The 144,179-nt window shown below is 40.1% G+C and overlaps 1 protein-coding gene across 1 annotated transcript; it reads left to right on the top strand.

Annotated features, from left to right (window-relative positions):
- The first annotated feature begins 39,540 nt into the window (after positions 1-39,540).
- Positions 39,541-101,950, top strand: LOC124609885 (3'-5' ssDNA/RNA exonuclease TatD). Its single transcript, XM_047140110.1, has 6 exons — positions 39,541-39,802; positions 41,601-41,699; positions 46,192-46,352; positions 71,284-71,467; positions 100,486-100,648; positions 101,486-101,950. The coding sequence occupies exons 1-6, from the start codon at positions 39,628-39,630 to the stop codon at positions 101,646-101,648; spliced, it is 945 nt and encodes a 314-aa protein (XP_046996066.1). The 5' UTR covers positions 39,541-39,627; the 3' UTR covers positions 101,649-101,950.
- Positions 101,951-144,179: the final 42,229 nt, after the last annotated feature.

The raw sequence follows: 144,179 nt of genomic DNA on the forward strand, positions 1-144,179 counted from the left end.
CATTTTGTAAACTAGGGTAGTGTAATTAACAAGAAGTAATTAATTACCTGCATAATTTACAAACACCATTAAATACAATGAATTACATAAAAATGAATAACGAATCAAATTACATTACTAGATAATAATTGTTATTTTCTTTTGAATCGGAATGAGGTTTTTTGTGTTAGCTAATTTTCTGATTGCAGTTATGGTAAATACAGGTGTTATTTATGCCAACATTTCCACAGCCTCTTAATATTTGTTGCTAAACAACCATCACTTCAATTTCATGATGTGATGTTCAGTTTGGAATATTTACATATTTTTGTTAATACCAACAACTGATTAGCAATCATGAGAATTTACATCATTCCAAAATATTCTGTATGTGGTATGGTATCAGACACTTCTTAGTGATCTTGGGGAGGCTGTAGCATTATAACACCAGGACAAGATATTACGCGTATTGTTGAAGGTGCCAATGCCATAGTTGGCATTTGAAAGGAATAGCAGGAACAGATAGTTTACACACTGGAAGAAACTGTAATGGAGTGAGAATTCTTAGCTATGCAAGTGTAGTCAAGCTAAGTATTATAAGCATATACACAACGCTACTTGGGTGTCACCAGATGGTAGACCAAACATACCATGTGGACGTATGATACAAAAGCAGTGCCATGAATGTGTAAAACCTTAGGAGGAGCCAATGCAGGCACAGCCATGATAGTGTTATCACAAGGAATAAGTATAGAAAAGCCAAGGGGAGGAAATAGTATAAAAGAATGGACTACTGTTCAAAACGGATTTGAGGTTCTAACACTGGAAGACAACCTAAACACTGAAGGTCAGTGAGAAATGATGAAAACAAATGTGGAAGCAGTAACAATAGAAGTGCACAGAAACAGAGAAAGAAGGAAGAAAAATTCATGATTCTTGGAAGAAAGTGAGGAAAAAGTGAAACAAAGAAGAGTTGCAAAGAAAAATACCTACATGAATATTCAAGGCGAAAACAAAGAAGGATATGAAAATGCTAATGGGGAAATCAAAAATCGTCTCAGGCAGGAAAAGAGAGCTCATGTCAAAAGTCTAGTTAAAACGGCAAAGCAGGATAAATGAGCATCGAGTACAAGAGATATTTATAGATCAATTAGGTTCATTAGAAAAGGCCAAATACCACAACTGATGGGCATTAAAGTTAAAAATGGCAAGACAGTTTCAGAAACAACAAAATGTATGTAAACATGGACGGAATATTCTGTGGAGCTTTTAATTGTTGAAGATGGAAGTTCATAAATGGAGGAAGAACGTAAATATCAGTTGCAATGCCAATTCAAAGAGGCAGTAGACACAATCAAAATACTAAAACAAGACTTCAGGGAAAGGTGGAACAACAACTGAGGAAACGATTGCGAACAAGTACGAAAACTCATGACCAACATTTGGAAAGAAAGAGAGAGGATGTTGACATTGATAGCGCTTCTCGGAGGCATGAGCATTACTGGGCAGAGAGTGTAGGGGTAGTATATGCATGAGAAATCTGGACCAAAAAACATTTTTTTTAATTCCCTGATATAAACCAAGTTTTTAGTTTTGCTGTATCTCCCACTCAAAAATTTATCTATACCCTTGAACGAAATTATCAATAATTAAAAAATAAATTTATTTAGTTGAAATTTAATATTCAACAAACTAAATGTAATCAGCTTGCATCCAGCTAAAAATTTAAAAAATACAAAATTCTATAATTTATTCAAATTAAATAACATGAATTGAATGATTTTTCTTTTGTTTTTACCTTGATATTAAAATTTAATGCAACAACTTTCTGTAATTGGTAATCGACTTCTGAATAGACTGAAAAGATTTTTGTGTAACGAACTGGAAGAGTAATGTTATATTTATCATCTGAAAGTAATGGTACTTATTGACCATATTTAGTTATCAAAATTTCAGCTTTTGAAACATTGCACGACTCTTTTTTTTCAGTTCTGTTAATTTAGTGACTACTTCCACATAGCAATTACTATAGCTGTTAAGTTCACTTACGAATTTTTCAATGCTGTTGTTCATGATCATTTTGTTTTGGTTTTATTTGTAAACAAAAAACAATTTTTAAAAGATAAAACATTTGATCAACGTTTTAAAATTTTAATATCTAAGTTTTTCAGTTTTTATTTTTCCTCTATATTTTTGAAAACAGTTCAAAAAGAAATGTAAACCTTGAAGTAACTGGGAACACTTCTATAATTTTTTCCAGTGTTTTTTTCATTTAAGTGACTAAAAATTTTCAGTAAGTATTCTGTGTTGAGAATTATAAGTTAAATTCTTTTTACCATACATAATTATATGTGTAGCAATATCATTTGGGATACTTTCATTTAAAAGAAGCAAATAATTTCATTGTTTTTTGAGTAGTCTCCTAGTCATGCTTATGACATAGATAGGATAATTTTGAATAAAATTATATGGACTTACATTTACATTGTTATTTAATTGTGTTATTCTTTTAAAATCATCAGAAGCTTATAAAAAACTGAAGAAGTTTAAAAAATTGAGGAAACATATTACTTGTTCCCTTTTTTACATAGATAGTCTGAAATTTAAAATGATCAAATAAAGAAGATTCATTTAATTGATTATTTTGTTGATTTGTTTGGAAAACAACAAAAATAAAGTAAGGCATATCAAATTCCACAGAATTATAATAATTAGTAATACCTAGTCCAAATTTTTTTTCCATTTAATCCAACAATTTAAATTGTTTGTGATTCAAAAATAATAAACTGGAATTTTAGAATTTTGTTCTATTGAATTATGTTCTATTTCAAATGAATATTATGGTTCATATTTAACAGTGGGAACAATGTTTTTCATAATTTTAACAATAATTTTACCTTCTTTTGGAAGTGTACTATTATCATTGCTACTAGCCCATCCAGGAATAGAATCTTCTTGAGCTTTTCTTGAACTCCAAGTAAAAATTAGTGTTAAATCTTTCTTCCCAATTTTTTTTCTTTAAAATCCTTAAGAAGTCTTTCAGATAATTGTAATGCACGAATTACTACTTTATTTTGTTTGTTTTCAATTGTACCATTCTTAATAATATGTCCTTCCATAGTTAATTAATTTGATAGCAATGAAGTTAATTGAATAAGAGTTTATGAAAAAATAAATGAATGTTCTATAGCAGGCAAAATATCATTTAATTTTTTATTGTAAAAAATCAAATAACTTTAATCAATAATTATCAATTACTTTAATATTTGATTTACTATCACATGCTAAAAAATCTTTTCCATCTGGTTGAATAACATCAAATGTCATATTGTATTTTGAATAATGAGGATGAATCCAACATCACCAATATTATTGTTAAATTCTGCTTCATTGTTTGGATATGTAAATTATTTTTTGTTTTCTCGTTTCAGGAAATGAGTAAAATTGATAACTCTCGATTTTGTTCAAGATTTATCAGGGAAAAATATATTAACTCATTTTTTAAAATTACTGTAACACAAGCACAACTGAAGTCAGTGAAACAATCATTTTCATCAGTTATACTAATTATTATATACTGAATACTATCAAAAATTGGAATATTTACAGGATAATTTGTTCATAAATTGTTGGTTCTCCAAATACAGCATGAGGTTTCAATGACAATAATATTAGTTTCTCTATGAAAAGGATCATTACGTTTAACAAACAATCCATAAGCCATATGAAAATTTTTATTTTATAATTCAAATAGAATAATTTTAGGAACATTATCAGCAATTGTTTTTTCATTAGCTTCAATAATTTGCTCTTTAAAACTTAAAATTTGTCCAATACTCTCTTTGCCCATAAGTAATTTAACATCACTTTTGACAGTAACTCTGTTTAAAATGTTACCTTCTTTAATGTGCATATTAGATTCTTTCAATTGAATAAATTTTCCAAACCATATTGACAATCAGGAGTTTCAATGTAATATTTGGAGTTAAAAAGTGTGAATAAAAACCAACTAATGAAACATTTTTATAAGTTTATCTTATTGGAAAAATTAATGTTTTTTTTTCAGAACAGATGAATTATCGCTCAATTGAAACAATCTTCCAATTTTTATTCATAAAATTTATGTAAATAAATGACTGGTTTGGAACCAAAACTAAGAATTCCAGATAAAAATTAAAAAATAAACTATTTGGTGTTGTATAATAGCACCAAGTGGTTGTTGAAAAACAACACTAATGATTGATAATTATATTCCAACTCCAGGATGGTTAAATGGGAATGAAATTAAAAATTTGCACATTTATTCTAAAAGCTTAGATCAGCCGAAATATCAACAGTATATAAAAAATGTGAAAAAATTCAAGATAAAAATAATCTTCAAATAATGATGAAATTATTGCATTATATGGATTTGAAGATAGTCCAGCCATAGTTTTTAATGATTTCATTGTTGAAAATCAAAATGTAGCTAGAGACTATTTTATTAGAGGTTGTCACAAAGGAACAGATTGTTTTTATTTCTGTCAAACATATTCAAAAATACCGAAACAATCAGTTACAGATAATCTTAATTTTTTAAATATTTTGAGACAAGATGATACAAATTTAAATCATATTTATCATGGGACTGTTGGGGTGAATTAAAATTTGATGGTTTTAAAGAAATGTGTAGTAAATGTTCGAATAATTACTAATTTGGTTGTATTATGATATATATGACAATAAAAATTAATAACAGTAAATACAGAGAAAAAGTTTAAGATTGTTTTTTAATGTTGAGCATAAATCTTGAACATAAAGGCTGAATGTAAGCACTGAAAATAAATGATGAATGTAAAATGAAATTGATTATTGCTTTTTATCCTTAATAAATGTTTTGAAAATATGATCCAGAGGTTCTTAAAAAAGCTAGACAAATAAAAAAGTAAAATAACAAATAAAAGAAGAGTTTAAAAATGGAAAAACAACCAAGAACAGAAAATGAAAACTTTAAAAATAAGATTGACCCATTTATCAATGCAATTGAAAATGTCAAAAAAGGAATCGAAGGATTAGGTGATAATGTTTTGATAGCTATTGAAGCAAACAGAAAAGTTGAAAAACAGTTGATTCCTTATAATAAATATTATTTAGAAGAATTTCACAATATTCCAAAGATGAAACAGTATGATAGTGATAAAAGATATTATATGTTAAGTGAATCAGGAATAAATAATCTGTTAGAGAATTATTAAAAAGAAAGAAAAAAATAGAAGACAAAGATGTTAAAAATAAATATTAGTGAAAGAATGTTAGAATTTATCAATCATAGTGAAGATTTTAATTTTTGGATTAAGATCTGTTGGTAGTTTTAAATATACTGGTAAATATTCAGTTGAATTCAGTTGTGATAAATTGAAAATTGGTGGAAAAGAATATGAAGGTACTGATGGATTACCAGTAAGGTATCTATTAAGTAAAACCGAATTACTAAGAATGATTTAGGTGACGAATTTGATTCCATTGATTTACATAATTATGCTAGAATTTTATTTGTCTGAAATGCTGTTTGTAGCGGGTCCCCTATGCTCCGTAACGGAGCATCATCAATGAAAGTAATGCAAATAAAATAAAGGAAATAAATATAATAATTTGAAAACAATGGTTGAAGATTATTTTCCTAATTTTTCAGAAAGAAATCCTAATGATTCGTTTCAAAAAGTTGTTGAAGTTTTAAATAGAAAATATATAGAAAAACCAATCAAATACATTTGGATCAATGATGTTTGTGGTTTAATCGATAGATTAATGGTAATTCATGTTTCGGAATGATCTGGAAATAAAAACTATCATAATGAAGCAGTAGGAGTAACTCCAGTGTTTACAAATAAATTTAATGATTTCAACATCAACAATCTAAAAGGAAATTCATATTTAATTAGATTTTGAATAATCTTCCTCACATGTTTTGGAAATCAGAAAATATGGCAAAGGATTAGTAAACACATTAATTAATAAATTGCCTCTAGAACTGCAACTTCTTGGTTATACTTCTTGAGGTCCTGGAACAAAATTAGAAGAAAGATTATCTACAGGAGATGAAGGAATAAATCCATTAGAGGAAGCTTTTAAAAAACTTGAATTCATGTATAGAAACAATAAAGATTTAGAAAAACGACATGATGCTCATAAAGAACTCAATTAATTGAAGAATAGATGCTTCATTTGGTGAAAAATTAGCTGCAACAGCAATTACAAGAATAATCTATGGAAAACTAAAATTAGGAGTGGGATTAAATGTTACACCAGCTGTAGCAGGCTTAAGCCTGCTGCTTGCTCTAAATGGATGTCATTTATAAAAATATTGTACATTAATTTTTAGTCAGTGTTGATGAATAACTTATTGGTTATACTTTGCTTCCTAGTGGCAAGAATAATCAGTTAATATTAAACTGAACAATGATCAATTAAATGGTTTTGAACTATTTTTAACTATTGTTGAAAAACGAAAGAGAGGTATGAAAACTGATGAAAACTTACTTATTACATAATTTATTCCAGCTGCGAGAAAGTTTATTGAATATCTAACTAAAAAGAAAGAAAGTTAAATATTAACAAAACATGAATGTGGATTTTTACCAAATGTTCTCTGACACAGTCAAGGAGTGTGTCACGTCAGAGGAAAACCTGTCGAAAATGCATCAGAGGTACCTCAACTGCCGCTTGGCTTCGACTACACCCCACCCCAAAAATGCGACTCTCTGACAGTGTATAAATGATGTGTCCACTAATCTTACGCTGGCACATGATTACTAGAAGAAACTTGCACGCACCCAGCATGCAGCTGAGGACAGGTGAGCTAATACAGCAATGCCATCCCTGCCTGTCCTGGCCTTACTGTCAGTATCTGTGTAGTCAGTTGCCCTGGGCACACCTCAAGCAACATAGTTGAGTATGGTGCACTCTGCCTCACCAATCAGTGCATCGAATATAGGCACCCTTTCCGATTCACACAGTGTAGGGCACAACTATGTGCGATCCATAATGGCAGGGTGCAGCAATTTCGAATGACAGTCAGCCCACCACTTTGATAAAAAGCACTTTGTCTAGTCCAGTTAACCTGTGTGCCACAAAGGCAGTGGTCGACAAACTGCTGAACACAGGAACAGTCCACCCTTCAGACAGCCTGTGGACATCACCAATAAAACTTGTGTGGAAGAAAGACAGAGCGATTAGACTCTATAAGGACTACGGAGCTCTCAACTCCTGAATAGTGTATGACAGCTACGTGATACCGAATGTTCAGGACTTCATACAATTACTTGCAGGAGCGATGATCTTCATTATGATCAACTGTAAAAAGGCATACCGCCGAAATCCCATGCACCCAGACGATGTTACAAAAAGGGTGATAATCACACCAATTCGTCTCTTTGAATACTCTTCATGCTGTACGAAGCCCAAATGTGGCAGTGCTTCATAGATGGGATGCTTTTTGACTTCTAATATGCTTACTTAATGGATTCCTCTTTTTTTCTGGCACTCCTCAGCAACACAACCAGCACTTCAAACAAGTTCACACTATCTTGCAGGACGTGGTGATGCTCACTACTAAAGAAAAGTCTCAGCTGTGGAAGGTAGAAATAAACTTCCAAGGAAATACAGTAAGCGCGACAGGAATCAAACCTCCGGCTGACCAAACTGATCAAATCAAACATCTCCCCAACTCTCTGAATTACCATGAGCGTTGAAGCTCCTTATGGTTCTTGAACTTCTGCCGGCATAACCTACTGCAAGCAGCAGCAGTATAAGCACCCCAAACTGATGTCCTCACCAATCCAAACAAGCAGGAGAAAAAACGAGTAGTCTGTAACCGTTAAAATGAAGGCTGCATCTGATTTGCTAAGGAATGTCTAACATGAGCAATTACGTTTCCTCATCCTACACCAAATACACATCTCACCATTGCCATAGATGTCAGTGACACTGTGATCAGAGCTATACTGCAATAACTCATGGGAAGCGAGAATCAGTCCTGCGTTTATTCATCTGTGTCATACTCCGTAAGAGACCTAATTATGAGTGGCGGAGGGTACTTTTGTACCACTAACGGAGCCCTCCAACCCTGTCCCACTCGCAAATAGCGCGTGGAAAAATGATTGTCAGTAAGCTACCGTACTGGCTCTAATTTTTTGAATTTTCTCCTCATAGTCATTACACGAGACGAACGTGGTGAGAAGTATGTCGTCTGACTCCTCCCAAAAAGTGCTCTTTCGAAATTTCAGTAGTAAATCTCTCTGTCATGTACAAAGCCTCTCTTGTAACGTCTGCCAATGGAGTTTGTTGGGCATCTCCGTAACCCTCTCGTGCCGACTAAACGATTCCGTGACGAAACGTGCCCCTCTTCGTTGGATCTTCTCTATCTATTCTATGAGTCGTATCTAGCATGAATCCCAGATAGATGAACAATACTCAAGAATCGGTCGAATAAGCGCCTTATAAGGCACTTCCTTCGTGGATGAGGTACATTTCCATAAGATTCTTCCTATGAATCTGAATCTGCCTTCTGCGATTCCCACTATTTATTTTATGTGGTCATTCCACTTTAGGTCGCTCTGGATCGTTACTCCTAAGTATTTTACTGCAGATAGTGGTTACAGCGGTTTGTCATTAATAGTGTAGCTATATAGTAATGGACTTCTTTTTCTATGTATGCTCAATATGTTACATTTATTTACGCTCAGGGTCAACTGTCAGAGCCTGCACCATTCATCAAATCTCTGGAGGTCATTCTGCAAATCGTCACTACGTTCTGGCGTTGCTACTTTGTTATAAATGCATCATCTGCGAGCAGCCTCAGAGAGCATCCGACGCTTTCTACTAGGTCATTTATATGAGTTCCATGGAGGTACTCGGGAAATTACCTTTACATCTGTCGACTTTGTTCCGTTAAGAGTGACTGTTGAGTTCCGTCTCCAAGGAAGTCTTGGATTCAGTTGCAAATCTGTTCCGATACTCGATAAGCTCGTGTTTTTTTCATTAAACGGCAGTGCGGATCGGTGTCCTTTACCTTCCCGAAGTCAAGGAACAACCTGAGTGTCGTTGTCTACATCGCTGTGGATCTCATGAAGGAACAGAGCGAATTGATTTCCGCAGGATCTCTGTTTGCGGAATCCATGTTGATTTTTATAGAGGAGATTTTCTTTCTGCAAGACAGTCATATTTCTTGAGCATAAAACATGTTCCATAATTCTACAACAGATTGAAGTCGACGATATACGTCTATAATTGCGTGGATCTGTCCTACAGCCCTTCCTTAAAATAGGAATGACCTGCACTTTCTTCCAGTCGCTAGGTACCCTTCGCTGCTTAAGTGATCTATGATAAATTACTGCTAGAAGGGGAGCAAGTTCTTTCGCTTAATCTTTGTAGGATCTTACAGGTATGTCGTCTGGTCCTGACGTCTTTCCACTACTAAGCGACTGTAGTTGTTTTTCCATTCCGCGATCGGTTATCTCAATATCGGCCATTTCGACGTTCGTACGACGATTGGAAGGAGGGACCGTGTTACAATCTTCCATGGAAGACGGAATTCAGTATTTCGCTCTTCTCTCTGTTATCTTTCCGAAAAAAATTTGCTTTCAAAGTCATTGAACGCTTCTCTCATTGCTCTCCTTACGCTCATTTTCGCTTCGTTCAGCTTTTGTTTGTCAGCTAGGTTTTTACATCTCTTGAAACTGAGATGAAGTTCTCTTTGTTTACGTAGCAGTTTTCTAACATTGCTATTAAACCATGGTGGGTATTTCCCATCCCTTAAGACCTTACTCGGAACATACTTGTCTAGGGCATATTGCACGATTCCTTTGAATTTTGTCCATTCGTTTTCCACATCTTCGTCCTCATTACCGAAAATTTGATGCTGACTGCTCAGAGACTCTGAAATGTGTATCCTGTCACTCTTGCTAAGCGAAAATATTTTCATACGTTTCTTAACATTCTTTGTCAGACCCATTGTAATAGACGCTATCACAGCCTTATGATCACTGATACCTTCCTTTACGTTAACTGATTCGATAAATTCAGGTCTGTTTGTTGCCAGCAGGTCTAAGACGTTATACTCACAGGTTGTTTTTCTAACTATCTGCTCAAAATAATTTTCGGATAACACATTCAGAATAATGTCACAGGAATCCCTGCGTCTGGCATCAGTTTTGACACATGACACTTCCAATCTATACATGACAATTTGAAGTCACCCCCTATTACAACAGTAAGATCAGAAAATTATTAACGATAGTCTGCAAGTTATATCTGAAGTGCTGTACCACTAGAACTCCTAATGCAGGCGGTCTATAAAAGCATCTGATCAGTATTTTTGACCGATCTTTGACGTTTAACTTCACCCAGATCAATTCACCGTCGGAATCCAGGATAACGTCGCTAGATTTTGTGGAATTCTTTACTGCAGTAAACACGCTGCCACCATTGGCGGCTTACCTATCCTTACGATAAATATTCCAGTCTGAGATAAGGATTTTGTTGTCATTAACCTCTGGTTTCAACCAACTTTCTGTTCCTAATGCTATCTGAACATTTTAACCTTCAGTAAGCGATACAAATTCTTTTCTCAAAAGTTTAGGCCTACAGCTTCACAGTTGAAGTGGTCTGCCTTCAACCCTCGAATCAGGGGGATGTTAATGTTGTCTGTGACCGACAGTGTGTCGTGATTTGTCAAAACCATACCGCTGGAGAACATCACAGCAGAAGCAACAACTCACGCATTTGTAGATAATTGGGAAACTCGATTTATCTCACCTTTGTCATTATGACTATTTGAGTTGGCGTTATTCGAAGCTCTATGTAACCTATGTGGCATTAAGCATAACCTCATGATAGCATACCACTGCCAGAGTGAAAGGTTTGTCAATCTGCGACACAAACATTTAAAGCTGCTCTCATGTGCCACAAGGGGGTTGTGGCCAGAGGCTTTACTATGGGTTCCTGTAGGAGTATGAACAGCATTCAAGAAGGATGTGCAAGCATCTCTACCCAAGATTCTATATGGCGAGTCACTAATACTGCCTGTCGATTTTGTCTTACCAATGCCAGCTTCTGAACAGATGGACCTTCCCGCTCTGGTTCAATGCGTGAAAGACCACATCAGACCTACGTAGATGCTAATGCCCACACTGCATTCAACCCCTAAGATATCTGTGCAGAAAATGCTGTTTTCCTTTGATTAGCTCATGCTGCATGATGACACGGTTAAACTGACACTGCAGCCACCCTACGTAGTACTGTTCAAAGTCGTCCAGAGGGATGCACACAAATTCGACATTATGCTCAACAGCAAAGCGACGACTCTCGCGATCAATGAATCGCTTAAAACCTGTGTAGATCCTACAGGATGATGATCCAATGAATGGCGATGACTCTGCAAGGACATACAATGACAGTGACGACCGACTGCTATCCAGGATGCACTCGACTTCTTCAGACTCAGAAGAACCTGTCCTTATCAATATAAACCTTAAAGACATCGTCCCAAAGAGCGTACGTGTCACAATCGTCGATAATACCTCTGAGGTGAACACTCGCAGGGCACCACACCGACTTCGATCGTGGCCCGCATACAATGAGTCAAACAAGCAATTGTGCTACCACAAAAAGTCGACTATGCTTATATTTCATATTGTTTGTCAACACACGGTACCCTCGCAATTATCTGCATGAGTGTTCTCACATGACAGACGCCACTGAAGAGTCCACATGCCGATGTGGGCTGGAGTGCAACCAAAAAGTTCTGCAGCTGGGCTAAGCCAAATGATCTGTTACCCAAATAATATTCGCGATAACTTTTACCTTAATTGTATCTTTCTCACGGTTACCTTTTTCAAAGTTTATTGATGTAATGAACTTGCTACGCAGTGCCACAAAATTTAGCTCTGTGACTTCTTTACCCTCTGCAGAGGGTCGAAGGCTGTAAGAGAGCTGTGAACTACGCTACTAAAGGCTACTAAACGACATAAGCATCTTTCAATAACTCTTCTGTATTTCGTATCCAATCTATAAGAACATTTACGGCTACGAGCAAATAGATCTGTTTTCAATTTTTAATTCACATAAATAATTAGATATAATCGCTTCTGTACAGAATCTCGTAACAGAAAGAGATTTTTCTTACACTTTCTTCAACTGTCCCTGGGCATTGTCATTATCAGCACTGTCTGTTACCCTATTGCCTTGCAAGGTTTTGCCAAGCCGCGACGCCAAAGTATAAGTGAACCTACCACTGTAGGTAGAGGCACTCGATCGGCTTTGTGTCTTGATGATGATCTGTGCTCACGCTTCTTTCAGATACACCATATCACAGCGTGCACAGTAGGAAGGTCTCTATTTAAATACTACATAAACGTGGTTTTTTACATGCATATGTTTCGTCAGCTGGAGAGGAAGAAGTCAAACATGTTGTTCTGAATGAACAGCATCCCACACCACAAGATGAACCCGTTGACACACCACCTCCTCCACTACAGCCTGCAGCCCCGAACACTCTGTCTGAAACTTGATATGACCGCACCAGACAGTTGCCACGCCATCTGCTACCTTATCAGATGTACAACAGCAGCACTATAGGCGACAACTCTCGGAGAAACTGTGTGGTCGTGTCTCACTTACACGCCTTCCATGGCATGACTAGTTGGGCACATCTGTTCAACACTTCTCCGAGAAATCATCCGGTCGTGTACCGCACCTACACTTGACGTAACATGACCTGTCAGGTGCACCTGTGCAATGCTTCCACAAGAAATGATCCGGCTGTGTCTGGTCCTTATCGCAGCCACGAATCAGCTGTTCACGCACATCTGCATACTCCACACCAGTCAATGACAGCCACACACAGCTTTCCGCAGTGCTCTTCAGCACAGGGGCGGAGGGGGGGAGAGTGGGACCGAGACACGGAGAGGGGCGCTCTGCGGGGATATCGACGTTGATAGTGCAGCTTAGAGGTATCAGAATCGCTGGGCACAGAAAGTAGCGATTCTACACAGGAATATCTGTACAATGTGTGCAATGTGAGACAAACGCATGTGTAGTCATGCTTATGTATATTCAGTCTTAATTAAGTACTGTTCGCTCTCAGCTTTCTCGTCTTTGTTATTTGAACTGTACTTACACCCAGTAGGGAAATCTTCCATAAAAGAATGCCATATGAATAGAAAGAATCAGTATCAGTCCATAAAAAGGGCGATAAACTAGTATGCAGAAATTATTAGCACAACCTACAAAGCGTTCTCCCAGATTGTCCCAAAAAGTTTGGAACTATTTTAAGAGAGATAGTATATGAGAAACAAGTGGGATTTATGAAGAATCAATCTACCACTGCTCAGATATTTGTACTGAAATAATCCACACCAAAATATTGAGAATACGACTAAGCAGTGGAAATACTGTTTTTTGATTCTAAGAAAACCTGAGATAGCATTAAATGAGAAAACATATGGGGAAAAATGCAGGAGTTTGGAATACCATACAAGTTTACAGATCTTGTAAACATTGCTCTAGAAGGCTTAAAAGGGCTAATGAAAATGGATGGGGAATATTCCATGGCCTTGGATGTACCAAAAGGAGTCAGGCAAGGAGTTGGAATATCACTATTCTTGTTCATTGCAATAATAGAGGAAGCACTGGATTCAACAAGTGAAGCAGAGGAGGGAATCACCATAGGAATAAAAATGAATGCACTGAACTTTGCAAATGATGTAGCATTAATTGCTGAAAATCTAGATTACCTTAAAATATTGGCAAGAAAACTATTTCAGAAAGGAAAGGAAGTTGGAATAGAGGTGAACGATGGAAAAAACGAAATTTATGTAGGTTTATTTATTTAATCATATGGCTAGGGCCCCCCGTCGGACAGACAGTTCGCCGGGTGCCGGTCTTTCAATTTGCCGGTCTTTCAATTTGACTCCACCTCAGTGACCTGCAGTCGATTAGGATGGTAGGATGATGATGAGGACAGCACAACACCCAGTCCCTGGGCGGAGAAAATTCCCCAACCCAGCCGGGAATTCAACCCGGGCCCAGAGGATTGACAATCCGTCACGCTGGCCCTTCAGCTACTGGAGGCAGACATTTATGTAGCTAGAAGGAAATTACAAGACAAAAAACCATACACATTGATGACAAGGTGTCTGAAGAAGCAGAAGAGTTAAATATCTGGCGACTCTAGCAAATAATAGAAATGATGAGGAATAATAAATAGAAACGAGCATAAAAGCGGCATCCAGAGCATCATATTCGCTCAACAAATTACTATAATCCAAAATGTTATCAGGAGAACTAAAATAAGGGTATACAAAACTACAGTCAGATCAGAATTATTATATGGGGCAGAAATATGGAGAATGGGTAGGTATACAGAGATGAAAACGAAGGTTTTCTAAAATAAAATCATGCGGAAGGTATTTGGACCAATTTGTGAGAGTGGAACGGCGAAGCAGAAAGAGTAAGGAGCTCATACCCGAACCTCCAGATGTCAGACACTCAGATAGGTACCAAACATTGTGCATTGATAGAGTATCAACCAAAACATCGATTTAGTTTGTGCTGTGTGCTGTCGTCCAGTCGAACAAGTGTAAACGGTAATTGAAAGTAACATCAAAACTATAGGCAAACCATATCTGTGAGATATGAAAGCAAAAATTTCTAGTGGGGGACTTGGCAAGGCGCCAGATTTTCATAATAAAGGTACCTAGTTCGCAACCTACTGATGGTGAGTTTTTTAACAGATTTCGCGTGAAATTGTTATATGGGAGAACGTTTTTCTGAAATGTAAAAGGACGTTTCGGAGTTTATAGCAATGTTGTTTTGGCAGTCTGCTTTCTCTTCATTAGCTGAAAGTGGCAAACCTATAGCATACATTTGTATATATAACACCACACCTATCTATACAAATGTGCTCTATAGGTTAGTTACTTTCATCTAACGAAGCGAAAGCAGGCTGCGAAAAAAAACATTGCTACAGATTCTCAAACGCCCTTTTACATGGTAGAAAAATGTTCTCCCACATAACAATTTCATGCGTTATCTGTTAAAAAGAATCGCCATCAGTGTGTTTTAAACTCGTGACCTTTAGAGCAACGATTTGACGTTCTACCAACCTATCTACCAGAGATCTTCAAATTTCGAGCTCACCGATACGGATTGCCTATACTCTGTAGTTCTGGTGTTACTTTTAATTGCCGTTTACGCATCTGCTACTAGACGACAGCACACAGCACAAACTATATCAGTATTTTGGTTGATACTCTTCCGACACACAACGTTTGGTACCGATCTGAGTGTCTGGCACCTGGAGATTTGGGTGTCAGAGGGGTATATAATGAAACAGATATTGTTGTCGAAGCCACGACAAGGTCTGAGATGGGCTGGGCATGTCTGTAGAAGAGAGGAGGGAACAAGTTTGAGAGAAGTGTCAGAGAAGAAATCTGAAGGACGAAGACTTTTAGGTAGACCGAAAATAAGATGGAGATACCAGATGGCCAAGGGTCTTCAGATACTTGGAGGAAGGAAAGAATTTGTCAAGGATGAAATGCTGTGGAGGAGCCTACTTGACGATGCCAAAAACCAAATGCAGCTTATGCGGCCAGTACAGTAGGAGAAAGAGTCTATTAATAAGATAGCATCGGGATTTCCTTTGTATGGCCACATTTCACAGTTGGGCAACTTCGCAAAATCGAGCCTGCCAAAATATACGTTATGTCATCCACAATAATCTCAGATAACGTTCGTCTTCTCAGATTAGATATAGAAAAGGTTAATATGATATTAGCAAACTGCACACGCGTGCAAAGAAAGGTCCCAGAATTAGTATCGCTTATTGAAGGTTGTATTGCCTAGATAGTATTAGAAACAAAAGTCGGTAGAGGTGAACAGCAATCCTAAATTGTGGTGGTATATTTGTTGCAGCAAGGAATTCGGTAATATCTGGTGAGGTTATCATAGATTCTAAACCAGAATTAATTTTGGTAAAGTTATGCACCAAAGTTTGGTCAATAATTGTATCCAGCTACTTTTGTATGCCACCTGTGTCATACTAGTGATAGAGCGTTTCAGAGTGAACTTGCAGCATGTCGTGAGGAAGTGTCCTGTTGATACTGTTGTAAAAGGGGGTGACTTCAGCTTACCAAGTATAGACAGGGAGAATCATGCTATCAAAACTGGTGCCAGGAACAGGGATTCGTCTGACATTATTCTGAATGCCATGTCCAAAAATTACTTAGAGTGGATAACTAAAGAACCAACTCATGCAGACTTAGACTTTCTAGCAACAAACAGACCTGATCCATTGGAACCAGTCAACAGGGAGGAGGGTATCAGTGATCATAAGGCTGTGATGGCATCTTTGATTAAGTGTATTACAAGGAAAGTTAAGAAACGTAAGAAAATATTTTTGAAGACACAAGGGAATTAAAGACAGTAGCTGCCAGTGGGCACCGATTTAAATCAGTGGGTCAAGTTGAAAATTTTTTCCAGACCGTGATTTGAGCCCGGTCTCCTGCTTACTAGGCAGATGCACTGACCACTAAACCATCCGGACATGATGGTCAGCACAACCACACGGACTATCCTAGCGCACCTCCAGTCAGACACAAATTCTCATCTTATACCACACACTACTGTTGTAGTTCTCCTCCCCATCATCCTCGTTACTCATGGCAAGGAACACTACATCAATAATGTGTGGTACAAGCTGAAAATTTGGGTCAGACAGGAGGCACACTAGGGTAGTCCATGCAGTTCTGTTGACGGCTGTGTCCAGATGACATAGTGAGTATTGGGGCAAAGAGGTTCTAAACCACAGGGTGTACCAAAAGTTCCATCTTGATGATATCATCCAATATGGCGGCGATGATGTCACCCACACCCCAGGAGAGTTCTACCCCCACAGGGTGTCCCAAAAGTGCCATCACAAGGACTTCATCCAAGATGGTGGCCATGATGTCAACCCACCCCAGGAGAGTTCTACCCCACAGGGTGCCCCAAAAGTTCTGTCATCCAAGATGGTGGCCATGGCGTTATTCAAGATGGCTGATTTTGGTGGGAAGTTTGAATTTTGGTGGGAAGATAGGTCAATTGGGCTACCTCTAATAACCTAATCCCCTCCCCCAGAAAATAGCGGAAGCTCAAATTCCATTAGGATAATGTAACACATTTCTACTAATGTAAGAAAAATGGCGGGAAAGGAAGGGAAATTGGGCTACCTCCACCAATGTAAATCATCCGACAGCCACCTCTTTCTAGGGATTGGTGCAAAGTTTGAATTTTGGTGGTAAAGAAAGGTCACTTAGGCTATCTCTACTAACCTAAGAAAATGGCGGGAAAGAAAGGGCGCTTGGGCTACCTCCACTAACCTAAGTCTCGTGAACACCACCTCTTCCTAGGGATTGCAGGAAAAGGACTTAGCCTGTGCTAGACATAATCTTTAGTATTTTGCATGCACTATTTTATTTACCCCCCCATCAACCATGGACCTTGCCGCTGGTGGGGAGGCTTACGTGCCTCAGCAATACAGACGGCCATACCATAGGCGCAACCACAATGGAGGGGTATCTGTTGAAAGGCAAGACAAATGTGTGGTTCCTGAAGAGGGGCAGCAGCCTTTTCAGTAGCTGCAGGGGTAACAGTCTGGATGATTGACTGATCTGGCCTTGTAACACTAACCAAAATGGCCTTGCTGTTCTGGTACTGCGAATGGCTGAAAGCAAGGGGAAACTACAGCCGTAATTTTTCCTGAGGGTATGCAGCTTTGCTGTATGATTAAATGATGATGGTGTCCTCTTGGGTAAAATATTCTGGAGGTAAAATAGTCCCCCATTCGGATCTCTGGCCGGGGACTACTCAAGAGGACATCGTTATGAGGAGAAAGAAAACTGGCATTCTACGGATCGGAGCGTGGAATGTCAGATCCCTTAATCGAGCAGGTAGGTTAGAAAATTTAAAAAGGGAAATGGATAGGTTAAAGTTAGATATAGTGGGCATTAGTGAAGTTCGGTGGCAGGGGGAACAAGACGTTTGGTCAGGTGAATATAGGGTTATAAATACAAAATCAAATAGGGGTAATGCAGGAGTAGGTTTAATAACGAATAAAAAATTAGGAGTGTGGGTAAGTTACTACAAAACAGCATAGTGAACACATTATTCTGGTAAAGATAGACATGAAGCCCATGCCTACTACAGCAGTACAAGTTTATATGCCAACTAGCTCTGCAGATGATGAAGAAATTGATGAAATATATGATGAGATAAAAGAAATTATTCAGATAGTGAAGGGAGACGAAAATTTAATAGTCATTGGTGACTGGAATTCGAGTGTAGGAAAAGGGAGAGAAGGAAACATAGTAGGTGAATATGGATTGGGGGTAAGAAATGAAAGAGGAAGTCGTCTGTTAGAATTTTGCACAGAGCATAACTTAATCATAGCTAACACTTGGTTCAAGAATCATAAAAGAAGGTTGTATACATGGAAGAATCCCGGAGACACTAAAAGGTATCAGATAGATTATATAATGGTAAGACAGAGATTTAGGAACCAGGTTTTAAATTGTAAGACATTTCCAGGGGCAGATGTGGACTCTGACCACAATCTATTGGTTATGAACTGCAGATTAAAATTGAAGAAACTGCAAAAATGTTGGAATTTAAGGAGATGGGACCTGGCTAAACTGACTAAACCAGAGATTGTACAGAGTTTCAGGGAGAACATAAGGAAACAATTGACAGCAGTGGGGGAAAGAAATACAGTAGAAGAAGAATGGGTAGCTCTGAGGGATGAAGTAGTGAAGGCAGCAGAGGATCAAGTAGGTAAAAAGATGAGGGCTACTAGAAATCCTTGGGTAACAGAAGAAATATTGAATTCAATTGATGAAAGGAGAAAACATAAAAACGCAGTAAATGAAGTGGAAAAAAGGAATACAAACGTCTCAAAAATTAGATCGACAGGAAGGCTAAGCAAGGATGGCTAGAGGACAAATGTAAGGACGTACAGGCTTATCTCACTAGGGGTAAGATAGATACTGCCTGCAGGAAAATTAAAGAGACCTTTGGAGAAAAGAGAACCACTTGTATGAATATCAAGAGCTCAGATGGAAACCCAGTTTTAACCAAAGAAGGGAAAGCAGAAAGGTGGAAGGAGTATATAGAGGGTCTATACAAGGGCGATGTTCTGGAGGACAATATTATAATAATGGAAGAGAATGTAGATGAAGATGAAATGGGAGATACGATACTGCGTGAAGAGTTTGACAGAGCACTGAAAGACCTGAGCCAAAAAAAGGCCCCGGGAGTAGACAACATTCGATTAGAACTACTGACGGCCTTGGGAGATCCAGTCCTGACAAAACTCTACCATCTGGTGAGCAAGATGTATGAGACAGGTGAAATACCCTCAGACTTCAAGAAGAATATAATAATTCCAATCCCAAAGATAGCAGGTGTTGACAGATGTGAAAATTACCGAACTATCAGTTTAATAAGTCACAGCTGCAAAATACAAACGCGAATTTTTAACGGACAAATGGAAAAGCTGGTAGAAGCCGACCTTGGGGAAGATTAGTTTGGATTCCATAGAAATACTGGAACATGTTAGGCAATACTGACCTTACGATTAAGGAAAGGCAAACCTACATTTCAAGCATTTGTAGACTTAGAGAAAGCTTTTGTCAATGTTGACTGGAATACTCTCTTTCAAAGGTGACAGTGGTAAAATACAGGGAGCGAAAGGCTATTTACAATTTGTACAGAAACCAGATGGCAGTTATAAGAGTCGATGGGCATGAAAGGGAAACCGTGGTTGGGAAGGGAGTGAGACAGGGTTGTAGCCTCTCCCCAATGTTATTGAATCTGTATATTGAGCAAGCAGTAAAGGAAACAAAAGAAAAGTTCGGAGTAGGTATTAAAATCCATGGAGAAGAAATAAAAACTTCGAGGTTCGCCAATGACATTATAATTCTGTCAGAGATGGCAAAGGATTTGGAAGAGCAGTTGAACGGAATGGACAGTGTCTTGAAAGGAGGATATAAGATGAACATTAACAGAAGCAAAACGAGGATAATGGAATGTAGTCGAATTAAGTCGGGTGATGCTGAGGGAATTAGATTAGGAAATGAGACACTTAAAGTAGTAAAGGAGTTTTGCTATTTGGGGAGCAAAATAACTGATGATGGTCGAAGTAGAGAAGACATAAAATGTAGACAGGCAATGGCAAGAAAAGCGTTTCTGAAGAAGAGAAATTTGTTAACATCGAGTATAGATTTAAGTGTCAGGAAGTCGTTTCTGAAAGTATTTGTATGGAGTGTAGCCATGTATGGAAGTGAAACATGGACGATAAATTGTTTGGACAGGAAGAAAATAGAAGCTTTCGACATGTGGTGCTACAGAAGAATGTTGAAGATTAGATGGGTAGATCATATAACTAATGAGGCGATATTGAATAGGATTGGGGAGAAGAGAAGTTTGTGGCACAACTTGACTAGAAGAAGGGATCGATTGGTAGGACATGTTCTGAGGCATCAAGGGATCACCAATTTAGCATTGGAGGGCAGTGTGGAGGGTAAAAATCGTAGGGGGAGACCACGAGATGAATACACCAAGCAGATTCAGAAGGATGTAGGTTGCAGTAAGTAATGGGAGATGAAGAAGCTTGCACAGAATAGAGTAGCTTGGAGAGCTGCATCAAACCAGTCTCGGGACTGAAGACCACAACAACAACATATCTTATTTAAACAATAAGAGGCAGTACCACCACCAGAGAGCTCTGTCGTCCATTCTGTGACATAACCCATGATGGTGGGGAAAAATGGCAGGAAACATGTGGTCACCACGATGTCTGGACCTAGTACACAGTACTATCACCAGAGGACGCTGTCCTCTGTTCGATGACATAATCCAAGATGACTGTCTGGAGGGAGAAATGACTCAGCCGGCGCTGGGCTGCAGGAGAGAGTATGGAAGGAGTGTACATCATTTGTTTTGGAACGATTTATTCAGGGATGGGTTTTGAGAGATAGTATATTCATCAAACTGATACAAAACACATGCTCTGACATGCTTGGGGTCATGCCACACAGCCCACAGACCTGTAAACTACTCCTAAATAACAGTCTGCAGACAACTCCTAAATTACCGAAATACACTCCTGGAAATTGAAATAAGAACACCGTGAATTCATTGTCCCAGGATGGGGAAATTTTATTGACACATTCCTGGGGTCAGATACATCACATGATCACACTGACAGAACCACAGGCACATAGACACAGGCAACAGAGCGTGCACAATGTCGGCACTAGGACAGTGTATATCCACCTTTCGCAGCAATGCAGGCTGCTATTCTCCCATGGAGACGATCGTAGAGATGCTGGATGTAGTCCTGTGGAACGGCTTGCCATGCCATTTCCACCTGGCGCCTCAGTTGGACCAGCGTTCGTGCTGGACGTGCAGACCGCGTGAGACGACGCTTCATCCAGTCCCAAACATGCTCAATGGGGGACAGATCCGGAGATCTTGCTGGCCGGGGTAGTTGACTTACACCTTCTAGAACACGTTGGGTGGCACGGGATACATGCGGACGTGCATTGTCCTGCTGGAACAGCAAGTTCCCTTGCCGGTCTAGGAATGGTAGAACGATGGGTTCGATGACGGTTTGGATGTACCGTGCACTATTCAGTGTCCCCTCGACGATCACCAGTGGTGTACGGCCAGTGTAGGAGATCGCTCCCCACACCATGATGCCGGGGTGTTGGCCCTGTGTGCCTCGGTTGTATGCAGTCCTGATTGTGGCGCTCACCTGCACGGCGCCAAACACGCATACGACCATCATTGGCACCAAGGCAGAAGCGACTCTCATCGCTGAAGACGACACGTCTCCATTCGTCCCTCCATTCACGCCTGTCGCGACACCACTGGAGGCGGGCTGCACGATGTTGGGGCGTGAGCGGAAGACTCCCTAACGGTGTGCGGGACCGTAGCCCAGCTTCATGGAGACGGTTGCGAATGGTCCTCGCCGATACCCCAGGAGCAACAGTGTCCCTAATTTGCTGGGAAGTGGCGGTGCGGTCCCCTACGGCACTGCGTAGGATCCTACGGTCTTGGCGTGCATCCGCGCGTCGCTGCGGTCCGGTCCCAGGTCGACGGGCACGTGCACCTTCCGCCGACCACTGGCGACAACATCGATGTACTGTGGAGACCTCACGCCCCACGTGTTGAGCAATTCGGCGGTACGTCCACCCGGCCTCCCGCATGCCCACTATACGCCCTCGCTCAAAGTCCGTCAACTGCACATACGGTTCACGTCCACGCTGTCGCGGCATGCTACCAGTGTTAAAGACTGCGATGGAGCTCCGTATGCCACGGCAAACTGGCCAACACTGACGGCGGCGGTGCACAAATGCTGCGCAGCTAGCGCCATTTGACGGCCAACACCGCGGTTCCTGGTGTGTCCGCTGTGCCGTGCGTGTGATCATTGCTTGTACAGCCCTCTCGCAGTGTCCGGAGCAAGTATGGTGGGTTTGACACACCGGTGTCAATGTGTTCTTTTTTCCATTTCCAGGAGTGTAATTTCAGTATAGACATGTAAATTGCTCCCAAATGATGCAGACACGAAAACAACTTGTAAACTGCCCAAATAAAGAATAGCACAACCTATAGACCTGTTCACAAAATAATGCAACAGACATGCGCAGACACCGCCAGCTGCCCGCTGTCCATTTGACCACACAGGAGACTATCGCACATGCTCCCAGAAGACGAGATGCACCGGCACACCCCGCGAGCGTGAGGTGGCGACATCCCTTTCATACTTGGTGCCTGAGAAAGTCCTCTCAAAGTACGTGTTCACCTAGGCACCATTGCTGATGCGATCAGACGGAAGCGAAGACCTATTTGCAGAACGCATAGACGTTGGATGCTAGCCAGCATGACCCACCACTCTCACTCCACTGCCGACAGCATGCGAAAGTTCTTCAAATGTTATACTGACATCACATGTCTATCTAAATAAGTGCCAAGTCGTCCTCTGGACTGAGCGACCGTGTGTTTACAGTTGCTGATGCTGACGTCACAGGCTGCGCTATAGAAATGTGTTCCAGAATAGCACAGGCTGCTTTCGCCCTAGCGATCCTCACAGAACACGCAAGAGGCGTCTAGCCATGCTTAACTGCCAAGTGTAACCGACACAGCGCCACAGAACGTCAGAGTGGCGACTCGCCATCTAAAAGGTTCTCAATCTTATTCCGATATCACATGGCTATGTAAAAATAAGAGCCATGCCGACCTCTCGGAAATTGTATAGTGTCCCAGAAATAGTTAACGCTCACTTTCTTGATGTCTCAGCTTGTATGCATGGAAATTCTCGCCCTGACAGAACCTGTTTACGAAAATAGGGCAGAATAATGTCGAACGCATTCTTCCTCATGATCCTAATGTGGCACCCCATCCATCACGTGTTACCATTCATGCTTCCAACATACGCAAATGGTCTCACTGCTACGTAGAAACTCCTATACCCCAGCACAAACAATGTCTTGTGAATGAATTGCACATTATGATTGGCTCTTATCGAAATTACCCGCCGAATTACTGATGGCGCCAGTGTGGAAGCACTGTCTGCCTTTTCTTTTTCTTCCTGCAGATGAGACTTCCAGCGGCAAAAAAAAAAAAAAAAAAAAAAAAAAAAAAAAAAAAAAATGTTTTACACAAATTGCGATATTGCTCCTACAATTAGACCTTGCAAAGTGGCCTACAGATCATCAAATATGGAAAGACCCCTACTCAATGACACTGCTCTCCCACTGAGTACAGGAGCTTGAATATTAGAGCGAAAAACTGATCTTCAACCAAGGAATATATCACCGCCTACCGTGTCAATGTAGTAAACATACAATTCGTATGTTTACTACATCCCTCCTTTTACATCATGCGTACATATACTGCAATGACTGACAGCACTAGGTATTTTCCTGGGAGGTCTATGGTCATCCACTCCCGACAGGTGACCAGAGCACTCTCAGTGGGCCAAAGTCACTCTCAGAAGTGTTCTACAAATTTTGGGTCATTTCCCCTCGAAACAAATGCATTACTGTTTCTGGTCTGGACCTGCTTGCTTGCTCGCTTTTCTACAAGCATCTCCAGACTCTGGGATTACAAGAACATATGTATTTTCGCACGGTTTGACATAATATTATAACATTTTCACGGCACTTCTCGATGTTAAACACACAGCAGTCTCCTACAAACCCGAAAATTTATCTAGATGGGGTGTGCTGTAAACCACTGGCTAACTAGAAACTTATACTGTCTCTGAAGACCTTTGTGTGAGAACTCGAAACAAATAGAGGAAAATTATATTTACACTTGCTGCACATTGATGTTGGTGATGTAACAGATTCCAAATCATCCCTATAATTTACAAAGCCAATTAAGGTGTTTCTCATGTCTAGAGAATCAGCAAATGTGTCTTTCACCTGCTATATGCACACATCACAATCGATCTTACATCAACTAAATACAGGCGCGAAATGCGCAGAAGCAGTCAACTGAAGAATTTACATGGAAGGGAGTAACGGTCCAGTGCAAACACACATCCATATTCTATCTTCTCAATCACGAAAGCTATCCAACACACACTAAGTGTTAGTTCGCTATTCGGCTGTCTAGAGGAGGACACAGTTAACTCAGCTACAGTCCTGCATTTCAACAGACCTTTGCATGCATTCGGACGGCTCCTGCATTAACAGGAAACCTGAATCGTTCCCACACAGATCACCGGGGCTCCAAGACAAGCAAGCAGAGACAGAATCGCTGTAGAAAAAAATAATCCAGCCTCATATATATTTTATTACTGTACTTACAACTAAATGTTACGATTGTGGTCTCAGTTGAACTATACCTGACAATGAGCATAGTATCGGAAATACACCCTGCTGATGGCTGCTGCTCTGGAAATAGAAATATCAGTACCATTCTTATGACTTAACGTACTCTTCCCTTTGCTATCACAGTACTCTATGTCGAATCCATACCTTCCTTACAACTGGACACAGTCATTTCCTTTGCACATATCGGATCACAAACACATACTTTATCCCTTTCCGGCCAAGTGGTTTCAGTCTGAAAACACATTTGTGCTTTGCCTGCTTTTGCGATCCAGAGGTTCATTCTTGAAACCATCACCCCACGTTGATTGCTGGTGATATCTAGCGTCAGCGCCTGCTACTTGTGGCAATAGAGAAGTGATTGTTGTCGGGTAAAAGCATTATTTGTGTAGTGCTGCGCCGAGTACACGCGCTTACGACACAGACTTCACATAAAATTGTTTTGTGATGTATATACAGCAGATAATAAGAATTTCAGGTAATGGATTATTCTTATGCTTCATTTTATGATATTTGGAAGATATTTTTATTGATAATTATAATGTAAAGTTTAGTTTTTTTTACGAATATGTAGGTGGTTTCAGCATGAAACCATCGGGACATAACGACCTTCAAATGGTAAATTCTTTTATTCTTCACAGCGTGTCATTTTGGAGATAATAGACCACCATCAAGAGTAAATCAGCAATTCAGAGCTTGTGACCTTACCATAAATATGCTAATGGACATACTTGCTGAAATTCCAAGTGATACTGAGTCGGCTGCTTCGGATACTGGAAGTGAATCAGGCGAAATTGATGAAGAACTTTGACTTCTTTTACCTGATGAGAGCGTAATTGAATTTGAACAGGATGTGAATGAAGGTGTTTGTGCTGAAAGTGACTCTGTTCACGTTTGTAGTGCAACAATGACAGCGATGTGTGTGATGATAAATACAGAAATAAATGAGCATATTGAATGGGTCCAACAGATACTGTCAAATGCGACAACTGAGTTTTTACAGGAATATGGTTCAAATATCCCATGTAACAAATCACGTCCCACTGAAATATTTGGTGATGATTTATTAGACCATCTAGTGTATCAAACAAATTTATATGCAACTCAAAATCTTGGAGGTTCCACAGTTTTCAAACCAACCGATATTGACGAAGTGAAGAAATTTCTTGCCATAAGTTTACTAATGGGTATAAGAAAATATCCTTCGTGTAGGGATTATTGGTCCTCTGGTCCAGTTCTCTGTGATTCACACATTTCAGATCTCATGCCTCGGAATAGATTTTCGTGGTTGCTAGGCAATATTCATGCAAATGATAACAGCCAGCAATCAAAAAAGGGAGAAAAAGGCTTTGATAAATTGTTCAAGATATGCCCACTATTGGACTATCTTAGCAAGAGCTAAGCAGAAAGTTATAAGCCAACAGAACACCTTGCTGTGGACGAATCAATGATTTGTTTCAAAGGTAGATCCAACCTAAAGCAGTATATGCCCCAAAAACCCATAAAATGTGGGTACAAAGTTTGGGTACTGGCAAATTTCAGCTTTAGACTGGGAAAATAGGTCTGGAGGTAGAAAGGTGTTTAGGTGCCACAGTTGCAAAACACCTTAGTTCAGAATTAGCAGGAAAGCATCACAAGTTGTACTTTGATAATTATTTTACTTCTGTACCCCTGATGCTCGATCTGAAGGAACAAGGAAAATATGCCTGTGGGACAGCAAGGAAAGGCAGAGTTGGGTTCCCAAAGATTTGGAAAATGAAAAGAAAATGTCCCGAAGAGAGTTCCAGTTTCGTCCTAGTGGCCAAGATACCACGGCATTGGTTTGGAAAGATCGTAAACCAATACAGTTTCTTACGAACTTCCACAACATTGAAAATGTGAACACAGCATCTCGGAAGTCCAAAGATGGTTCTCGCACAGAAATTTCGTGACCAGATATTGTAAAGGATTACAATACCTATATTGGGCTTGTAGACAAATCCAACATGTTGAAATCAATCTATGAGATTGATAGAAAAAGCAAGAAATAGTGACACAGAATTTTCTGGCACTTTCTTGATGTCACTGTTGTAAATGCCTGCATCATTTATAATGCACATTGTGATAATGATGAGAAAACTCTGAATCAATTCAGTCTGTAATTGCTGGTCTAGTTGGAGCAACTTCGTCATCAACTCCTAATCGCAAGAGATCTCAGATCCAGCGGAACAAATTCAAGCAATTTGTTGCACCAGAAAAGCGATTTGACAGTGCATCCCATATGCCAGAAAAAGGACCATCTCGAAGATGTGCACAATGTAGTACTGCTAAAGAGCCACATCGGACAAGATCATTCTGCAAAACGTGTAATGTGGGGTTGTGCTTAACAAAAACAAAACACTGTTTCACTGAATTTCATAAGAAAATGTAGCCATGAAAACTGTCCTAACAGCCCAGTGGTTTCACTATGAAACCACCTAGAATATATTGTTATGGAATATAAATTTTATTGTTATTACACTATATTATTGCTTATTGAGACAATAAAAGTCGATTTTGAGAGAAATTGTTATAATATTCTTCTTATGTTTATTCATGGGCCTCAAAGGATTATAAGGCTGATGCTTATGGCGAACCAATCACGCATCCCCCACTACTAAGTATAATACTTCATCAATAACTGATCACTGGCGATACAAAATAATACTGACCGGAAATCAACGATGGACCAACATGTCTCATAAGTGTTTCTTGTGAGTGCTACCACTGTGTCTTAGAAAGAAAGCTTTAATTGTCTTACAGACCGCCAGATGTTAAGAAACCTGATCCCAACAACTGCTGTATGTTACTGTCACAAGCGGTCTTGGTTCTACATGTGCAGACAAGTATTCATGTAAAAAGCTATTACCTACGAATCATGGTTTTTCCAGACAAATACCATGATGGTGATCGTAGGAATGTGTATTATCAGACCAGCAGTCCCATTACACGTAGCCCACGATGCATCCTCATCATAAAATCGCTGAATTTTGAAAGTGCTTTGGCTAAGGGACATGGTATGACACCGCTATTTGCAACCCCATCACACTGCCTCCTGTATTCGTCATGTATTTTGTCTCGACACCGTGTCAGAGGTTCTGCGATATATCAAGTGGGCTGTAGGCATTGGTTGATTGAGAAGGGTCACAAACAGTAGTAGATGGTGTGCTGATTGAGGTCGTAAGAAATGTACACTAGCTTTTCAGATCTCTAGTGCTACGCTATCCGCTAGAAATGCCATCTGGGATTTGGAATCTGGTCCCGCCCCTTCCCATTCAAGCACATACCTGCATTCGATCCTATGGAGAAGTCTTTTAATGATTATAGCCACTAGTGAATCATATTTCTAGCACTCTCATATCTCGAAATGAGTCATCTTATCGAATCTATCTGCTACAGTAAAATTCCCCTAATCATTTTAGGTAGCCCCTATGCCTCCTGCAACTCCCCCCTTAGACTCTACGCTACCATCCCTGCAGCTTTGCGCGCTTGAGCGTTTCAATGTAAGTGGGAACTGAGTAGGGGCCAGAGGAAACTATATCTACCACCTCCTGTAATCCGTGTAGAAACAGGCGAAGCTGAGTTACTGTGACAGAATTCTGTTTTGACCATTCAACGGAAATGAAGCCTGCTCATGCAACAAGAGGAAGTATAAAACACAGTACAGGAACTGGGGGAAGGACGTGGATTTTGCTACTGCATTGTGGTGCTTCTCCAAACTACAATCAGGTACTATAGATCCATGTCCCTCGGAGCCCGTTCACGTGTATCACCCCAACATTCTATCATCTTTATTCTTATCTATCCACCAGAGAAAAATTACTCACTATAAAGCTCCACTAACTTCATCCGATAGAGAACTTGATAAGATTTTTACTGCATCTCTCTCATCCCATATGTCGAAAACAAATACCACATGCATGCCGGCATCGAGCACATGTGACGCTCCTATTATTTATACAAGTGTTGATCCATTGCACAGATCAGTTTACAGTTTCATCGCCTGTACTGTAGGAGGATGACCATATCCCACAGACCATACTGTAAGTCGCAAGAGACACTCCCTGTGACCCTGTATCATTGTTTGAAACATTGTTTTTTTCTGCTGTAACATGCGTTGTACACCACCATACATTTTGTTTTTCCGCCACGACTTCGAGGTGTATGTCAGGTTATAAATTGACATTAACATGTTCTGATCCATTGCCTCTTGCAGAAAACTAGACCTCTCATAGTGTAAATCATCTTGTTACTCCGGCTACCATAACATGCCACACACACTGTATGATTTTAAATACAGTCAGGTACGCGATCGCTGTTGCGGTGCTATCCATGCCCAGAAAGTATTGTCCCTCCCCCAAAACTATTTCTCCAACTCAAACAAGCGATGTCAGTCAGTCATTATGTGGTAACCAACAGCGTACCAGTGGATGGATGGGGTGGAAAAGACACCAACAATCTACTCTAATAATAAGCATATTGTTGACAGTATGAACAATTTTAGCATTTTTACAGTGATTTCAACAGAGAGCAATGCTGTGACAGCACGTTTCCTAATTTCAGTTTCATAGCTAAACCGCCCCTCTCTACTTTGCGAGTATCATTGCGAATGTAGATAGATGACTGTGCAGTACATCCATTTATTGTTAATTGTATAAACACATACATCATCAAAGTATACCATAGAGCGCTCTACATAGTTCTAACATCTCAAACATAGTGCCTAATTTATGCTCTATCTCTATAGTGATGGGGGTCAGAGAGTAATCTCAAAGTCTTAGGGTAAAATTAATGACTGAAAAATCCCTCACACTGTCATTGACCAACCCACCCTGCAGCACCGTTACCTATTTAATCTGCAACCGACCTGAAGTAGACCGCTACCTCCCACGTCTCGTGAATGAATGGAACTAGCCAAGTCCTCGCCCATCCAAGTACACAAGATTTCTCCAGATGCACCCATATCAATGAGGTTAGCTCCCCTTATCAGTTTATAGTAACAGATTTGAAAGTGTTGTGATAAAAAACGAACAGTAATACGGCTTAATTCCTTGTGACTTTGATTTGATTCCAAAGATGAAAGAACCACTTCTTGGAATTCGCGTCAGAGCTGTTCCAGAGATTCGAAAGACAGCAGAGAGCTTCATTCGCACCATCAACAGAACTGGCTGTGCTAACTGTAACATCAATGCTTGGAGCCTATTTATAAAGCACAATCAGAAGAATAATAATGAGAAGAACTTAGAGAATGTAGAGCAACATACTAGCTGAGAGTTAACTTTTAGAATTCAGACAGTATGTGTGACAAAATACAAAATTTGTCTGATGTTCTGCATGCAGGGGAGCCAAATAACTGTATTGCTGCCAGTGAAATCCAAACTTTCTGCGTATGTGATCCACGCAGTTTTAAGTTTTGCTGCAAAGTTTTAAGGGTGGAAAAATAAGTTAGCAATGCAATCAAGAACATTGGTTTTGGCCATAAAAAAGCTATGTATCGCTTGTTTCGTGCTGTTCAATTCTGCTAACATATTTCTTACACCCACATCCCAATTATTAAGTTCAAATTAGAGTTATTTTTCATTACATAGACCAAAAATGAGATGATTTTCATGGGTGTAGAACAAGTCAGAAAGTATGAAATAAAAAACAATTCATATAATTACTCACTACCCTGATCATTTATCAGGAGGTTGTCAAACTGTGTGAATATATTGCAGTAAACTGGAAATGTTGATATTTACTGAATTAATACATTATCAGGATGAAACATAGATATTCACTTTCAATAAAATTATCATACACAAGATAACTTCTGTCAAAACCGAAATCTAACAGACATTAAAGTACGATAAGATGAGTTGGAACGGCACTGATGAAATTATATACAAATGTTTAACAACAGACTGCTCTAAATATCTCAAACACTAAAGAAGAACTCAAAGTAACCTCGTGTCTGCAATAAGCAAGTAGTCACAAGAGTTTACAAGTAAAAATTCACCTATTACACATGCAAATACTAATAAAGTATGTCACATATATAAATGTCTGACTGCTTGTATTACACATTTCTACATTATCTCACTCTTTTATCCTTCAGTTTTGGTGAGGTAATCAGAAACAAATCAAGACATCGATTTTGGCTTCTTCATGCACAACATTGACTTTAGACAATCGAGTCAGTAAACTGTATCCTTGGCATTACCACCAATAAATATTTCTCTACAGAATTTCTTACACAGAGTGACTTGGATGAAATTGTCACTCACTGCAGTTAACAAATATCAGATTTTTTGATGTAGTAGAGACGAAAGTCTATGAAATAAAAACGACAGCAATGATACCAATTTTATTTTTGTTTTTTATTGATGATTTTTCTTCTCACATATTCAATATATATATTTTTTTCTTTAATAATACGCTCTTTTCACAATGGTACCGCAAGAAGCTGAATTTCGTACTAATTACTGATTTTCTCGCTTGTTTTTATGACTGGCATATCTGCGATACTAACAACCTTGAAGTGAGAACATGCGACAGACCATGGGTGGGGCTTAGCATATGGATAAGTGTGGAGGAGAGTGAATGGGCGGGACTTGTTCCCTGTCCAGGGCTGTCGCTAACGTTACCTTCTCTAAGTCTATAAATGCAGATTTGTCTTTCCTTATCCTCTCTTCTAAGATAAGTCATAGATCTTTGAGAGCTCTGTCAAATTCTTCATGCAGTATCACATCTCCCATCTCATCTTCATCCAAGTCCACTTCCCTTTCTAAAATCTTACCTTCTAGTTTATTTCCCTTGTATAGATCGTCTACATACTCTTTCCACATTTCAGCTTTCCCTTATTTTGTTAATACTAGTATCCCATCTCAGCTGTTGATATTCATACAGCACCTTCTCTTCTCTGTAATAGGTTCTTTAATTTTCATGTAGGTGGTATGTACCTTCTCTCCCCCCCCCCTCCCCCTCCCCGCCCACCATGTGAAATATGCTTTTAAATACTTAAATTTGCCCTCTAGTCAATCCTGCTAAGCCATTTCGCACTTCCTGTCCATCTCATTTTTTAATCCTTTATATTCCCTTTTACTTGCTTCATTTGGCGCATTTGTACACTTCTCCTTTCATCAGTTAAATTCAAAATTTCTAGTGTTATCCAATGATTTATACTAGGCCTTGTAGTTATACCTATTTGATCCTCTGCTGCCTTCACTATGTCATCTGTTAAACTACCCATTCATATTCTACAGTATTCCTTTCCCGTTCTAGTCAAACATTGTCTAATGCTCCCTCTCAAACTCTCAATAACCTCTGGTTCTTTCAACTTATTCAGATCGCCTCTTCTTAGATCCCTACCCTTCTCGAATTTCGTCACTTTAATCTACAGTTCATAATCAATAAATCGTGGTCAAAGTCCACATATGATCTGGAAATGTCTTACAATTTGAAGTCTGTTTCCTAAATCTCTCTCTTACCATTATATAATCAATCTAAAACCTTTCAGTGTCTCCAGGTCTCTTCCACATATACAACCTTCATTTACGATTCTTAAACCGAGTGTTAGCACACCGAGTGAGGTGGCACAGAGGTTAGCACACTGGACTCGCATTCAGGAAGACAGTGGTTAAAATCTGTGTTTGACCATCCTGATTTAGGTTTTCTGTGATGTCTCTAAATCGCTAATTTCTATCTCTAAATACCTAAATTCCTTTGAAAGGGCGAGGCCGATTTCTTTCCACATCCTTCCCTAATCCAACCTTGTTCTCTGTCTCTATTGACCTCATTGTCAAAAGGACGTTAAACACCAATCTGCTGCTGAAGCGTTAGCGATGATTAAATTATGCCCTGTGCAAATTTCTACTAGGTGGCTTTCTCTTTCATTCATTTCCCCTAGTCCATATTCATCTACTACTTTTCCTTCTCTTCCTTTTCCCACTATCGAATTCCAATCCACCATGAGTGTTAAAGTTTCGATTCCCATAACTATCTGAATAATTTCTTTTATCTCATCATACGTATCTCCAATCTCTTCATCGTTTGTAGAGCTACTTGGCATGTAAGCTCGTACCACTGTGGTGTGCATGGGCAGTATACCCTGGCTATGGTAATGTGTTCACTATGCTGTTCATATGAGATATTGAATTTAATTGATGAAAGGAGAAAATATAAAAATGCAGTAAGTGAAACAGGCAAAAAGGAATACAAACGTCTCAAAAATGAGATCGACAGGAAGTGCAAAATGGCTAAGCAGGGATGGCTAGAGGACAAATGTAAGGATGTAGAGGCCTATCTCACTAGGGGTAAGATAGATACCGCCTACAGGAAAATTAAAGAGACCTTGGGAGATAAGAGAACGACTTGTATGAATATCAAGAGCTCAGATGGAAACCCAGTTCTAAGCAAAGAAGGGAAAGCAGAAAGGTGGAAGGAGTATATAGAGGGTCTATACAAGGGCGATGTACTTGAGGACAATATTATGGAAATGGAAGAGGATGTAGATGAAGATGAAATGGGAGATACGATACTGCGTGAAGAGTTTGACAGAGCACTGAAAGACCTGAGTCGAAACAAGGCCCCCGGAGTAGACAATATTCCATTGGAACTACTGACGGCCGTGGGAGAGCCAGTCCTGACAAAACTCTACCATCTGGTGAGCAAGATGTATGAAACAGGCGAAATACCCTCAGACTTCAAGAAGAATATAATAATTCCAATCCCAAAGAAAGCAGGTGTTGACAGATGTGAAAATTACCGAACTATCAGCTTAATAAGTCACAGCTGCAAAATACTAACACGAATTCTTTACAGACGAATGGAAAAACTAGTAGAAGCCAACCTCGGGGAAGATCAGTTTGGATTCCGTAGAAACACTGGAACACGTGAGGCAATACTGACCTTACGACTTATCTTAGAAGAAAGATTAAGGAAAGGCAAACCTACGTTTCTAGCATTTGTAGACTTAGAGAAAGCTTTTGACAATGTTGACTGGAATACTCTCTTTCAAATTCTAAAGGTGGCAGGGGTAAAATACAGGGAGCGAAAGGCTATTTACAATTTGTACAGAAACCAGATGGCAGTTATAAGAGTCGAGGGACATGAAAGGGAAGCAGTGGTTGGGAAGGGAGTAAGACAGGGTTGTAGCCTCTCCCCGATGTTGTTCAATCTGTATATTGAGCAAGCAGTAAAGGAAACAAAAGAAAAATTCGGGGTAGGTATTAAAATTCATGGAGAAGAAATAAAAACTTTGAGGTTCGCCGATGACATTGTAATTCTGTCAGAGACAGCAAAGGACTTGGAAGAGCAGTTGAATGGAATGGACAGTGTCTTGAAAGGAGGATATAAGATGAACATCAACAAAAGCAAAACAAGGATAATCGAATGTAGTCTAATTAAGTCGGGTGATGCTGAGGGAATTAGATTAGGAAATGAGGCACTTAAAGTAGTAAAGGAGTTTTGCTATTTGGGGAGCAAAATAACTGATGATGGTCGAAGTAGAGAGGATATAAAATGTAGGCTGGCAATGGCAAGGAAAGCGTTTCTGAAGAAGAGAAATCTGTTAACATCCAGTATTGATTAAAGTGTCAGGAAGTCATTTCTGAAAGTATTCGTATGGAGTGTAGCCATGTATGGAAGTGAAACATGGACGATAAATAGTTTGGACAAGAAGAGAATAGAAGCTTTCGAAATGTGGTGCTACAGAAGAATGCTGAAGATTAGATGGATAGATCACATAACTAATGAGGAGGTATTGAATAGGATTGGGGAGGAGAGAAGTTTGTGGCACAACTTGACCAGAAGAAGGGATCGGTTGGTAGGACATGTTCTGAGGCATCAAGGGATCACCAATTTAGTATTGGAGGGCAGCGTGGAGGGTAAAAATCGTAGAGGGAGACCAAGAGATGAATACACTAAGCAGATTCAGAAGGATGTAGGTTGCAGTAGGTACTGGGAGATGAAAAAGCTTGCACAGGATAGAGTAGCATGGAGAGCTGCATCAAACCAGTCTCAGGACTGAAGACCACAACAACAACATGCTGTTCATAGTAGCTAACTCACGTTCTTCTTTTCTTATTCATTATTAAACCTGCCCCTGCATTACCCCTTTTTGATTTTATTTATAACCCTGCATTTACTCGACTAGAAGTCCTGTTCCTCATGCCACAGAACTTCACTGACTCTCACTATATCTAACTTCAGCCTCTCCATTTCTCTTTTTAAATTTTCTAAACTATCTGCCCAATTAAAGGATCTAACATTCCACACTCCAATCTACAGAACGCCCGTTTTGTTTCTCCTGATGAAACCATGCACCTCGTAGTCAACACATGGAGATCTGAATGGCGGACTATTTTACCCCCAGAATATTTAACCCAAGAGGATTCTGTCACTGTTTAACCATACAGTATAGCTGCATGCCCCTTGTGAAATATTGTGGCTGTGTTTTCCCCTTGCTTGGACTTTTTGTGCAAAGGTGAAATTACAGTTGACTTTTAAACAGTCAGCAAGGTACTTTCCTCAGCCATCCAGCTTATAATGCAGCATAGGGGATGGCTTATTATTCCTACAACTTGTTATAAAATAAATGTGAAAAGGCCATACTAGTCTTCATTTTCTTGGCTTTGCTACTGAATATGCTATATCCTTAGGGGAGATAGACTTCCATTTAACTCACCATTACTATGGTGGTTGGTTTCAAAGTTTGCATGCAGCAAGACAACTTGAGGCTGGTTCTGTGTGATTACTGGTTACTATCTCATCATTATGAGTGTATTTCCATGAATTGGAAAAGCTGAGATTAAGCTAATCTGAACTAATAGGAATAGGTAGTGTGCTTTTTTTTATCTCAGATTCTGCTCTATTTTCCAAGCTGCCTTAGAATAGCAGTATTTTTAGTTTTTGCAGGTAAGGAGTGTATCAATTAGTTATGTGTCCTTTCCTGTTTTTCTCTGCACAAGTAGTCTTGGTGTTTGAAGTAGTGCAGCATTTATTGAAGGTATGAGCGTAAGTTACAGTATGCAAGAAATTTTCATGTACTTCACAACAGGACTGATACAAATTGAGAACTGACCTCTAGCCAGCACGTTTCAGATCATATCTGAGATTTGTTATGTGTACATCATACAGTAGTCTCATTGCCCTGGATTCAGCCTCGTGTTTGTGAATATTTCCAACTCTGGACTGTTTCAGGAATAGGTCATCATGGTCAGATAGCAAGCACTTAATGATTTTCAAGTGAGTCTCATTTTTATGTATATCTGAAATGACAAATCTAAGCAAGCATTTTGTCTGGTAGGTTTATCATTCAGACTGTGAAAGTTGTGTGACCTTAGAGTATCTAGAAAGAGTCTAGTCTAAGAATTTTTCCTCTAAGACATTTAAATAAATATCACCAATGATTAATATTCTATGTCTTATATTCAAGAGTAATGATAGTACCGGTAACAAATTTTCTATGCACTCCATAAAGGCTTTAAACTCTGTTGTGGATGGGTAATATGCGGAAATTATAATCACTTTGCACCAGGGAATTGGATAGCAACAGCTTCAGTTTCCTTCTGCAGTTAAATGTTTATTATCTACTACTTTGTCTTTCAAGGACAACTGTTCTTTGACGAACATTGCTACACTATCAACCTTCATCTTCTCTCATCCATAGTAACCAGTTAGGCTTGTGGAGCCAGCTGGAGTGTACAAGCTACATTCCTCTTACTTCAGTCATTGTTCATTCAGACAAAATATTTCACAACAATTTTATTCTAAGAGTATCTCCAGCGCAGGGAGTTTGTTTCTCACTGACTATTTTCTGATAGATTAGGGACATTTTTTTCTCGATATAGTCAGTCCTAACACTTAGCCTAAAAGGTCTTGTTTTTTTAGCATGGTTATGGTCATGATCATTTGGAAGTGACCTAGCCTTATGTGGACTAGGCTTGGTCAGCGACTCAAGTTTCCCTGCTCCTGTACACCTGCTTCCATTTCCATGTATGGAAGTGACTTACAAGTACTCGCATACAGATTAGTGCCAAAGTCTAATACCACTTTTTTAGAAAGTTCCTCATTGTTTCCCTTACATATTTCGTACCGAGACTATTGAAACAATGTCCATAAGTTGTATGGAATCTAGTTCCTGATTTACTTATATACACAAATAATACATTTTTACGTTTTTACAGATGTTAGATGTGGCTTCACATGCTTTTTAACTTCTGCATTGACACATAACCATATAGATCATGTCAGTGAGGTACTGAAGAAAACTGCGGAATTAACGTTTCTTAGACAATACAATATTTCACTTAGAGAGTGCTGAAATTTTCTCATTTCATTTCTAGCCACATCATTTGTCCCAGTAAAGAACAGCATCCAACTCAGAGTTTCTTACTGCCTCATCCTGGATACAAGAATTTGGTTTAAAAAGTACCTGTAACATATTGGAGATGCTTTTCTTTCATCACTCAAGCAACATTTCTTCCATAGCTATCTGCATGCACTCGTAGGTATACATTTTAGTATTGCAGGAATAAGGCTTAGAATGGCTGGCAACTTATTGGCATACTGTCAGATTCTCGTGATTGATTAAGTTTGATAGAGGTTCGAAAGACCTATTTAGTGCCAGAGTTTGCATTTGTTTTTCAATTAAACAATTTCTTCTTTACCACCTTTTCTCCAGTCTGACTGGTCTAGTCTACTTGCACCTGAAATAGTAATGACCTAGATTGAATTGTCTCATTTGAAGAAGACAGAAGGAGTTATCTGTTTAACTTGCTAAAAAGATTCAAAAGACAAGGTCACATAAATATTTCTTTATTTAAAAATATTGGTTTCGACAGACTTTGCTCTCACCTTCAGGTATTAAAAATTTTTTTGACAACAACTTTGCCTTAAGTCCAACTTAAAATGAACCATTCACAACAAAAAGATTTTTTAAGATACGAAGATGACAAAAAGTCTGTCGCAACCGGTTGTGTTAAATAAAGATATATTTATACAGTCTCGACTTTTAAATGTTTTTAGTAAATTTAATTAGCTAGTTGTTTATGTGGGCTTAGTGTGTTCCTTCTCTATCACTGTTATCAGGTTCAATTGGTTCATATGTAGCGTTGTCCCTATCCATTATTTCTGTTTTATGCCTGGAAAAATCGCATCTCCATTGTTTTGTGTATTTTCCATCACTTTTTAATGAGGAATCAATCTTCCCACAACGATAGTGAACCACAGTATCACATTCAGTACACAGGCACCATTTCTCACCGTTTTCTTACACTTTCTGTAAACATTATGACTAAGATTTTGAGCAGTCGTATTGATTGCCAATTCTGTGCCTATTTCATGTCCCTGCTTTAGTTTACATTCAACTCATTTGTGATTTAATCCATGTATTTCTTCAATTAGAAAGGCAATGCTTTCGCCTGGACAGTCGTTGTCGGTAAGTTTCTTACTGAGACCGTCTTTATCACAGCGCGACTATAAATTTTTTGCCTTGGATTCACTTTCGCACATTTATAATGATACACATTTTATGTACATTATACCTTCCCCTGCTTCACGGCCGCCTGTCGAGCGGCCGTGCCTGCTTTCTTTTCACGGTAGTAGTGACCCATGACCAACTCGAAACTTGGTTTTTCGTAGTACGAGGTTGATGGTGTACACTCTATCTCACTGTTATGTTTTTCTGTTTGCGTTTTTCGTAGTACGAGGTTGATGGTGTACACTCTATCTCACTGTTATGTTTTTCTGTTTGCCTACTACTTTTTTCACGACTTCTGTAATAATGTTCATTATCACAACATACGTTGTATTGTTATTGTTGCACACTGAGTACTTTTTGCTGGTTTTTGATATTTTATTCTGCAGTACGACGTTGATGTTGTACATACTATTGTTGCATACTACGTCTTTCGCTGACTTTTCTAATAATGTAACACGAAACACACGTATTATCGTGATGTACGCCGCATTTGTTGCACATTAAGCACTTTTCTACTGTGTTTTGATACTGTATTCAATTCTGGAGCTAACACAACGTATGTATATTTGGTGCCGTCTTGCCATTATCGTTAAATAAATCAGCAGCATTTTGATTGTCGAACGTTTCTTATCTGACTGTATCTAGCACAATATTATTATACGTTTTTATTGAGTAATCTACAGAAAAATTCAGCCATGTAGAAGAACAGTAGTATACAATAATAATAATCATCTACGGTCATTTCAAATGGTCTTTGGTGGTCAGGTTGGTTGGAGACAGGGGCCGGGAGGAGAATCTAATAGCAGTGATTTATCACCAAGAGTCCTTCCAACATGAACGTAGTATGAGAAAACTAAATACGGAACGTTTCGGCAATCATTTTTCTACCAGATTATTTAGTATTGCGAGTTTCACACTGTTTCCGTCAATTGGTCGCTTTTCAGAATCTGCAAGTTCTATGCGGAAAGATTATCATGATGAGAAGTAACTTAAAAGAATTCGGGGTCTAAATTTTTCCCTCTGCAACGCGATCAAATTACAAGGAATGTACCTTGTTACGTGGTAGAAGAATTTTATGACCCTTATTTGAGACGAGATTTGACAATAGAGCATATTAGTCAAAACATTTACATGTGCGTAAGTCTTTGATAATTTGTAAACATCGCTGCATGAGTCATGTAGTGTAGATAGTAGAACAATTGAGGGTGTTGCTGTGGGCAGGTTTACGGTTTGTAATCCGTTCCACATCGTATAATGGCTACACATTCTGGTAATGCTACTGAAGGCAAAAATGACAGCGAGAAACCTGTGACTTCTCCGCTCCAAGAGTGCTACGAAAATTACATTCTTATTGATATTGGTGCGAACTTAACCAATAAAAAGTATGGCAGGGATTTGGATTCCGTTGTACAGAGAGCTAAAGACGCCGGTGCGTTTATTTGATGATGTTTAGTACATATATATATATAACATATGACTCGGGAGATGTATTTATATTGGTTAATCATGCCCTTTATTTGAGACCTCCATGCGAAAACAGTACTTTGTCTTTTTTAAAAATATAATTGAATTTTAAGAGGCGTAATTTGCCTGCACGTCATAATAGTGTGGGAACTACGTATTTAGTTGTTTATGCGAATCTATATAGTATCGGTTATTTGCAGTTAAAAACTCTGTACAAACATTTTTTTAATTGTATGTTGATTTTCAAGTACATCGATGTTATAAATCTTGTGTTAAGTAGTTAGATATTGGTGAGAGACAGTTCTCGTAAGTTGGGGAGTGTAAGACGTATGAAACGCAGGTGTCTGAATCCTGACCGTTTTGCTTCATAAGCCTCTTCACGAAATAATTAAAATACTACTTGAGTACCAGCCGTTGCATATCACAAAACAGCACATTTTAAAATTTTTAGTGAACAACGTAACACATTCTAATGGATACACCTTTGATTGACGTAGAATGAGATTATACGTAAATAGTTAGCTGTTATTTACATATTTTTTCGAAATATTCTATATAATTTCGAAATTACTCTCTATATAGCCATGATACTTATATCTAGGAAGGTTTTGCGGAATCAGTTTGAGTACCAGCAGCTAACAAATTCTATATTATAAGTTAACAAGTTCAAATTGTGTATACAGTCGAATCAAAGGAAGAAAGAATTCTTTGCAACAACACGGTACTGAAAGTTATTTTGCTCATGTACATCATTACTGAAGTACAGTATCATTTTCTGGGGATTGTACACCAGACCAAAACAGTTTACAGAAACAAAAGACAATTACAAGAATAATGAAACAAGAAAGAAGCAGAAAATATATAAAAATATCTCTCTCTCTCTCTCTCTCTCTCTCTCTCTCTCTCTCAGCATTTACATAATGGGTCGAAAAAAGTATACTGACTAAAGAAAACCATTTTCCTAGTTACTGCAACACCACATTATGCAAAAAAAAAGTATATATCATACAGGAACGAAACTATAACAGACTACTCAAAAACAAAAAAAAAATCTTATCTTCAAGTAGTGAGCTTTAAAAAGACTGTGGCAGCCTATTTATTGCTAAACTGCTTTTACTTGGGTTCAGAGCACTCACAGTGTGACAACACACCATTCATAAGAGGTTTTAATTGTAGAAATAAGTTCTCAATGTACAGTACAGTATGTAGTCTCATTAATAGATCTAGTTTGTTAAAAAAAATGTTGCATTCGGAAGGTTGTCATTTTCTCATCCAGCCACCCTGGTTCACGTTTTCTATATTTTTGCTAAATAATTCCATCCAAGTAATTCCTTCAGAAAGACCAAGACATCATGATGAAAACATTGATACATATTCTACATGTACCAATATATTTTGAGCTCGTCATCCCCATTGCATTATGGTGACAAATCCTACATCACTGGCAAGTGAGCCTTCAAGAAATAAGTAAATAAACTTAAGCTTCACTGTGGGAAAAAGTCATAACTACCTGGCAGTGCATTGGCTAATTTTATAGAGTGCTGTTCTGTGGCTGCTGATTTTATATGGTGTTGGTATTGGGAAGAGGGAGGGGTGCAGAACATGAAACGTGACAAATTCCATGACATGCTGTATGAATATTTTGTGTAAAGTTTTTGGATGGCTTTCTGAAACAGGAAATTTGTTTCAGCAGAACAGGCAAATATTATCTTGAAAACTAATTGAATTGTGATAGTAATAAGACTTTATTGGTTGTGTTGCAGGTGTTCAAAAAATAATAGTTACAGGCACGTCACTGCGTTCAAGTAAGGAAGCCCTTCGCCTTACAAGAATATTTCCTGGCACACTGTATTCAACAGCAGGTAATTCCATTTCATTGTTTATAATCTCGGTTTCAGACAATGTCTGCTATAAACATTTGAGATATTTTCCTCAAGACAGTGGACCATTCATTTTGTGATGCTTCTGGTTACGAGAATGATGATATAGTGAAACAAGAATGTGCCAAAACCAAGCAGTGACCTATAGCTGTGACACAACGGTAATAGTACAATCCAATTAGGTCATTGGGTGTACTGCTAATACAAAAAAACTGGGTCAGCATAAGCATCTGATTTCACCCGTCTGCTTTGACTCATGACATAATGGTGTGGTGTGAGACGTCATTACAGCATGGAGTTTTTGAGTTCGTTGTGATTGTAGATGTCGTGCTATTGTATTTGATGGCGCACTCTTGTGGCAGATGTGGACTTGCTGAGTTTAACTTGTGGTATTGGGTTCATTTGAGTTTTGGTTGTCATAGTTAGTGATTAAGGTTCTTTTTTGTTAGGTCTGATTAGTTTGGTGGTTGTTGTCTGGAAAGATCCTTCTTTTTTTTCCATTAGGTGTGGATATCACAGTGAAGTTAATGTGTGTGTGTGGGGGGGGGGGGGGTGAAGGGGGGGGCGGTTGGTTCCACTTTTTGGAATTGTAGGTGTTGGTTATTTAGTATTGATAGCTGCACTTGAGCTGTATAGGTGAAGGGAAACATCCGATTCACGTGGTTTTGTTGGTATAGCAGAATGCTGTAATTTAAATTTTTTATACTATTTGTTTTGGGATGGTGTGGTGTTCTTTTACTGTTGTATATTTTGCATGTGCTTGCACTACATGAACAATTTTCCGTGGTTGTCCTATTAGTTTCATTTTTATTTTCGGAGTGAGCCATTATTGTGTCTTCTTTATTTTTGTTCGTGTCATTGTCATTTTGTATATGCTGGAAGTAGCAGTTTTCACCATATTGATGACATCATGGGTTAAAGCAAATGATTGGAATCGGACACTTCTGTAATGCCCAAAAAACTGCAAAGTATCTACACTTTCATTCTAATGCTGTGTTCATACTCTGTAGTTGACATTATTTTCACTTAGCCAGTGGTGATCTGCACCATGCCAAGGTTGTAGCTTGTTTCTCTGTTAATAAAATCATCATCTTTGTGGATGTTGACAGCATCGCTGAAAACATAGCCTTGAAACAGAAAGCAGGTGTGTCTTCATTTATTTCTAATCCTTCAGGTGTCCTTTATTTGAGTAGACTTGACAGTTGTTACAATTGTCCCAACTACATATGCCACGGTGATTCTCACTTCTGTCCTTCGTAGTGCAGAAAATTGGTCTTATTAAACAGCTAGATGTCATAACTAAATAAAATTGCATAGTGCATGTGCACATACATTCAGCCATGACAACTACAGTTGGCTACCAAGACAAATGAGGTTCTAAATAAACTAGTCACTCAGTAAACCACTGAAAGTTTACATGCACAGAACAACACTTATTTGCTGTCTCACACCATTTTGCCTCATTGTGTAGACAGGGGTCATGGCTCATTGAGAGCATAATGGTGTGAAAGTGAAGGCAGTGAATTGCACTTAATAGATTAATGAGCTTAAAAAAATAATTCCTGACAAGTGATTCAGGCAAAGTTACTAGGTGTTCCTATGTAGGTCATTAGGCTCTGATAATGTGTTACAGCTATAACATGACCTCATGTATGTTGGGCTACCATCATTCTGAAATTTGAGTAGGAGCCTTCAAATTAAGAGAACCTGCTCTTTACATTAGGTAAAGATCCAGTATCTGACGTGCCTGCTTTAAAGTGAAATTTCATAGTTTTTCCATGATAGAAAGAAGTTTGTTTGATTAATTGTCTTATCCACTCCGATGTCAATGTAAACCTTTGGGATAAATTTTACAAAAGTCAGTCCACACACACACTGTGTGTTCATAGTAGAGCGCAGATGCTGGTAACGTGTCTCCCTGTCCAGTTGGAGGCAACAAATGGGATAGTACGTACTAGTTAGTGAACAGCTGTTGACCATTGTAGAGGCAGAAAAAGAAGATCCCTGATAGTTCAAATGGTTCAAATGGCTCTGAGCACTATGGGACTTAACATCTGAGGTCATCAGTCCCCTAGAACTTAAACCTAACTAACCTCAGGACATCACACACATCCATGCCCGAGGCAGGATTCGAACCTGCGACCGTAGCGGTCGCGCGGTTCCAGACTGAAGCGCCTAGAACCTCTCAGCCACACCGGCCGGCTCCCTGATAGTTGCAGTGGGCTTGGCGCAGCTGCTTCATGAGTCTTACTCAACCAGTCACACAACATGATTTTGTATTAGTCCCGTTGCAATGCTTAAGTGCTATTGCAGCTCAGTAGACAACTGTTGTTTTCACCTGCAACAGTTTACAATTTACGATTGAGAGCTGGCAACAGCATTGCCTGTTGTCAGGTACTTCTTTCGCTGGTTCTGTTGTAGATACCTCTTCATACCACTAAGATATGACTTAATGATAATTTTTGTGGGCAGACTTTCATTCAGATTTTGCTCTTGCTGCATATTGAAGGTTTTATAAGTGTTATAAAAAAATCACATGTGTGCCTTTTAAATGAAAATGTTATCTATGATGTTATCAAAAGTATTGATAGTTATGCCAGAATAACATGAATTACGTTCGTAGTGTGGATGACACACTCTTCATTTTCTGCTTTTGTTGTTTACAGGAGTTACTTGTGTAGGTATATACAGGACTTTTGCACAGTCTATGCTGAGTTGTTATTAATCGTTTCATCTAGAAAGGCAGAAACTTCATTGTGGTGACTGATTTGTGGCATAGCCTGAGGTATAGTTATGTTGGAAGGTGACACTTCAATTGAGTTGACAAAGCCAGTGAATGTGATATGTAATATTCACTGGGTACTTGTACATAGTTTGTTACAGGCTTTCTGAATTTTCCCTAGACTTTTAGTTTTATGATGGAGGGTGGTTAAAAATGGAAAAGTGCATTTATTATAGTGTAAACTGCGCTAAAAGTCAGTTTGATACCATAACCTTTATTTAATGGTCCAACCTAGCAGAGTCCTTGGGCATGTTACTGGTCAGCCTGTCACAACACCCAAAATTTCAGAGATTAGGAGGGTGATAGTCCAATAACACACTGTAACCCAGTAATGAAAATGATAATGTGTGGCAAAAGCAGGAAGTGCTGTTGAAGTGTTTTTCTCCCAAAATTCAGTTTGATCGCACTCTATCACTTAGTATGTTAATGTTGTTACATTTAATTATATTGTATTTCTCCAACTATTGAAATAAAAACATCATTGCATCATTGGCTATACAGATTGGCTATTTTGCATCCTATCTTTCCATGTCAGCTCATGACCAAGTGTTGCCACAAGAAGTGGAGCCCCTTGACGCCCCTCTTGGGAGGTGACCATCACAGAAAAGGGTACTGTCACCTCTGCAAAAGTGTTACTTTGCCACAGTTGAATTCACAGGATGCAGGTTTGTGATGATATCCATTTGTCTGAGGGGGATCAGCTCTTAATATGGTCCCACCTGAGATAGTGCACAGAAACTTTTCAACAGTAGCTGTATAGGGCCAGGTTTAAGAAATTCCACAGCAAGTTATCAGGGAAAAAATCCTTCTTGACAGTCCGGGAGAGTGGTAAGGTTGTTAGCAGAATATGCTGCAAGCAGTGACATTTCATACCTGGATTATTAGTAGTGGGGAAGTTACTGTTGTTGATGGTTGCCAATAAGGACTCCTGGGCAAATAATGTTACGAAATGTTATTGGAGAGGTCAATTTGATTGTAAAATTGACTGCACAGTGTAAATTATCATTTATGTTTTGTTTCTGATTTACATGTTTGCAACTTCTCTGTGATAGCACGATGTTCAGCTATGCAACAACTGTAGCTGGCAGAGCCAGTCAGTATTGCTGAGAGATGGGGGTTACTGATATCATGTTAATATATTTGAACTTAGCCATAGGTGGCCAGTTTTCATTATGAAGGAGTGTTTTTGGTTTGTTATGTTTGCACCTGTGGTTGTGATCATAATTCCTAGACTCAGAATGAAGGGGTTATTAAAATGTTTCGGGTTCATATGTAGAGTTTATCAAGTACTTTCTTAAGCTCTCAGTGCGGAATCCATTGTGCACGTCCACACTACGTGTGTGTTGTGGGGCCTTGCTTGTGATTTACAGTACCTTGTGCTGTGTGACCTGCATGCTGTGTGGTCATGTTGGAGCTGCATATCCTCAGACTGGAGCTACATATGTCTAATAAGAATCATTTTTATGGACTCTCCTCTCTCACTGCTGAGGCCAGATTCAGTAGCCAGAGACTGTGTGTGTGTGTGTGTGTGTGTGTGTGTGTGTGTGTGAGAGAGAGAGAGAGAGAGAGAGAGAGAGAGAGAGAGAGAGCAGGAGCAGGATATGCAACCACAATGTATTGTTTTCCCTTTTTTAAATTCTAATTTACCCTTAAAGACGTCATCTGATTGTAATAGTTAATTTTAAATTTCAGGCATACATCCACATGATGCAAAGTCTTGGACAGAGGGCTATTTAGATGATTTAAGGGATATTGCATCAAATCCAGAATGTGTAGCTATTGGAGAATGTGGATTAGATTACAACCGTGATTTTTCTACACCGGATATGCAGAGAGAGGTGTTGGAGAAACAGGTAATTAGTAATTTAACAGCTAAGAGATAGTTTGCTACATTAACCAAATGATGGGGCAAAAAATCCTTAGTATATATTTGTGAACCCAAATTGTCTTGATAGTTTCGGTTATTGATGGCATTGAAGTTACACAGTTTACAGACATGGTCATATGCCAAAACAGGCTATGCAACAGATGGCTGATATTGTTTACAGGGCATGGGTAATATTGTTCACACTCCAGAGGTGAGTGCAAGTGTATATTGTTGTGTTCCTCACTCCCTCCCGCAATACCATTTGTGGGTTATGTGCAGCAGGTATGAACAGTGAATGATGTGTTTCTTTGCAAGTATGTAATTATCATCATTATGCTTGAACATATTTTTGTCGTAGAATTCTAGCCAACAGTCTGCACTTTTGCATACTCTTTGTACTGTTAAGAAATTGTACTGCTAAGTTCAGTATAATTTTGGGGATTTATAATCCCATTTTTGTTCTTCAGATTGCATTATTTCACTGGATTGGCAAATACAAATGAGCTACAGTATACATTAGGAATTAATGGACAAGTGCTGTTACCACAGACTGTTGTACTGTTTGTTTGAAGAATAATGATAAAGTTCTCATCCACTTCTGTTTCCCTACAGTTGTGATTACTGTGCCTCTTTCCTGCACCAGCAATGTTGAGATGGTTCTTATAATACTTGGTCACATTGAGAGGCATCAGTAAAGCCACTCTTTAAGTTTGTGACTGTCTACTACAACATGTGTGTGTGTGTGGGGGGGGGGGGGGGGGTGGTGGTAGCAGTTAAGTTCCTTTACGGAGCTGTTTTTGAAGACACGTAAATGGCCTCAGAAGTTGTCATAGTCGACCAAAACATTATTGCACCTGGCAGTGAGGATGCTTTGGTTAGCTTATCGTGAGTAGGCACATAATCGGGATTAGTAGTATATGCACAACTGACCTGAAAACATTGGCAGTATGATGTACATTCCTTAGTCACCACAGTACTTCTTTACTGTAACATCAATGCGCGTTTCCAGTACCGGCCAAGTGCAATAATACCGTGATTGAGTAGTATAGTGAACCAACACTGAGTTGAACACTGTCATTAAATTGATCGAAGACGGTCAGAAAAAGATGTATCTAATGGTAGAATTGACAGTGGTTTATAGTAACTTGCATGAAGGTTTGAACTAGCAGAAACTGTGTACAAAGTTTGTCCTCCATGCAATGATAAGGGAGAAAGTGAACAGTAGAGCTGTGTTATTAAGTGTTGTTATCCTTAATTGACAGTTATGCAAACACTTGGCACAAGCGTTTTACTGGTTGTGAACTGCTCCTACAGAAAAGCTATTAGAACTAAAATTTAGGCACCACATGAACAGGTGGAGAAGTACACATCAGTTAATCCTATTTTCACCTAATAGTTTCCTGTGTACACTAAACAACCGAGAGTTTGGTTGTAATCTTAGAACAGAGCACTACACCAAATCAATGAGAAATTTGTGCACTAAATTGTAATGTTTTGAATGTATTCTTTGAAACATAGCTCAGGTCTCTGTAATGTAACCATTCATTGATTTATGAAAAGTCACTGATACATGTTTGAACTTTTAAAACACTATAGACGATTTAATTGGAACAAATTGCAAATGTGCACCATTAAGAGTCAAAAACACTGAATTAAAAAGCACAACTAAATCAATTTTTAAGAAAATACTTATTTCTGGGAAGTGTAACTCAATTCTGCCTGGGTTTTTCTTTTTGTAATGTTATGTAATAACCAGACAAATATTGCTATTTTATGATCTGTTTATTCTTTTCATTTGCACCAAAATGTTACAAAACTTGTACATGGAACAAATTGACACAGATTGGTCCTGCATTGTAACTATTGCAAATTTTAGCTAGAACTCTGTTGCAGATTACAATAATGGCTAAGTGATGTATTTTGAAACATTATTAGTGCTTAAACATGATAAATCTCCAATTATACTTTTATATAAATCCAAGTGTTGAAAAATGTTCTACCAGAATTGCAAATTCACTTTACGTAAGTTAAATCATCATTAAGTATGTTTTTCTGTATAAAATTTCATTAGTTGCGTTATGCTAACAGTTAATTCTATAAGGTAATAAATTACTTTTTGATTAAGAGATGAATTTTCAGTCCTAATACATCTAACATTTCCAAAGTAAACAGTTTGAGCATGTGATTTCAGGCATTAATGTAAAACTGATTTTGAAAGCCAAAAAGAAGCCTATATAAGCATGAAGGAATAAACATATCCTAGTGCAATCAAGAATGGTCATATTATCAGTCGCTTAAAAAATTTGTTTTTTTATACACGACCTGTTTTTCAGGACTATCATCAGTTCTGGCATTAAGAACTTCATAATTTTGTCTCCTGGTCTGTCACATTACAGCTCATAACTGGTTGAAGTTACATACACTTGATTTGAAAATCATAATGCTGTCTCTGATGCAAGTTTGTCCATTATTAGAGATACAAGTTAGTATGTTTGTTCAGAATTAAAATTAATTGATTTAAAGTTCCTCTCTCGAAATAACTTGATTGCAGTCATGAAGGTTGGTTGTAAATGGTCACACTGTGCTCAATAACAAAGTATATTACTTGTGGAGGCCTCAATAAAATCTCAAGTAATTACAATAATTTTACTCCTCTGCAAAAACTGCCACTGTGCAACAGGCCAAAGGAGGCCACAGTCAGAGAAAATGCACACCGCCACAGCTATGCTGGTATGCTTACGTGGTAAGGAAATAAAACTTCTAAATAGGTATGTGAAATATCTACAGGACTGGAAAAATTGCTTTCAAAAGTCAGTGGTGAAGAAGAATTTGATTGTATTGTTTTGATCGCAAAACACAGCGTGTATACCTCCATTGAGATAATTTTTACTGCTCTTTTATTTTATTTATTCTTTTTTTACATGACACACTCCAGATTTCTTTGCCAACAAAACAACAAACCATCAGCAAGTCACATCTACTATTTTGACATCTACAGAGAGATTCTAAAATCCATCATATGGCATGTGGTGGAGGGTACCTATACCATTACTAGTTATTTCCTTTTGTGTTCCACTTGCAAATAAAGAAAGGGAAAAACAACTGTCTATATGCCTCCGTATGAACTCAAATGTTTCGTATCTTGTTTTTGTGGTCCTTATGTGCAATGTATGAATTTTCTCAGTAGTGTTCTTTGAAAAGAATGTCGCCTTCCCTCCAGGGATTCCCATTTGAGTTCCTGAAGCATCTGTGTAACACTTGCATGTTGTTCGAACCTACCAGTAACAAATCTAGCAGCCTGCCTCTGAATTGCTTGGATGTTGTCCTTTAATTTGACCTGATACAGATTGCAAACATTTGAGCAGTACTCGCAAATAGTCACACCAGTGTCCTAAATGCGGTCTCCTTTACAGATGAACCGCGCTTTCATAGAATTCTCCCAATAAACTGAAGTTGACCACTTGCTTTCCCTATCACAATCCTCACATGCTCATTCCATTTCATATCGCTTTGCAGTGTTACGTCCAGATATTTGAATGACATGACTGTGTAAAGCAGGACTCTACTAATGCTGTATCTGAACATTACAGATTTGTTTTTCCTACTCATCTCCATTAACTTACATTTTTCTACTTTTAGAGCTAGCTGTCATTCGTCACACCATCTAGAAATTTTGTCCAAGTCCTCTTGTATCCTCCTACAGTCACTCAGTTTCGACATCCTACTATACACCACAGGCAATGGCCTTGCCGCAGTGGATACCCCGGTTCCCATCAGATCACCGAAGTTAAGCGCTGTCGGGCATGCCTGTCATTTGGATGGGTGACCATCCAGGCCGCCATGCACTGTTGCCATTTTTCGGGGTGCACTCAGCCTCATGATGCCAGTTGAGGAGCTACTCAACCGAATAGTATCGGCTCCGGTCAAAGAACACCATCGTAATGACCAGGAGAGCGGTGTGGTGACCACACGCCCCACCTATCCGCATGCTCAGCTGAGGATGACACAGCGGTCGGATGGTCCCGATGGGCCACTTGTGGCCTGATGACAGAGTGAGTGCTATACACCACAGCATCATCAGGAAACAACTGCATATTACTGCCCACCCTGTTCGCCACGTCATTTATGTGTATAAAGAATAAGAGCAGTCCTATCACACTTCCAAAAGAATAATAGTGGTGCTATTGCACTTCCCTGGGGCATTCCTGACGATACCTTTGTCTCTCGTGAACACTCACCATCAAGGAGAACATACTAGGTTCTATAACTTGAGAAGTCTGAGAGCCACTCGCATATTTGTGAACCTTCCACATGCTCGTATCTTCTTTAACAACCCACGATGGGGCATTGTATCAAATGCTTTCCAGAAGTCTATAAATATGGAACCTGCCTGTTCTCCTTTATCTATAGTTAGCACTGTATCATGTGAGTAAAGGGCAAGCTGCATTTTGAATGAGCAATGCTTTATAAAACCATGCTGATTCATGGACATGAGCTTCTCGGTCTCAAGAAAATTCAGTTAAATTTGAACTGAGAATATGTTCAAGGATTCTGCAGCAAACTGATGTTAGAGCTATTGGTCAGTAATTTTGCAGGCCCATTCTTGTGCCCTTCTTACATACAGGGGTCACCTGCACTTTTTCAAGTCACTTGGGACTTTGTGCTGGGTGAGATTCAAAATAAATGCGAGCTAGGTAAGGGGCCAGTGTCAGAAGTACTGTTTGAAATACCGAATAAGCATTGCATCTGGATCTAGTGTTGTATTTGTTTTCAGCCCAATCAGTCTTTTCTCTAGACCAGGAATGCTTATTACTGTGTCTTATATATCGTATCGGAGGCTGTTCAAATGATCAAACAATGGTAGATTGTAGGATTCTCCTCTTTGAACAATTTCTTGATCAAGGAATTTAAAACTTTGGCTTTCATTTTGCTATCTTCAACTGCCACACCACACTGGTCAACATGTTACAGGATGTAAGCTTTAGACCCACTTAGCGATTTTACATGTGACCAGAATTGTCTCGGGTTTTCTGCCAGATCATTTGCTAAGGTATGACAGTGGTAGTTTATTGTATGCTTCACTCACAGATCTTTTCACAGATGCACGAATCTCTACTAGCCATTGCCTGTTGTCATTTATGTGTTCTCTTTTGAACCAAGAGTGCGACAGCCTCTGCTTCCTCAGCATTTTCCGAAACTTTTTGTTAAACCATGGTGGGTCTTCTCCATCCTTAACCCACGTACTAGGCACGTAATTCTCCAGACCACAATTTACAATCTGCATAAACTTTGCCCATAGTTCCTCTATGTCCATCTTAATTGGAACTAAGTGAGGTCAGTTCACAGTCTAAATAAGATACTAATAACTGCTTATCTGCTCTTCCTAGTAGGAACACTCTCTTAGATTTCTTACCTGATTTATTAACTTACGTAATTGTTGATATAATGACATCATGATCACCAATTGACATTTTTATTATGGAATTGTCAGTAACGTCTGGCTTATTTCTAGCTACAGGATCTAAGATACTTCCACTGAGCGTGAGCTGTTGAACTAGCTGCTCAAAGTAGGAAACTCATTCAAAAGTACTTTGAATGACTGTTTGTACCCCATGCAATGATTCCATAGACATCCCAGTTTATACTCGGTAGGTTAAAGTCATCTCCAAATACTAAAACCCTCTAACTTATCCACCAGATTTGTCATCTGTGGACTGTTCCTTGTTCCCAGAACCACAAATGTACCTGAAGCTTGACGTGATTGAGAAAATCTAGAACTCTGCGACACACACACTGGAAACAGATCCAGAAAAAAGTTTCTTCAAGATCATATAGAGATTGTAAACTTGTTTTAAGCACAGTATCATATCGTTTATATCATATTTTTTTGTAAATAAGGGCAACACTTATATATCCTTGCTACTGAATTTGGTTTTACCTTATGACAGGAGCCGCTAAAACGAACCACTTGAGAAAGAGTCATATACACAGTTTTTGAAGTTGGATTCCGAGATTTTGGAAGCTTTCAAAATTCGTTCATACCAGTAATGATAGGACACTGTCGAAATGCGTAGTTGTTGAAAGGAAGGAATAGTCCGTGGTGTGAGGAGGAACACAGTGTAAAGAAAATTATTAGGAAGTAACGACAGATTAGCAGGAAAGATTGAAATTCCATAATTTTTTCCAACCATTTCCTGTTCCTTGTCCCCTAGACCAGGGCTTGGGAAGGTTTTGCTCACATTCAAAATATGTTTTTGTACTATACCAGTTGAAGGAAAAATCGTAACCCTAAAGATTCAACATTGCTGGTAAATTTTATAGTTGGCTCTGCTCTTTGATGCTTTTTCAGCAACTGGGAAGTAGATTTTTGAAGGATATTTTATTTCAGCTGCGGGTTCAATCCATTTGTCGTTTCAAAGAGTTCTATTTGAAACGTGACTATAATAGTCTTCGTTGATTTCAGAGAAATGAATTTTGAAAACATGAAAGTAATGAAGTAACTATGTTACCTGTGTATTGAAACCTGTAGTTACAAATGTAAGAAAACTTAAAACATGTAGTTAACAATGTAGGAAAAGATAGATTACTGCTTACCACAAAGAAGGCACATCAAGTTGCAGACAGGCATGATTATATGACACTCAGATGTAGCTTTCAGCCACAGACTTCGTTTGTAAAGAATGAGAGATACAGGTGCGCGCGCCCACACACACACACACACACACACACACACACACACACACTTCGGCTTGAGATGCTGTAGTTGACAGTTGTGTGTGCTTCGATAATTTAGAAACCACTAATGTCTCAGGGGAACATGAATGCCATTACTGCCTGTAGCTAATTGGTTTAAAATATGGAGAAGAAAACTGACATTTTTCATTGTGTAATTTACCAGATGAAAAACTTAAGCACATACAATGAAATTCGTATTTTACAAAGATATCATTTACGTATGAATATTTTTATAAGTATACCTTTGCTAGTGTTGGAGGTCAAATAAAATAGTCAACTTTGTAATATGTGTGTTTTTACAGAAGGTCCTGTATTCTCCTAAATTTTGGTAAGTGTCATGGAAGACTTTTTTTGTAGTTAAAAGTATTGTTTTGCATTTTGCATAGACACATTCTTTGTGGGATTTCTTAATCATCTTCCCCCTCCCGCCATTTCTATGTAAATTACATTCAACTTCATATTTTGATTATGTTGGGTTCTTCATATTGAATTCACGTTATTTTGTTGTAATTTGCTTTTTCTGTGGTGTTTTTAGTACACTATCCACATTATATTTTGTATACTGCGTGCATGTCTGTTCACAAGTGTACATGTACGTGTGTGTGTGTGCATGTTTATTTGTAGCTTTTTGCTTATAATTAGTGTGCTGCTCCAAATAGTGTAATTCATTCTTTATTTTTCTTCTTTCTTCTCCCTGCTTATATGTTACAGATGTTATACTTAAAAGGGAAACTCCCCATCACAATCCCCTCAGATTTAGTGGTAAGAGGACCCAGTGGACAGCCTGTCAAAAACTAAACACAGATCAAACACAAAAACGGGAAGAAGTTGTACTGAACTGTGAAATAAAAAAAAAATAAAAAAAATTAGCATTGAACAGTCCAGGGACAAGATATGCAATATGGAGCAACAATAATTAGCAACGGTGTCATGGTTAAGCGGTCAAGGTGTTGGATTGCCAAGCAGGCAACTTGTGTTCAGACCTCACTTGTGCCATTTTTTTTTTCCTCTCCTGCTGTTCACTGTATTCAAATTTGTGTCTGTGTCGTGGTGTAATGTCCATTTGCAAGAAAGTGTAAGTTAAGGGACCTTTAAAGACAGTTGAGTCTGCATAACTACTCTATTAGCTGCTAAAAGGAGGTGGCTTTCGAATTAGAATTGCAAACGTTTGATGACAAGGCATGGCATTAATGACAGGACGTGTGTTGTATAGGAATCTCTGATTGGTTTACCTAATTTGTACGCCTAGTGAAATATGCCTCTTTGCCCGATTTAGGTGTCTGTATGAATGTGAATGTGATCACTCCCAAGGAAATGATGAAAACATAATAGTTTGTCATGTAAGTTCCAACAAATGTGTGCAACAGTTTCACAATTGCACAGTTTCTCTGTGCTCTGTCAGAACATATGTTTTAAATGTTTTTGATGTTGCATTCCATTTTGGAAGTTTCGACTCTGGAATCCCTTTGTTGCAACATAGTTCACACCTGTTTATTTGTTGTTGTCATTTCTGTGAAACATGTATGTGATATCTTGCCTGCTCTCATTACTCATCACATTTACTTGGGTTGGTAATGTATTCTTACCACATGACTCATATTCTATAACCGATGTGTAGTATGACAACTGCCAAGACTACAGAAAGAGAACAAACATTTCCATGACGGGACGAACCATTCATAATGTTCGGGGGGGAGGGGGGGGGGGAGAGGGGAAGGCACGAGGGAGTTTTGGACGTGGCTTGTAGAGTGGCAGTCCAACACCATTACCATTTAACTGTGACGCTGCAGCTGTCCAACTTCTCGATATTGCATTTGTTACAGTTAGACTGTTCACCATTTCTGTTTCGCCTTTTTTCACAGTTCAGTACACATTCTTCTTGTTTTCATATTTCATCTGTGTTCAGCTTTTGACAGGCTATCCACTGGGCTATCTTACCACAAAACATTGGGGGAGGGGGGGGATGGAAAGTTTTCCTTGTTAGGAAAATATGTGCATCTTAAATTTAGGAAAATGGGTAATAACTTTTTGGTGACTAGAGGACATTAGAGAATGCTAGCAAAAATAAATTTTGGAAAATTCCTGGCACATTGTATGGGGCCTCGGCCAGTTTGTGAAATAATATGGTACTCATACTTCATGAAATGTTTTACATAGCCTGGCATTATGGACATGCTATTGAATAAATGTGCAGAAAGAAGGGGTTGACTGGATAGGACACAGTCATCATCGAAGTTATCCTTTAAAAAATGAATTATGAGGTATGGCAGTAAAAGAAAGCCTATGACCAATAGAACCACCAGACTTTGTATGTATCTAAAACTTGAGCATTGGGGAATCTGGTTGCAGTGGTAGAGGTATCTTTCTTTTCTGTTTTAATACACTATTAACTACTGAGAAAATAGCTTTATGAAAAGAATATTTAAACTTAAGTCATAAATTATTTTCATTTATAGTTATTTTTGTTTGTGATTTCACTCATTTTGAGGTAAGAGTATGTTGTTGTCGTTGTTGTGGTCTTCAGTCCTTAGACTGGTTTGATGCAGCTCTCCATGCTACTCTATCCTGTGTAAGCTTCTTCATCTCCCAGTACTTACTGCAACCTACATCCTTCTGAATCTGCTTAGTGTATTCATCTCTTGGTCTCCCTCTACGATTTTTACCCTTCACACTGCCCTCCAATGCTAAATTTGTGATCCCCTGATGCCTCAGAACATGTCCTACCAACCGGTCCCTTCTTCTTGTCAAGTTGTGCCACAAACTCCTCTTCTCCCCAATTCTATTCAATACCTCCTCATTAGTTATGTGATCTACCCATCTAATCTTCAGCATTCTTCTGTAGCACCACATTTTGAAAGCTTCTATTATCTTCTTGTCCAAAATATTTATTGTCCATGTTTCACTTCCATACATGGCTACACTCCAAACAAATACCTTCAGAAATGACTTCCTGACACTTAAATCTGTACTCGATGTTAACAAATTTCTCTTCTTCAGAAATGCTTTCCTTGCCATTGCTAGTCTACATTTTATATCCTCTCTACTTCAACCATCATCAGTTATTTTGCTCCCCAAATAGCAAAACTCCTTTACTACTTTAAGTGTCTCATTTCCTAATCTAATTCCCTCAGCGTCACCCGACTTAATTCGACTACAGTCCATTATCCTCGTTTTGCTTTTGTTGATGTTCATCTTGTATCCTCCTTTCAAGACACTGTCCATTCCATTCAACTGCTCTTCCAAGTCCTTTGCTGTCTCTGACAGAATTACAATGTCATCGGCAAACCTCAAAGTTTTTATTTCTTCTCCATGGGTTTTAATACCTACTCCGAATTTTTCTTTTGTTTCCTTTACTGCTTATTCAATATACAGATTGAATAACATTGGGGAGAGGCTACAACCCTGTCTCACTCCCTTCCCAACCACTGCTTCCCTTTCATGTCCCTCGACTCTTATAACTGCCACCTGGTTTCTGTACAAATTGTAAATAGCCTTTCACTCCCTGTATTTTACCCCTGCCACCTTCAGAATTTGAAAGAGAGTATTCCAGTCACCATTGTCAAAAGCTTTCTCTAAGTCTATAAATGCTAGAAAAGTAGGTTTGTCTTTTCTTAATCTTTCTTCTAAGATAAGTCGTAAGGTCAGTATTGCCTCACATGTTCCAACATTTCTACGGAATCCAAACTGATCTTCCCCGAGGTCGGCTTCTACCAGTGTTTCCATTCGTCTGTAAAGAATTCGTGTTAGTATTTTGCAGCTGTGACTTATTAAACTGATAGTTCGGTAATTTTCACATCTGTCAACACCTGCTTTCTTTGGCATTGGAATTATTATATTCTTCTTGAAGTCTGAGGGTATTTCGCCTGTATCATACATCTTGCTCACCAGATGGTAGAGTTTTGTCAGGACTGGCTCTCCCAAGGCCGTCAGTAGTTCTAATGGAATGTTGTCTACTTCCGGGGCCTTGTTTCGTCTTACGTCTTTCAGAGCTCTATCAAACTCATCACGCAGTATCGTATCTCCCATTCTTCTTCATCTACATCCTTTTCCATTTCTATAATATTGTCCTCAAGTACATCGCCCTTATATAGACCCTCGAAATACTCCTTCCACCTTTCTGCTTTCCCTTCTTTGCTTAGAACTGGGTTTCCATATGAGCTCTTGATATTCATACTAGTGGCTCTCTTTTCTCCAAAGGTCTCTTTAATTTTCCTGTAGGCAGTATCTATTTTGCCCCTAGTGAGATAAGCCTCTACATCCTTACATTAGTCCTCTAGCCATCCCTGCTTAGCCATTTTGCACTTCCTGTTGATCTCATTTTTGAGTCGTTTGTATTTCTTTTTGCCTGCTTCATTTACTGCATTTTTATGTTTTCTCCTTTCATCAATTAAATTCAATATTCTTCTGTTACCCAAGGATTTCTCGCAGCCCTCATCTTTTTACCTACTTGATCCTCTGCTGCCTTCACTACTTCATCACTCAGAGCTACCCATTCTTCTTCTACTGTACTTCATTCCCCCACTGCTGTTAATTGTTCCCTTACGCTCTCCCTGAAACTCTGTGCAACCTCTGGTTCTGTCAGTTTAGCCAGGTCCCATCTCCTTAAATTCCAACATTTTTGCAGTTTCTTCAATTTTAGTCTGCAGTTCATAACCAATAGATTGTGGTCAGAGTCCACATCTGCCCCTGGAAATGTCTTACAATTTAAAACCTGGTTCCTAAATCTCTGTCTTACCATTATATAATCTATCTGATACCTACTAGTATCTCCAGGATTCTTCCATGTATCCAACCTTCTTTCATGATTCTTGAACCAAGTGTTAGCTATGATTAAGTTATGCTCTGTGCAAAACTCTACCAGGCGGCTTCCTCTTTCATTTCTTAACCCCAATCCGTATTCACCTACTACGTTTCCTTCTCTCCCCTTTTCTACTCTCGAATTCCAGTCACCCATGACTATTAAATTTTCATCTCCCTTTACTACCTGAATAATTTCTTTTATCTCATCATACATTTCATCAATTTCTTCATCCTGTGCAGAGCTAGTTGGCATACACTCCTGGAAATGGAAAAAAGAACACATTGACACCGGTGTGTCAGACCCACCATACTTGCTCCGGACACTCCGAGAGGGCTGTACAAGCAATGTTCACACGCACGGCACAGCGGACACACCAGGAACCGCGGTGTTGGCCGTCGAATGGCGCTAGCTGCGCAGCATTTGTGCACCGCCGCCGTCAGTGTCAGCCAGTTTGCCGTGGCATACGGGGCTCCATCGCAGTCTTTAACACTGGTAGCATGCCGCGACAGCATGGACGTGAACCGTATGTGCAGTTGACGGACTTTGAGCGAGGGCGTATAGTGGGCATGCGGGAGGCCGGGTGGACGTACCGCCGAATTGCTCAACACGTGGGGCGTGAGGTCTTCACAGTACATCGATGTTGTCGCCAATGGTCGGCGGAAGGTGCACGTGCCCGTCGACCTGGGACCGGACCTCAGCGACGCACGGATGCACGCCAAGACCGTAGGATCCTACGTAGTGCCGTAGGGGACCGCACCGCCACTTCCCAGCAAATTAGGGACACTGTTGCTCCTGGGGTATCGGCGAGGACAATTCGCAACCGTCTCCATGAAGCTGGGCTACGGTCCCGCACACCGTTAGGCCGTCTTCCGCTCACGCCCCAACATCGTGCAGCCCGCCTCCAGTGGTGTCGCGACAGGCGTGAATGGAGGGACGAATGGAGACGTGTCGTCTTCAGCGATGAGAGTCGCTTCTGCCTTGGTGCCAATGATGGTAGTATGCGTGTTTGGCGCCGTGCAGGTGAGCGCCACAATCAGGACTGCATACGACCGAGGCACATAGGGCCAACACCCGGCATCATGGTGTGGGGAGCGATCTCCTACACTGGCCGTACACCACTGGTGATCGTCGAGGGGACACTGAATAGTGCACGGTACATCCAAACCGTCATCGAACCCATCGTTCTACCATTCCTAGACCGGCAAGGGAACTTGCTGTTCCAACAGGACAATGCACGTCCGCATGTATCCTGTGCCACCCAACGTGCTCTAGAAGGTGTAAGTCAACTACCCTGGCCAGCAAGATCTCCGGATCTGTCCCCCATTGAGCATGTTTGGGACTGGATGAAGCGTCGTCTCACGCGGTCTGCACGTCCAGCACGAACGCTGGTCCAACTGAGGCGCCAGGTGGAAATGGCATGGCAAGCCGTTCCACAGGACTACATCCAGCATCTCTACGATCGTCTCCATGGGAGAATAGCAGCCTGCATTGCTGCGAAAGGTGGATATACACTGTACTAGTGTATGCTCTGTTGCCTGTGTCTATGTGCCTGTGGTTCTGTCAGTGTGATCATGTGATGTATCTGACCCCAGGAATGTGTCAATAAAGTTTCCCCTTCCTCGGACAATGAATTCACGGTGTTCTTATTTCAATTTCCAGGAGTGTATAAACTTGTACTACTGTAGTAGGCATGGGCTTCGTGTCTATCTTAGCCACAATAATGCGTTCACTATGCTGTTTGTAGTAGCTTACCCGCACTCCTATCTTTTTAAACATTATTAAACCTACTCTTGCATTACCCCTATTTGATTTTGTATTTATAACCCTGTATTCATCTGACCAAAAGTCTTGTTCCTCCTGCCACCGAACTTCACTAATTCCCACTATATCTAACTTTAACCTATCCATTTCCCTTTTTAAATTTTCTAACCTACCTGCCCGATTAAGGGATCTGACATTCCACGCTCCGATCCGTAGAACGCCAGTTTTCTTTCTCCTGATAACGATGTCCTCTTGAGTAGTCCCCGCCCGGAGATCCGAATGGGGGACTATTTTACCTTCAGAATATTTTACCCAAGAGGACGCCATCATCATTTAACCATACAGTAAAGCTGCATGCCCTCGGGAAAAATTACGGCTGTAGTTTCCCCTTGCTTTCAGCCGTTCGCAGTGCCAGCACAGCAAGGCTGTTTTGGTTAGTGTTACAAGACCAGATCAGTCAATCATCCAGGCTGTTGCCCCTGTAGCTACTGAAAAGGCTGCTGCCCCTCTTCGGGAGCCACATGTTTGTTTGGCGTCTCAACAGATACCCCTCCATTGTGGTTGCACCTATGGTAGGGCCATTGGTATTGCTGAGGCACGCAAGCCTCCCTGCCAATGGCAAGGTCCGTGGTTCATGGAGTATAAAAAAAGTAAAATTGTGTTAAAAAAAAACAAACACACAACTTGAGTTCCGGACACAAAGTTTTATACATTTTCCAAACACAAGTTTTTTTTCCAGCTGTCACATATGTCAAGTCGGTTCATTTATTCAGGCAAAGGCCAATGTATTGTAAAACATTTTCACTTCCCATATCTGTGAAGCTCTTTGACTATATGTTTTATAGCCAACTGGTCCAGTATAGTTACTCCACATTTAATTTTAATCTAAAATTCTGGAATACTTTTCGAGTTTTTCCCAATTTCTATACTTGAATGAAGCATACTGAGAATGGGAACATTATTTCGTTCTTTCTCTTGATAAATAAACCAGGTTTTATGTCCATGCTTCATCACAGTAGTATCAAACAGTGGTGCTTAGAACATTCTTTCTGATGATCGCTGTCCGCTGAACTCATTTGGCTTGATATGTTTACTCTTCAGTATAGTGGCCTTTTGCAAATATGTGAAGAGATATCTATAATCACAATTCCTTCCCATTCAAAGGAATGGTGCCTCAAGTTTCGTGCTAAAGTATTTGGAAATGTTATGATTCTCTGGTTGATGTCCATTCTTTCTGTCTCATGGAAATAAGTTGAACATCTGTTTGGTGTCTGCATCCAGTGATAACCAAACTTTGATGGCAAATTTATCTCCCATGTACGGTATTAATCTACATGTGTCTTAAGACCCATCATCAATTGTGATGTTTTGTCCAGAGCTGTAAAGCGAGAAACAATTTTTAAATGACTCCAGACTTCGATATCACTTACCACTTGATATCAGTGTCAATTCCCTTGGTGCAAAAAAAGCCACAAACTCACAAAGCTGCAACATTTTGTCAACTTCAGAAATAGAAACACACCAGTTACTATTTTGAAGTCGTTTTTGAGCTTTCATCTCGGTGCACAGTTTTATGTTTCACTGTTTTACCATTTGCATACAGGCACTAAGAAGTAGTTTGTAGTGCTGTGAACTTTGATGTTTCTCTTAGCAAGTGGCCTTGGTCCTGCTGTCTGTCAGAAAACTTTTTGCTTTTGTAGTTTTTCAGCTGCATTTGTGATCTAAAATCTCTCAATCTCTTTTCTGAATTCCAGCTGTAAAAAAAGTGAAGTGATGACACTTCTTTCTTCCTCCCTGTCTTCTTCTGTTGTATCAAATGTCATTCTGTGCCGAAAGATATGCTGATTTCAGTGGAGGAGTCTGTCTTGCTGCTATAAGAGTCATTGGTATAGTTTTTCTTGATTCAGCACTATCATGCTATAGAATCATTGCTAGTAGTTTGTACTTATCTTTCAATTTCACTACAATCAGGCTCTTGCTCTGAAATTGGCTGTAGATGTTCTAAATATTTTGGTGCTTCGTTGTCTAACAACTTAGGAGCCATTTTCAAAATCTGTTTCAAAACTTATGCACCACCAAGCACTTTACTTATAGCGAGATGTAATAATTAGCACAGAAGCTTCAGTGTGCATCACTACACCGTGTCAGTCACTTCCAACACAACTCATCATTTTCAGCATTCTCAGATGGCTTAGGCGCATAAATAAGCATTACATGGTCAGAAGGACTGCTGCCATGATTATAGGTGTATGGTGAGAAATAAAAGCAGGGAGTATTAATATATGTCTGTAATTTTTACAGTGAAATCTCTTTTGGAAAGAAACCAGTCACAAAATAGTTGGTTTTATGAAAAAATGTACTGTCGTTAGAGGCAGGCGAAAGTTTAGAATGGTCAGTCAAATCACTTCATGCTTTCTAGAGTTAGTCGTAACCTATTACTTAATACATCTTGTTCAGTGGAATGCCACCATGGAGGTGATACTAATGAGGAATTAACTATTGATCATGGCTCTTGGAAGACGAGATGTGGCTGGAGAGTTAAGAGGGGTCCTCAGGTCTTAGTCCTCTCTAAAACCACGATGAAGATGAGAAGGCGTAATATACAAACATTAGTCAAAGCAGGAAAACTGGATGAAGTGAAAGATTAGATGAGGAAGAATGAACTAGATATATTAGGTATATGTAAGACAGGCTGGGAGGGAAGTGGAGATTACTACAGTGATGGTTTTACAGTAAATTGTAGTGGTGATGAGAGAAAAGGAAAGCATGAAATGTAAATTGTAACAAGAGGAAAATGGTCAAATAATTTTCACAATACTTACCACGTTGGCAACTGGTTAATGATGGTAAAAATAGTAGTAGTTGTGTGGACTTTGGTAGTAATTCACACACATTTCCCACCAACAGCTCGTGACTTAGAAGAAGTGGAGACTGTGTATGGAGAACATTGAAGAACTGTTAAAACATTAAAAAAAAGATAATGTTGCAATCTGGGTGTTTTTAATGCCATAATATGATCCTATACAGCCAATAATACTGTAGGAAATTTTGGCTTGGGGGAAAATATATGAGAGGTGAAGATTTGGTAGATTTCTCTGCAATCAAAATTATGGTTATTACAAACACTTTATTTGAGTTTGCTCTTAAAAGAAATAAACAATGGAAAATCCTTGATGTACAGGTAATAACAACATTATTATGAAAAGGGTAGATTGCTGCTCACCACACAGAAGAAGCATTGAGTTGCAGAGAGGCACAATGAAAAGACAACTAATGATTGAAACTTTCAGCCAAAAGGCCTTCCTTGGAAATATGAATTGCACACAAACATTCATACAAACACAAATCACACATACATAGCCACAGTGCCTCCTGCCGTCTTGAAACCTTATTTTTAAACCAATTGGAAATATTTGGAACAAACAGGTACAATAGGTGTGACACCGAAACAGGCGATTGTTATGTTAGGAATTGGAAAACAGGAGTCATGCCATCTGGACAACAAACCTTTGCCATTGACACACATATCGATGTTGAGTCAAGGTGGTGTCATGGACCAGCAAACAATGTGCTGTTGGTGTAAGGCATTTTACAAAAAACAGCGACAGCTATGGGCCATGTAGTGTGTGTTTCATGCTTTTTACTCTCACACACATCATGTCCCAGTCTTGTCGGCACATGCTATCAAAGTGTGAGTACAGAATTTTGAGGAAATGGGTAATACAGTGTTGAAAGGGAGGTGCACACGTCAGAAAGTGTTGCGAGATTGGGAGAAGCCTTCAGCCAAAGTCCCAGGTGTTCTGCACGCAAGCATGTACTGCAGTTGACATATTGCATCACAGTGTACAGCAAATATTACATTGGGAATTGCAATACCATCCAAAAAAGTGAATAAAGATGACCTCTCAAAGAGACTGTGCTTTTGTTGGGAATTGTTGAAAGTTGTGAACGAAAACCTAGGCCAGTGCAACAATCTGATCATGACTGATAAGGCTAATTTTTATATGTCAGGCTGTGTTAACAAGCAAAACCTTAGATACTAGTCATGTGAACACCACTTCACTGTCAGAAAGTGGTAGTGTGGTGTGATATATCATTGTTTGATATCATAGGGCCTTATTTTTTTAAGATGGTCGTGGCAGTGGTGTTACTGTGATACAGAATGTTGTGTTAATGCTTTGAGCTATTTCCTAGTGTGACAGCTTGTTGATATTCCTATAACTGCAAAAACATTTTTCCAGCAAGGGGGTGGGGGGCACATGCCACTCCTTGTGGCGTTCCGTTAATGTTCTGCAGAATGTCTTTCCTGGTCATCTCATTTCCAAGAATGGAGACATTTCCTAGCCTTCAAGACCCACTGCTCTTTCAGCATGACGTCTTCTTCCCTTGGGGTCATTTGAAATCTCATATCTTCTGGTGTGATCCATGATACACCATCCAGGAACTGAGCGATCAAATTTGTCAGGAACTTATTGAATTTGAGTGCCAATCTTGCTAGGTGTAATGTCTGACTTCTGTTGGCTTGAAATGTGGGTCACTTTACCGTATTTACTCGAATCTAAGCCGCACCTGAAAAATGAGACTCGAAATCGAGGAAAAAAAAATTTCCCGAATCTAAGCCGCACCTGAAATCTGAGACTCGAAATTCAAGGGGAGAGAAAAGTTTTAGGCCGCACTTCCAAATCGAAACAAACTTGGTCCGTTGTAATATGAGACACAATTTAGGTTGAATGAATGACGATACAGCTGTAGTAGTTTGGTTCAAGTCGTAAGCTTAGCAGTTAAGCTTTACCAGGTAGCCGTTGTTATGCATCAGGCGCTTCGTCCGTATTTATACGGGTACCCTTCCTTTTTCACGTGCTTCGTCTGGTTTGAATTGATTGCTTATTTTTCTTTGATCTGACAAGTGCAGTTCTCTTTGTTATAGGTGTTTCCGTCACTCAAAGCTGAAAATGCATTACTGTACTGTGTCATGCATTGTTTGTCGCATTCTGAAAATGAGGGTTTACGACCTGTCGCCGCTCGCTGCATGGCTTGCTTTCGTGCACGCTACCGCCGCTTACAAGTAAAAAAAAAACAGAGAGGAATCGTCTCATTAGCAAAACAATGGCATGAGACTGCTATTCGTTGCTACTTACACTGGTGCTTTCCTTGATAATGATCAACAAGAATCAAATAATAGACTGCGTATGATGGAAGATGTTCTGAACGAGAATTTAGCGAAAATTTTTTCCGTTTGAAAATCTTTGCAGACGCCTCTTTAGTACATTACATTGTGCACAGGAATTAGAGTCATCTTAGATTTAAAAATCTAGTCAATTGCCGTGCTTCATTTTTGACTGTATCACTATTAGGCATAAGAACAATACGAATATAAACATGACATGGTATGTATATTCTTCCGCATCTGCTGTTGTCTCACTCTAGTTTCGTAGTTTATTAGGCGGACAGGATTTAAATGAGATAGCAGCAAACACGAAAGAATACATGGCAAAATGTTTATATTCGTATTATTCTTATGGTGAAGAGAATACTGCATGTGATTCACAATTCATAAAAGTTCCTGTTAGCAACCATTTCTTCTCACAGTTAGGAAAAAATTCAGAAAGCAGAGTTGGCCATATTGACAAATATCCCAAACAGTCTTGCCAGTCGGATTTTCGTAGTACATTGAAATGCTGCTACGTTCGAAGAGGAAAAATACGGAATTTGTATTTACTTCGTTGGATAATGTATGAAAATGCAGTGGTCGAAACTCGGGGCGGAGAAAAAAAAGCTTGTCCTCCACCTTTTCTTTTATTTATTTACTGACGCAGAGGTTTTGGTTCCAGTAATTGTCTTTGTGCCTGTGAAGCATGCCTGCGTAGCGCTACATATATACGACGACAGAAGTTAGTTGTGGCGGCACCTACCAACATTTTTCAGAACTTCCGCTTACTTTGCACTCGATTCTAAGCCGCAGGCGGTTTTTTGGACTACAAAAACCAGAAAAAAAGTGCGGCTTAGATTCGAGTAAATACGGTAAACTGCAAACATTGTAAATTAATGTTGTATTTCTTTTATATCGCTGTGATTAAATCGGTATCGTTGGTGGTGGTTTATTCAAAACCACCCATTTCACTGCCACACCTGTTTTGCTGCTCCAGTATGATGTAACTCAGAACAGTGTTTGTCAAAAGTACTGTGTCAGTACTCAGCCCGAGCATTGAATGATGCAGTTGAAGTGGTTTGATTCATTGGTAGTTCAGTTTAATTTCAGTTGTAATGATTTGGACTTCTTCATTTTTACTATGCATATCACCCTTTATTTTTTGTTGAATGGTATTTTGCTATAGCATCGCAATATAATATCTGAGCTGTCATAAGGTGTATTTCAAATTTATATCTTTGTTTGGTAACTCATTTTTTCACCCGTCTGTAGGTATTTGATAATTAGCTTAGTTACTGAAATCAATTGATTTGTTGTCTGTTCCACACTGTAAGCAGTTTTATTGCTCATTGACTGCATCCTTTTACCTCCTTCCAGTATTTCCAGTTTAGTTTCAAACAGAGATACCTTGTGCTTGTGCTTTTCGTTCTCACCTGTTAACTTGCACACCTCTACAATAGTGTTTGCTTTGTTTCCTTTTTTTAATTACTGAGTTTTATACAGGGTTTGTATACAAAGTACCAGGAAAAATAATGGAAAAATAGATTTATTTTGGTTATTACTACAATGCCTCAAAATTCTTCAAAGTTTAGCCCTTGACACACGTTTGCCAGTGGCTTTTCCATGAGTTAAAGACTCCCCGGTACTTAGATTTTGGAAGGTCTTAAAGGATACATGTGCAAGATTATTTAACAGCACTTAGTCTTGTGGTGGAGTCCTTTCCAGGGGTGATTTCATTTTTTGGAATAGGAAACAGTCTGCTAGTGCCAAGTCGGGACTGTAAGGGGTTTGGGGAATTGTCACATGCTCGATGCTATTTATTGTCAGGTAGTTGGTGGACCTAGGAGCAGGCGTGGCTGCGTGCATTGTTATTGTGCAATTTCCAATTTTTGCCTATGACTTGACCCCTTGTCTTCAGTCTTCTTAGCACTTCTAGGTAAAAAGCACCATTCACTGTCTGCCCCTAAGGTACAAATTCATAGTGGACCACCCCCACAGGATCGAAGAAAATGATGAGCATGGCTTTTACTCTGGATTTGCTCATTTGAGTCTTTTTTGGATATTTGAAGCTACAGTGTGTCATTTAGAACTTTGCACTTTGTTTCCGGGTCATATTCAAATATCCAAGTTTCATCTCCAGTGGCAACATTTTCCGAAAAGCTGGAGTCGTCTTCATTGCGCTGCAGAAGATCTTTGTAAGCCGACACTCACCTCTGCTTTTGGTCGCCCATCCAGATCTTCAGGATGAGTTCAGTGCAGGTATTTTGCATTGCCAAATCCTCAGCGTTGTCCTATCAATGCTAATTGCATCCATAACCATGCCTGCACTTAATGGATGGTGTGAATTGAGCAAATTACACACAATTTAAACACTGTCACGTACACCCGCACACGCGTGCGCGCGCCCACACACACACACACACACACACACACACACACACACACACACACACACACATACACATACACATACATATGCTCGTATTCACTGCTACAGTCAATGCAACTTTAAAAGTAAGACATTATTTACGTTCTATAAAACATCTGGAAATGTCATTTTAAGTACTGTAAGTTGGTAGAATAGATGTTTCTAAGTAAAACAGTGGGAACAAGCCTGGAATATTTACCTTCTGAGCTGTCTTACTACAGTTTCAACAGTAATTTGCTCTGAGAATGCCAACACAAATGACGTTTCACATTTAAAATATTCCTTGTTGTGGAGATGCACATCAATGAATGAAATCCAGAATGAATTTTCACTCTGCAGAAGAGTGTGTGCTGATTTGAAATTTTCTGGCAGATTAAAAGTGTGCGCCAGACTGGGACTTGAACCTGGGACCTTTTCCTTTCACAGACATGTGCTCTGCCTGTAGAACACTTGCCCATGAAAGGCAATGGTCCCAGGTTCGAGTCCCTGCCTGGAACAGAGTTTTAATCTGCCAACAAGTTTCAACGAATGACTGAAATGTTTGGTAAAGATGCTAATGTTCTTATCTAGCTCACAAAAGCAATTACTCATAATGCTGCAGAATTGAAAAATCTTTATCTTTCCACATTTTCTTGAGTTCAAAAATAATATGTACAAAGTTTGTTTAAAAAGTAACAGGAATGTTATTTCATGTGTCGTCATAGTTCGTTTCACACAATTTTTACATTGTCGGGGTGGTAAATGTGTGTGATCTATACAGTGTGAGCCATATTGGATATTTTGGCTGTTGCCAGCTGTCAAAACGTTTTTCATATGTTTTGGTAGCCTTAGTGATTCAGTTTCTATAAAAATAGATCATATAATTTTTATGAAAGTTTGTTTGATAAAACAAATTGAGTGAAGTTTTAGAACTGTTAAATATTGCTTTTGGCGAGTCTCATCAACTTGTGAAATTGTGGAAAAGTGAAAAAAGTGATTGATTGATTGATTGATTGATTGATTGTGATTTAGCAAAGAAACTGTTGTTGTTGCTGTTGGTGGTGGTGGTGGTGGTGGTGGTGGTGGTGGTGGTGGTGACAGTGACATATCTATTAGTTTGTTCCATGACATTTTTTCAGATGTTTTAGGTATGAAATGTGTGAAAGGAATATTGAAACTTATATTTACTATGTTCCTTGATTTCAGTGGCATTGTGCACCATACATTCTTGCCATAAAGTTGAACAGTCAGTAAGAAGTAGAACTTAAAAAATTAAGTACCATTTGTGTGAAACTATCCATAAAAAAGCCCAAATTTTTGCTGAAACAATTCATGACTTTTGCACCACAATAATGAACCTGCTCATATGTGTTGCTTGTTCATGGATTTTTCACCAAAACAATATTATATTCATGCCCTAGGCTCCATATTTGTAAGACATGCTCCTGTGTAACTTTTCCATCACCAAGAAGTAAAGAAATCTTAAAGGAATATCGTTTTACAAGCATAGGTGAGATTAAAAAAATAATAATTAAAAAAAAACATTGAGAGAACTAAAATATCTCTCCAAAAGTGTTTCAGGTATTGGAGAAAGTGTTGATATAAGTGTATAATATCTAATGGGAATTATTTGGTAGTGGATAATGTTAATGTAGAAGAATAAATAAAAATTCTTTCCAAAATACAAAAATCATCATTATTTTTCGAACATAATGAAATCCAGAATGCTGTGTTGTCCCATTGTTGTTAAGTTTTTTTATTCTAAAAACTTGTATCACTACAGTTCAAATAATAGTTTTTATAAGAAGAGTTGCATTAGTAACTGCTTCTCGCAGTTCGGTATTCCCTGCTATCGCTTGGGATTCATTTGGAGTACAACAAATTCTCCTTTATACTTTCCATCTTGGCTTGTGGTAGCAATTTAAAATTTTGCATACCTTGCACATTTTATGTTCACAAAACTGTTCATAGTGCGCACTTGTGGTAGGGTAATCAAAGACAATTTGCACATTGAAATAGTTTAAATTATAGCAATTATATTTCACTAATCTAAAAATGTAAATAACGTTTAAATTCGTGCATGGTCCAACATAGATTCAACAGAAAGACAGGCTTGAATTACTACATGCCTTCAGAATTCATGGACTTCACAAGGTTGCCATTCACTCAGACAGGACTAGTCTTCTTAAATGTATTGCCATTTCCCCAGGCTCATCAACTTAAGTATTGACGAAATATTTCTCTTCATTTTAAACACTACATTGTGGTACACAAAAATTGCGGGTGGGGGCATTAAAATGCTAGAGATAGGTTAAAATGATACAATAAACAGCCCTAATGTAGTCTGTTTAGCTGATGCCACTATCTAGTATTGCCCCAGCTCGGAAATATCGTAGATCCGGAGCTGATGCACAGAGCACTTTATGCTGTAGTGAGGAGGTGGGTGAACTCCACGTGACCCATGTTTACATTTAGTGATTTTGCTGTTTCCTCTTCGTTTACTGCTCTCACTTCAAATAAGGACAAAACAGATTTCTGTGACTGGAAGCTATCAAGTGAATTAAATGATTAAATACATTCACATAATTACGGAAAACTGAAATATGTCATTAGTTTCAGATTTTATTTTAGTTCCTACTTTCTGACGGTCAAGAACAATGAAGTTATTTTTGTCGGTTTGCTAAAGAAATTTGGCTTTTAGTGATCTTGTCCAGTGAGGCAGTCAATTTATTTGAAATGAAGTGTTTAATTCCACACTACTGCTAGTTTCGAGTGTTTGCTGCATTTCAAGTGCACTTTTTCATTTTCTAGCACATATGGCATTATGCCATATTAAAGTACCAAACATGACATAATACAGTATTAGTACTCAAAGCAAAATTTACATCCCAAAAACCACAATGAAAACCTTAATATCAGGTAGAGGCCTATTTGTTTGGGGATTTGTACATATGAATGTGTACTTTAACCAGAATTATGCATATTAGTATGGTTCATGAAATTTTAATGATCTTGGAATGTCCTCTGATATCTTGTTTCCTTTATGACCTTTTCAGTGTACATGTTGCTGCACATGAAAGATCTTTCCAAAACTTATTTTTTGTTCCTGTACCTGAATGGACTTGATCACTGACAAGAGTATTAAGGTGGTTGGTGAAAATATTCAGAAAAGGAACTGTCAGGGATGGGTTACAGCAGAAATATTTTCTGGCTGCACACAGAATCTGTTAAAATAATTTTTCATGGTGATATTAAATAAGTTTAGTCATTAACTTAAAGCTTGGTTTGAACAATTGAATTGATTTCTAGGAGGTGGTATGCCATCACTTTTCTCTGAATTGCATTACAGTTTTATTTTCTTGTAGATAAAGGAGATAATCTCAGGACTTACACCCTTTCTCCAACACTTACCCATAAAGTCACGAATTTACACTTATGACTGTCTAGATGTGTTTGGCTTTCTCTTAGATTACTGGCTTCAGTGTGACACCTCAAGCACAATTGTAATGTTTAATATGGAATATTATACATCATCTTTCTAGTCATTTTGCTATATATGTTGTACTAAAAAAACCATTGATACGTCACATTTTAATTGTTCAGACATAGTTACACAGATGATGTGACTTACCGAATGAAAGTGCTGGCAGGTCGATAGACACACAAACAAACACAAACAGACACATGAAATTCAAGCTTTCGCAACAAACTGTTGCCTCACGTTGACAAATGTCTGCTTGTGTCTGTGTATGTGCGGATGGATATGTATGTGTGTGCGAGTGTATACCCCTTCTTTCCCCCTAAGGTAAGTCTTTCTGCTCCCGGGATTGGAATGACTCCCTTACCCTCTCCCTTAAAACCCACATCCTTTCATCTTTCCCTCTCCTTCCCTCTTTCCTGATGAGGCAACAGTTTGTTGCGAAAGCTTGAATTTCATGTGTATGTTTGTGTTTCTATTGAACAGTGTGTGCACCTGTCAATTAGCAATATTGATTTTCTGCATAGAAAAGGAATAACTCCATATGTTTCATATATTTTGCATTTAACAGTATTTCATTCTTCAGGTTGCACTGGCATGTGAATTGCGTAAACCCCTGTTACTGCATGAAAGGGATGCTCATAAAGATTTAATCAAAATATTGGAAAAGTATAAGGAAAACCTGCCTTCTGTTGTTATACACTGTTTTTCTGGAACTTTCGAAGAAGCAGAAAGCTATATCAAAATGGGAATATACCTGGGAATAACAGGTAATGTAACCTTGCTTTTTTCCACAAAAATATTGAAAGAGATTTTTGTTTTCATTGCAGTAAAAACTGTTCACTGTGTTGCCTCATGATAGAAATATCATTACTTCCTCATTTTGTATTTTATTGAGTTGATAATCAGTAAAAATTGCTTTTTGAATTTTTGGAACTGAAGCTATTTATTCAAGAAAGACGGTCTTTCACTGTTTGTTGAACAAATGACTACAGGATTTAGGAAAGTTTGTGACTGAACCAAATTATTCAGAATTTTGGTAATGAGATTGTCAGAGTAGTAGACATTATGACATGCAACCAGTGTACTAGTTTGTAAATAGTGACAGTCTCATTAGGGACACATTGACAGATTGAAAACAAAGTTTAACAGGATGGGAGATTAATACTTAGGAGTTAGCTGACATATTGACAAATACACTCTGCAAGGAACTGTGCAGTTCATGGTGGATGGTTCTTTCTACCAATATTATTCACTCACTGTCATTTCATTCATGTATGTTTGTGCAACAATGCTAATCTCTGTCATTTTATTCTCACTATTCATATGCAAGTAGTATAATAAAGGTAGTAGAAATGTAGCATCTTCTGCCTTGAGTACTGGTTCTCTAGCCCATAGCATAGAGCAGTGGTTCTCGACTGCAGGTTAATTACCCCCTAGGTGAGTGAAGAATAAAAAGCATTTGATTAAGAGACAGACCGAGAGAAGGCCAGAGGAAGTGGAGAGAGAGAGAGAGAGAGAGAGAGAGAGAGAGAGCACTTGGGGGGGGGGGGGGTGATATGGACTAATATAATTGAAATACATACATATGCTGCAATACTGGTACTCAACTAGTATACTAGTATTTAAATAGTGTTCAGCAGATACAGTGTTTAGCTCATGCCACTATGCAACAGCAGCCCCGTCTTACAGAACTAAACGATAAACAGCACTATTTGAAATTTGTGTATAGTTGGCAATGGCTATTGCATACTGAAACTGGCCACTTGGCATGGTTTGTACAGTGGTTTCACCAAATTGTTCTCTCACTTGTCATTATTTTGTCAGTCATTTGTTCGCCAGCTGAACTAACCAAAATAACACAAATTTTTTCGTACTGAATGCATCTCTCATTCTGCAGTGTGTGTGCTGTTTTGAAACTCCCAGTTAGACAGCTCAGTCGTTGAGAGCATTGCTTGCAAAAAGTAAGAGCTACATTCCAATTCCAGTTTGGCACACAGTTTTAATCTGCTGGGAAGTTTTGTTGTTGAGGTCTTCAGACCAAAGTCTGGTTTGATGCAGCTCTCCATGCCACCCTATCCTGCGCAAGCCTCTTCATCTCCGAGTAACTACTGCAACCTACATCCTTCTGAATATGCTTATTGTATTCATCTCTTGGTCTTCCCCTACTCTTTTTAACCCCCACACTTCCCTACAGTACTAAATTGGTGATCTCTTGATGCCTCAGAATGTGTCCTACCAACTGATCCCTTCTTTTAGTCAGATTGTACCACAAGTTTCTGTTCTCCCCAATTCTATTCAGTACCTCCTCATTAGTTACATAATCTACGCATCTAACCTTCAGTGTTCTTCTGTACCACTACATTTCAATAGCTTCTCTTCTCGTCTTGTCTAAAATGTTCGTCATCCATGTTTCACTTCCATATGAGGCTACACCCCATACAAATACTTTCAGAAACGACTTCCTGACACTTAACTCTACACTCGATGTTAACACATTTCTCCTCTTCAGAAATGCTTTTCTTGTCATTGCCAGTCTACATTTTATATCCTCCCTACTTTGACCATCATAAGTTGTTTTGCTTCCCAAATAGCAAAACTCATCTACTACTTTAAGTGTCTCATTTCCTAATGTAATTCCCTAAGCATCATGTGATAATTCGAGTCAGGTTCCAAGAAGTCAATGAAAATGAAAATGACAGCACACTGATCCCAGAAGAAGGAGGCCATCACCTTTCGGCCTGCTGTTCGTGAAAGTCTTGGTTTCTTCTTCTGAGGGGAACCCGGATAACACCACTCCATGGATTGGGTTTTGCTCTCAGGATCGAACAAAAACAACCGTGTTTCAGGGTAATGATGCTGTCAAAACACTGTTTCCACTCTTCAGTAAAGTTCTTAATGAGACCCTCGAACACATTCTTCCTCATCATTTTCATTTCTCTTGTCAATAATATAGGCACCTAGATTTTTCTGTACCCTAGTGACTGTACTACTGATACTACACTACCCAATGACAAACAAGTCATTTCAGCAAGCTGTCGTGTCATCACACATCTGTCATTTTGGATAATTTGATCAATGGTCTCCTCATTTACATCACTCACTGGTGTTGATGGTCTACCGCATCGTGGATAGTCCAGTAAAGAGAAATCACCTACTTTAAACCTCAGCAACCACCGCTGGATAAACAGGGAGCTCCCCTGCGGGTCCGGGGGTTAGAATAGGCCTGAGGTATTCCTGCCTGTCATAAGAGGCGACTAAAAGGAGTCTCACATGTTTCAGCCTTTATGTGGTGGTCCCCTGTAGGGTTTGACCTCCAATTTTCAAAATTTTCCCGAAGAGCGAGCCAATTGTGGAAGGGTGCCTTACATGGTGCATCGCGTCCGTCATGCATTGAGATCTTTAGCCCACTTTCTTGTTGTCGCATTGCAATCCTGCCCATTCTCCATCTCTTGGGCGAGGACACCATCCTGGGTGCATTTTCCACCATTCCTATGCACTGTCACTATCTGTGCTGACGATGACCATGGACTTCTTTGCACCTCATATCAAGCATGGTAGCCAGTCAGTTTTGGTGGGGCCGCCATGTACCCTGCTGGTTCTAGCCCCCTGACAACACAGGGATTGCTCTGCAGATGCCTGCGCCGTCAACTCCCCACGTATGTTGAGTAGATGCCCATCACCCTGGGGTATCGGGATGCCCAGCAATGGCCATCCTGCCAGGTGGTCTTTGCTGTGGCTGGGTGGCACCCGTGGGGAGGGCCCCTGGTAGGAGTTGGTGGCATCAGGGTGGACGACACGCCATAAAGTATAGTTCATCATCTCTTGCTGGTGGTCCACCGCCAGCAGTTTCTAAGCGGGTAAAGGCTAACTTCAGTGCCAAGAAATATGACCTCAAGTCATTCCCTTCCCTGGCCACACCATGGGAGGAATGCCAGGCTAAGGATGGCAGTGAAGCCTATTCACCCAGTACCTTGTATGTACGAGAGTTAATGGGGAATCTTTCATGTCCATGAAGCCTTAGTTTTTTGTGGAACATTTGGAGCACAAGTTTTGGGAGGTGCAGGGCTTGTCCAAAATGCGCTCTGGGTCAGTTTTGATAAAAACAGCATCCTCTGCCCAGTCACAGGCATTACGCACTTGTGGCAAGTTGGGGGATGTTTCTGTTACCATCACACCTCACAAGATCTTAAATATGGTCCAGGGTATTATATTCCACAGGGACCTGCTTTTGCAGTGTGACGACGAGCTGTGCACCAGTCGATAGTGGCAAGGTGTTCATTTCGTCCGGCACGTCCATCGGGGTCCGAGGGATAACCAGGTTGCCACCAGTGCCTTCATCTTGGCCTTCAAGGGTGACACATTACCTGAGAAGGTCAAGGTGAAGGTCTACTGCTGTGTTGTCAAACCATATATCCCTCCCCCCATGCTGTGCTTTAAGTGCTGGAAGTTCGGCCGTATGTCTTCCTGCTGTACTTCCAACCACACCTTTCGAGATTGTGGATGTCCATCGCATCCCAATACTCCATGTGCCCCACCTCTGTGTCAACTGCGGAGAGCATCATTCACCTTGCTCGCCAGACTGCAGGATTTTACAGGAAGAGAGGAAACGCATGGACTATAAGACCCTAGACTGACCGACCTATACTGAGGCTAAGAGGAAATTTAAGTGCGTACATCCTGTGGCTATGACCTCTTCATATGCAACTGTTTTTGTTGCAATAACAGTTGTCTACATCTACATTTATACTCTGCAAGCCACCCAATGGTGTGTGGCGGAGGGCACTTAACATGCCACTGTCTTTACCTCCCTTTCCTGTTCCAGTCGTATGGTTCGCTGGAAGAACGACTGCCGGAAAGCCTCCGTGTGCACTCTAATCTCTCTAATTTTACATTCGTGATCTCCTCGGGAGGTATAAGTAGGGAGAAGCAATATATTCGATACCTCATCCAGAAATGCACCTTCTCGAAACCGGGACAGCAAGCTACGCCGCGATGCAGAGCGCCTCTCTTGCAGAGTCTGCCACTTGAGTTTGCTAAACAGCTCCGTAATGCTATCGCACTTACCAAATAACCTTGTGACGAAACACGCCACTCTTCTTTGGATCTTCTCTATCTCCTCTGTCAACCCGACCTGCTACGGATCCCACACTGATGAGCAATACTCAAGTATAGGTTGAACGAGTGTTTTGTAAGCCACCTCCTGTGTTGATGGACTACATTTTCTAAGGACCCTCCCAATGAGTCTCAACCTTGCACCTGCCTTGCCAACAATTAATTTTATATGATCATTCCACTTCAAATTGTTCCGTACGCATACTCCCAGATATTTTACAGAAGTAACTGCTAACAGTGTTTGTTCCGCTATCATATAATCATACAAAAAGGATCCCTCTTTCTATGTATTCTCAATACATTACATTTGTCTATCTTAAGGGTCAGTGCCTATCCGCTGCAGATCTCTGTGTATTTCGCTGCAATTTTCTAATGCTGCAACTTCTCTGTATACTACGGCACCATCCGCGAAAAGCCGCATGGAACTTCCGACAGTATCTGCTAGGTCTTTTATATATATTGTGAAAAGCAATGGTCCCATAACACTCCCCTGTGGCACGCCAGAGGTTACTTTAACGTCTGTAGACATCTCTCCATTGAGAACAGCATGCTGTGTTATGTTCGCTAAAAACTCTTCAGTCCAGCCACACAGCTGGTCTGATATTCCGTATGCTCTTACTTTGTTTATGAGGCGACAGTGCAGAACTGTATTGAACGCCTTCCGGAAGTCAAGGAAAATGGCATGTACCTGGGAGCCTGTAACTAATATTTTCTGGGTTTCATGAACAAATAAAGTGAATTGGGTCTCACACAATCGCTGTTTCTGGAATCCATGTTGATACCTACAGAGTAGAGTTTGGGTTTCCAGAAATGACATGATACGCGAGCGAAAAACATTCTAAAATTCTACAACAGATCGATGTCAGAGATATATGTCTATAGTTTTGCGCATCTGCTCAACAATCCTTCTTGAAGATTGGGACTACCTGTGCTCTTTTCAAAACATTTGGAACCTTCCGTTACTCTAGAGACTTGCGGTACACGACTGTTAGAAGGGGGGGCAAGTTTTTTCGCGTACTCTGTGTAGAATCGAATTGGTAGCCTGTCAGGTCCAGTGGACTTTCCTCTGTTGAGTGATTTCAGTTGATTTTCTATTCCTTGGACACTTATCTCGATGTAGGCCATTTTTTCGTTTGTGCGAGGATTTAGAGAAAGAACTGCAGTGCGGTCTTCCTCTTGTCACCCCATCAGTTCCTCGAGTTCCTGTCGCCTCTCACAAGGGAACCTCCCCATCGCACCCCCCTCATATTTAGTTATAAATTGGCACAGTGGATAGGCCTTGAAAAACTGAACACAGATCACTTGAGAAAACAGGAAGAAGTTGTATGGAGCTATGAAAAAAATGAGCAAAATATACAAACTGAGTAGTCCATGCGCAAGATAGGCAACATCAAGGATAGTGTGAGGTCAGGAGTGCCGTGGTCCCGTGGTTAGCATGAGCAGCTGCGGAACGAGAGGTCCTTGGTTCAAGTCTTCCCTCGAGTGGAAAGTTTAATTTTTTATTTTCAGACAATTATTTTGCGGAGCTGCACAGGTACACAGAGCAATATTGTTTACGTGATCGTGTGTCAATTATCAAAGTTCAGCACTCACTCATAATCAACTTAGCTCTCCAAAATTCCAGGACACGTTCAGATTTGCTTGGACATATGCAGGATTTGATGGTCTACACACAGAAAAATTTGAAAACGTTAAAAACATGTTTTGACAGAGCACAGGGAAAACTGTGTGACTGAAACTGTTGCATTCATTTGTTGCAGTTTATGTGACAAACTCATGTGTTTTCATCGCTTTTTTGGCAGTGATTATCACATCCACAAGAAAACCTAAATCAGGCAAGGTAGAAGAATCTTTTTACGCATTTGCCAAGCATACAAGTTAGGTGGGTCTACAAGATATTCCTGTCATGTGACGCACATGCCGTCACCAGTGTCATATAGAAGATATCAGAGGTGTTTTTCCTGTGGAGGAATCGGTTGACCTATGACCTTGCGATAAAATGTTTTCGGTTTCCATTGGAGAGGCACGTCCTATCGTCTACTAATCGCACGGTTTTGCGGTGCGGTCGCAAAACACAGACACTAAACGTATTACAGTGAACAGAGACGTCAATGAATGAACGGACAGATCATAACTTTGCGAAAAGAAAGAAAGAAAATTTTTCACTCGAGGGAAGACTTGAACCAAGGACCTCTCGTCCCGCAGCTGCTCACGCTAACCACTGGACCACGGCACTCCTGAGCTCACACTATCCTTGATGTTGTCTATCTTGCACATGGACTACTCAGTTTGTATATTTTGCTTATTTTTTTCATAGTTCCACACAACTTCTCCCTGTTTTCTCGATTGACTGTGTTCAGTTTTTCAAGGTCTATCCACTGTGCCAACTTATAACTAAATCTGAGGGGGGTGCGATGGTGAGGTTCCCTTGTCAGAACAGGGAGACCACACCTGCCCCCTTGATGGTGGGGAGCACTTCCCTCCCTGTTGCTCCCGCACCACACCACCTACTTTGGAAGCAATCCCCCCCCAACCATCGGAGATTTCAGTCCCTACTTCTGACCCAGAGAAGCGTAAGGCTTCTTTGGCTCTTCTCACTAGGAAGGGGTCCCTTGGGTCACTTCCTTCCCAGGTTTCTGTTAGTGGGAAAGATAACACCTGCCAGTGGCTGAAGAGCCCAAAAGCAGGTGGTCGTAGGGCATCCTCAGCCCCGGAGACTGATTCTGTGAAGTCCTCCCAGCCAGGTAAACCCAAGGAACAGCGCAAGAAATCGGGGGAAAAAAATACTCCCAAGAACAAGGAACTTGTGGTGGCACCCACACTACCACTACCTACAAGCTCTGTGTCTGATGATGGGGTGGAGATTCTGGCATCTGCTGAGGACCTGGATCTCGCTGGACCCCAGACACAATGAATATAGACTGCTCAGGCAAAAAGTCGGTGGCAGCAGGCGACCCTGAGGCTTAAACTGCATCATTGAATGCTCCATGCCTTTCCAGTCGCATGATGTCATCCTCCAGTGGAATTGTGGTGTTTTCTTCCACTGCTTGGCTCAGTTACGGCAACTGTTAAGCTTTACACCTGCTTTCGGCATTGCCCTCCAGGAAACCTGGTTCCGGCAGTGCAATGTGGAGTTTGCGTTTACGTCATAAACTCAGTCTGTAGTGAAACTGTGCCCCTTCAAACCCCTCTTGAAGCTGTGGCTGTCAGAATACGGACAATGCAGGAAATAACTGTCTGCAATGTATATCTTCCTCCAGATGGTCCAGTACCCCTGAATGTATTAGCTGCACTAATTGACCAACTCCCAAAACCTTTTGTACTCTTGGGAGATTTTAATGCCCATAACCCCTTGTGGGGTGGCACCGTGCTTACTGGCCGAGGCAGAGATGTCAAAAATTTACTGTCACAACTCAACCTCTGCCTCTTAAATATTTCATTTCAGTGTGGCTCTAGGTAGTTACTCGGCCATTGATTTATCAATTTGCAGCCCAGGACTTCTCCCATCTATCCACTGGAGAGCACATGATGACCTGAGTGGTAGTGACCATCTTCCTGTCACTGCCCCGGCATCAGGCCCATGGACGCCTGCCCATATGGGCTTTAAACAAGGCAGACTGGGAAACTTTCACCTCTGATGCCACCGTTGACTCTCCCCCACATGGTAACATCAATGTGATTGTTGAGCAGGTGACTACCACAATTGTTTCTGCGGCAGAAAATGCAATCCATCACTGTTTAGGGGCCCCTGGCGACAGTCCCTTGGTGGTCGCTAGAAGTCATTGAGGCAATTAAAGAGCGTCGGCGAGCTCTACAGCGACTTAAGTGACATCCTTCCCTAGAGCATCTGATAGCCTTTAAGCGGCTCCGTGCCCGTGTACGCCAGCTTATAAAACGACGGAAACAGTGTTGGGACAGGTAAGTGTCGACCATTGGGTGCCATGTGTCACTCTCCCAAGTCTGGACAAAGATCAGATGTCTTTTTGGGTACCAGACCCCAACAGGTGTCCTTGGCATTACCATCAATGGCGTGCTATGTACCGACGCTAATGCGATTGCCAAGCACTTTGCTGAGCACTATGCTCAATCCTCTATTGGAGAACTACCCCCAGCCTTTCACACCCTCAAATGGCAGATGGAAAGGAAAGTCCTCTCATTCACTACACCCCACAGTGAACCCTATAACACCCCATTTACGGAGTGTGAGCTCCTCATTGCGTTTGCACATTGCGTCAACACAGCTCCTGGGTCAGATCAGATCCACAGTCAGATGATTAAACATCTCTTGTCTGACTACAAGCGCCATCTCCTCGTCATCTTCAACCAGATCCCGTGTGACGGCGTCTTTCCATCACGGTGGTGGGAGAGCACCATCGTTCTGGTGCTCATACCCAGTAAAAAAAAAGCTTGATGTGGATAGCTATCGGCCCATCAGCCTCATCAACGTTGTTTGTAAGCTACTGGAACATATGGTGTGTCGGCGGTTGGGTTGGGTCGTGGAGTCATTTGGCCTATGGGCTCCATCTCAGGGCAGCTTCCACCATGGGCACTCTACCACTGATAATCTTGTGTCCCATGAGTCTGCCATCTGAACAGCCTTTTCCAGACACCAACACCTTTTTGCTGTCTCTTTTTTATGTACACAAAGCGTATGACACCACCTGGCAACATCATATCCTTGCCACATCATACGGGTGGGGTCTCTGAGGGCTGCTCCCAATTTTTATCCACAATTTCCTGTAGCTTGGTACTTTCCTTTCCAAGTTGGTGCCTCCCATACTTCCCCCATATCCAGGAGAATGGGGTCCCACAGGTCTCTGTATTGAGTGTATCACTATTTTTAGTGGCCATTAAAAGTCTAGCAGCAGCTGTAGGACTGTCCATCTCACCCTCTCTGTATGCCGGTAACTTCTATATTTCTTACTGCTCCACCAGTACTGGTGTTGTTGAGCGGCACCCACAGGGAGCCATCCTCAGGGCTCAGTCATGGACTCCCGCCATGGCTTCCAGTTTTCGGTCCCTAAGTCATGTGTCATGCACTTCTGTCAGCATCGTACAGTTCATCCGGAACCAGAACTTTACCTTCATGATGATCCACTCACTGCAGTGGAGACGTATTGATTCTTAGGACTGGTTTTCGGTGACCTATTGACTTGGCTGCCTCACGTTCATTAGCTTAAACAGAAGTGCTGGCAGCACCTGAGTACCCTGTGCTGCTTGAGCAACACCAACTGGGATGCAGATCGCTCTATCTGCTGCAGCTCTACGAAGTCCTTGTTCAATCCCGCCTTGACTGTGGGAGTCTGGTTTATGGTTTGGTGGCGCCCTCAGCATTGCATGTGATCTACCCAGTCCATCACTGTGGTGTTCGCCTAGCAGCGGGAGCTTTTAGAATGAGTCCAGTGACCAGTGTCCTAGTGGAGGCCAAAGTTTCACCATTGCGGATCCAACATGCACAACTGCTCACCAGATACATTGCACACATTTGTAGTTCTCCTGAGCATCTGTATTACCTCCTCCTTTTTCCACCCGTGGCAGTTCATCTCCTGCATCGGTGGCCCAGGCCCAGATCAGGGCTAACGATTGCGGTTCGTGTGTGATCCCTTCTGTCTGAACTGGAGTCCTTTCCTTTACCACCTCCCATTCAGGTCCGTCCACATAAACCTCCATGGAGTACACCTAGGCTGCAGATTTGTCTGGACCTTTTGCATGACCCTGAGGACTCAGTTACTCCTGTTGCTCTCCACTGTCATTTCCTCTCGATTCTTGATGTGTTCAGGGGCTCTGAAATGGTTTTCACTGATGGCTCGATGGCTGATGGTCGTGTTGGCTTCCCCTACGTCCACAGAGGCCATTTTGAACAGCATTCCTTGCCCGGTGACTGCAGTGTACTCACTGCAGAGCTGGTGGCCACCTCCTGTGCGCTTCAGTATATCCGTTCATGTCCCAGGGACTCACTTCTGTGTACTGACTCCTTGAGCAGCCTACAACCTATCGGCCAGTGCTACCCTCACCATCCTTTGGTAGCATCCATCCAGGAGTCCATCTATGCACTGGACCAGTCCCGTCATTCAGTGGCGTTTGTGTGGAACCCAGGACATGTTGGTATCCCAGGCAACGAACTTGCCGACAAGCTGGCCAAACAGGCTATGTGGGAGCTGCTTCTGGAGATGGGCATCTCTGAACCTGACCTGTGTTCTGATTTACGCTATAGGGTTTTTTGGGTTCGGGAGATGGAATGGCATAGCAGTACACACAACAAACTGCATGTCATTAAGGAGACTACGAATGTGTGGAAGGCTTCCATGCAGGTCTCTCACAGGGAATCAGTTGTCCTCTGCTGGCTCCACATTGGCCATGCTTGGGCAACCCACAGTTACCTCCTGCACCGTGCAGACCCGCCTGAGTGTCGGTGCAATGCCCAGTTGACAATGGCCCATATTCTGGTGCACTGTCCCACTTTGACTGCCCACCAATAAAATCTTGGGTTGCTGGACTTGTTGCCGCTAATTTGATGTGGCAACGCCACATCGGCTGATTTAGTTTTACATTTTATTCATGAAGGAGGGTTTTACTACACTCCTGGAAATGGAAAAAAGAACACATTGACACCGGTGTGTCAGACCCACCATACTTGCTCCGGACACTGCGAGAGGGCTGTACAAGCAATGATCACACACACGGCACAGCGGACACACCAGGAACCGCGGTGTTGGCCGTCGAATGGCGCTAGCTGCGCAGCATTTGTGCACTGCCGCCGTCAGTATCAGCCAGTTTGCCGTGGCATACGGAGCTCCATCGCAGTCTTTAACACTGGTAGCATGCCGCAACAGCGTGGACGTGAACCGTATGTGCAGTTGACGGACTTTGAGCGAGGGCGTATAGTGGGCATGCGGGAGGCCGGGTGGACGTACCGCCGAATTGCTTAACACGTGGGGCGTGAGGTCTCCACAGTACATCGATGTTGTCGCCAGTGGTCGGCGGAAGGTGCACGTGCCCGTCGACCTGGGACCGGACCGCAGCGACGCATGGATGCACGCCAAGACCGTAGGATCCTACGCAGTGCCGTAGGGGACCGCACCGCCACTTCCCAGCAAATTAGGGACACTGTTGCTCCTGGGGTATCGGCGAGGACCATTCGCAACCGTCTCCATGAAGCTGGGCTACGGTCCCGCACACCGTTAGGCCGTCTTCCGCTCACGCCCCAACATCATGCAGCCCGCCTTCAGTGGTGTCGCGACAGGCGTGAATGGAGGGACGAATGGAGACGTGTCGTCTTCAGCGATGAGAGTCGCTTCTGCCTTGGTGTCAATGATGGTCGTATGCGTGTTTGGCGCCGTGCAGGTGAGCGCCACAGTCAGGACTGCATATGACCGAGGCACACAGGGCCAACACCCGGCATCATGGTGTGGGGAGCGATCTCCTACACTGGCCGTACACCACTGGTGATCGTCGAGGGGACACTGAATAGTGCACGGTACATCCAAACCGTCATCGAACCCATCGTTCTACCATTCCTAGACCGGCAAGGGAACTTGCTGTTCCAACAGGGCAATGCACGTACGCATGTATCCCGTGCCACCCAACGTGCTCTAGAAGGTGTAAGTCAACTACCCTGGCCAGCAAGATCTCCGGATCTGTCCCCCATTGAGCATGTTTGGGACTGGATGAAGCGTCGTCTCACGCGGTCTGCACGTCCAGCACGAACGCTGGTCCAACTGAGGCGCCAGGTGGAAATGGCATGGCAAGCCGTTCCACAGGACTACATCCAGCATCTCTACGATCGTCTCCATGGGAGAATAGCAGCCTGCATTGCTGCGAAAGGTGGATATACACTGTACTAGTGCCAACATTGTGCATGCTCTGTTGCCTGTGTCTATGTGCCTGTGGTTCTGTCAGTGTGATCATGTGATGTATCTGACCCCAGGAATGTGTCAATAAAGTTTCCCCTTCCTGGGACAATGAATTCACGGTGTTCTTATTTCAATTTCCAGGAGTGTATTTGATCTACGGTTTAGCGCATGTCCTTGGTTTTCTTGTCCCCTTTTGTCCATTTACATGTTTGTTACCCTTCATCGTTCTTGTGATTTTTCCTTTCATTCCGTTTTGAGTTGTCAGTTTCGTTTGTTTTATTCTCACTCATGTGGCATTGTTTTATTCAGAACAAAGGACTGATGACCTTATAGTTTGATCCTTTACCCCTCTTTTAATCCAACCATAAACAGGGAGCAACTTCCTGTGAATTGATGTGGCAGAGTCATTGCCGGCCTTGAAGTGGAACTCCATCACCGACTGTTGTCGCAACCTGACATGTACTTCACGGTCCGTTATAGCTAACCTGTAAATAAAAGAAAATACTTTTATACACCAACTTATAGCTAAATGTTCCAAGTATGTTCACAAAATATTGCATTCTCCTGCAAAAAATAAAAAAATTGGAGACAGCTGTGCAAAACTTTTTTAACACCCTTTGTGCAGTGAATATTTTAAGAGACAAGATAAAGTTGCCAGATTTCCTAACAAATGGGAATTTTATGAATGCAAAAGTAAAGTGGAGGGTATCTCAATTTTGCTAGAACTTATAATGCTCATCAATGGAAGTGGGGAAGTGGCTCATTTTTAGACTACTGTTGTCCTTAGTTGGAAAATTGATGAATAAATATCTGAGTTCTAGGACTGCTTACTGTAAATGGCGAAATGTTCTGAGATACTGGAATTCCAGTCAAAGTGAAGACAATCTACCGAAAATATATTTGATGTAATGGAACTTTCAATGTTGTGGAGAACGGTTTCTGGCAAGAATTCATTATTATCAGAAAAAAGTTTGAGAATACTGTTTCCATTCACCACAGCTTGTAGGAGTGAAAGGGGACCTCTGATTGAAGTGCATTGACCAAGACTAAACTTAACATAAAGTGTCAGAAATAAGTGATACCAACTTCTTCATTAACTCAACATTTTTTTATTTAATAAAGGACATATGGGTTTGTTAGTTTGTGCAGTAGTTATGTTTTATAATTTTAAAAATAGCAGGTTTAATTTGTTCTCCCCCTCAATGTGCTTCATAATAACAACATTGCCTATAGTCAGACGATTCCCATTATGTTTCCTGAGCTTCTTTATTACAATCTATCACACTTTCCATAAACGCCTCGTGTCAGGGTTACTCGACAAAGACTTCAAACACAAGAGTAAATAACTTACATTATCTGGTTGTTGGCCTTCAGTGGTCTCGTATCACATCAGTGGTTTAGTTCACACTACTGTTAAGTGGTTGGATTGATGTTCGCTAAATAACTTACACTAAACTTCAGCATGTAGCTTTCAATCTCAATCACATTTCTGGTAACACACCTTTATTTTTGTGATAATCAGCTTTCTAACACTTGTGAGTTTCAATAATTACAGCAAATACATAAGCTACACTCATCAACAAACCATATCACATGTCATAGGTAGCAGATTAGAACACGGTTATACCGATATGGTGCATGTAAATTCTTCTTCCACACACTAGTTGCATAATGTTCATTTAACACGTGATATCGCCAGGCTAATTATGTTACTGTCAATGGTTTGAATAGTAATGTAAAATTTCACTATGGGACTCCACTTAGCTAACAAATCCATTGCAAATTTTGATTTGTTGCAATTGTGAGTTATTAATATAATGTCACAAAGCTGTTGATAGAATGAATTTGAACTACAGGCTGACTGAAGCACTGTCCTGTGCAACTAATTATAGAAGTATGTAGGAATAATAATTAAAATTTGTCATTATATTCAGGCTTACAGTAGGAAAAAGAACAAAATTAGGTGACATGAAATTATAAGATTGATTATGGGTTGGATATCTGGAAAATTGACAAAATTGTAGAACTATGTGTTATGTATACTTCTTCTCGGGTTCACGAATACTGCCAAAAATGGCTAAATGTGTTTGATCTAATAAACATCAAACTAAGAAGTTTTCCCAGTGAAAGTGGGCATTTTTGAAATCTGAAAAATCATGGCTATAGAAATATGGGACTGAATTGTGCAAATAATCTTTGATTAAGAGTGGAACGTTGTAGAATACAATAATTTTATTTATGAATAAAATTTTAAATAGTAAATTTTTGGAAAAAGTAAGATATTGACTAAGAGGAGGAGGATGAGAGCTCTAAACTGAGGAAATATAACTTCAGTCACACCTCACTGCAAATCTCCATGTGTTTGTAAAGCATCTTAAATTATGAAAATTTCTTTATGCAAATTATTTCCATGCAATTTAATACACTATCATTATTAGTGACAGAAACTATATCTTGAACAATTAGTTTTGGTGAAACAAGGCCTGAAAATGAAATTACCTATTTTGGGTAATTACCTTATATGTTCTTTGTAAAACATGAAAAATTAAAGAAAAAACACGTTACTGTCAGGGTTGGTACTGAAACAAGTTGATGTTCCATCTTGCTTGTTTACAAGTTGTGTTCTAGAATTGGTCACCCTAGTATTTTGTAAGTAGCTTTTTTACAGTTGCACCAAACCATCTCAGAACTCTCCCAAAAAATCTTGATCTTCAATTCACTTTCCACTTCTCTTCTCATTTGGCGGATTCATTCCATTTCGTGTTGAATCGCAATATTATGAGTAAGTATTTAAATTACAAAAAAAGAAAATAGATTGCTGTTTGTCATATAGAGACGAAGTCGAGTTGCAGATAGGCAGAGGCCCAACAACAACAGCAAAAAGCTATTCATTTGAGCTTTTGACCAAAAGACCTTCTGGAGAAGAAAACCCACACACATTCACACGAGTGCAACTCACACACATGACCTCAACTGTCACACATGGCCACCATCTCTGGCTGCTGAGACTGGACTAGTCAGCAACCAGAAACAGTGTGTGTGTGTGTGTGTGTGTGTGTGTGTGTGTGTGTGTGTGTGTTTTCTGCTTCAGGAGGGGGCCCTTTGGCTAAAAGCTCAGATGTAGAGCTGTCTTTTTGTTTTGCTTGTCTGCAACCCAGTGTCTCTTCTATGTATTGAGTAGTGATCTATCCTTTTCACAATGTTGTTATTTCATCCTGGATTTTCCATTGTTTTATGTAAATTACAAGCTGTGCAAGTTACCAATAACTTCATAATTAGATGTGTTTGCAACCACTTTTGTGTACCACTGACAAGGGAATGGTCCAATAAGACTATGTGGAATCTGATCTTGAAAGTTTTTACACAGGAAGAATACAACGAAAGAAATGCACTGTTAGAATTTTAGCTGCTAAGAGGCAATGAAAGTATTAAAAAACGTAGCTGAAAATTGCCAAATTTGTAGTGTGCCGGCATCTGTAGAAATGTAGATCCCTACTGGTGCTGCAGCAACTGTGCATGTGCAACTAGATGCGCACTCACGCATGCGCGCACGCGCGCACCCGCGTACACACACACACACACACACACACACACACGCGCGCATGTATTGTATGTCTTGCACGACGACGTAGCCTTCTGTAGCGCATGCTGGTGCCGTTCAATGCAGTTGCCTGTGCGACAGCAGCAGCGCGTATGAGCCGCTGGCGTGGCTACTGTCAGCCATCCATTGCCATGCGTAAATGTGTCGTTAATGTCGATGCTGAAGTTCAGTTTACATCCAGAGAACACTGCGGGTCCATCTTGAAGCGAGTGTGCAGCAACAGATTTTATTGTATTCTTCTTTTTGTCTGCCGCTGAAGTTGTCATTTCCACATCTTCAATGGTCTTGTATATTGTATGTCTTGCTCGACGACGTAGTCTTCTGTAACGCATGCTGGCGGCGTTCAATGCAGTCCACTTTTGTGTACCACTGACAAGGGAATGGTCCAATAAGACTATGTGGAAACTGATCTTCAAAGTTTTTACACAGGAAGAATACAATGAAAGAAATGCACTGTTAGAATTTTAGCTGCTAAGAGGCAATGAAAGTATTAAAAAAAGTAGCTGAAAATTGCCAAATTTGTAGTGTGCCGGGCATCTGTAGAAATGTAGATCCCTACTGGTGCTGCAGCAACTGTGCAGTTACGTGTAACTGTGCGGCCGAGCATACAATATATAAGACCATTGAAGATGTGGAAATGACAACTTCAGCGGCAGACAAAAAGAAGAATACAATAAAATCTGTTGCTGCACACTCGCTTCTAGATGGACCCGCAGTGTTCTGTGGATGTAAACTGAACTGCAACATCGACATTAACGACACATTTACGCATGGCAATGGATGGCTGACAGTAGCCATTGTACAAGGTGGGACAGGTGTTCACGTTTCAGGACTGAAAAGTTTCGTCGACAGAGACATCATCGCCTACAAGATGCGAGCGTTCCCGCGCCAGCGGCTTATACGCGCTGCTGCTGTCGCACAGGCAACTGCATTGAACGCCGCCAGCATGCGCTACAGAAGACTACGTCGTCGTGCATGACATACAATATATAAGACCATTGAAGATGTGGAAATGACAACTTCAGCGGCAGACAAAAAGAAGAATACAATAAAATCTGTTGCTGCACACTCGCTTCTAGATGGACCCGCAGTGTTCTGTGGATGTAAACTGAACTGCAGCATCAACATTAACGACACATTTACGCATGGCAATGGATGGCTGACAGTAGCCATTGTACAAGGTGGGACAGGTGTTCCAAACGTTTCAGGACTGGAAAGTTTCGTCGACAGAGACATCATCGCCTACAAGACGTATCATGTTACGGAAAATGCAAATAAAGACTTTGGCAAATCCACATATATGTCACCCTCACCATTCTTCCTGTATACACGTAATAGACGTAAGATATCTGTAATTGAAACTGTATTTATATGGTGTAAGGGAAAAGGTGTAGATGCTGAAGTTGTCATTTCCACACCTTCAATGGTCTTATACATTGTATGTCTTGCACAACGACGTAGTCTTCTGTAGCGCATGCTGGCGGCGTTCAATGCAGTTGCCTGTGCGACAGCAGCAGCGCGTATGAGCCGCTGGCGCGGGAACGCTCTCTTATGTAAGCGCGCGATAAGCGCTCAGTAGCGGCCGCTGTAGCAACTCGTCCCAACGCGTTATCAGCCCCGTGTTAAATAGCCTGCACAACTCGGCGGCTCGGCCCTAGTAATTTTAAGGGCCGAGCCTACTGCTGGTGCGGTGACGCAATCGCGCGGTTGCGCAACCAGCGGCCGCGCGCCGCCAGCGATGATGCTACTTGCTGCGGCATACTCTATGCGCTGCAGGGGGGGGGGGGCTGCGCCCCCCCCCCCCTGACCCCCCCTGCCAAAAAAAACCTCCCAACCTAACCTCGTATTCAGGGCTACGCTACAGATCAATTTATTTATGAAAATACAATGTACAATCACCAACAAATTTAACATATTCACACACACCTTTTCCCTTACACCATATAAATACTGTTTCATTTACAGATATCTTACGTCTATTACGTGTATACAGGAAGAATGGTGAGGGTGACATATATGTGGATTTGCCAAAGTCTTTATTTGCATTTTCGGTAACATGATACGTCTTGTAGGCGATGATGTCTCTGTCGACGAAACTTTCCAGTCCTGAAACGTTTGGAACACCTGTCCCACCTCTGCACATTGTTGGCAGGGGGGGTCGGGGGGGGGCGCAGCCCCCCCCCTGCAGCGCATAGAGTATGCTGCAGCAAGTAGCATCATCGCTGGTTGCGCAACCGCGCGATTGCGTCACCGCGCCAGCAGTAGGCTCGGCCCTTAAAGTTACTAGGGCCGAGCCGCCGAGTTGTGCAGGCTATTTAACACGGGGCTGATAACACGTTGGGACGAGTTGCTACAGCGGCCGCTACTGAGCGCTTATCGCGCGCTTACATAAGCGAGCGTTCCCGCGCCAGCGGCTCATACGCGCTGCTGCTGTCGCACAGGCAACTGCATTGAACGCCGCCAGCATGCGCTACAGAAGACTACGTCGTCGTGCAAGACATACAATATATAAGACCATTGAAGATGTGGAAATGACAACTTCAGCGGCAGACAAAAAGAAGAATACAATAAAATCTGTTGCTGCACACTCGCTTCTAGATGGACCCGCAGTGTTCTGTGGATGTAAACTGAACTGCAGCATCGACATTAACGACACATTTACGCATGGCAATGGATGGCTGACAGTAGCTATTGTACGAGGTGGGACAGGTGTTCCAAACGTTTCAGGACTGGAAAGTTTCGTCGACAGAGACATCATCGCCTACAAGACGTATCATGGCGCCACCTCAACTTGCGTATCATATCAGTGACACTCTCACCCCTATTGCACGATAACGCAAAACGAGCTGCCCTTCTTTGCACTTTTTTTATGTCCTCTGTCAATCCTGCCTGGTAAGGATCCCATGCAGCAATATTCCAGCAAAGGACAGACAAGTGTAATGTAGGCTGTCTCTCTAGTGGTTTGTCGCATCTTCTAAGTGTTCTACCAACAAAGCACAGCCTGTTTCGCCTTCCCCACAATATTATCTATGTAGTCTTTCCAATTTAAGTTGCTCGTAATTGTAATTCCTAGGTACTTAGTTAAATTGACAGCCCTTTGATTTGTGCGATTTATCGTGAACCCAAAAATTTATTGGATTTCTTTTAGCACCCATGTGGATGACCTCGCACTTATTTGTTTAATACCAATTGCAACTTTTCACACCATACAGAAATTCTCTCTAGATCATTTTGTAATTGGAATTGATCGTCTGATGATTTTACTAGACTGTAAATTACAGTGTCATCTGCAAACAATCTAAGGGGTCTGCTCAAATTATCACCTAGATCATTTATGTAAATCAGGAACAGCAGAGGGCCTACGACACTACCTTGCGGAACGCCAGATATCACTGCTGTTCAACTAAATGATTTACTGTCTGTCACTACGAACTGTGACCTCTCTGGGAAGAAATCACGAATCCAGTCACACAACTGAGACGATACTCCATATGCATGCAATTTGATTAATAATATGAATATAATAGAGGGAAACATTCCACGTGGGAAAAATATATATAAAAAACAAAGATGCTGTAACTTTCCAAATAGTCGCTTGTGAGGCACAGTATCAAAAGCCTTCTGGAAATCTAGGAATATGGAATTGATCTAAGATCCCTTGCCGACAGCCCTCATTACTTCATGGGAATAAAGAGCTAGCTGTTTTGCACAAGAACGATATTGTCTGAATCTGTGTTGGTTATGTATCAATAAGTTATTTTCTTCAAGGTGATTCATTATGTTAGAGTACAGTATATGTTCCAGAATCCTACTGGAAATTGAGGTCAGTGATATAAGTCTGTAATTAAATGGATTACTCCTATTTCCTTTCTTGAATATTGGTGTGACCTGTGCTACTTTCCAGTCTTTAGGAACAGACATTTTGTCAAGTGAGCGGTTGTATATGATTGCTAAGAAAGGCGCTATTGTCTCTGCATACTCTGAAAGGAACCTGATTGGTATACCATCTGGACCGGAAGACTTGCCTTTCTTAAGTGATTTGAGTTGTTTCACAACACCTAAGGTACCTACTTTTACGTCTCTCATGCTAATCGTTGTTCTGGTTATGAATTGTATTGACAATACAGATAAAGTTGAATTAATATTTATTGTGCTTTCGTAAGGCGTGCCTGCTAATAGTACCTTTTTCTTCCAGTTTCACAGTAATGTGGAATCCTATTAATGTTCTCAACTTGGCAATGATGAAATATGAAGAACGTGGTTTCCAGCCGAAATCATCTACTTCTCCTGAGGACGTGCATATGTGTCATTTGTTAGCTGATTTCCTTGGCATTCATTCGAATGATATTGACATTTTGTTTGAAATTGTGGATACATTAGAAGAAATAGGAAGTAACTGTGATGACTCCATGAACTGTGGTTCAGACAGTGTCAGTTGTGCCAGTAACAGTTCTGAAGAAGAATACCTTCCAAGACAAAAACCGCACACACACATATTGCAACAGCTTTCAGCAACAAAGAAAAGGCCGGAAATATTGGTTAGACAAAGGAGGAAAAAAAGCTATTGAAGTTACGCAGTGTGCAAAGGCATTTTAGTTTCCTAAAATTGGAGTGTGAACTGTACAAATGGAAGAATGAATTACACGAAGAAAGTAATATGCGCCAAACGGAAACCTGAAACCATCTGAATGAAAGATTTAGAACTGCTCATGATAGGCTATGCACTGTTACTGATGGAGATCTGCGAGACTGGGCTCTCTGAATTGCATCTGCCATGAACATTGCTAATTTCCAGGCTTCATCGACCTGGTTAGACAAGTTCAAGAAATCATACAGAATAGGTATTTGCAAAATTACCAAGTTTATGTTATGTAAATGTGTTGAGCATCTGCCAGTGATAGACAGTGCATTAGAGAAATTCATAGCCGACATAAAGATGAAACTTGCTGTTGTCCCCACAACTGCTGTTTATAACACTAATCAGTCAGGTTTTGTGAAAGAACTGAGTGCACACCGCACTTAATCATTTCAGGGTGAAAAAAAAAAAAAGACTGAGTCAGTTGCCCAATCAGTGAATGCAATGACACATTCGTATACGATAATGCCAGTGATAAGTACGAGTGGTTTATTCTTTCTGCAGCTATATATCTGTCTTCAAGAACTGTAAGGCAAATTAGGGTAAAAAATTAAAAAATGGATTGTTTATTCACAAAAATCTTGTAATTGACATATCAAAATCTGGAAAAACGGGAAAAAAATAATTTTCAACATTTCATTCAAAACGTATTCCTACCTGCTGCAGAAACTAATTCATTGCCTTTACTGAATTCATGGTCTGGACATAACACCACCTCTGTTTTTGTGGAGGGTGACAAAAAATCTGTAGATGTAATGTGGATTCCATCTGGAACTACTAGTGTGATTCAGCCTCTTGATAAAGTATTTTTTTCGCCAGTGGAAAGCATTTTTCAGGAAATTATCGGACAACATAATTTCCAATACCGCTCTCTCATTTCAAGCTTATCAGTGGAACATTATTCTGAAGCTTCAGTCATTTGTGCATTACCAGTTTTCTTCACCACGCTTTGTGAATTTGATCAAGTATGTTGGTATGCAGCACAGTATGCAGAACAACGGCCGGGACCATTTCTGACTCCATCCCAGTTCTGTGTAAACAAAACTAGTGGTTACTTTGAAGTGCCTGACTGCAACAACTTTTCTTTTGTAAGGTGTACCTGGTGCAAGAAAAATGTTTGTTTTTGTCATTCAGTAGACACTTCATTTTTGTGACAATTACAGGGAATAAACAAAGAAGTTTCCCTGGTAGTCAAATGTACAACATTCAAAAAGAATGGCCTATAGGAATTGTTATAAAATGTAGTACTGCAAGACCCATCTCATTTCAACAGTGGAACAAAACAACATTCAATATGTGGGCACGAATGCTGTTATTCAGAACATGTACGTAGGGAAACTGACTATGGCTAACTGAAAATCACTTAGGAATATTCTCAGAAATAGGTTACAGAGTGAATCGTTGCCTTACTCTATCCATTATTTGCATTCCACTCATGACATTGTCATAGTTACTTTATTTTTATCTAATAGTTATTAAAATAAAATGTATGATTCCACTGAAGATAGACATATAACATGCCGAGACATACATATTTGATTTTCACTTGTGGCATCATGACTTTGTTTCATGCTTTTGGACTGAAAGATCTGAGGTGGTGATGTTGGTCGTCACTTCTTGATGCTAATGAAATGTAACAAAAGTGCCTTACATCATTATCAGTGAAAGTGAAATGTAACAGTGTAAATTCAGGAATGTTTATTGTTTATTGCAACTGCATAAAATACATTTATGGAGAGATCTTGCCAAAAATGTAAATATTTCTTTAAAAAGTCTTTGTAGCAATAGTTAGGTAGGGAGAGATCTGAACTTTTGCAAGAGCAAAGGAAAAGAATTGTGAAAAGGAATAATTTATTTAAGGGCTCAGGATTAGTATTTGCTACAAATATTTATTTCTAAGTTTTGAATAAAAGACCATAACTGAGATTCTATTCATGCAATCAGTTTGAAAATTGTATTGTAGCTTCCTAAGAGCTTTGTTAGATCACTGAACTAAAACCATTAATTTACATTTAAATGTTCATTATTTACAAATTTCAAACAATGGCTAACCTAGGATGGAAAGTAACAATATTATGAAAAGGAATGTTCCTACTCACCATTTAGTGGAGACTATTCCAAATATAGCTTTTGGCCCATAAGGCCTTCATGAAAAATATATGACACACACACACACACACACACACACACACACACACACACACACACACACACACAGTCCGCCGCTCGTGGTCTCGCGGTAGCGTTCTCGCTTCCCGAGCCCGGGGTCCCGGGTTCGATTCCCGGCGGGGTCAGGGATTTTCACCTGCCTCGAGATGACTGGGTGTTTGTGTTGTCCTCATCATTTCATCATCATCCAGGAAAGTGGCGAAATTGGACTGAGCAAAGATTGGATAATTGTACGGGCGCTGATAACCACGCAGTTGAGCGCCCCACAAACCAAACATCATCATCATCACACACACACACACAACTGCAGTCTAAGGCAACTGTAACCACACTGCAAGCAGCAGCACCAGTGCATGATGGGAGTGGTGACTGGGTAGGGTAAGGAGGAGGCTGGGAGGATCCTCCCACCACCACCACCACCACCACCACCTACTCTAGTCTGATCGCAAACATCACCTATCCCATCAAAGGCAGGGCTACCTATGAAACTAGTCACATGATCTACAAGCTAAGCTGCAACCACTGTGTTGCATTCTATGTGGGCATGACAACCAACAAGCTGTCTGTCCGCGTGAGTGGCCACCGACAAGCTGTGGCCAGGAAACAAGTGGACCACCTGGTTGCTGAACCCTGCTGCCAAACACGTCATTTCAATGATTGCTTCACAGCCTGTGCCATATGGCTCCTCCCCATCAACACCAGCTTTTCTGAATTGTGCAAGTGGGGAAATTTCCCTATAATATAGTATATCCTACATACCCATAACCCTTCTGGCCTCAACCTTCGTTAGTCATTGCCCTCACCCATCCAGCCAACCTGTTCCCATTCCAGCACTTTCCATCCCTCATTCCCACATCACATCCAGTTCTTTTACTTCTCTCTTTTTCCGCTACCCCCTCTCTCCACCTATTCTCTGTCTTTTGTCTAATCTCCTGACTGCACACAGCTGCCGTACCCTCTCCACCTCGCCCCTGTGTGCTCCCTAGCAGCACTTCAGTGTCCGCCACCCCTACCCTACTATCCCACCTCCTTACCCCCACCCAGTCATCACTCCCATCATGCACTGGTGCTGCTGCTCACAGTGTGGCTACAGTTGCCTTAGACTGCAGAGTTGTGTGTGTGTGTGTGTGTGTGTGTGTGTGTGAGAGAGAGAGAGAGAGAGAGAGAGAGAGAGAGACAAAGGCCTTAGGGCTGAAAGCTTTATTTGCAACAGTCTTTTTTTTTTTTTGGTGTGTGTGTATCTGTGACTCAGCATCTCTGCTATTGGTGAGTAGTAACTTTCCTTTCCATAATACTGTCGCAGTCAAAGTTTTCTCTCTAACGAAAATCCTATAAAAGATAATTCAATAAAGGATTTTGTATTTCTTTAGTTCCAGTAAGATGACAACATGTTTCAAACAGCTCCTGAAAATTTCATAGCATTAGCTCCTATACTTTCTAAGGAAAGCCTTCTAGTAATACAAAAAAGTGTAAAACTGAGACAATGCAGTCGAAAGATTTAGTTCATATATTTCAATGTGTAATAGGCTTACCTGATTTTAAAAGTCACCATATTGGATTCTCCTCATTCTCCAGGTCTCTCTTCTCTCCCCTTCTAAAATGTCTAGCCTGTATTTATAAATCAGACATTGCTCTCTCGGCATCATTTATGTACTCTGACCTATGGTGTAAAGTGCTTTTGCAGTGCAAACACCTAGATTTTCACCAACACTCTTCAGAACTTCAATTCTGCCATTATTCTCCCTCAGTGAAATATAAAATTGCATCATAGACTCCTATTTATAGTATGTTATGTCAATAGAATATCCTTACATTTCATTCAAATTCAGGTATTTGGGGCTTCATTTGCATTCTCTTGTTTTCCCATGAATAGACTTCCTCAGCATGGTAGGGTGCAAATGCAGGCCACACAGTTCCCGGTGGTGCGTAGATATTCGCAAGCGTTATTTCTCCAATTGTGACAATGACTTCATGGATATTATTCATGGTAATGGTAGAGACAGCGGGAAGCCTTTTCTGTATCATTCTGGGTATGATTCTGGTGCAGAACGTCAAACTGTTCAGCACGTCAGTCATTACTTGGTGCTCAGTGTGATCATTTCTTGGTGACCCGAAGGAGTTCCAGATGACAGCAAATACATCAGTTAAACATATTCCACCGTTGCATATGTCTGTGACCTTCTGTCCCACATAATAAATTTAATTAACTTGTGAATGTTTCTTAGTGTTAAATATGTGTGTGTGGGGGGTGGGGGGGGGGGGGGGATGCACTTGTGTGCATCTATATATATTGTCAGAGAAAAAAAAAAGTTTTCTTGTGTGCTGTGATACTTTCCAGGTATCAAATTAAAAAATAACTCTCTCAGGAAATCAGGGTTTGCAATAAACCTGACTATGGGCCTAATTACATTCATAACAGCTTTTGGTAGCAAGTGTTTGTGGTGTAACATTGTGGGTTTGTCTGGTGAAGGTTAGTAAGTTGGGATGAGTCACAATTCATATGACAGCAGAATCCCTTCATTACTTTCCAGCAGTCTGTATTAGTAGCTCATGCCCGTGCCTGGTGGACACTTGAGTGTGGCTCAAACCTCCATGCCTCGACAGGTAAGCGTTGTTGTAGAGATGTCGGCAGCTATGCACAGCTCTCCATGATGGTGGATGGTTCTTGCAACCCTGTTCGGGTGGCTGAGCTGTGTCAGGAGCTGATGTGACAGATTAGTATGGCCGGCCGAGCACAGTATGTGCTGGTGTCTGCCCCCGACCGTGTTGAGTGGTGGCAGCATAGATGTCTGGGGTGTGAGCCCTTGTGTGGCATGTGGTGCTGGCAGTTGCCCAGTGGCTCATAAGCCAGGAGGGCCTCAGTTCGACCCTTGACCTATTAATGCTGCAGGTGGACCCCCAGGTAGGCGGTCCTGTCAGAATGATGGAAGCCAATACTATAGTGGACACTAACACGTTAACTCACTTATTCAGCTTACCTGGCCAGTTGGCTAATATTTATACATACAAAAGTGGGTTTGTTGTAATGTGGCTGCTGCCGATGTCATGCACACCACATACCAAGGAGTCCCTGGCTTAAGTGACACGTTGGTCACAGACCGACAGTGAGGTGGCGTCTAGGTGAGTGCCAAGGCACAGTACCATTCCAGAATATTACAGCAAGTCACTGTAATTTCTTGCATTATAGTTACACCAATTGTCTTTCAGACACAGATTATGTGTTTGTGTTAGGTGGATATTTTGTGAAAAGAAATTGCCCACACAGCTTGCCCATTGCTCGTGAATTGTCCTATTTTTCCTAATAGCTTTCCCATAAGAGAATAAATTTCTTTAAGAGTAAGCATGTTTTTTCTACAAGTGATTATCTATCCTCAAGCAGTACTCTTCCTCCTTTAGGAGTAAAAGAAACCTACCATCAAGCTTCTTTTGGATGTGGCCAAAACATTCTTTATTTTCTATTGGGGTCTTGTATGGTTTTTTTTTGTCTATTTCCGCTTTGAAAGGAGAAGAATCTCAATCACAAAGATATTTAGTGAACTTAGTGCCATACTCGTCCCATCTGTAGAAAATCCACACAACTACTGAGGCCTCCATGCCCCTCTTGAGCCATTATAAATTCTGGAACATGCTACTGCACACTTTTTTTACCACAGTTTTTCGTTATGTTTATTGTTGGACTTTTTTCTAATTGCACATTGGTGGCAGTATATAGACATAATTTCTGTATCTAAAACTTTACCTGAATCAGTGCCAGTTAAAGCTGCACCATCATATCGAGATGTGTGGCCCTTTAAAGAGATCAACAATATTTTTGCAGTAGATTCATTGTCGTCAATGTCTAAGCCAGCATCTATTTCTTTTTGGTTTATTTCAACCAGTTCTTCTAGTGCTTTCTTCACTGAAACTTTGGCAGTATCAGATTCAGCATCTGAAATTTCGTTATTTTTTGTCAAACCTCGCACATGGTGGAAGCATGTTCAGGAAACTACACTATAAATTACTTCCTTCCGTACCCCATCCAAGGCATCTCGGAGGAATGTTAACCTAAAATTACTTTTGTAGGAACCACTGTTAGATTCATAGACAAGAAAAATGAAAATTCATAGCCACATTTACTACAAAGTAATTTAAAATCGCTAGCTATTCCCACTCTTCTTTGTTCCAGGCGACGTGCATTCCATACCATTTCAGTCAACTCGAACAAACAACAGCTTTATAGTGTGACAGGGAAGTTCTAAATCAAAAGCCAGAATCTAGTGATATCCTTATCAATATCACTCACATTCCTGTTTCTGATGATGTAGCCAAGAGGTTATGTTTTTCGCGTCAAGGGGCTGTGTCCTCTTTTCTCTCTTCCCCGCCCCTCCCCCCCCCCCCCCCCCCCCCTTAGTAAACCAGTTACCTTGAAACCTAAGTTTCTTAAACATAGTTTTACTGTGTTCCAGTATGTCTGTACGAGGTGCATTCAAGTTCTAAGGCCTCCTATTTTTTTTCTCCGGACTGGAAAGAGAGAGAAACATGCGCATTGCTTTAAAATGAGGCCGCGTTCATTGTCAATACATCCCAGAGATGGCAGCACTGGACGGCAGATGGAATTTTACCGCCAGCGGCGAGAATGAGAACAGTTTTAAATACTTAAAATGGCGACGTTTTCCTTACTTGAACAGCGTGCAATCATTCGTTTTCTGAATTTGCGTGGTGTGAAACCAATTGAAATTCATCGACAGTTGAAGGAGACATGTGGTGATGGAGTTATGGATGTGTCGAAAGTGCGTTCGTGAGTGTGACAGTTTAATGAAGGCAGAACATCGTGTGACAACAAACCGAAACAACCTCGGGCTCGCACAAGCCGGTCTGACGACATGATCGAGAAAAGGGAGAGAATTGTTTTGGGTGATCGCCGAATGACTGTTGAACAGATCGTCTCCAGAGTTGGTATTTCTGTGGGTTCTGTGCACACAATCCTGCATGACGACCTGAAAGTGCGAAAAGTGTCATCCAGGTGGGTGCCACGAATGCTGACGGATGACCACATGGCATGTTGCCAAGCAATGTTGACGCGCAACGACAGCATGAATGGGACTTTCTTTTCATCGGTTGTGACAATGGATGAGACGTGGATGCCTTTTTTCAATCCAGAAACAAAGCACCAGTCAGCTCAATGGAAGCACACAGATTCACCGCCACCAAAAAAATTTCGGGTAACCGCCAGTGCTGAAAAAATGATGGTGTCCATGTTCTGGGACAGCGAGGGCGTAATCCTTACCCATTGCATTCCAAAGGGCACTACGGTAACAGGTGCATCCTACGAAAATGTTTTGAAGAACAAATTCCTTCCTGCACTGCAACAAAAACGTCGGGGAAGGGCTGCGCGTGTGCTGTTTCACCAAGACAACGCACCCGCACATCGAGCTAACGTTATGCAACAGTTTCTTCGTGATAACAACTTTGAAGTGATTCCTCATGCTCCCTACTCACCTGACCTGGTTCCTAGTGACTTTTGGCTTTTTCCAACAATGAAAGACACTGTCCGTGGTCACACACACACACACACACACACACACACACATCCATCCGCCCATATACAGACACAGGCAGACATATGTAAGGGCCTATGTCTGCCTGTGTCTGTATATGTGCGGATGGATATGTGTGTGTGTGTGTGTGTGTGTGTGTGTGTGTGTGTGTGTGTGTGTGTGTGTGTGAGTGTGTGAGCGCGCGCGCGCGCGAGTGTATACCTGTCCCTTTTTTCTCCTAAGGTAAGTCTTTCCACTCCCGGGATTGGAATGACTCCTTACCCTCTCCCTTAAAACCCACATCCTTTTGTCTTTCCCTCTCCTTCCCTCTTTCCTGATGAAGCAACTGTGGGTTGCGAAAACTTGAAATTTTGTGTGTGTGTTTATTGTGCCAATCTACCAGCGCTTTCCCGTTTGGTAAATATCTGTAGAGTAAGAAAAAAAATATTTTTGAAAAATCAATTTCTTGAACCCAAATCCATGACGTCCCCATTAAAGTGGTTATACGTATACACGGAAGGAACTGAGAGGACAAGTAGGAGTTATACAAACAGGTAGATTCTCTAGTATAAAACAAATTTAAAAAAAATGGAAGTGTGGAGCTGTCATACGTATTAGCACCAGACATTAAGAAAGGATAATAAAGGTATAAACAAAAAGTTGGCAAGGGACAGGAACGAAATTGGATCAAAAAAAAGAAAGGGAAAAAAATCATCTTGGAGCTGTATTGCGTTCTAGACTGGTGACTCGAGATGAAAGAAAAAGTGTCAATTATAATCTTTTCAGCAGTGTTATTGTTTAGTCATCTTACTTCAGCCGGGACAAATATGGACAGGAAAATCACAATATTTTTTTAAAATAAATTATGCTTCAAATTGATAAATTTCTTTTATTTCAGGTTATTTATGCAAGGACAAATCTGACAATGGAGTTAGAAAGCTTTTAGAATCTGGTGTCATCCCACTGGAACAGTTGATGGTGGAAACTGACTCTCCATTCATGTATCCCAACACTCGCGCATCTAAGTTGCCCCCACATGTTAAAGAGGCTCTAACAGAAAGGTATGATTTTCACTTGATTAACTTCCAGTTTTTTTTTCTGCAAAATCTTGTGCCCAACAAAAACACAGTCATGACCAAATGAGATGATTCTGTTGAAAGGTTACCATGGTGTTTCACAAAAACAAATTATCATTTGGAGGTGGCACAGCAATTCAATGAAGCTTCATTTCTGACTGGAAAATTTGTGTCCAAAATTCTAAATGCTCCTTACAGTGCCATGATGCTGTCTGTTCATAGTAACTTAAGTAATTGCTTTTTCAATAAACATTGAGTTAATGTATTGACAGAACATTAAAATGGTGGGTGCGAGGAGAGTTACTCATCTTTTTGAAGCCTCACTTGTGAAAGTATAAGTTAAACATATTTTTTCCTTTTGATTCCAGAAGACTTAATTATTCATCTTGTGCTCTTTGAAAAAAATGGAGCAATGATAAAACTGTGGCTTGGTTAGGAGAGTTTAGTCTTACTTCTATTTTTTATTTTATAAGGTTTTATTTTAGATTTTATGAATAAACGATAGCCCTAAGAATACTATGTATGTTAGCACAGTGTGCTAAAATTAATAAGTGACTTATTTCAAATTATGAGGAATGGAAATTGTGTAAGCTATTATTCTTGTTGTTATAATATTAAAAGATGTATGTAGAATGGAAATATATAAAATGGAGGAAATTGTTAGGTGCTTAATGGATAAATGTGTTGAGTTTATAAAGACTGATAGCACTGATATTTAGTCTGGAAACAGAACAAACTTTGGGAAGACTCATTGGTTAAGTAGATATTTTAAAATTAGGATTTAATTTATTCGGATTTTGTAGTTTTCATTTTCTGTTCTAGGTCTCTCACATTTTTGCAGCGGTACTGTACCTTTCAGAGAAATGAACCATGTTCACTTCCTGCAATTGTCGAAATGGTTGGGGCGTTTATGAGAAAAGGACCTGAAGAAGTTGCTCTAGCAACTGCATTTAATGCTCTGAAAGTATTTGGCCTTTCACATTAAAGCTGTTCTTCCTTGCAGAGTGTAATCTCTGTTATACTTTTGACTGTGCCAGTTGTTAAAAGGTTACTGATAATATTTTGTACCACCATGACAATATGACAATATGTTGTTGACTGACAAGTCATTAAGTATGTTGTAAACACTGTTTACCATATTGTGTCCTACCTGCAATACTCGTATAGATAAGAGAATTTATATATGTTGATGTTGTTGTTGTTTATGATATGATATGTACATATTTATATATGTATTTATACTTTCTCTACATATCTTATTAAAAGAAAATTATTTTGTTACATGTACCTATGCAGCTTACTAAGTCCTTTAGTTTCATGCACAAGCAGTCATATTCATATTCTTGAGGAAAAAGAACTTGTTACACAAAGTGCATAGCATCCAGCGCACATTGGTGTATCGATTGTTCATATGATTTTGAAACTCATCCCTATAGGTTTTTGGATAAATTCTAAGTTGATTTCTGAATGGATCATAAGTTGATTTTTGAATGTGTGTATAATGTATGTGATGACTCTGCCAGGGGAATCCCCGTCACATCTACAAATAAACTTTCCTGCGCACGAAACGGGACGGGACTACACAAGCTGAGCGGAATAAAGCCGAATGGTTGAATGCCAATTGCTGTTTATATGGTTAACTGGGGAATTGTCAGTGTTGTTATAATTACTTGCGAAATCTGTAGGTTGAGGCTACCAGAATGGAAATAAATGAGTAACAGGAATAAGAGCTAAGAAAGATTACGTATTATCTTCTCGGTGTATCCAAGAAAATGAAATTTTGACGGAAAATGTTTGGCCAGACTGTTACACTAGTAAGAGCCGGTTGTACAGCCCCCGGATAGCATCTGCTAAAGTTGTATTCTGGGAGAAGAGCAGGAAACGCGTTGTACGAACACTTCATAATGTCTAACCGGAGAATAAACGCAGGATAACTAAACTGGTGATTGTGGCAGGGTTAGTAAAGTTAATTGGAGAGTAAGTTTTGACACTGGCAGCAATAGTTACAGAATTAGTGATGACAACATTGTTTGTCAGGATGAGGAAGGAGAAGAAACGGGGACAGCACACAAATTATGGAAAAATAAGACGATTCGAAATTTATATAAAAATTTCGTACTACTACTTTTTGATCTCGTGCTTCAGAAGCAGGAGCGTATGAACGAAATGTGAAACTATTGCCTAACATAAAACTATTTGCGTGAGGTGGCCTAATAGCCTGTTCATTGGTACTTCGTGAATTATATTCTGTCGTGTTATAAAAAATAACAATTTGTGCCAAAATGTCTCGTTTATTTGGCATGTATTACAATTGCTGCAATATTAGGCAGGCCTATTTTGTTTTATCTGGCAGACAGTGACAAAATACATGTAATCAGATCGAGAAACCACACCAGTCTTTGTTACAATTTGCATTAACAGCTTTTTCAATATTAGACAGCGACATTTCATTTTTTCATCTAGCAAAACGTTTGACGAGCTTTGATGAGGTAATAGATTCTTTCATAGAAAGGAAAGCACGCCATGTAAAGCTGTAGCAAGAGTAGAGAAAAATGCTAGGACTGAAGATCTGTGTATTGTCTGGCTTGTCTTTTGTCTTTACTGGTTTTATGTATTCTATATTTAATTTTATGTCACACAAAACAGCAAGTTATTAGCTAATAGGTAATAAAGAGTTCTTGTTCTTCTGGTTACAAATAATTCCATCCAGTATTAATTGTGAGTGTTTTTTTCAAACCGACCTCCTGGGAGCAAGAGAGCTAGTACCACAGGACATTTCAATTTCCACTGTCCTGAATATAGTTTGATGGCACCCATTACAAAATATTACACGTTTGAATTCCACAGAGCGAAATACAGTGACGTGTAATAGAAGATAGCTGTGTGAAGAGTTGTGGCACTGCACTTTGGCACACTTACGACCAAATAAAATGTCTCATGTTTCCTCGAACACATGTTTTATGTCTCAGACACTACAGAAAGATGTGTGCTACAAAATGAACATATTTTTGAAAAGTTGATTGTAATTTTTGGGGTCCTACCTAAAACGCTCGAGGAAAAGGGGGGGGGGGGGGGAGGGTGCCACTATCTTGCATTGCTACAGAGCATTTGGCTCTCATTTAAAAATCAATTCTTTGAGAACGACCATTTAGAATAATTTCAAGACCAGACATTTGTCGTGATTAAAAATTTTACTGGCATGTGTGTTCAATGTATCTTAAAGTGTAACATGCACAAAAAAGATCAACATTATATGTGAAAGCTTAGCTTCTCTTGTAACAAGACTACGTATATTAATTTAAACCATTAACTTTTCTTTTTTTTGTGTTCGTACTACTTAGCAGTGATGTTGCTATTGGCTGACTACATTACGTGTCCTAAGCTCTAAATATCTGCTGTCATCAGCTGGCGAGATCACGTGACATGAGCTATGACTGGCTTACAAACGCACATCGCAATCTCGATTTCAATGCTCTGGAAAGTAACATGCGATGTTTGGTGAAATTCGAATTTATACTCTCGTAACAAGAAAATACACTGTATACATGTTGCTGCACATCAGACATCTTTCCAAAACGTGTTTTTTTCCTGAATTTAGTTTTCTAAAGTGTCAGGAAATTCTACACCAGTGCATAAAACCATAATCATTCAAAGGCTTGGTAAGTTTTACAGTTTTTAAGACTAGTATACTGTCACTTAACATGGAAAAAGTGTATTTTCCACCCGGGAGAAAGTTTATCTTTTACTGGGAAATCCGAGAATTTTTTTTCCTTGTCCACATATACACCCTGATCATTGCAAAGCTTTATCCTTTCAACAGTATTTTCAACTTTGAAAATAATAAAGTCTGCAGTAGCCAGGTCTGAAGAGTACGGAGGATGAAGCAACACAGTGATTTCGTTTTTTGTACAATAGTCGCACCAACAGAGTCAAAGAAAACTATGAGCATGGCTTTGACACTTGACATGACCTGACAAGCTTTTTTTGTTTTGGAGAACCTTTCCCGACCCATTGTGAAGGCTGAAGCTTGGTCTCAATGTCATGACTGTAGACCCACGTCTCATCACCAGTTATGATTCTCTTAAAGAACAGCTTGTTCTCATTTGTGCAATCCAGAAGCTCTTCTCAGATTGTGAGCTGAAGAACTTTCTGGTTGTGACTCATGAGCCATGGGATGAACCTGGCAGAACACGATGCATTCCAAAAATGATGTTGTCAGGAATTCATGACATGATCCAACTGAAAAGTTATGTTCTGCAATCTCTTGGACAGTGTTGTCTTCGATGGCATGCACAATATCTTGACATTCCTGACATGATAAGAGCATCTTCGGTAGACATTGAAGGGCGTCCTGAACAAGGGTTATCTTTAACTTCTGTGTGGCCATTTTTAACCATGGGAACCATATAACATTAAGTAGAGCTTAAAGCACTAATCACCATAGGCTTCCTGCATCATTTGGTGTATGTCTGTAAAGGATGTCTTGAGTTTCAAGCAAAATTTAATGCAGACACATTGCTCCTCTAACTCTGCCATCTCAAAATTTTCAAACTGTGACCCAGCATTGTACTCAATACAGCACCAAATAATAACAGACAGACAGTTACACATTAAACTCAGGTGTTTGTAGGAATGCCAACCGCATTTCACTCCAACACACAATTGGCACGAAATTAAGACCTTGTATTACATTTAACAAATTTCAAAGAACTTACAAATGTTAATTTCAAGAAGCAAAAATTTAAAATTATTTCCTCTAAAAGATTAAACAATGAAGGAGAAACAATAATACCAAATAAAATAAAAAGTATTGCTTCATTGGGATTTCCTGAGCCTTCATTATTTCATATGGAGTCCATTCTCTCTTGTTATTGTCTATAGTGTTCAGGCAATGAAATCCTTAGGAGTAGCTGTGACTTCTGGTTCTCTCTTGCCCCAAGCTGTTTTCATCTTTCAGGTTATTATTTTGCAATGAGCACTGCCTTTTCCTGATTTCATTACCAGTTGTGAACCACAATTTTTTTATTGATGCTAGGTAATGCAGTAGTAGTTTGTAAGTGACGTGCATTGCAGATCAATCATTCGTGTGTTCGACCTTCAGTGGGGGTCATTATCCTGTTGGAATTTAGATTCCTAGTCAGTTTCAAGCATCTATACATTTAGTAATTATTTCGTAGAATGTTTTTATAACAAAATATTAAAAATTCCATAATTTATCACTATGTTCAAACACCTCCATAACTTATATAATCCCAGACCATGACGTATGTCCCTGCTTTACTCTGCGTACAATAGTTTATGTTGAGTACCCTTATCGATTTTCTCCCACTCAGTTAGTATACATAAAAACCAGATATGTTGCACCTGTTTTGATCTGTGAAGAGAGAATGTTTTTCCAAAATTTCTCCAGGCAGGTCCAGATAGATATCATTAATAGCTTTCTGTTAATGAACGAGGCTTTTTGTGAACTGAAACTTCTAAAAACTAGTTAGGAGTATACTGTAGTGGCCTGCCCATCCTCTTCCACATTTAAATATGTGCCAGACAGAGTCTTGTGAGGATTCGTATGGGAAGTGTATGGTCTATCTAGATGACATAATTGGTTTTTCTCATAATATTGATGAAAAGATTGTAAAGTTGCTGAGTGTGCTAGAAAGACTCAGAGCTGCTTGTACAATCCTGTGTTTGGGAAATGTCACTTCGCTCTGCAGGTGGTGTGCTGCTGTTATATCATTATGTAGAAAGGAATCAAGCCCAATGTGGAGCATGTAAGAGCTGTACATATTTTCCCAGCAGATTCTGTGATAAGAGAGTTGGAATTGTATCTTGGTGTGGCAAATTATTAGTGGAAATGTATGCCTGATTACTCAAAAATGGGAAGGTTTCTTGTGCAATGACTAAAAAAGGGAGGAATGTTCTCCTGGACTGTGAAGTACAAAGAAACTGTTGTGCTGTTGTAGAAGTTTATTATGTCTAGCCCCATACTTGCACAGTGATTCTATGAGAAACCCTGTATCATGTTATGTGACACTAGCACTTTCAGAGTAGGACGTGTGTTCTCACAGGAAGGAAGTGGAATAGAACATCTATTTGCTTAACATCCCATCATTGAGACCCAGAAGGAATTACTCCACTATAAAAAAGGAATTATTGAAAGTAACATATGTAGGAACATACTTCTGCTGCTATCTTTACAGCAGGTGTTTACAAATAATAACTGACTATTTAGGCTGAATGTGGCTTCTTGATCTCAAAGACTCAGTGAATAGGCTCACAAGGGACGTTTCATCTTTAGTGAGTTCAACTTTTTTGACTGAGCAAAGAACAATGGCAGCATGGGCAGGACGAGGACAAGCAGTGTCAATAATTTGAACACACACACACCAGAATCCTTTACTGGCAAACACACACAGTGTGGTTGGTGCAGTGGTGGACTAAACCCACTGGAGGCCTGGGGTGCCGAAACCAAGTGATGCTGCACAATCTGCTTTTAAATTGGTGTGTTTGTAGTGTACATTTTATTAAAAAAATGAATAATATAGATGCAATGGCTGACAAAAAAGATCAGTTTTTATAATTTGTGTACTTTCATGCTCTGCTAACTGTAATATACATGCTTAAAATAGATCACTGAGAAACTTCGAATGCAAATCAGCATGTAGCACAACAGTTACGCGATAAGAGTATAAAGAACAGAATAATAGAAAATTAATTTTTTGTCATCAGTCTTCTGACTAGTTTGATGCGGCCCCCCACAAATTCCTCTCCTGTGCTAACCTCTTCATCTCAGAGTAGCACTTGCAACCAATGTCCTCAATTATTTGCTGGACGTATTCCAATCTCTGTCTTCCTCTACAGTTTTTGCCCTCCACAGCTCTCTCTAGTACCATGGAAGCCATTCCCTCATGTCTTAACAGATGTCCTATCATCCTGTTCCTTCTCCTATCAGTGTTTTCCATATATTCCTTTCCTCGCCGATTCTGCACAGAACCTTCTTATTCCTTACCTTATCAGTCCACCTAATTTTCAACATTCGTCTGTTGCACCACATCTCAAATCCTTCGATTCTCTTCTGTTCCAGTTTTCCCAAAGTCCATGTTTCACTACCATACAATGCTGTATTCCAGATACATTCTCAGAAATGTCTTTCTCTAATTAAGGCCAATATTTGATGTTAGTAGACTTCCCTTGGCCAGGAATGCCCCTTTTGCCATTGCTGATAGACTTTTGATGTCGTCCTTGCTCTGTCCATCATTGGTTATTTTACTGCCTAGGTAGCAGAATTCCTTCACTTCATCTACTTTGTGACCATCAATCCTGATGTTGAGTTTCTTGCTGTTCTCATTTCTACTACTTCTCATTAGCTTCGTCTTTCTTCGATTTACTGTCAATCCATATTCTGTACTCATTAGACTGTTCATTCCATTCAGCAGATCATGTAACTCTTCTTCACTTCCACTGAGGATAGCAGGGTCATCAGCAAACCATATCATTGATATCCTTTCACCTAGAATTTTAATGCCACTACTGAACCTTTCTTTTATTTCCATCATTGCTTCCTCAATGTACAGATTGAGCAGTAGGGGTAAAAAGCTACACCCTTGTCTTACACCCATTTTAATACGAGCACTTCGTTCTTGGTCACCACTCTTATTACTCCCTCTTGGCTGTTGCATGTATTGTATATGACCCATCTCTCCGTATAGCTTACCCCTACTTTTCTCAGAATTTTGAACATCTTGCACCATTTTACATTGTCGAACGCTTTTTCCAGGTTGACAAATCCTATGAACGTGTCTTGATTTTTCTTTGGTCTTGCTTCCACTATTAACCGCAACGTCAGAATTGTCTCTCTCATCCCTTTACCTTTCCTAAAACCAAATTGATCATCATCTAGTGCACCCTCAATATTCTTTTCCATTCTTCTGTATATCACTCTTGTAGGCAACATGGATGCATGAGTTGTTAAGCTGATTGTGCGATAATTCTCGCACTTGTCAGCTCTTGCAGCCTTTGGAATTGTGTGCATGATGCTTTTCCGAAAGTCAGATAGTTTGTCGCCAGACTCATACATTCTACACATCAACGTGAACAGTCGTTTTGTTGCCAGTTTTCCCAAGGATTTTAGAAATTCTGGTGGAATATTATCTATCCCTTCTGCCTTATTTGATCTTAAGTCCTCCAAAGCTCTTTTAAATTCTGATTCTGATACTGGACCCTCCCTACCTCTTCTAAAATGACTTCTGTTTCTTCTTCTGTCACATCAGACAAATCTTCTCCCTCATAGAGGCTTTCAAAGTATTCTTTCCACCTATCCACACTCTCCTCTGCATTTAGCAGTGGAATTCCCATTGAACTCTTAATGTTATCACCCTTGCTTTTAATGTCGCCAAAGGTTGTTTTGACTTTCCTGTACGCTGAGTCTGTCCTTCTGATAATCATTTCTTTTTCGATGTCTTCACATTTTTCCTGCAGCTATTTCGTCTTAGCTTCCCTGCACTTCCTATTTATTTCATTCCTCAGCGCCTTGTATTTCTCTATTCCTGAGTTTCCCGGAATATTTTTATACTTCCTCCTTTCATCGATCAATTGAAGTATTTCTTCTGTTACCCATGGTTTCTTCGCAGTTACCTTCTTTGTACCTATGTTTTCCTTCCCAACTTCTGATTTGGCCCTTTTTAGAGATATCCATTCCTCTTCATCTGTACTGCCTACTGAGCTATTCCTTATTGCTGTATCTATAGCCTTTAGCGAACTTCAACTGTATCTCATAATTTCTCAATACTTCCGTATCCCACTTCTTTGCGTATTGATTCTTCCTGACTATGTCTTAAACTTCAGCCTACTCTTCATCTCTACTTTATTGTGATGTGAGTCTATGTCTGCTCCTGGGTACGCTTTACAATCTGGTATATGGTTTTGGACACTCTGTCTGAACTGAATCTAACTGAAATCTTCCCATATCACCCGGCCTTTTCCAAATATAAACTTTAGCCTTCTCTTCATCACTAATATATTGTGATCTGAGCCTATGTCTGCTCCTGGGTACGCCTTACAATACAGTATCCAATTTTGGAATCTCTGTCTGACCACAACGTAATCTAACTGAAATCTTCCTGTATCACCCGGCCTTTTCCAAGTATATCTCCTCCTCTTATGATTCTTGAACAGAGTATTCGCTGTTACTAGCTGAAACTTGTTACAGAACTTAAATTAGTCATTCTCCTCTCTCATTCTTTCTCCCAAGCCCATATTCTCCTGTAATCTTTTCTTCTACTCCCCCTAAAACTGCATTCCAATCTCCAATGACTATTAGATTTTCATACCCTTTACATACTGTATTACCCTTTCAGTATCCTCATACACTTTCTTCATCTCTTCATCTTCGGCTTGCGACGTCGGAATGTATACCTGAACTGTCGTTGTCAATGTTGGTTTGCTGTTGATTCTGATAAGAACAACCCTATTGCTGAACTGTTCTCAGTAACACACACTGCCTTCCTATTCATAACAAAACATACTCCCGTTATACCATTTTCTGCTGCTGTTGATGGGAATTAGATTAGGAAATGAGACACTTAAAGTAGTAGAGGAGTTGGGAACAAAATAATTGATGATGGTCAAGTAGAGAGGATATAAAATGTAGACAGGCAATGGCAAGGAAAGCGTTTCTGAAGAAGAGAAATTTGTTAACATTGAGTATAGATTTACGTGTCAGGAAGTCATTTCTAAAAGCATTTGTATGGAGTGTAGCCATGCATGGAAGTGAAACGTGGACGATAAATAGTTTGGACAAGAAGAGAATAGAAGCTTTTGAAATGTGGCTACAGAAGAATGCTGAAGATTAGATGGGTAGATCACATAACTAATGAGGAGGTATTGAATAGAATTGGGGAGAAGAGGAGTTTGTGGCACAACTTGACAAGAGGAAGGGATCGGTTGGTAGGACATGTTCTTAGGCATCAAGGGCCACCAATTTAGTATTGGAGGGCAGTGTGGAGGGTAAAAATCGTAGAGGGAGATCAAGAGATGAATACGCTAAGCAGATTCAGAAGGATGTAGGTTGCAGTAGGTACTGGGAGATGAAGCAGCTTGCACAGGATAGAGTAGCATGGAGAGCCGCATCAAACCAGTCTCTGGATTGAAGACCACAACAACAACATTAATCTGGCCATAAGTCCTTGTCTTCTTTCCACTTCACATCACTGACCCCTACTATATCTAGATTGAGCCTTTACATTTCCTTTTTTAAGATTTCTAGTTCCCCTACCACATTCAAGCTTCTGTCATTCCATGCCCCGATCTGTAGAACATTATCCTTCCGTTGATTATTCAAGCTTTTTCTCATGGTAACCTCCCCCTTGGCAGTCCCTTCTCAGAGATCCAAATGGGGGACTATTCCAGAATCTTTGCCAATGGAGAGATCATCATGACACTTTTTCAATTACAGGCCACATGTCCTGTTTTATTTTATGTGTCTGGAAACCATATCAGTTAGTTTTGTAACTTTACCATGAGAAAGTTAGTACTATTTATTACACTACATGTTTCTGTGCCTGTACTTTACTAACATTGTCAATGTCACTAAAATAATTCTATATAAAACTTTTCTTTAAATTACTAAATGACTAATTGGCTAGTAGTTGTTGGTTCACCGTAGAGCAAAGATAATTCTTATTTGTGAGCTTGTTCACCCAGCATCATTTTATTTAACCTCCTCCTTCGTCGTTGGTTAGTGTTTATGTCCATATCATTGTATTTTTTAGTGCGAAAAGCAACAGCATTGTGTATAATTTTAGTTTGTTCCATTACTAATAACTCATTTAGGATGTTTAATTTAGTGAGTGCTTTGTCAAAAGTCATTTTTGGAAACTGTAGATATTGAACTACATTTATTTCCTCCAGTGTTGTGTGCCAAACTTTAATGTCGGTCAAAAAGGTACAATTGTTGAAAGGAGCAAGCTTGGTGCAGATCTAGTACCAAAGTTTGCCTTTGAATCTTCCAAAGTGTTCACAATTGTTTTCATCTTTTCTTTTATGATGATCTGAACTGTAATGACCACTCTGGTATCAGACAACTGTTTCAAACTTTTGCTTGTGTTTTTCACCCCCTGCAAGTAATGCCCATCTACATGGAAAAGATGAGAAGAATGGATATACCTTCTCTGCAGTTCTAAAACAGGACACACTAGAGGGAACACTTGAGATTGCATGAACTTCACAAAGATTTAGAGTGTGATTGGCAGAGGGACTGAACAGAGCTTTTGGTTTGGATGGATGGGTGGATTTAAAATTTTTAGGTGCTAAACAGCTTGATCAACAACACCCTTCACAAGAACGTGGTGCTCAAGAATGGAGAGTACTGTTTTGAAAACGAAAAGAGAGGCCACATAACAATAGTGACAGATACAAGTTCCAGTAGATCTAGTCATACAAAGAAGTTTCATGTGCTGCAGTACCTTCATGACCTGCATAGTACACAAAGAAGTGGCTTGGTTGGCAGAGTCAAATGATAAAATGTGGGAAGATAACAGTAAAAGTGACATTGTCCCTTTGCTCCGATCCATCGGTGAAAAACCTCCTTGTGCTCCAATAAAATGGCGTTGAAAATCCATCTTAAAACTGAAGGTAGGGTTGTGAGCTTGTTGTATTCTATCGTGTCCAAGTTAAAAATGGACCTGTCAGTCATCCAGGAAGGGACTTTGCCCCATCCCTGTTTAAGAACTGGTATGTGAGGTATGCCAAGTTCCTCAAGATATTCCTTCATGTGGACAGAAAAAGGCTTACCAACCTGCCGACCAGTAAACCTGTGTTATGTGGGTTGTTTAGCTTTAACACTGACAGCAGGATGATCAGAGATGGACTGCAATTTTGTACACGTCACTCCATGAGCCAGTTCATGCCAGATGGTGAGAGGTAGCTCACCAGCCTCTGCACAGTGGCTAGGTATGGGACTGGTTTGGTAGGCACCTTTTGCCAGCCTAACACATGTTTTACAGCGTCCAACATCTGTAAATAAGAAGGCCTAGCTGATCCATATACTATGATGACTTAGTCAAACTGTGTGTGTACGATGGTTCTATAGAGTGCGAGAAAACTGAATCATTCTGCTCCCCAGTTCATACCACTAATACATTTTAAGATGTTTTGTGCCATTATACATCTGCATAATAGGTAATACAGGTGTGGCAGCCAACTTAACCTCTGATCAAAAGTGAGGCCCAACCACCTCAGTGAAGTCATTAAATCCAAGATGGTTCTCCTCAGCTGGAGTTCTGGTAGGGAAAACACTGTTGTGAACGATTAAAGACATACAGTTTTATCTTTGGAGAATTTAAAACTAGAGGTATCAGGCACAATACTCCAGCCTCTTAAGGGTCAGCTGTAGTTGATGTGTAGTAACTGGGAGACTGGAGGAAGAGTAGAATACTGCAAAATCGTCCACAAATAAGAATAATTGACTGGGTTCCTCATTGTGGAAGAGGTACTATTAATAACTGTAGAAAAAAGGGTGATGCTCAGAACACCATTCCATTGAGGGAATGGATTGGAGTATGTAGCATCGACTCGATACCAGAAACATCATTCACTGAGGAAAGACTGCAGCAAGATGGGAAGATACCCATGAAATCCCCATTTATGTAGTTTATGGAAGATAATGTGTCTCCAGGTGGTATCGTAGACTTTCTCCAGATCGAAAAAGTTACTATTAAACTGTTGTTTACGTAGGAATGAATCTTTGTATCACTTCCTCTAATTGGAGGAGATTGTCAGACACGGACCGGTATTTCCAGTATCCAGATTGGAAATAGCCGAGCAATCCCTCGGTTTTGAGAGTCCACACTAGGTGTCAGTTTATCATCTGTGCAAAGGTCTTTCCTATAGAGCTAGTAAGCACAACACTCCTGCAGCTATTTAGAGAAAACCTGTCTTTCCATGGCTTTAAAAGTGGTATAAGGTTTGCGTCCCACCAGGGATCCAGATAATAGCCTTCAGCCCATATTTGCTTGAAAAGGCTTAGGTATCATAACATGTCATGTTGAATACTGTCAGGTCCTGGAACAGTGTCACACGCGTCAGTTAGTGCCGACTGTAGTTCCAGCATGGAGAAAGGACAGTTATATGGCTCCAAGATGTCAGATAAAAAATGTAGTCACAATTTCTCCATGTGTTCCCTATTGTGATGGAATCAAAAGTGATGTAATAGGTGGAGGGCAAATCACAAAAATGTTTTGTCAATGTCTGTGCTATTTCCAGAGGTGCTGTTTGCTATTTCTGTAATAATTATGGCAGATATTGGGTATGGACCTTTATTCCCAGAAATCTTCTGAATTAATGGAGAGAAGTCTTCCGAAGTAAGAGTGATTTCAGGTGTGCCACAGGGGAGTGTCGTAGGACAGTTGCTATTCACAATATACATAAATGACCTTGTGGATAACATCGGAGGTTCACCGAGGCTTTTTGCAGATGATGCTGTGGTATATCGAGTGGTTGTAACAATGGAAAATTGTACTGAAATGCTTGAGGATCTGCAACAAATTGACATGTGGTGCAGGGAATGGCAATTGAATCTCAACGTAGACAAGTGTAATGTGCTGCAAATACACAGAAAGAAAGATCCTTTATCGTTTAGCTACAATATAGCAGGTCAGCAGCTGGAAGCAGTTATTCCATAAATTATCTGGGAGTAGGCATTAGGAGTGATTTAAAATGGAATGATTATATAAAGATGATCGTCAGTAAAGCAGATGCCAGACTGAGATTCATCAGAAGAATCCTAAGGAAATGCAATCCAAAAACAAAGGAAGTAGGTTACAGTATACTTGTTCGCCCACTGCTTGAATATTGCTCACCAGTGTGGGATCCGTACCAGACAGGGTTGATAGAAGAGATAGAGAAGATCCAACGGAGAGCAGTGCGCTTCGTTACAGGATCATTTAGTAATCGTGTAATTTGAAGTTTCGAGAACATGCCTTCACCGACGACTCAAGCAGTATATTGCTCCCTCCTACATATATCTCGCGATGAGACCATGAGGATAAAATCAGAGAGATTAGAGCCCACACAGAGGCATACCGACAATCTTTCTTTCCACGAGCAATACGAGGCTGGAATAGAAGGGAGAACCGATAGAGGTACTCAAAGTACCCTCCGCCACACACCATAATGTAGCTTGCAGAGTATGGATGTAGATGTAGATGTAATTACCATGCTTTCATTGCTGGTACAGAACAGTTAATGCATATTAAAAATTCTCCCCACATGCACTGCTTTCTCTTCTTGATGATTCACCTAGCTTTATCCCTTGCCTGCCAAAAGGCTGGGAAACAAACTCCACATGTTCTTTTCCTAAACCAATGTAACACAGCACCATGTTCCTAACTCCTAACTGACATTCCTTGTTCAGCCAAGGGACGCTTTTTCTTTTAGTGTGGCTAGAAGATGTAGGAACGGAGGAATCAGCAGCATGATGCATCACATTTGTGATTTGGTCCACCCACTCCTGCGTGTCATAACAGTATTGGCAGACAAACCGTTGGCTGTATAGCAGCCAGTTCACACTGCCAAACAGCTGCTTAGGTGGCCTCCATTCAGGTCTTGTATTTACAGCTGGATGAAACTAGATGGGCAAGTCATCGTTGGAGTGTAAATCATTAGCCACTTCCCATGTAGTGGTATCTCTGAGGGCAGGAGAGCATAGGTAGAGACCTTTAGCAGAGAATGACCCAGTAACTGTGCATAACTGTGTTGTATCCCAAGTATTAAGTATGCAGATATCGACTGACATTTGGAGCCTCTGTCACCTGACTCCCAGGGCAGATAGTAGAAGAGCCCCAGAGCATGTGATGTGGATTGATGTCATCAAGTAATAAGAATGGGGGCGAAGTTATTATAACATGAGATAAGTAAGTAGTGTACCATCAAGCAGTTGCTGTGGTGGGGTTCCACAGATCATGCTATAAGGTAAGAGGGCACACATTGCCACTATAGCCACTTGTATCTCAATGGTGAGGATGATGAGCAAGGTAATGGAGTGTTTTACTGATGAACACAACCATACCACCGTTTGCATGGTCACCACTTAAGTCATCCTTCATGTGGAGGTTAAAATCCTGATAGTATAGGATAATTTATGACCTTGAAGTACGTCTCCTGAAGGCTGTTCTTGTACAAACAGTTGTAAATCTTCCAAATGCTTCCAGTAACCATTTAAATTTCATTGAAGAATGGGACCCAGCTTAATCATTTTGTTTAACCCTCACCAAGTCTTGTGGCGTAGGAGCGGAGTTCAAAAGGAGGGCTATGCGTGAAGCGTTCATTGAATTCGAAAGTAAAATTCTATGTACCGACTTGACAGAAAATCCTAGGAAGTTCTGGTCTTACGTTAAATCAGTAAGTGGCTCGAAACAGCATATCCAGACACTACGGGATGATGATGGCATTGAAACAGAGGATGACTCGCGTAAAGCTGAAATACTAAACACCTTTTTCCAAAGCTGTTTCACAGAGGAAGACCGCACTGCAGTTCCTTCTCTAAATCCTCGCACAAACGAAAAAATGGCTGACATCGAAATAAGTGTCCAAGGAATAGAAAAGCAACTGGAATCACTCAATAGAGGAAAGTCCACTGGACCTGACGGGATACCAATTTGATTCTACACAGAGTACGCGAAAGAACTAGCCCCCCTTCTAACAGCCGTGTACCGCAAGTCTCTAGAGGAACGGAGGGTTCCAAATGATTGGAAAAGAGCACAGATAGTCCCAGTCTTCAAGAAGGGTCGTCGAGCAGATGCGCAAAACTATAGACCTATATCTCTTACGTCGATCTCTTGTAGAATTTTAGAACATGTTTTTTGCTCGCGTATCATGTCATTTCTGGAAACCCAGAATCTACTATGTAGGAATCAACATGGATTCCGGAAACAGCGATCGTGTGAGACCCAACTCGCCTTATTTGTTCATGAGACCCAGAAAATATTTGATACAGGCTCCCAGGTAGATGCTATTTTTCTTGACTTCCGGAAGGCGTTCGATACAGTTCCGCACTGTCGCCTGATAAACAAAGTAAGAGCCTACGGAATATCAGACCAGCTGTGTGGCTGGATTGAAGAGTTTTTAGCAAACAGAACACAGCATGTTGTTATCAATGGAGAGACGTCTACAGACGTTAAAGTAACCTCTGGCGTGCCACAGGGGAGTGTTATGGGACCATTGCTTTTCACAATATATATAAATGACTTAGTAGATAGTGTCGGAAGTTCCATGCGGCTTTTCGCGGATGATGCTGTAGTATACAGAGAAGTTGCTGCATTAGAAAATTGTAGCGAAATACAGGAAGATCTGCAGCGGATAGGCACTTGGTGCAGGGAGTGGCAACTGACCCTTAACATAGACAAATGTAATGTATTGCGAATACATAGAAAGAAGGATCCTTTATTGTATGATTATATGATAGCGGAACAAACACTGGTAGCAGTTACTTCTGTAAAATATCTGGGAGTATGCGTACGGAACGATTTGAAGTGGAATGATCATATAAAACTAATTGTTGGTAAGGCGGGTACCAGGTTGAGATTCATTGGGAGAGTGCTTAGAAAATGTAGTCCATCAACAAAGGAGGTGGCTTACAAAACACTCGTTCGACCTATACTTGAGTATTGCTCATCAGTGTGGGATCCGTACCAGGTCGGGTTGACGGAGGAGATAGAGAAGATCCAAAGAAGAGCGGCGCGTTTCGTCACTGGGTTATTTGGTAACCGTGATAGCGTTACGGAGATGTTTAATAAACTCAAGTGGCAGACTCTGCAAGAGAGGCGCTCTGCATCGCGGTGTAGCTTGCTCGCCAGGTTTCGAGAGGGTGCGTTTCTGGATGAGGTATCGAATATATTGCTTCCCCCTACTTATACTTCCCGAGGAGATCACGAATGTAAAATTAGAGAGATTAGAGCGCGCACGGAGGCTTTCAGACAGTCGTTCTTCCCGCGAACCATACGCGACTGGAACAGGAAAGGGAGGTAATGACAGTGGCACGTAAAGTGCCCTCCGCCACACACCGTTGGGTGGCTTGCGGAGTATCAATGTAGATGTAGATGTAGATGAAAAGGTGGCGGGCTCAGTGGATCACCCAAACATATGTCTAGGTCCATCGAACAGTCTTCCCCATTAGAAGGTACTGAAGCACTACAGTCAGAGGGCTTGACATCATACTTTTTAGGCTTTGCCTTCCCATCCAGTGGTTTCCCTTTCTGTGGGGAAAATGGTAAATAAGTAGAAGTAGTTGTCTTGTAACCAGATTTCTTTTTTGGAGTAGAAGTCACCTGCTTTTCCATAGAACTCAACACTGGTGGTTCTGGCAAACTAATAACTACAGCAGTGCCTTGATAGGTGCAGCTGCAAACACCTGATGAATACATCAGCACCTGCACTGTGAGTTTGCATCAAGGCATCAGACTTGGCTACTGGTTGCTTCACAATGGCAGACGCACTAGCATCTGTCCTGGCTGTTTGTGTTGAAGCATCAGACTTGATATAACTGGTTGCTTGACAGTGGCAGAGAATGAGGGTACAAGTGTTGTAGTGACTCAAGAATTTCGATGAAAATTCTAGAGAGACTCGGCCTTCCACCATCTCGAACACCCAATATTTTAAAAGTAAGTAAGAGAGCGGAAACGTATCTACTGTGCCACTGGTTTCTGTGTGCAAGTTGGAAGTTTGTAATGAGAAGACAATAAGCGAGGCAGTCGAACAGCGCTGACAGGTGTTGGCCACAAGAACCACAGACGCTGTGTGAGAGGATGAGAGGACACAGAATAATTAAATGCTATTCTTTGCTGTGTTAGTGAATGTGATTGTTGAAAAAAAATAAAAATGAACATTTGAATATAGACTTTTAATAAATGATGACTAACTGACAACCTCAGCTGCCGACAGGTGTTGTTGATATACCTCGATGTGGACAGCTGAAAATGTGTGCTACATTGAGGTATATCAACAACACCTGTCGGCAGCTGAGGTTGTCAGTTAGTCATCATTTATTCCAGGGAAAAGCTGCATGGTCATCAACAGTAACTGTTCTTTCGAGAACAAGTTACTGTCTTCGTATATATAGACTTTTAACTTACTTCATGTCTTAGCTCTGAACAAAGCAAGACGCTGGGACGTATATAAATTGTTTGGTTGTTAAAACTAGGCAATTGTGATTATATTTAATTGTATCTAATGAGTATTGGTGCAGTTGACTTGCAAGAGTTTGTATGCTTATATGAAACTTGTGGAAAGGAAAATACGCCTGAGCTGAACTGGAAGTATGAGAGTACTGAGTTATTTCAAGTGAGAGAGATAGTAATTTTTTTGGTTCCTCTAACCAGCATTATTTCTTCGGAGAAGTTGTGGAGATCGACACAGCTGCATATACAGAGAAGAGGATCGGCTAAACGTTTCAAGTAAGTCAACTGTAGTAAGAGAAGTGTGAAGTTCACAATCCAGTTTTGCACTGCTTCTCTTGTCGCAGAAACTGTTAGTGTCGGAGGTTGCATAGCCTCAAAAACTATTTTTGCCTCTGTGTCAGTAATCGCCTGATGACCAGAAATTCCTGGATCTTCTGTTCATGTACATCAAGAGCAGATTCCTGTGACCAGAGTAGATGTGTGCTGGAGCAATTAACACAAGAGGTTTGGGTGCACAGTGAGCCTGGGCTCATGAGTGTGTAAACATCGTCTTCCACAGGTCAGCTTTCCTTTGCACACTGGAACTGTCTCCCCAAATCTCTGGCACAGAAAGGAACACACAGGACTGGAGATATACAGACTTAAGACATAAGAAACCAGCCTGTACGTAACGAGGTAATGTACAGGGTAACAATTATTGAACTATATAAAATAATATCATCATAAGGATGTTCAAACTGCACAGTTGGCCACGAGGCATGATGGGAATTAGTACGCGCCTTATCATTTGTTTTAGTGACGAAACCCAGTTTCATTTGGATGGGTTTGTCAGCAAACAAAATTGGTGCATTTGGGGACAGAATCCCCATTTTGTGATTGAGAGGTCTCTTCAACCTCAACGGGTGACTGTGCAATGTGCAGTCACAGAATAATCAGTGTGATATTCCTTGATGGCATGGTGACTACTGAACAGTACGTGAAGGTTTTGGAAGATGATTTTATCCCCATTATCCAAAGTGCCCTAATTTCGACAAGATGTGGTTCATTCGAGACAGAACTTGATGCCATCGAAGCAGGAGAGAGTGTGATGTCCTGGAGTAACACTTTGGAGACTGCATTATAGCTCTGGGGTACCCAGAGGCCGCTGGCATGGGCCTCAATTGGCTGCCATATTCTCCGGATCTGAACACATGTGAGTCCTTTTTTTGTGTGGCTATATTGAAGACAAGGTGTTCACAGTAACGCCAAAACCATTGCTGAACTGAAAACAGCCATTCAGGAGGTCATCGATAGAATCAGTGTTCTGATGCTTCAGTGGGTCATGCAGAATTTTGCTATTCGTCTGCTCCACATGATCGGCAATGATGGCAGGCATATCGTACACCTCATAACCTGGATCTGAATATCTATAGTGATGTTTACATGTTGAATAAAGTGTGTGCACATTGGAGTTTGTAACTAATTTACGTTTTTTCATATTGTTTAGTAATTGTCACCCTGTAGCTGAATTAAAGATGAGCAAGGTAGGTGTTTTTCCTACTTCACCATCAACCCGTTTTGTCACATTTCTCACTTTGAATATACCTTCATCGTACCATTCTGTTAAAATTCAGCAGTGTCTAGGTACATAAGGTCACTACTTGGTAAAACGTGTGCTGTAATTGAAGATGCCTTGCATTTCAGCAGTTACAGTATATCCTCGAAGCTTTTTCCTTTGCATAACTTGCTGTTGAAATCCCCTCCACTCCCTTCTGTATATAGAATGTAGATATTCTTTTGAATGTGCCCTCTTCCTCCTTCTGTTACTGCTATTCAACATAAAAATAGATATATCAGATGGACACACCACCAGAGGTCTCTTTGTGGAGTGGGTAGGTAAACCCTCCAGTGGCCCACTCCTTCCACTGGAGGTTGAAGGTATTGCTACTGTGAGCTATTTTGCTCCTACAAGTCGCTGGAGTCATTCATCCTCTCAGACAGAGCCCCACTTGCTGAGAAGAGGTAAGCCTCTTACAACTGAGGTATGGCAGGTTTCACAGAGGTTGTCTGCTAAAGACTGTTCTGCCTCAATAGCCACGCATCTTATCTGCACCCAGCACACCTTAAGAGTGAGGTGTCTTTTAAGAGTTTTGTGCCATCATTGCGACTCAGGTGGTGAAGCCAAGATCCCTGTTCCCTGTAATGTACAGTGTTCCACCATCGCACCATATAGTGGCTGCTGAAATATGACCAGAGGTTACGGTTGCAGGGGGTGGCGGTGCATACTAATCCCCAACTCAGGAAACCCTGGGTCGCCAAGTCCATACCCAGGAAGAGAATACTGAGCTCCCTGAGGTGCTCACCATTTGGAAAGACCTGGGGGACCATGTGTGGCTCATGAAATGCCATGGATATGGCTTGTCGTATCTTTTGTTGTACCAGTCCATGAAAACCTGACATTGGTGCGGCATTGCCATGACCTTGAGACCTGCACAACACAATATCCAGCCAGTCTTCTCCCAGCTGCTGTTGAATATATTTTGACATAACCTCTGCTGTCTTTCCCAACACAGAGACTCTAAGAAGGATTCTTGAATTTCCACAATATTGTCTTCTATATGGATGTATATAATTATGTTACTCATTTTGTCAGTTCTGCTTTCATTGGGAGTGCTGTCAATAATTATTCCATAATATGTAGCCTTTTTTTATCTGCAGTACTGTTTTCCTTAACATGTTCACTCAAAAATAAATTCGTTTTGTATCCCTTTAGACTTCTGTGGAAGTGATATGGTCTTTCTGAAGCTCTGTATATATATACTCATGAAATGCACCACGGATGTAGAGGAATGTTCAGTACAAGTCACTGACTTTCACCAGTGACCTGGGAAACATGCAACAAATGCAGTAAGCAATGGGGAAACTATAACAAGATGTTATTGACAATTTGTTTTTGAAACTGGCAAAGCTACAGATCAGTCTGCCAGCACAATTGACAGAAGACAGGTGTTTGTGTGAGTTCATTATGTTGCATGTATGCTACTAATAAGTATGACTACAACATGCTTCATTTGTAAAAAAAAATCAAACAAAAGTTTTGTTCGTCTAGTTGGGGGACACTTACTTTCATGGGTAACTTCATATTTCCAGGATGCTTTAATGCAGCGTCATTAACAATGACACTTAGCAATAAATCACTATTTACAACTACGTAACACAATCCCTGGATAAGCATCATTCTTCAAGAACACAAGAAGCAAACTGTTTGCTTTGTTTATTGCGAACCAGCCATTGTGCTTTTCACAATCACACCAGTTAGTTTTGCATTCTTCTTAACTGCTAAATGAAATCGACTCATTTTTGCAAGCGATTTCACATTCTGCTAAATGGTTACATTGAGTCCCCTGTTTTCCAAATGGTCTCAACAACTATCTGGAGCTTTTAGAGTAGATGTGTGCTACAAAGACAAATAAGTAGGGCACCCTGGAAAAATTTTAGGGGTCAGCATCTGGAAATAGAGAGATAAACACGACATTAATACAGCAATTTTTATAATGTACTTTTCTGGGCTGGACCACTATCAACACCGGAAAAAAATTAAAGAATTGGTACTATAATTTTGATTTTTTAAAAACATATTACAAGTATTCACTACTATGTACTAAATAATTTTTTTGCCACTTTAAATGTTATGGTCCAAAGGTGCCATAAGGAGTCAGACAGTTTGTTGGTCATATGCGCCGGCATTCCTTAAAAGTTCATGTGCAATGAAATGTGATTCACATATCTAAACATCTTACAGTTAATCTAGTGATAGGATGCAAACTGACAAAGGAAATCTGACTCAAGTCTGCACAAAGTGACATTGTATAACACTCCATTATAGTAGGCCTATTGGTTAATATTTTCAGTTCTGTAGCATTACGTTACTAAAAAAAAGTAACAACATATTAATCAAGATAAATGTGCAGATACTTACAGCAGACTGTTTACTGGTGATCCAGGCTCTCCTGTGAATTGCTGAGAACCACTTCAGTCTTAAGGCTTTGTCAGACGGCAACATAAACATGCTATCTTTAGGACCATTCTCATAACTTCCCCTAGAATTGGGCATGCAACACATATGCAGCATTTAGAAAAGACGCTAACAAGGGAACCTCCCCATCGCACCCCCCTCAGGTTTAGTTATAAGTTGGCACAGTGGATAGGCCTTGAAAAACTGAACACAGATCAATCGAGAAAACAGGAAGAAGTGTGGAACTATGAAAAAAATAAGCAAAATATACAAACTGAGTAGTCCATGCGCAAGATTGGCAAGATCAAGCATAGTGTGACCTCAGGAGTGCCGTGGTCCCGTGGTTAGCGTGAGCAGCTGCAGAATGAGAAGTCCTTGGTTCAAGTCTTGCCACGAGTGAAAATTTTAATTTTTTATTTCCAGACAATTATTACCTGTCCGTCCGTCCGTTCGACGCGATCAATTTTTTGGGAGTGATTATCACATCCGCAAGAAAACCTAAATCGGGCAAGGTAGAAGAATCTTTTTACCCATTCGCGAAGTGTACAAGTTAGGTGGGTCGACAACATATTCCTGTCATGTGACGCACATGCCATCACCAGTGTCGTATAGAATATATCAGATGTGTTTTCCTGTGGAGAAATCGGTTGACCTATGACGTATCGATCAAATGTTTTCAGTTCCCATTGAAGAGGCACGTCCTTTCGTCTACTAATCGCACGGATTTGCGGTGCGGTCGCAAAACACAGACACTAAACTTATTACAGTTAACTCTGTCCATGATATTGCCTATGTTGCCCATGGACTATTCAGTTTGTATGTTTTGCTTATTTTTTCATAGTTCCACACAACTTCTTCCTGTTTTCTTGATTGATCTGTGTTCAGTTTTTCAAGGCCTATCCACTGTGCCAACTTATAACTAAATCTGAGGGGGGTGCGATGGGGAGGTTCCCTTGTAAGTAAGTTAATACTCTGAAGCATTTATTTCAACCATGACATACAAGATTGTCATAACAATTGTTATAAACATAGTGACTGCAAATCCATGCTTTCAAACTGCCATGTTACAGCTGTCTTAGGGCTACAATAAGAAAAATCGTCTACTGAGAAATGCAATAAATGTGCCTATGGTCATGCTACCATGATCCTTCGCAAGTTAAGCAAAAGCTAATTCAAAGCAATGGTGCGTTTAAGATTTGTCACAAACACATAACTGGTTTTTTTTTCTTTGCTTTTCTCTCCATAGGTCCTATCAGATTAGAGAAAGATGGAGGAGGAGGTTGGCTGTGCCCTTTCACGGAAACCATTCCAGCATTTACCTGAAGCAATTTAAGGAAATCACATAAAACCTAAAAGATTTGGTCAGACTTCTTTGACCAAACTATTTCATTGGAGCTACATTATCATAAAATTTTTCCTTGTAGTTGCTTGGGAATGGTTGTCGTCTATACAACAGGATTTAATTTAGTGTTGGTGGTGAGCACATTGCTTAAAAAGAAACAGAAATGGAAATATTTATGGGTGAAGCCATGGATAGTGAGGAGAGCTCGAAGTGTGCACCAGAATTAGCTCCTTGAGGTATGGTGCGGGGACGTAACTACAAAATCATTTGATAATGAGCGAATAAACTCAAACACGATACCTATTCAAAAAATGTCATTTCCTAATTTCATTCATCATAATCAATGTTTCTGGAAGGCATGGACCTGTGTCATTCATGATTTAAATAACTCCATTTCTTAATACTTGACCCCTGACTTTGAGCTCATGTTCTAGTCACATCACATGACAAACATCGATGTGTTATACCTTGCCAGAATCAGGGAAATGTCTACTTTTATTTGGTGTAAGGATATTACATTTTAATTGAAAAGAGCCCCTATATGCGATAATATCTAAGAGAAATCATGCTTCTTCGATCATGTTCTGGCGAGTGTCAAATTTCAGGAGTCACAGAAGTCAGATGGCAATTAGGAGGAAAACTCCCTTTGCACAGTTTAAAGATACGATCATACTCAACTTCCAGACGAATTGTTGCTTTCCAATTGGTCGTTTTGTCCTAATGGTGATAAACATTAATAAGACAAAAACTGTAAATGCAAGCTCTGTTGTTTACTTTCGCGGCCGTTACTTTCATTTGCACATAAATCCATATAAAGCGCTAACATCACATCTTTAATTTATTTGCTTTTGCATTTCTATGGGCTGCGTGCTTGCATGTGCCATCTTGCCAGACATTGTTCATTGTTGCAATGTTTACATTTCTGCTTCCTGTCAGATAGAAAACAATCGTTCTCCCATTCGTTGCTGAGTAGATGTGTAAGACAGTGCTCATAATGTAACTAGTTGCCTTTTACTTGTGTGAAACCGTGAATCATTTATGGCGTTGTGAAAAGCCTACGGTGATTGTTGTGCGTACTTGCTTTGAGGCCGAAAAAGAATAGGGCGCGAGCATTTCCTTATTATACACAACTAGCCATTAAAATTGATACACTACGAAAATGACATGCTACAGATGCGAAATTTAACCAACAAGAAGAAGATGCTGTGATATGCAAATGATTAGCTTTTCAGGGCATTCACACAAGGCTGGCGCCGGTTGCGACACCTACAACATGCTGACACAAGGAAAGTTTCCAACCGATTTCTCATACACAAACAGCAGTTGACCGGCGTTGCCTGGTGAAACGTTGTTGTGATGCCCTCATGTAAGGAGGAGAAATACGTATCATCACGTTTCCGACTTTGATAAAGGTCGGATTGTAGCCTATCGCGATTGTGGTTTATCTTATTGCGACATTGCTGCTCGCATTGGTCGAGATCCAATGACTGTTAGCAGAATATGGAATCGGTGAGCTCAGGATGGTAATACGGAACGCAGTGCTGGATCACGATGGCCTCGTATCACTAGCAATAGAGATGACAGGCATCTTATCCACATGGCTGTAACAGATCGTGCAGCCACGTCGCGATCCCTGAGTCAACAGATGGGGACGTTTGCAAGACAACAACCATCTGCACGAACAGTTCGACGATGTTTGCAGCAGCATGGACTATCAGCTCAGAGACCACGGCTGCGGTTACCCTTGGTGCTGCATCACAGACAGGAGCGCCTGCGATGGTGTACTCAACGACGAACCTGGGTGCACGAATGGCAAAACGTCATTTTTTCCGATGAATACAGGTTCTGTTTACAGCATCATGATGGTCACATTCGTGTTTGGCGACATCGCGGTGAACGCACATTGGAAGCGTGTATTCGTCATCACCATACTGGCATATCACCCAGCGTGATGGTATGGGGTGCCATTGGTTACACGTCTCAGTCGCCTCTTCTTCGCATTGACGGCACTTTGGACAGTGGACGTTACATTTCAGATGTGTTACGACCCATGACTCTACCCTTCATTCGATCCCTACGAAACCCTACATTTCAGCACGATATTGCAACTGTGGTATTGTGTTGAAGCTGCATGGGCAACTGTACCTGTACACGCCATCCAAGCTCTGTTTGACTCAATGCCCAGGTGTATCAAGGCCGTTATTACGGCCAGAGGTGGTTGTTCTGGGTACTGATTTCTCGGGATCTATGCACCCAAATTGCGTGAAAATGTAACCACCTGTCAGTTCTAGTATAATATATTTGTCCAATGAATACCTGTTTATCATCTGCATTTCTTCTTGGTGTATTTTAATAGCCAGTAGTGTAGCTAGTAAAGAGAACTTCTAAATGTCTCAGTATTAGTGAAAGCACAGTGAAGCGAATTTTGTGAGAATATTGAGAAACTTAATGTCTTGTATCACCAAAAAAAAGTTTTGGTAGGCGAAGAAGTTTGTATTGGATGAGTTTACACACGGAGTCATAAGCAGAAAAATCCATGACTTCTGTGTGGAACAGCAGTGGAAGACACGTTGGAAAAGTTGAAGACTGAAGTGGGTTCTTGATATGAATGAAACAACTGTTTGGCATGCTATTCAAAAATTGGATTTCAGATATGAAAAGTTGACAAAAACTTGTGTTGATGGAAAACAACAACGTAACAGGCAAAAGAGACGAGTTCTTGCGGGAAATAAGACATTTCCGCAACACTGGATGGACTATTTAATAAATTGATGAGGCTTGTGTGGTGCAAATGATTTCAGAAAGTTTGATTAGCAGGAACAAAAAATGCCATATGCATGATAAAATGTATACGCTTATCACAGAGGAAGTGTCCAGCTGGAAAGGAGTAATTCAAACACAGTCTAGTTCAGGGAAAATGATTATAATGTGCCACATTGGGAATGAAGATGGGTTCCTGCAAAATACTGGCTTATATTTCACTGGGCAAAAAGGAGGTGCAGATTATCATTCTGAAATGAATGCCAAATGCTACAAAAAGTAATTTAGGAGCATTCTCGAAAAATTACCAAATAAATCTGAGATTGTTTTAGACCAGGATCCATATAACATGACGATAAATCCAGTATCACGAAATCCATATGCGAAATGGAAACAGGATTCTTTTATTGAATGGATGGAAAACAATATTGTAGATGCTCCATGTAATGCCACATTACATGAGGAATTTACTACAGCTCGTCTATAGAAACATGCGCGACTGCACTCCAAGACACAGAAATACCGTTGGCAATGTGTATTGCAATCAGTGGAGAAGGAAATAAAACTCGTGTGGTTGCCTACAGTGCATTGCGAATTGAATGTCATTGAACTTATCCAGGCATCTGTCAAGAACTAGGTAACAAAGGAGAACAAGAATTTTAAAATAAATGGTAATTTACAGTTGTGTCGCCCAGCTCTGGAAGGTGGTCCCCAAAGTATCTGGAGGAATTCCGTGAGTCATGTATACTAACCTGAAAACAGTTAAGCACAAAGAGCCCACCGTCTTGACATAGCAATAGAACCGTCGCTGATCCAAATTGATGACTGCAATAACAGCAGCAGCAAGACCTAGGCCGGCAGCGAAAGCGATTAAGGCAGGTTTTTTTCAGTCATCATTCTCCACTGCACAATTTATTCTAGCCAATCGACTTCTCCCTTTACTGTTGAAATGTGCTATACAAATGTTCATTTATTGTGAGGTGCTTGCCTATCAAGCATTTATTTGCAATTCCCGTATTATTTGCCTCTATTTGCATCAAAAACTGAATGCGACCATGCTGTACTGGAATGCGACTATGCAGTTGCTGTTTTTCACTGATGACTAGGCGCCTTTGGCGCATTACAACTGTGGTGGCGCACTGGTATGACAACTACGGCACACCATAGCCTCGCATATATTGCAGCTACTAACACAATTGCTTGACAAATTCTTAACTGACGAACTCGAGGAGTATTCATCAGTGAAAGATATATGATGTAGCCAAACAGTTTCAAGCTTAACACCAGTGCCTTCTCTGTTGCAATAGCTACAACGCTAAGCTTAATCGCACCGTCTTGCATTTCACATTATAGCGATGAAACGAGCCATCAGAAAATAACGAAAATCTGCCTGCAAATAGAATAATGTTGCATCTTTAAACTGTGTAAAAGGAAATTTTTCTCCTAATCACGGACTGATTTTTATGCGTCATTAAAGTTGACACTCGCCGAATGAATCTAGAGAAAGCACAGTTTCTCTTAAATATTACCGCATATGTTGCCCTTATTTCAGGTAAGACACGATATTCACACACTGAATAAAATTAGACATTTCCAAGATTCCGGAAAGATATAACATTCTATGTTTGTAATGCAATGAGACCAGAATATGAGCTCAAAGTCAGGAGTCAGTTATTATGAAATGGTCAGAAGTTAAGTATGTTCATACTTGACATGATGTGTTTCGAAAAATTATTATCAAGAACAAATATTTCCATACGTAATTTATATGACGTTTATATGTGTATTCTGCCTTTCATGCCCTGCAACTGTCTTTTTATGGTTTACTGCAATGAGAAATTCAGACAGATTTATTTTGTCTGAAGCATTACAAAAATACCTATGTAAACATTTTTACTTTATTATGAGAAGAAATGCATAATGCTAAGCATGAAAAAACAGGTAACTCGTCGAACGTTTCCCTTTTTAAATGATGATTGCCATTTCTGCCGAAGATCGTCTCTGACCTAGGTTAAGAATTTTAACAACAACCAAAAACTATCCCGGCTTGCAATATACAACTCGAATCCTACAGTGAAAAATTTCGTGTGTTATTCGACAAACATGTGCCTAGAGAGGGGAGGTCGGAGAGGAGTGAGAGAGATGGAGGAGGGATCGAACACGGCTAATTGTTACAGCTATTTGTTACAACATTCTAATCGCCTATTGTGACTTTTTTAATCAGTGAGTTGTGTCTTAAGAAGAATTATGTATTTCACATACTTTGGAACGATCACTGTGATGACAGCCACGCACCAAATATGTTCGACGTCATTTTAAAGCTTCCCTTGCTGAACAGCAGAAATGATCATCGTGGATTCGCAAGGGATCATGGTAGCGCGACCATGGAGACATCTATCAGATTAGTCAGTAATCGAGTGTCCCCATTACTGTTAACGTTAGACGCTTATTGTTGGGAATCTATTAGAGATCCTAGTATTTAGCCGCAGATCTGTGACGTCACAGATCTCTCAAGCGTAACTGTGTAGGCTTTGTTTCTATGTGGTGTTGCATCTCCCTCCAGTGCTTCAAAAATAAAAGCTGACGTTAGCACTTATGCTCATAATTCCAACCCCAAAGAAAGCAAACGTTCACAGGTGTGAAAATTACCGAACTATCAGTTAAATAAATCATGGTTGCAAAATACTAACATGCATCCCTTACAGAACAATGGAAAAACTGGTAGAAGCAGGCCTTGGGGAAAATAACTTTGGATTCTGGAGTCATTTAGGAACGCGTGAGGCAGTACTGACCCTATGAGCCGGCCGGAGTGGCCGAGCGGTTCTAGGCGCTACAGTCTGGAACCGCACGACCGCTACGGTCGAAGGTTCGAATCCTGCCTCGGGCATGGATGTGTGTGATGTCCTTAGGTTAGTTAGGTTTAAGTAGTTCTAAGTTCTAGGGGACTGATGACCACAGCAGTTAAGTCCCATAGTGCTCAGAGCCATTTTTTTGACCCTATGACTTCTCTTAGAAGATAGGCTAAGGCAAGGCAAACTTACATTTGTAGCATTTGTAGACTTAGAGAAAGCTTTTGACAATGTTGACTGGAATACTCTCTTTCAAATTCTGAAGATGGCAGGGTCAACTACAAGGAGCGAAAGGCTATTTACGATTTTTACAGAAACCATATGGCAGTTATAAGAGTCGAGGGACACAGAAGTGAAGCAGTGGTTGATAAGGGAGTGAGGCAGGGTTGTAGCCTATCTCTGATGATATTCAATCTGTATATTGAGCAAGCTGAAAAGGAAACAAAATAAAAATTTGGAGTAGTAATTAAAAACTATGGAGCAGAAATAAAAACTTAAAGGTTTGCCAACGACATTGTAATTCTGTCAGACAGCAGAGAACCTGGACGAGCAGTGGAACGGAATGTGCAGTGTCTTGAAAGGAGGATATAGGATGAACATCAACAAAAGCAAAACAAGGATAATGGAATGTAGTCGAAATAAATTAGGTGATGCTGAGGGAATTAGATTAGGAAATGAGACACTTAAAGTAGTAGATGAATTTTGCTATTTGGGAAGCAAAATAACTAATGATGACCAATGTATGGAGGATATAAAATATATACTGGCAAAGGGAAGGAAAGCTTTTCTGAAGAAGATATATTTGTTAACATTGAGTATAGATTTAAGTGTCAGTAAGTCGTTTCTGAAAGTATTTGTATGGGGTGTAGCCTTGTATGGAAGTGAAACGTGGATGGTAAATACACTCCTGGAAATGGAAAAAAGAACACATTGACACCGGTGTGTCAGACCCACCATACTTGCTCCGGACACTGCGAGAGGGCTGTACAAGCAATGATCACACGCACGGCACAGCGGACACACCAGGAACCGCGGTGTTGGCCGTCGAATGGCGCTAGCTGCGCAGCATTTGTGCACCGCCGCCGTCAGTGTCAGCCAGTTTGCCGTGGCATACGGAGCTCCATCGCAGTCTTTAACACTGGTAGCATGCCGCGGCAGCGTGGACGTGAACCGTATGTGCAGTTGACGGACTTTGAGCGAGGGCGTATAGTGGGCATGCGGGAGGCCGGGTGGACGTACCGCCGAATTGCTCAACACGTGGGGCGTGAGGTCTCCACAGTACATCGATGTTGTCACCAGTGGTCGGCGGAAGGTGCACGTGCCCGTCGACCTGGGACCGGACCGCAGCGACGCACGGATGCACACCAAGACCGTAGGATCCTATGCAGTGCCATAGGGGACCGCACCGCCACTTCCCAGCAAATTAGGGACACTCTTGCTCCTGGGGTATCGGCGTCCTCGCCATTCGCAACCGTCTCCATGAAGCTGGGCTATGGTCCCGCACACCGTTAGGCCGTCTTCCGCTCATGCCCCAACATCGTGCAGCCCGCCTCCAGTGGTGTCGCGACAGGCGTGAATGGAGGGACGAATAGAGACGTGTCGTCTTCAGCGATGAGAGTCGCTTCTGCCTTTGTGCCAATGATGGTCGTATGCATGTTTGGCGCCGTGCAGGTGAGCGCCACAATCAGGACTGCATACGACCGAGGCACACAGGGCCAACACCCGGCATCATGGTGTGGGGAGCGATCTCCTACACTGGCCGTACACCACTGGTGATCGTCGAGGGGACACTGAATAGTGCACGGTACATCCAAACCGTCAACGAAACCATCGTTCTACCATTCCTAGACCGGCAAGGGAACTTGCTGTTCCAACAGGACAATGCACGTCCGCATGTATCCCGTGCCACCCAACGTGCTCTAGAAGGTGTAAGTCAACTGCCCTGGCCAGCAAGATCTCCGGATCTGTCCCCCATTGAGCATGTTTGGGACTGGATGAAGCGTCGTGTCACGCGGTCTGCACGTCCAGCACGAACGCTGGTCCAACTGAGGCGCCAGGTGGAAATGGCATGGCAAGCCGTTCCACAGGACTACATCCAGCATCTCTACGATTGTCTCCATGGGAGAATAGCAGCCTGCATTGCTGCGAAAGGTGTATATACACTGTACTAGTGCCGACATTGTGCATGCTCTGTTGCCTGTGTCTATGTGCCTGTGGTTCTGTCAGTGTGATCATGTGATGTATCTGACCCCAGGAATGTGTCAATAAAGTTTCCCCTTCCTGGGACAATGAATTCACGGTGTTCTCATTTCAATTTTCAGGAGTGTAGTTTAGACAAGAAGAGAACAGAAGATTTCGAAATGTGGGTGCTACAGAAGAATGCTGAAGATTAGATGGGTAGATCACGTAACTAATGAGGAGGTACTGAATAGAATTGGGGAGAAGAGAAATTTGTGGCACAACTTGACAAGAAGAAGGGACCGGTTGGTAGGACATGTTCTGAGGCATCAGGGGATCACAAATTTAGCATTGGAGGGCAATGTGAAGGGTAAAAATCGTAGAGGGAGACCAAGAGATGAATACACTAAGCAGATTCAGAAGGATGTAGGTTGCAGTACGTACTGGGAGATGAAGAAGCTTACACAGGATAGAGTAGCATGGAGGGCTGCATCAAACCAGCCTCAGGACTGAAGACCACAACAACAACAAGTTTTAGAAATACAGATATGCCAAATCGGATGGTTCTTATTGATACACCCTGTATGTTTCTGGTTTCTGAATGCGTTCAGAACTTGAACTCCTAAATACACTTGGCTGTCAGGAAGAAACTTTGTCTTGTTGTTGGGCTCAATGTCAATCAATTTATTGGACATAGCACCACTCCTTGTAGCAAAGCAATATTTCCCTGTAACTCTTTGTCAAATTGTCATGTAAGCTAATGATAACAACTTTGCCACTCCAGAAATCTGTGAATTTTGCTAAAAATATGGGCCAAAATTAATTAGACAATTTTAAAAAGTTGTCACTGTGCGATCAGTGAATTTCTGCTGCCGCAAACAGCCTCCCCTCTAAGACTTTAGAATGAAAATAGAGATGGCGAGCATACCACTGTTCTGACGTTCTCACTACAAAGACCTGCAAAGATAGCCATCTTCTCTGTGTGATGCATACAACATTTTATAAATTCTGATATACAAACAAGTTTGAAATTAATGCATTAGTGTCTGTTCTCAGCACTAGGTTTGAAATGATTATGAATGTTCCTAGACAGGTCTTCAGAATGCCCAGAAAGACATTTAAAAGCTTCACTGGTACATATGTGAAGCCAGTTACATATGCATTTGTGAATATTTAATCCAAGACATTTTTCAGTTGACCAAGTAGCAACAGTGTATCTTGACCCCATTATAGAATTACAACCGTCAGATGCAAATCCCACAATACTGTTTTCAGAAATATTGTACTCATAAAATGAAAGTATTAGATTCGAATAAAGGTTTTTACTTGTTGCAACTTCACTAGCCTTTCATACTCACCTGGCTTAAAAATTTCACAAAGATTCCAAACTCTAATATCAGTTCTATTTGTGTCTTTATCAGGAATTTTTAACGTCCTTTGGCTGATCGGTAAGAGGACTGAATTTTGTATGTCTCAGTTTTTGCAAGTTTCTTCTTATGGCTTTCTTCTATCGCGTTCTATACTATCTGGGAACATTTAGTGTGACACAGACTTACAGCGTCATCGACTTAAGAATCAGGAAAGCAACTATTAACTAAACCCTCCAGATGATCTACAAAATTGAAAGGAAGACCGTGTTCTCCCACGAATCCTGCCAATTTAATTTCTGCAATGTGAGCCAGATTATTTAAAGATATTTCTGCGGTAGATGATTTCACAAATCTACTCAGTATTGCCAGGTGTTTAGTTAGATGACACCCCCTTCACTTTTTGACATGATTTTTCATTTTCAAAAATTTTTTAATGCATCCCAATTCATATAAAAAAGATACGTTACAGATTCTACATCTAGCACATTTGGAGTTCGATTCATCAGCGCATATCCAACTTTTAAATTCGGAATTAGTTTCCCAGAATTTTCTATATTTTTTATTTTCTCCCCTTATATTTAAACACGTCTGCTGTACCGCTCACTATCCTCACTTGAGTCAACAATTTAACTGTAATCCTTTTCACCTTACATATGAGCATTGCGGGCTGTGCAACGCAATCAATGCGGTGAATACCCCACAGGGATTCATCTCTGGGAACAACCTAAAGCTATCGGCACACGGGACTAGTCAGCTAACGTAGACGTGCACGCAAATGGGATATCCCACATCACGAGACTCAATGTTTTTGGCACACGCACGAGCTGGTTGACGTGATTTTGTGCTCTCCATCGGTGGTTGTCTGATTTATTTGGCTCGCAAAGCATACAGTTTGTTCACAAAAATGGATGCGCATAGAATTCCTATCTTAGCTCTACTAAAAGGAACATTTCGTTTCTTGGCTGTAAACTAGTCATGTTGTTCTCTCTGTGATATACATAAATGAAATTTTTATACCCGTGAACGTGTAATATGACAAAAATGAAAGATGCATGTCCACTCAGGAAAGAGGGCTTATAAAAGTTCACCAAATCACACACACACACACACACTTTTGACACAGAGCGTACTCATATTAACATAACCTCAAATATTACAGAAATTGTTTTACTAATTTCATATGAAACTCTCGCAACTGTTTGGAAAAGGCGAAGGTGAAAGAAACGGTTCCATATTAGAAGACGCGAACACTTCTTTGCTCTATTGCTCGTTCTCTATTGCAATGCCTCAGTGAACTACGCTAAGCTTACATGCACCTGCACTTTCGACTTTTTTAATTTTATCCTCCAAATTTTTATTGATTCTTAAATGTATAATAAGTCATAATAAGAACGACATGTTTTCATGAATCTTAAATGGGTCGTTGCTTTAAAACAGCTTACTCTCATTACACACGACCTGTAGGCCTAATGTGAATATAACTAAAAACGAAAATTCTTTATCTACCAAAATGACTTTTCCAGTCATTTTATTACGACTCGTACCGATAACGATTCATGTCGAGACATTTCAACGTGTTGGTGCTTAAAAGAAGCATGGGGTGTAGTGTGTAAAATAAAACCCATCAAACATAGGCTGCTGCTGAAATAAGCACAATACGGTGTCTTGCTCTCTGTTGGGAAAGTAGGGAGCGTTCTTGCTTTCTATTGGTTCTACTTTATATGGCATGCTACCGATATTTCGCAGAATTTATTTTGTTTCATGTGACGAAATGGCTTCTCAATGAGAAATAGCAGGAAGTGACGTCACAAAACACGTTGAGTAGCACGTCAACTCGGACCGGTGCCGACGTCATACGTGGAGTTACGCAACCGCAGTGTAATGAAATTAGGAAATCTCACAGCTGAACAGACTGGCATGCATACTGCTCAAAATCATATTTGTGAAATATATCGTCAAAAGTTAAACAAGCTATGAAAATTAATATAATGAAATATTAATAATAGTTAACATTTCATATTTATTTACTTCTTTATTTATTTATTCTTTGCCCATGGACTCCAGCTGAAAATCCAGCTGAGAGTATTGGGTGTGTCATACAATAGGCTATTAACATCAAACTTGATTTCATTGTATACAAATAACAGAAATAGTCTATAAGCATACAAAGATATTACATGTTTCACATTATATATACACACAAATCCAAACAACATACAGAAATGATAATTTTTAAAGGTATATTTCAGTAATGGTATAACATAATTAAACACCATCTTAGTATTCACTCAAACTATATATACATTTCTCTGTGAGATATAGTTTCAAATATAAGCTGACAGGTCTAACTTGGTGGTATTTTTGCAATGCATCTCACTGCCCTTTTCTGAATTGTGAATATTCTTTTTAAGTAGCCAGCTTGTGCACTTCCCCATATATGAACTAAATAAGACAAGTGTGGAAAGACAAGTCCATAATACATTGATCTGAGGACTTTATCATCCACAGTCTTAGCTGTTTTATGCATGATGAAGATCTGTTTGTTTATCTTTTTACACAATGCATCTGTGTGCTCCCCCCATGCCAAATATTTGTCTATTATAGTTCCTAGAAAATTTGTGCTGGTTACTTCTTTAATAGTCTTTCCATTTATATTATAATTTTTACTATGATGGGTCTGAAATACTACATTCATTGTTTTAGGCTGATTCATAAACAGGTTGTTTTGTGTTAGATATTTATTTGCATTTTTGATATTCAGGAGTACTTCCTTCTCAAGCTCCTCCTTTGTGTCAGCTGTGCAAATGATTGTTGTGTCATCAGCATACATTATAAGTCTCTGATTTATATAGTAAGAGAAGTCATTTACGTAGAGTATAAATAGTATTGGCCCAAGCACTGACCCTTGTGGCACACAATGTTTAACAGGTTGCGATTCTGATCTGTAGTTTGTTGTATTTCCCCCACTAGTATGTCTGATTTCCGTGCATTGTTTCCTATTTGTAATGTATGATTTAAGTATGTCATAGCATTTTCCTCTAATTCCATACTGATATAATTTCATCATTAATTTTGAGTGGTTCACACAGTCAAATGCCTTAGATAGGTCCATAAAAATCCCACAAGTCTTTTGTTGCCTGTCAAGTAAATTAAGAATGTCCTTAATTATATCTGTCGATCCTGTTTTTGTTGACTTCCCTTCTCTGAAACCATGTTGTGATGAATGCAGTATACTGTACTTTGTTATAAAACTTACAATTCTATTTTCTTTATTATCATTTCATAGATTTTAGCAAATGTTGAGATCAATGATATTGGCCTGCAATTTCCTAATTCATCCCTGTTCTCTTTCTTAAATATTAGTTTCACTTTACTTACTTTCAGTGAATCTGGAAATATATCTTCTTCTATCGCAGCATTCAGCTTGTGTGTCAATGGTTTTAATATACAGTCTCTGCATTCCTTTATGAGATGTGATGTGACACCATGCAATCCAGATGAATGTTTAATTTTAAGTTGTTTTATTAGGTTTGACACTTCTGTATCTGTTGTAGTTATGAAAACCATACTATGATTTGTATGTGCAGCATTTAACAATTTACTTACTGCATTTGTTTTATTTTGTCTTATTACTTCGTCTGCTACAGTAATATAATATCTGTTAAATGTATTGGCTAATTCTAGAGGGTTTGCACTGCCTTTCCCACTCATCAGTGGGCAGATGTCCTCTGCCCGATTTATTACTTTTCCTCTCTCTTCATTAATGAAAGACCATAAACCTTTTGAGTAGTTCTTTCCCTTATCTATAGACATCCTGATGAATGATGGTTTAGTTTCTCTGATGAAACTACAGTACTCTTTCTTTTCTATTTTACACAGTGTGTTGTAGGCCTCAGTATTTTTTTGTTTGGAGAGGTCATAATACACTCTCAGAATATTTCTGGTGTGGATTACTTCTCCAGTCACCCAGCTATTCTTTTTTTGTTGTTTTTTGACAAGCCTGTTACTAACAGGACATGTAAAATCATAATAATAATTGAATAAAGAAAAAAAAACTGGTCCCATTTGGTGTTTGTATCTTTAGCTACATATATTGTTTCCCAGTTTTCTGCCTCTAACATTTTTTTAGCTGATTTATGTTATGTGGGCAGTTCTGTCTTCTCATCTCCCATATCTTCTGTACTGAATATTTATGTCTATCATGGTTGCAAAATGGTTTGCTAATGTGGAGTTTATTACCTGTGTGTCACAATAGCATGTAGGAATATTTGTTATTACATGATCAATTACAGTTTCACTATGCTTTGTTACTCTGTTTTGTTTGTCTATTTTTATTGTTAGATTGAATACGCACAATAAGCCCAGTAGGGTCTTAGTATTGTCTGTATTTTTACTTGTGTCTATGTTCAGATCTCCTATAATGATCAAATAAGCATATTTTTTGAGAGGTGTTGGATTATACCTTCCAGCTGTTCAAAGAAGTTTTAATTACACCATTTGGTGATCGATACAAACCTAATACACAACATAAATTCCCAGCAATTTTAGTTTCCAGTGCTGTAGCTTCAAAGATCAATTCTATAGCATATTTTGTTATATTTATGGCTTTAGTTGATTTATCGTTAGAAAAAATGGCAACCCCACCACCTTTATAGGAAGCTCTGCAAAAACTGGCTACTTTCACATAATTCTTCAAGTTGTATATTCGTATGTGATTTTCTTTTAGCCCATGTTCTGTAACTACTAGAATTTTTGGCCTATATTCATGTATATGTATATTCAAGTTGTATATTCTTATGTGATTTTGTTTTAGCCCATGTTCTGTAACTACTAGAATTTTTGGCCTATATTCATGTAATATTACCTCTAGTTCCTCTGTTTTATTGTTTATGTATTGAACATTTTGGTGAAGTATTCTAACAGTTGGCTTTAAATTTAATAGTTCCCCTTCCTGTAATGTATTAAGCGTTTCACTTGCTCCCTTTGCTTCTGGTACTATGCAGTGAATTTTTTCAGTTTGTGTCGTTAAACCTGGGCCATATCTTTGTCCTATGTTTATATTCCTCTCGCTATTGTCACACTGGTATTTAAGATGGACAGTTTTACTTACATCTTTTTCCATGTCCTCTTTCTGCTTACTCGATACCATACGAAATCCTCACTTAGTGTAGCAGGTCTCCTAGTTCTCAGTCATCTGTCTTGACTGGAAACTGCTTCTGCTGATGATCTCCCAGGCCTCATGACCTCATCTGTGTGGTTGCTGTTGCTGGTGGCTCCTGTGCTCTCCGACTTGGTGACTGCCCTTCTTTGTTAGCTGCTGCATAAGGTCGTACAACAGACGTATGATCCGAGGGGTGGGTCGTATGTTCGCAAACCGTCTTAAATTGTCTTATATTTACGATCGTACCGTTGCCAACGCTGGATTCTACAATACCGTACCGAAGTAGCAGCGAGAACTCCATTATTGAACATGAGTGAAATGTATGAGCACAATGTTGTCACACAAACCATGTTAGCGACAGATGTCTGTTCTGTAGTAGTCCTTTCTCCATGATAACTCGTTGATGCAATGGCACTGTGACAACAACTTGCGTCTTTTTTTCCCTGGTAGAAGATACGGATACGAGCGGTAGGCGAACTCAACCTACCTCTCCAGATTAATTCTTGAAACGGTTTTTTTTTCAGTCAGTTTTTAAGCGCCTACTACGCCCTTGGCGCAGGCATACAGCGCCCCCGCCCCATTCCATGCATTTTGGTACGACTGAACGTAATGCGTTATCTGTATACTTTTAGTATTTGTACTCCACAATTTAAGCTGCACATTCCATGTTATGCGTGTGCGGTTGTCTACTTGTCAGTTAAAGTCAAAATACTGTATTATAATACTCCTTGGCTACCAAAGAGAAGAGTTATCGTGTAGGGTGTTGGCCCCATTATTGGATGTTTTGCTGGCATAAAGACAAATATCTATGCACTACAGTGTGTAGCACATGCGTTAAAATATGTTCATCAAGATAAAATATGCAGGTAACACAAATATTTCAAATCCTTTTTAAGTCGATTCTATCTGTAACAAAGATTGCCGACAGTTACTTCGTCGCGCATTGATACCCTGTTCAAGAAGTGACACCGCGAAATTCAAAATGTGGACTGCATCAGAATTTGTCACAATCGAAATTTATTCAGCACGTTTATCAACAAAGACATTATTGATACTATTTAGCTTGACCACAACAATACCTCATATTTCAATAAAAAGTAGTCGAGTTTTTACTTCGGGATTTGCGACTAATAACTGTGCACTGTTATTTAATTGTTAACATGTAGCATATGATGTGGGGCTTGAAGCAGTGCGTGAAGATCAGCTAGCTGAGTGAATGTCGAAGATAACTAGTCGTATCTGCGAACTGTTTCTAGTGGTCTCGCTTGGATATTTACTTTTTATGAAATAATAGTGAGTTTGGAACATTAGCTTAAATTACTGCAAATGGGGAGCACAACATTAACTGGACAAGTAATAGTGTGCACTCTTGGCTGCAGACTGTTGTTGACAACGGAATGTAGGAGGTAAATATTCTCCCTTCAATTTCAAAAGACGTTTGTGAGTTCCACCCGAACAACAACATTATTATAGCAAATATATAGATTACTGAGATATATATTGATTACTGAGAACATTTAGCTGTGTGTTTGTACTGTTGACTATGTGACCAAAAACTGATTGAGGCATATCGCGTACACTCCTTTGTTCATCTAGTCTACATCTGCAAGCAGTATTATGGGATGGCAAAATAAAAAGAAATGAAATGCTCTAAGCTATTCAAACATTATGAGTACTAATTTGAATTCATTATTTGAATAAAATGTTACCCAGTTTAGTTAACTTGATTGGCTCTTGTATCTTATAAATGTTTGTGAAACGATTATTTTTTACTTCCTTTTTCAGATGATAAGGAGCTACTTGCAAATCCAGATTGCAGAATAGGAAGCCTCCTTGATTATGTTAAAGCAACAATGGCTGAATCTGAGTTATTTGACACTGACTTACATAGTGAGTACTTCAGAGACTTAGTATTGACTAATATGTAATGTACATATTTTACCTACCTGATTTGAATTTATGCATTGTATCACATTATAGTTAGTGCAGTGATGTTGTGCAACATCAGCTACTTCAAAAGAAGAATATTTGGTAAGGAAAGTTGTGCTCTTAGTATGGATGCATGAACATACGGCACTCTCAAGCAATTTTCATATGTGCAATATACAGTTCCAATCTTATTTTCTTCAACCAGACTACAGCTACTAATTTTCCATTTCGTTACTTTTGACTTTTACTGTACTGTGTCCAGCTGAGTTTTCAGCTATGGTCTCCAATCCTCATCATCTTTTCCAATGGTGCCCAAAGAATGACACTAAAATTGCCTTTTTTTAAAAATAAAGAGGTGGCTAGTTTTGAGATGTGTGCTGCCACAAGAACTGAATTTTATAGGTGACTCAAAAAAACTTAATATATCCCAGAACATTGTAGAACTGTGAGATTTCTGTAATGAATGTAATGAATAAAAACTGTATTCCAGGTTTCAGGGGGGATGGGACATCTATGGTCTCTTCTAAAATTTTCAGCCTAATGTTGGGCAACATTAATGGCTGGATTGTTTCCTAGCCATAGATCTTTGAAGGTACCAGTATGAGGCGCAATAGGACAATCTAATGGATGTGCCACATACTGTGCCTAACCACAATAGCAGAAAATGTAGCTGTCAATTTCTAACCTCCACCTCGATAGGTTTGCCTTTACTGGTATAACACCAGAACACCTGTTCATAGTATGCAGTGTTTCCTGTTCCAACTGGATACATGTTGACTCAGTTTCTTGTTTGGCATACCATTTTGGAGGTTACATGTTCACACTGTTCATGAAACTTCTTGTGGAGTTTAATGTTACTGGAAACTTGCTCTATGCACACTGCATTACATGTTTTTTATGGAAGGTCCTTCTGAACATGTTCTTATAGACTATTGCTGAATCATGAATACATGTGGCAGAGAAATGTGCTGCTCTGTTCAGTTTGTCCAGGAGTGTAGCCTTCATACTGCCTCTTGTTAAATGCCATGTTTCATTCAGGATGATATCCACGTTTTCCATGTGAGTAGATCAAGATTGGGCAGACATACTCTGCAGTGGAAAATTACAGGGCCTTACCTTGTGCTGAGGACAATAGCATTTGCTCATCACATACTTCAAGTAAGTTTCTTCAAAATGTCATCTCTCTTTGCTAGTTTCTTAGGAGTTTGCATACAGAGATTTTTGTAGCTTAAAAATCTGTCAAGGTATACTCTTAGATATTTAGGAATGTCTGTGTATTCTAGCTGCTGCTCTTCTTATGTGTTTTGAGTTTCTGTTTTGCCAGTCTAGATCATAAGTGAAATGCACATACTTTGGAAGTGGGCATATACTTTGGAAGTGAGCATACGGTGCACAGTGCTGACTTTTGTCAGAAGCTGATAGTTCTATCACTGGGTGAAGTTATGAAGAACTTCACCCAATGCTCAAAACCAACATTGACTATTAGAGACATAAATGTAGAGAGCACATTGACTATTAGTAACAAAAATGTAGGAAGCATCATGAGAACTAAGCAACACATGTTGTCAGAGAAGTGCAAACACTATTGGGATGTTCTGTGTGTTAAGGAAACAAACACAGATGAGAACTCCATTAAATCAGTAGTACCTGGTATGGAATTGTACATCTAAATGTGGAAAATTCTGAAGTGAAGAATGTTCTGTGCTTCTCTGAGCACCACGTAACCACAGGAATAGATAAAATAGATATCAGAAGTTATAGATTAGCATCTTTTTCATGTAGAGAGAATATGAAGAAAAAGAGGCATTGAAACATAACAGATGTACACAAGCCAAAATATTGAAACAAGCAGTTTCTGTGTAGATCCAAATGCAGAGGCATGTGCTTGTGGTTATTACTGCAGAATATTTCTCTTGTAATTGTAAGAATCTACTGTTCGACTCTAGGAAATATTCAGCTATTTATGAGAAATATAGATGAATTATTGAGCTACTTGTAGGACAAAATGTAAAAGTTAGTAGTTTGTGGAGATTTCACTGTAGATTTCTTAAAAGAATTCGACAGGAATAATCAACTGTAAACATTATTTGACTGTTTCAGTCTGATTTCACTAGTGAATTTTCCCTCATGATCAGCAAAATACCAGCACTTCAGATTGATAATATCTTTATACGCAGTGCTCAGGCTGAAAAGATTAATGTGTACCAAATTGTTAACTGAGTACCTGATCATGATGCACAGTTAATGGAAATAAACAATGTAGCACCTCACAGGTCTTAGGCATGTTTATACAAAGCAGTGAGCCTTATTATAAATAAAAACAGGGTTCAATGTTTTAAGAGTAAGTTAAAAGAGATGATATTGGATGATGCGCTTATAGTAAGAGATCCTAATTTGAAATACAATATATTCCCGTAGTAACTTTGTGTCACTATTTGTAAGCATATGTCCTAAAAAGTTACCCAGGAACGCTATAAAGAAGGTAAGCTGTGCACAACTAAAGGGATTAACACCTCATTTAAGATGAAAAGGGAAATTTATGTAAAATCCAGAATAAGTTAAGATCCAATGTTGCTTGGAATTCGGAATAAAATACTTAAGAAAAGACCTTAAATGGTCCAGAAATAAGCATGCCCAGGTATAAATTTATAATGCAGATACCGTAATAAGATTAAATTTGTACAGAATACTGTGAAAGAGCAACCAGTCGAGTACAAGGTACCATAGTAATTACACTAAATGATAATGTTGTGACTCTTAATTCACAAATTGTGAGTACTTTTTGCAATCATTTTCTAAGTGTAGCATCAAAAATAGAATTAAATAGCTCGATCAAAGAGACAAGATAGTATGTTAAAAATGTCATTCCACAAAACTTCAAGCAACTAGAAGTAGCACCAACATCCTTCAATGAAATTAAAAATTCTAAAGCACAGCTCATATTTGTTGATGAAATTTCAAGCTCGATTCTGAAAAGTTTTTCTGACTTAATAAATAATGTCCTTAATGATATAATTATGGAATACATCATTGACACAGATTTTTCCAGCCATATTAGAATATGCAATTTATTGTTAAACCTCTTTTTAATAATGGTGACAAGAAAGACTTAAATAATTTTTGGCCTATTTCCTTACTGACATCTTACTCCAATAAATGTGGAAAAATAACAGACTCGTACTTGAGGACAGTCTCAACATTTAAGCAGAAATAATTTACTCTGCACATTGTAGTTTGGATTTCAGGAGGTGTTTTTGAATGGGAGTGGTTTTTATACATTTGCTCATCAAATATTAAAGCCCTAAATTACACAATTACAAATTGGAATGGCTGTCTAGTGTGTGCTGATAAATGTGTGAACAAAATAAGTTACTTTGATCGTTTAACGAGCTTAAGTTAAACATATTGTGGTGTGTATATGTGGATTAGTAATTGTTCTCGGCGAGTAACTAAAAATACGGCGATCTGTTGAAAGAACAGGGACATATTGTGCTTTGAAACTAACTAGTGCAAAATGCCGCGACCAGTTTTTGAATACTATTTACGAAATAAGTGAGGAAGCGTGGAATAAACCGTGTTCCTGTAACAAAACAGCAAGAAAAGGTGTGTGTTGTGTAAAATGTAACAGGAAATTCCATTATTCGTGTGTAAATTCAACGAATAGAGTGAAAAGCTGGAAATGCAGTGATTGTTTTCGTACTGACGGTGACGATATGGACGAAATCAAAACAGACCCGTTAAAAACGTGTGTGTGCGCGAAAAGTTA

Source organism: Schistocerca americana, chromosome 1 (assembly GCF_021461395.2).
Source record: "Schistocerca americana isolate TAMUIC-IGC-003095 chromosome 1, iqSchAmer2.1, whole genome shotgun sequence".
NCBI classification, from domain to species: Eukaryota; Metazoa; Arthropoda; class Insecta; order Orthoptera; family Acrididae; genus Schistocerca; species Schistocerca americana.

Coding starts and splice junctions, on each gene's coding strand:
- LOC124609885 (XM_047140110.1), top strand. CDS start 39,628: ATGGCTACACATTCTGGTAATGCTACTGAAGGCAAAAATGACAGCGAG. Junction 46,353..71,283: donor GAGAGGTGTTGGAGAAACAG/GTAATTAGTAAT, acceptor TTCATTCTTCAG/GTTGCACTGGCATGTGAATT. Junction 100,649..101,485: donor AAAGAGGCTCTAACAGAAAG/GTATGATTTTCA, acceptor TTTCTGTTCTAG/GTCTCTCACATTTTTGCAGC.